Below are 122,173 nucleotides of genomic sequence, written 5' to 3'. Positions count from 1 at the left end.
AGGCAGAAGGAAGGGAAGGAGTGCAATATTCTTCACTAGGGCTTTCATTTTCTGGGCAGTGCCTGGAGCAACTGGAATGCAAAATGCCTGATCTGCAGCTGGGTAGCATCTGGACCCACTGAAAGACCTGTTCCACAGCTGGGTCTGAAGATGGCCAGTGCAGCAATGTGATTTGCAATTCACTCCTCTACAAAGGAGGTGTAGGGTCAATTTTTTTTTTTTTTTTTTTTTTTTTGGGGGGGGGGAAATATTATACCAAAGGGGTATTTCATACCATTGGACATCATGCTAAACAATATATAGGGGTGGCTAGCCAGGGTGGGAGGGGCAGACTGCTCAGGGTTAGGCTAGGCATCTGTCAGCGAGTGGTGAGCAATTGCATTGTGCATCACTTGTTTCGTAGACATTATTATTAGTAGTACTATTATCATCACTATTGTTATTATTATTATTATTATTATTGTTATTATTATTTTTCTGTCTTAATAAACTGTCTTTATCTCAACTCACAGGCTTCACTTTCCCATTTCTCTCCCCCATCCCAAAGCGGGAGGGGGGAGGGTGAGCGAACAGCTGTGTGGTGTTTAGCTGCCAGCCAGGTTAAACCACAGCAACCATATGCTTAGTGGAAATCCAAACACAGATGGGACAAGTACCTACCCCCACTGTCTTGGGGGCAAGGGAAGGAAGAGCTGTCAGTGCTAATGAGGTACAGAGCAGGTGATGCAATTATCATCTGAGAGCATGAGTAGGATGAGACAGATGTTGCTTTCAGGGTTCATTGCTTTATTAGAGTTACCTACTAGCCAGTTTGCATGATACCCCCCAGCCACACCAGACACAGCCTGATATAAAACGAGCTGGTATTAGTTAAACCAAAACCCTCTAGGCAATATCAAACCCATTTTCAAGGCTGCCCTTAAACAGAGGATGTCCCAGCAGGAATTGAAAATGAGGCCATAAATCACTCTTAAATAAGGTAAATACTCTTGCATCCTGAGACTCTGTCTCCATGCTTGAACATCACCACAAGTCCTCCTTCCCAGCCCTGTGCCCCTGTCTTTGCAGCAATCCTAGTATCTATGCAGCCCATGCCTGGCTCAGCCCCTCTGGATGTGATGCTGGATTTCACACTTTCTGCATGGCCAGGGTTGGATGCAAGCAGTGCCCAGCAACACACATGGGGATGAGGACAGCAGTCACTGGTCGGGACACAGGGACAACCTCTGTCAGTGCTGATGAATATTTAAGGCAGGGACTCAGCTTTGCATGGAGCTGCAGAGGAATGGTGACTCCATGCTGAGCCTCAGGCTGAGTGATATGCTAGTTAACCATGGACTTCAGGATGCTGTAAGAAGGGTTGATGCTTGGGTTGATGCTCAGCTGATGCTTGCCTGCTCAGATCCAAGTAGTGCTGGTGAACTGCAGTGGAAACAGTATAGGGAGACCTGGGTATGTAAAAAAACACAGTTGTGTGTCACAGTCAGGTACCAGTTGTAAAGCCTTACAAGACAGATCATCATTCAAGTAGGCAAGACAAGTTTGGGAACCCAATTTTGGCTTAAGGAGGATGAATAGAATCAGGAAAACCTTGTAGGGCCCAAGCACAGGAACAACTCAACATCATTTGATGCCTGGATTAATTTGTGCTACTGGGGGCTGAGAACAAATGGGCAGGAGTGATAAAAATTCATTAGAGAGAATTAGAGCTGCAAAGCACATCAAGAATCTTGTACCCAAGCTAGTGCTGGAGTCCAAAGCATTATCCCAACACAAACATCTGGCAGTAGCAATTGGTGCTCAGCAAATCACTGTAGACTGAATTAGTTTAGCTCCAAGGCCATACACAGGCAGGTCTGAAATCACACGATGAAATGCATCACTCCTGCTCTTAGGCTTGGCTGGGTAGTAGGGGGCAATGTAGGACCTTCCTCAAAGGGAGAGAATGTTAACAGTGTCAGCACACATGAAGGAAATCTCTTTTTTTTTGCCACCAGTTCAACTTGGCAAGAGAAAAGTACTTTTCTTTTTCAGTTCTGTCCATTAATTTAAATATTTTTCAGGTAATTAACACTGGGCACCATAGTGTTGCTTGAAGAAGAGTGAAACATTTATTACCCTTCTGGCCTTCCTTCCTGAAATGACTGAGGTGAAAGGAAGGTTAGAAAAAGAGTCTTTTCTAGTTGTCTTATTTCTCTACTGTCTTTCACATTGGTTCCCAGAATGGAAAGCCATTAGTCACCTATCAAGATGGCAGATAAGAGTTGCCTTGGGGTTAGCACAGATTGGAAAAGATCATTTAAGCATGGCAATTGAAATGAGTAAGATGGGGACAAGCTATTTGTTTAAAACTAAGTAGCAGGTGATAGTTAACACATTTGGATTGTTATTGAGAAAAATTGAGTGAGGAATCTTTGCTGACAAGAAGAAAAGAAAAAAATGAGTTACAAGGTAAAAGGAAAAAAAAAAAAAAACAATAAAGGAATCAAGAAAGATGTTTATGGCAATGAGTATATTTATAGATTTAAATTATTCATCAGGCAACCTTTGACTCTGCCTTTCCTCCTAATTATGTTAGCCATGTTGGCACTACACAGACAAAGCAGTTGGAGCTGAAAGTCAGCCACCTGTGAGGCTCCAGAAGAAGGATGCTTCAGACAGTGATTGCATTATGCATCTCTGTGACGAAGTTTTCTCTCCCAGCTAGGCTCTGGAGTCACCACAGATATATGCCCTAGACTGCTGCAGCTGCAGGGTTGGATGAGCTCTCATTATATATATATTTACTGGTTTTGTGCATCCTGTCTCCCTATCACACCCCAAAATAATGCCTGCGTGTGTATTCCCTTTCTGCTTATCCCGCTTGATGTGAAAATCCACTATCCAAATGAATAAACTTCTTGCCACCCATTTTTTGATATCGCGGGGATACCACCCTTTTCATGAAGCATGTTTGCATTGAGGGCATACTGTGTATGATGGAGAGTAACAGAGACTCCACTGCCTTATTGCTAAGCATTTTCTTTTTCTAGCAAAATGCTGCTCACATGCAATTCACCCTGTCCTTTTGGCACAGTCACCATACATGCCACCATCCTCCTCCTCCTCACATGAGCCTGTGTGTGAAGGAAACCCAAGGAAGCTCCAGCTTCTGCATTCCTCTCACATTCAATGCAGACTGCCAGCAGTGATTTACCGAGGCAGATGATGTCATCAAAACACCTTCTGGTTTTGACTCATTTCTAAAGGAGACTAAGGAGCTGGGGAAATGGCCTGTTTTGAAGAGTCAACACAACATAACAAAATAATCAATACAACTGGGAATGTAGCACTGGTGTTTTACGGTGCAAAGCCCATAGTCATAGGAGTCTCTGGGAGATATGATGTGTCCAACACATGACCTTTTAACCACAATCAATTTTCATATGGCTTACTTCTCCGTTAAGCTTGATATATCCTCTGCTAAAGAAATTTGATATCACATACCCATGCAAACAATTTCCCTGTGGCATATTCAGAGCTGGAATTTCATCAACGTGAACAAAATCTCAAATCAAATGCTTCGGTATCTATAAATTGCAATTTCTATAAAAGAAATTTCATTAGAAAAATGTTACCCTATTCAACAGAGATGGCAATGAGCACTGCCTCTCATACTCAGACCTTGTAAAGCTGCAGTAGGGCTGCAGGATGTCGTGGTGCCTATCAGCAGGGTCTGCCATGCTTCACAGTTGAGCCTGTTTGGATTTTCAGCCAAGGTGTAAGTGCACATGTTGAAATAATTCCAGAGAGCAGGCAGGATCCCAGTTTGCCACATGAGCAGCTGTCAAAACAAGCTTTCATCTCAGAGGAAACCTGAAGGGAAAGGTTTCCAGAAGGAAAAATTAATTAAATTTACTGATAATATCAGGTTGCTACAAATTTTTACTCATTGGGAGATGTGAGGAAACGGGTGAAATTACATTTCAAAGACAACCACATGTTCAGAAGTCAAAATTTCTTTTCTGTCTGTTACTGAAAGATTCATAGTATTTACACTAGGGCATTGGCACTCAGGACTAAATTTTCGGCTTCTCTATGACCTAAATGTTCATTTCCTAGTGAATTCTCACATCAAACCACAGAAGGCCAGGGCCTTTTGGAAATTACACCTTGGAACACGCTGCTGTCCTAACGTGAGGGTTTTCAGATAAATTAGCAGCCTCTCATCATCACTCTGCCTTTCACTTTAATCCAAAACAAACTGCTTTGAAAGGATACCCTTTGCTTTGCAATGGCTGGCAAAATAAAAAAGCATTACCTCCTGGAGTTGACAACTGATCCCCATGCCACATGTGTGAAGCATCCAGTCATGACTTTTTCATTCTTGCTGAATAAAAGGCCAATTCTAATAAATCCTTGATGCCTTCTAATCAAAGTTCAATATTTGGTGCAATTTTATTTTATTTTTTTTTTTTTTTTGCATGAATATCCTGTTAGCTGGAGCTCAGAGAGACAGGTTGATCTAAAGCATCAATCTTGTGGAAATTGGAGAAATTCATAATAAGCTCTCAATCATATTTACAGTGCAAGATTAACACCATTTCTGCATGGCTTGGCTCAGTCAAAGTCCTAAAAGACCAATAACACCCAGAGCAGTTGTGATTAAAGTTCACACACTGGGCTGTCATTTAGTGGACATTAAACTAATTACAGTCCTGCTGGCTTCACAGAAGAATGTCATAAAAGATACCAAAGCTGTTGTAATGGCATGTATTCAAAATAAATCTCAAAGAAAATAAATGTTAGGTAGCAACTTTGTTCAGATTGGAAACTTGAAACTAGCTCTGCTGCAGCAGGGCAGATTCAGCTTTCACAAAAACGATACTTTTTTCAGATATGCTGGCTCTAACGATTTTCTTTGCATGCGCTATTATTGCACAGTATATGGGGCATGACTCATGATACATCACAACACAACGTGATAGCTAGGGAAAATTGAACCTCTGAAAACTGAGATTAAAGTGGGAAAGCCAGAGGAATAAATAATACAATAGACAGATAGGGCTGGAGCATACAAATTAGATGTCTCAGAGCAAGATTGGGCCTGTCATGTAGTCTTTGGTAATGGGCAGTGGACACACTTTATCTTCCTAGCATCCTAAGGGAACAGTGAGATAATTAAAAAAGTGAAGTGCAAGGCTGTCTGCTACCAAATCAAGGTGTGCTGGTACCTGAGGGTCAGAGACTTAGGTGTTTCTCAGCATTGCCTTGTTTTCAGTCCCCTGATAACTCAGGGTAATAATAATGGCAGGCAACAGCACCTCAATAATATAACTTGATCATGGAGTACACTTTCCTTTGGCAATTGCCAAAGGAAAAGTCTGGGGTGAAATGCTGTAGATGTGCCATGCAGCCCCAGAGCATTTAATACATCAGCTGAACCAGGAGTTACAACTGAATCCAGGGCAGACCAAAGCAATGCTGTAAGAGAGTGAGAAACTTATGGAGAACTTTGCACTAGTTGTACCCACAAATAGATGAGCTGAGTGTAATACATACATCTACCAGGACTTGCTCATGCAGGAGGGAACAACCTGGGGCCATTAGCCAGCCCAGTCCTGCCCACCTGCAAGGACACCTGCAGCACCTCCCCTTTCATCCAGGTCTAAGAAAAGCACATGTACTCCTCATCTTCAGTTGCATCCACATACCTTCTTCCACCTGCTGGAATGAGCTGATGGGCCATGGCAGGAATTACAGCAGTGTTTTCAGGAGATGCCAGCTAGGTTTTTATGGTCCTGTCTGTGTTTTCTCAGCATCATCAGGGCAAAAAACAGCACCCACTGATTCAAACCATCTTTCCTGCAGGAGCACCACTCCAACAGCAAGGTCCACTTGGGCTAAAACAAACAGATGCAGCACAATTACACACAAATGCACACAATTAGAGATTCAATAGAGCAGCACTTCCCACTTTTCCTACATTTACAAATGCCACAAAATTCATGCAAACCAAACCATGTTCAGGTAGGTCCTGACTCCATGTAGCTTATCATATGTTTGAATCCTGTTACTAGGAGGAGCTTCTCCCACATGGCCTCTGTCATTCCCTAAACTCCCCATCACAGCTTCCCCACAGCCTTTGCCCCACGGATACCCTCAACATCTCACCCAAAATTGTAACATATCTCTGCAAACTTCAGTTTGGTTTAAGGAAAAGTCTGATCCTCCCAGTGTTCCCTATGCCTCCATGTGTACAAATGCATGGGCACAGCATAGTGCTTGAGCAGAGCAGAACACACCACTACCTCTGCTGCTTCCTTTTGAGTACACGAGATGGTAAGTCTGGCAACTGGAAGGAAAACAAAGAGGGGACGGAGGAGATATCAGTGAGCAAAGAGAAAGAATAGTCCTCTAAAATCTCTTGCTGCTGCTCTTGGTCTGCAGATAAACACACATATATAAGTTAATTACTGTTTGTTTCTTTGTTGTTGTTTTTTTCCCCAAATTGACTGTCTCTCAGTAGTAAGATGCAGCAGCTGACATAATAAAAGGCTGGATGGTTTCGAATTAAATTAAAAGAAGATAATAACTTCATAATGGTTTTTCCAGAGCATAGGTGTCCTTCCAGCAAAAGATAATCTGACATTATTATAAGTGCTGTTCAGTATTCACACCCAAATTACCACACCATTTCAAGCAAAAAGCCATGCAACTCATGTATTTTTTGTCATTCATAGACATATAGCCTTGCACAGGGCATGCCAGCTGCCCTTTTGTTTTGTCTTGCTTTCAATAGTCAGAGGGAAGTTACCAAAACACTTGTCAGAAATGTTGAGGTGTATGTGCACAGGGAAGTTATTTTGTATTGGCCCACCCACCCACCCTCCCACCTGACAGATGTCTTTTGTTGAATAAATGCCACCAAAAAGATTGTGTCCTTCTTTGCATGAGTACATACAGCACTTCAGCACTGATCACCAGCAGCACCCATGAAACAACTGGGTAAAAAGTAACACCAGCAGCAGTCACTATTTTTCTGATGTTGGAAATCACAAAAGAATCCCAGAGGAGTAAGTTAAATGTCTAGACACCATCCTTATTTTTAAATGATGGCCTTCATCCCTGCTGAACTGATACCCAGTGGTGTTGGAGGGTTTTATGGGGGTATGAAGTTCTATCTTCCAGGAGCACATGGCAGGATGGAGGTCAGAGTAATCCAACTGTCTGCATTCTGGAGTTGGAAAGAATTAAGGAAGAGGTTAAACAAAATGGATTAAGAATAATTTTTTAAAATGTGATAGAGGAGGGAGAGAAGGAAGTGACAGGAGGTGATGCACTTGGTAGAAGACCTAACGCTTCAAGACAATGAGAGACACATGAATGAAACATGATCAGTAATAACCAGAAGAAAATTTTAAATTGAATAACTGAATGCCTACATATGCATTCATTAAAAAAAAAAAAAAAAAAAAAAAAAGACACTGGATCCCATGAAGTGCATATATACCCCTCTCAGGAGATCCTACAGCCAGGGCAAGTATGTTGCTGTATCAAGTTTCCAAGTCATTTCTGTGTAAGGTGGTATCTTCTGGGCAAAAGAATACTAGCCCAAAAGTATGCTGGCACCATTGTATCCTGACCACCATCTACAGAGGGAGTCTACTGCAATGACGCAAAACCTGTCCTTTGGCTAAATGCACTCCCTGGTTTTGTGATAAAGTCAGTAATTGCTGATATTAAAAACCAGAAAGAGAAACTGAAACCATTAGAAATTGATATGGAGTAAATCATAATGCGTAAAGAGTTGATTCTAGATATTTCCTTAATGTGTTTAGTTTTCCCTTTCCCTTTTTTTTTTTTTTTTTTTTCTTTTCCTCTACACATGAAAAAATTGAGCTTATGCTGAAGATACCAGGGAAAGATCTAGGACTGTCAGTGCCAGGAGAAAGGAGTTTTCAGGGTACGTACAGAACAGCAGAAATTGCATTAACAACAGCTAATGTTGATGCTGAGGTTTCAGTTCAGTACTAGACAAACACACTTTCACCTGTTTGGAAAGACATGGAAAAAGGTACTTCTCACATAAGAGTGATGAAATCCTTATCAACCACCACAAAGAAAAAAGAAAAAAAGAAAAAAAAAAAAAAGAAAAAAAAAAGATGTCAGCAGATCTGATTTCACTCCTGGAAAAGAATATGAGTTGGGTTCAAAAGTTTTGTTGCACAGTAGTTACAGAAAGCCTTCACAAAGTATTCGGCACAGTGCTATCAAGTGCACCAAGAAACAGCACTGTCTGTTCCTAATAAAACCTACAGTAAACTGGTAGTTTGGAAAAATCAACAGCCAGGGGAGAGTCCTTCCTTTGAGAAATGTTCCTGGTGAGTTCTGCTGCATAGCCCTGTTCTAATCTGAATGCTCTCTGCACCAGAACCCGCAGAAGCAAGCTCTTTCCCAGACAGATAAACAGAAACATTTTCCTCTGAGACAGGGAAGCCACAGACCGTCAGGTCAGGATAGTTGCATCCTGAGAAGTACTAAAATGGAGTTAAGCTACACAGGTTTTCTACACAGCACAAAAGAAGCTTCAGTGGGATGCTGTAGGGATTTACCAACAAAAAAGGTCACATGCAGGCAACAAAGATAAGAAGAACATGAGCTACAGAAGTTGTCGCAATTTAGGCACTGGGAAAAAAAGATAACAGAGGTGTTAAAAATGACTACCAGACATTCAGCAGCTTGTCAAAAGGAGAATAGTTTCTGAGTAATCTGGTCATTTACTGTTATTACTTTCAGAGAGCAAGGCCAAGGCCAGTGAGATGTTCTTTAGTCCATACTGACATAAAAAAGCACCAAGGACTCAAAGATGAATGAGACAAATTCAAACCAAAAATAAAGCTTACGTTTTGAGGAGCAAGGGTATCAGAACAGATAGCCAATATACTAGAACAATGGCAGAATTTCCACCTGACAAATAAATGACTATGAAAATTACTTTCATCTAACACTGAAGTTACTAGCCCCAAGATAAAAGTAACCTTGCAAAACCATGAGAATAAAAAAAAAAAAAAAAAAAAAATGGGGGTGGAGAGGGGGTGGAAGGAGAGGTGAAATGTGGGAGGTGATGTAAGGGTCGCTTCTGAAACTGAACTCAAACTCCCTCAGCTGCTGTTGAAAAACCATCATTATTAACCTGAAATATAAAGTGGGAATGAATCACTGAAAGTATTTGAGAGACCTTTAATTATAAGTATCCTTGCACTAAGTTATTGAATGCACTTCAGAGAAACAAAATGGAGCAATTGTGCTATCCAGGAACAAGAAGCATAAATGCTTTTAAGCCTTAAAAACAACGCTTACTTTTTCAAAAAGTGTTGCCCAAGTGTTTGCAGTGTTACTCGGAGTTTTCAGTTGTCTAATCACCATTAATTTCAAGCTCGAAACCTGTTACTAGTCAGCCAGCCACTAGGAAGGGCGAGGGGAGGAGGGGAAGATTTTGATGTCACAGCAACCCTAACGAAGCCAGAGGAGTCACAATAATGCAAAACACATGGGAAGGCATGTTCTGCCTCAGGGGGTTGTACCCATGCCAACGTGACTTACACAAAAGCAAAGAGGTGTGAGGACCAGCCCTCTGTGCAGAGAGACACCTGTTCAGCCAGCTCTGCGGTTAGCAAAGGGCTTCCCCAAAACTAGCTCTCACAGATGACAAGCAGCAACAGGCCCTTGCAAAAGTGGCATATAAGTAAAGTCCCAGGAACTGATCCAATAGCCATTTGTACCCTCAGGAGCTGGTTTTACAGAGGAAAAGACCATTTTCCTCCATTGCCCTTTTCCTCCACAGGCAGGTTCCCTTTATGGCCAGCCCTGTGACTACCCCTGGAGACGTAGCCACAGAGACTCTGCTGCTGATATGGGCAGATGTGGGCCTGCAGCAGCAGCAGGGGACAAGGGGAAAATGGTCACCATTGGTCAGGTGTGTTCACGTGTTTCTGTCACTGCTGTTACGTGTGCCCTGAGTAACCCATGCATGAGTGAGACTAAAATTGGGATTGTACCAGTATATTAATTTTGCTGTTACATTTTGCAATCCCAAATATAAATGGCCACACAGAAAAGCTGATCTGTGCTAAAGGAGCTACCACAGACTTAACCTTTTAGCTTAGGGAGACAGGTGTGAAGAAGTATGGCCCTAATTTTTACAGAGATACACTGGGGGGAGGGGATACGACTGAAAAAGAATATTAAAGAATTACACCATGAAGTCCTATCTGTTTCTTAAAGTTGGACAAGCTTGTTATGTACTCATTAGCCACATATATTTTTATGTCCCTTTTGTGAGCCAAAGACATGCTGGTGTGTATCTGCTGAAAATGACAGAGAACATTCCTGATGAGTACTTTGAAAACAGGTTTCCCCTTTGCTACAGAACTATGTAATCTTTAAACATGATCCTGGGAATTATCCTTTTTCCAGCACCCCATTTGACTTTGTTGTTGATGTCATGGAAAAAAAGCAGCAAGTTGTTTACCAGAGCATTCTATTTCTTATCAGCAGATCTGGCTATGAATAATTATACCACATATTAATACCATAGTAAGTCAGCTAATGGGCTACAGATGCCTAACAAATAACAGGATGGGAGAATAAAGGGCAGATTGGCAGGAGGCTGTTTGCCTTTGCGAGGGTTGAATTATAGAACTGGCCAGGCTTCAAAACTATGAATCATTAAGAACATGCACACAGCAGTTTTACATCAGTGAGCTCTATTGACTGTAGAGGAGCTAATATTGATCTACGAAACATATGGGAGTGGGGAAGCAGGTCCCACATGGTTAAAAATGTTGTATTTTAATGCCTGTCCTTTGGATTGTGTTGGTTCCTTGAAACGCCCACACATTTCTGACATCATGACCAGACCTTTATCCAAAGCCTTTAAAATGATAGCTGTTTCCTTTCAGGTTCACAGTGGCAGAAATCTTTGAAATATGACTAAAAAAATATGAATGCAAGTTGCCATGCTAATAATTTCTTCTATCTACCTTGCCACATTAGCTGTTTGTAGTACCTATACTGATATTCATATATATAGAGAGATTTCTAATTATAAAAAAAGGATAAAAAAGGATGGAATTAACTTGCCTTTCAGTATTAGCTAGAATTTATCTTCATTTGTGCAAATGGGGTGAAAATATTGCCTCACTGTTCTGCAGACATAACTGTAGTAAACTACAACATTAGCAGCAAGAAGGCAGCAGATTTAGCATCAAAGACCATCAAGTTGTGCTGATACCAGGGAAAGAAAATCTGACTATGACTGCTTTTCTACCCATAAATTCACTTCATGGCACTTAGAGATGCTAGACTACCATCAATCAAACTGCGACCACATGTGTTTTCATAGGTGTATGCTATTGTATATTTGCATAGAAATGACACAATTTGCATGCTAGCAAACAGTAGGTAAATACCTACTGGGATATTAACATGATTTTTCTTCAGATCCACAATTAATGCTGCTCTATGTACACGGAGCATTATAAAATATTTGCATCTGTGACTGAATCTTAACACTTTCTTGACTTTGTCATAGGAACACTCAGCAGCATGGTTTCCCATGCCCAGTGACCTGTGTCTGACACCCTTCCACTTTGCTTTTCCAGGTATCACAGACATACACCTGTCACAGTGAGAATGGGGCTGGAAATATTGGAAGCTGAGCACAGCCCTCTTCTTTCAATCCAACAAGCGGGCACACATTCACTTAATAGTCCTGGCAGCCCCCATTAGTAATAATCAGACCTGCAGCCTGTCAACATGTAGAAAAGTGTCTCTCTGTGGGATAGGGTTACATGAAATGCAAGACATTCTTCAATGCAGGCACTGATTTTCCATCTCTCCACTGTAAAGAGGCAGTGAGTGTGTGATGCACATCCCTTTCAAGGCAAAGTCTGTTTGCAATGTGACCTCCATGCCTTGTGGCTTGTGCACTGGTAAACAAGCCAAGCATGATGGAAATCTACCATTTCAGGTTTGGCTATTGAAAAACAAGAATATGTGTGACTTAGTTTTCAGCTGTTTATGAAGCAGATGAACAAGGCAAGAGATCTTACATTTTTCCTGTTACTCCAATCCTCCTCATGGAAAACCTGAGCTGTGGCCCATTGTGACACTTTTCCTTCACTTTTATGTAAGAGAAAGAACGGGAGATCAAAGGAAATTAAATGGAGATAAAATGATGTCCCAAATGATCAAGACACTGAAAAAAATCAAACCCAGCAACTCACCTTGAATTCCCCAAGTATCTGATTCCCTGGACTCTTGTAGGGAGCCAAACTCCATTCCTTACCATGGGGTAAAACATTATTGGCTTCTTCTCCTTTAAAGAAAGTATACTGTGTACTCAGTGGTTCAAAACGATGAAGAACACACAGATATTTGCTCTATGATTAATCTTTACATACAAGATCTCAGGGAACAAACAGCTTAGAGTGGACGGGCTGCATGCTTTTTGCACTAAGCTTTTTAAAAATGTGGTCACACCCAAACTGTAGGTCAAATTGTATCTTTTTTCCCTTAAAGTGTTCTTTGAAACAGATGAGATCACTGACAATATAAACTAGTGCAGAATATATTAGATATTTACAATATATCTATGTGCTGTCAAGAAATTATTTCACCATAGAGAGGAGAGTATGAGCTAATGCAAAAAGACTGGCATGGCAAAAGATTTCATTTAATATCGTGTATTTAAAATGACTATTTTATTACACTCTTCTAAATGAAAAACAGTCTCTGTGACTGCAGTTGACCTCCACCTGCATAAATGAGAAGAAAATCTGGCTTACAGAGCAAGGGATTAAGAAAATAAGAGAGGAGAGGAGAGGAGAGGAGAGGAGAGGAGAGGAGAGGAGAGGAGAGGAGAGGAGAGGAGAGGAGAGGAGAGGAGAGGAGAGGAGAGGAGAGGAGAGGAGAGGAGAGGAGAGGAGAGGAGAGGAGAGGAGAGGAGAGGAGAGGAGAGGAGAGGAGAGGAGAGGAGAGGAGAGGAGAGGAGAGGAGAGGAGAGGAGAGGAGAGGAGAGGAGAGGAGAGGAGAGGAGAGGAGAGGAGAGGAGAGAAATTATTTCCTTCCCATAAGCTGTAAATACTTGACTCTTAAGGACACTTGGCAGCTTTCAATAACTGAAAGTTATTTGTGGTACTTATACAACAATTATATTCACACTTTTTGGTTTATGATAGATATTTGACCTATTATTCAAAAAGTTTGTTTAAAAAGCAGTCTTTGATCTAGTGGGAATTAAATTCTTTTGCATGGGGTTTCTAATGATTCTAATTATTATTGTACCTAACTCTATTATATTTTTGTATCTATTCTAGTATCTATTAACTGTTCTCCCTTTTGATTCCATATTCTCTAGCTCAGATGAAATTCAGGTAAAGCTTCCCGACTGGCTCTTCCCAGGCACTGTGGTTACTGGATTTAAACCACTGCCCTGTGTTGTACTTCCTCAGTTTAATGGGTCTTGCACCTGCTGAAACTGAAGCAATCACTGGAGGAAGCCAAGCAAGGCTGATAGGAGAAGGAAACTTGCTTTGCCTGGGACTGAGTTATACTCTGCCACAGTCCCTTGGCTTGCCAGAAGGGAAGAGCTGACCTGCAGGAATGGTGAGCAGAAACCAGAAGAGAAGAGACCTCCTCTGTTTTGCAGTGCAAGACAATGCAGTGCTTTGATAACCACAGGGATGGACAAGACTCACTTTAAAAGGAGTACTCTCCCATCAGTCAGTTTATTCAATACTGTTTGAAGTAATACTGTCAAGTGAAATAATATATCCCCACCTCCCCTTTTCACACTGATCCTGTGCTCTACTTAGAGCTTGGGTTTCAAAGTTCCTCATTCGTTCCCTGAACATAGAGCTAATTCCATTGGACAGATGACAGACCACATTACTCAGAGTAACACTAGCAAACCCAGCAAATTAACTGAGGCTGACATAACTTCACAGTCCCCATTTCGATGAGACATTGAAGTTAAAACCCTCTTCAGTTGTTGTTCTCTAGTCCATCCCCACCTTCCAAAACTATTTGGACCAAGAAAGGGGCTACAGATGGAGATCACTATCAATAAAATTGAATTTTCAGGAGCAAGAACTATTCTGCTAACATCTTAATGGGGGACTTTAGTTGCCTGTACTATTTTTCTTTAATAGAAAAAAATACTTGGAATTGGAATAGAGATCTGATCACAGCAACTGAACTGAAAGTAGGAACCTATACAGTAAGTATTCATGTGGCATTATCCATAGTAGAAGCAAATATATTGCTGCTATTTGAATTAATGACAAGAAAAACAACAACAACAACAACAACAAAACTTAAAGGTGATCCCCCCAAGGCAAAGGATGTACAGTGTTTTTTAAAACTACCAGAAAATGCTCTCTCTCCCCAGCCTCATTTTAAGACTAGTTCAAACTGTTAATAAGATAAATACTCATCTTTTTTTTTTTTTCTTTTTCCTTCCTCTACCACCTACTTCTCCTATTTTTACCTTGCTAGGTAGAATTATTGTAATATAGGCTCATTATATTGTACATTGGGCTCAATTTTGAATGCCTAATAAGAAATCCTCACTTACTCATGTACCCCTATTAACTCAATGGAACTATTTGTGTGTGAATTATTTACATAATTAAGGTTGTGCTACAAGATGTGGAGCTGACTTAGCAGCATGTTCTGTGTATTCAATAATTTATATTAACATTTTTATTAACCAAGTCAGTATGTCTAGATGTATAATAATTGCTGTTAGTCCATTGCCTTCCAATAAACAAGGGAGGCAGGTCTACCATTACAATAACAATAAAGCAAGTCTCAGAAAAAAAAAAAAAAAAAAAGAAAAAAAAAAAAAAAGTATGGAAAGGAAGGATGACACCATGCAAAAGACATACTAAGAAGAGTAGATGGAAGGGAATACCAAGAAAAATGTATGGACAATGGCAAGAGACTGTTGTGGTTTGACCCAGTAGGCAGCTAAGCATGACACAGCCATTCACTCACTTCTCTCCCTCCCCCTCAGTGGGATGGGGAGAGAATCAGGAGGAAAAAAAACTAAAAGCTCATGGCTTGAGCAAAAGACAGTTCAATTGCACAGAAATGGAAGGGAAAATAATAAAATAATATACAAAGCAAGTGATGCACAATGCAATTGCTCACTATCCACTGACTGATGTTCATTGCATCTCCAAGCAGCACCACCACCCTACCCATCTTATTCTTCAGCATGACCCCATAAGGTGTGGAACATCCCTGTGGGCAGTTTGGGCCAGCTGGCCTGGCTGCGTCCCCTCCCAGCTCCTGGTGCACCCCCAGCCTCCTCACTGGCAGGGCAGCACCAGAAGCTGAAACCGTCGTCTCTGTGCAAACACTTGCTCTCTGTGCAAGCACTTCCCTTTTACAGCTCTTGTGGCTTCTCATCACACTGAGAAAAATCACTTAGACAAAGAGAACAATGATTCCCAATTTACAGTGATGTAACACAGTTGGGGAAAACCCATGGTGACTCCAAAAGCAAGAGATGGTAAGGCAGATCTGGAGAGAAAGCAGTGTCAGGCTCTTCTGCCAGTGCTCAGAAAATCCTGTGTACACTGGATGGAAAAAATCCATTTCTGTGCTCTCGTGCCTTGTAAGTCAGCAGAGTTTTGGCTGTAGCTGATCGATGAATAACACCACAAGAAATACTCCTCACTGTCTCCTTCCAAACCACCCCACCAGAGGAGCAAGGAAAAGAGACAGCAAGAAAGCAGGAATTAATTCCAGCTTGATTTCAGTGCACTTGTTAAGAGTGCTCTGTGCCTGCCAAATAAAAGCACCATGGTAACAGCTACAAGCAAATTAATGAATTAGAAAACAGTGTCCTTTGCAAACTGTAGCTGTAGCCACAAAGCTCCATACAAGGCACAACCATACAAATTCAGAGTCAGGCAACACGGATCTAATACAACCACACAGCTCCCTTGCCTGGCCAGAGGAAAATACCAAACCACAGCCATGTTTGGGGGTCTGAAGTATGAATTTTGGATGAAAGACTGCTATTTTTTCCACTCAACATTTTAATTTTGTTGCTATTAGACTCTTGCCATGGGAGTCCTTTAGTGGAAGAAGTCAATCTATTGTTATTCCAAAGGTAGGTAGATTTATAGTAAAATCTGTTCTCCTTTCCAAATCACACTGCTTTTACAAGTGCCAGTATCTTGCTCAAATAGCAATACCAGTACATTTCAGGAAAAAAAAAAAAAAAAAAAAAATCTGAATACTCTAAGCCTCTGCTTAAGAAAGTAAACATAAGTAAAATTATTGATATTTTAGGTATTCATGAAATGCTTGCTGGTTTTTGGGGGAGGGGATTTTCTTTCAGCCTCACATCAAATGAGGATGTTATTGAGGAATTCAACAAAAGATTAGAGATTAGTGGGTTTTTTTGTTGTTGTTGTTTAAGGAGTATCTCCTAAATGTGAAGACATAAGCAAAGGACAAGCAGAATCCCCTAAGTGTTCAAAAAATATGAGAAACAGGCAACATACCAAACAGCAGAGCTGCCCCAAAAGAGAGATTGTTGATTAACAGCTAAGAGTTGTGATGAAGGTTGACCAGCTGAGTTTTAGCTTTCTTAAACTGGAGCTGAGGATGACACATCAAGAGGAAATGCCAGACAGGCAGGCTGAGATTTCATTTGGACACAAGCAGATGGGTCTGGAACATTGATTGAATTGAGGCTTGTCCATATAAAGACGGTAGTTACCTTTGTACTTATAGATGAGTCAGGTACACAAGAAGGAAACCACAGGCAGATTGCTCTACAAGACACAAAATATGAGCTAATATTTTCCTTCCCTGTTTTCATACCCATGCAATAATCTATGCTTTTTTCACACCAATTGCTTCAGTGATTTCTTATTTTAACACGGAAATCAGATTTTCCACAGCTCTAAGCCTTCAGAGGAGCCTTGCAAAACAAATATATGGTACTGACAGTAGCACAGATTTTTCAGGAAAAAAATAAAGAAAGATATATTTCAGTTTTGGGAGTCTAAAGGGCTACTGACATGTTCAAACAACATGAAGTTATGTATTAAATACTGCATTTGAGTGAGAAAAAAATCATGACACTTGGAAAAGAGAAAAATGAAGTTTCAGCACTATGCATTACTGACAGACCCAGAGACTGAAGCTTGCAATCTTCCTTTTTACTGACCAGATACACCAATATGACTCGAAACTGGTCTGTAGCACCTGCCAATATTGCCAAGAGGCTGATCGTGATGACAGAGGATAATTTCTTTCAACACAGAACTTGTGCATAGGGCATAGAGATTCCTGCAGATGCTCAGGAAATGCTGCATCTATCACAGGATGAAGTCCAGAGCACTCTGTGGTCATCTCATCTTCACAAAAACAGGGCTGCTTTGACTTAGCTCCCACAAGGACATGAAAGATGTGGGGATGACCCTTCATATTAGCTGTAAGACACCTTGACTGCTACTCAAGCCAAGACCAACAATCTATTCAATGATGCTTCAGCACCCCACACTTGCCTCACTCCATGGTAAAAATCGGTGCTGCAGAAACCCTACTTGAACCATGCCGTGACAAATACTCTCCTTCGATCACATGTACCATCAGAAATGCAGTCCAGTTGCCACTAAAAATCTGCCTTCTCTCAGAAAGAGGCACATCCATGCCAACTGTCACCATTTCATTGCAAGCTTCTGGTTGCTTTGTGTTTTTGCCAAAGCCCTAACACCAACTCACATGGGACTGATTTCAGCATCTGCAATTCTCAGTAGCCACCATCAAGTCAACACCAACAAATATTCTCATTGCTGTTACCCTTATGCTCACCCCTGTTGGTTTCTCTTCCACCTGATACACCTTTGGGCAAAGATAAGGTTGCTGCATGGTTTTGTTACTCAAAGCCCTGTGCAAACATGCACAGCACCCACGCACTGTTATCCAGGCTTTGTCTTGACAGCTTAATGTCTAAGGGGACAGTAAGGGATATTAAGGTTGCACTGTAGATATAGTTATTGCAGTATGGGTGCACGTATACAGACTGCTTGGAAGAGGTATGTTGTTGCAAGTGAATTTTTCAATGCAGGGTTTTATTTTCTGAATAAATGTCAGTTTTACCAGATCCAAATTAAGCATGCACAGTTAATTTAATTTGCCATTAAGCACAATCTGCAGTAATCTTTATTGGGACATGAAGCATTATTAGAGCTCTGTTGGCTAATAAAGCAAGTTTCACTCCAGTATCAGAATTTTCTTCAGTTTCTCTGTCTCTTTTCTTCTTTCCAGATCATTTGATGATTGACAGTTCAATGCTCTGAACTCTGTCATCGAGAACATTGGAGGGTTAGAAATTACTACATGCAGAAGTCAGAAGGTCCATGCTGCATAAAAACATATTCTCTTCATTATTACCTATTTGACAAAGATTTAAGTGTGTTTTGCAGCTGAGGCCATGCATAAAAAGACTACAGATCATTTCCAAAAGACAAATTGCAAAAATCCTGGGTAATTTGCAGTGAGATGTACTCACCTACATTAAGGAGCTGATGAAAGCACACCTTTAGGATACACTACTGGTGCTCAACACATCATGGGAAGGAAATTGGAAATAGCAGCCAGTGGTAAAGTTGGATGAAAACTTTAGGAATTAAATATTCTTCCATTGGAAAATGGAATTTTGTTGAAGTGGGAAACAGGGAGATATCCAATGTTGGTTTGTTTCTCTGTTTGTTTTGCTATTAGCAAGGGAAAAAAAAAAAAAAAAAAAAAAAAAAAAAAAAAAAAAAGCATATATTGTGCCTGCAGCTGTGTGAAAAGGAAAATTCGCTGCTACAGAGCATCACTGGAGTCATAGCTCATTTTCCCATTGCTCTTACTTTCCTATGGGTGCTGGACCCCAGCTGTGTCTTTTCCATAGACCCAGACAACGTGGCACCCACTGCATCGCTTCCCCCCAGCAAGGCAGGGCAGCAGCTCAGCCCTGGGATGAAATCAAGGCAACAGAGGCACCATGAGGCTGCTGCTGGTACCAAGAGCGACACAGAACCTCCCACCTTGCTCTTATCCTGTTTCCCCACCTTCATGCCCTGGTGCTGTACTCAGATATTTGCAATTGATGGTGTTCATGGTTCCTGCATGGCACAGCATGAGAAAGTGCTTTTGGCCAGGAGAGTGCAGGAAGGAGGGACAGGGAGCTGCAGATCCCATGAGGGCACTTCAGGCAAATGGAGAAACTAATGACAGTTCATAATGTGCAAAGCATTCAGAGAGACAGCTTTACATTCTTATGTGTTGAACCAGATTATGAGAACCAACATTAATCTCATATTTAATACATGACTGCTCTGCAGTGCCAGCCATCAGGAGCCTCATACTCTCCCTGGTTTGTCTACACAATCCAAAGATGCTTCTGGTGATCTTTAATGACCTGAATGGGTTAAGAGATGTCAATCTGCAAAGTTGTATATCAACTCATATTTTACAGAAAAAGTAAAATTATCCGGGAGCTCCCATTGAAACATGGAATTAGAAATTAGAGAGTGATTGATTAAGAACGAGTATGTGCTACATTTGCGATGTACTGTGCCTGTGCTGCGCTTAGACCTCCAGATAACAGGAGCCCCTCGGACCCCAGGAATCAGATCAAACCAACCTTATGGCCCAGATTGTGACCAAGGCCTCAGAGAACATGCGCAAAGAGATGAGGTGAAAAGTTCAACCCTGATGAAGACATCTTACTTCATCCCCACGACCCTCAGAGCCCACCACCAGAAGGCACCGCGCAAGCGCAAACAAGAGGAATTTATGGAAATGACTTCTTGTAGCTAATTTTAATATTAAGCGGGGACAGGTTATGCATATGTATAGGTATATTGGTAAACTTCATGCATATGTATATATGCATGAAGCATATATAACTCTTTACTGCATATAACCAAAGCAAGTTGCCACGGTAGGTGCGTATGACTTTGGTGGGATTACCCCCTGTGACACTCTGCTCGGCTACGAGATTGACTGCAGAGTGGACACCCCTACGTGCATCCTGAGTATTTTGCTCGGAGGGGACTCCACTCTCAGCCACTCACTGTGGGAGCAGACAAAGACCTCCTGAAGCTGCGGACAAACAGTATGTTTTACAGTAAAGGAAGGGCCTGTAAGTTGTACATGTGGCCAGGGCCACTGGTAAATCGCGCAGAGATGTCTGGCGTGCAGCATAGTCCCCGTAAGGGAAGAGGGTAGCCTACGAGCTGACCGATAGAGCAGTCAATGGGGATTTGCTGTCCCATAGAGTGGCCGCTAGTGATCTTGGGAGTAGATCGAGCTAATCTGAGGTTATCGCTGCATCCCAGTTTTGGGAGTCAGGACGGACCTGCTAATGACTATATAAGAAGCAGAAGGGTAAGCGGGCCTCTCACAATTGTGAGCGGGCCTCTCACAATTGTGACAAGGTTACCTGGGTAATATTTTCAGCTGCTGGAGGGATACTAACTGGAGTGTTAATAACTGTATGTGTTATTCTTAAATGTCCAGGTATTTTGTGTTGAAAGTGTTTGTGTAAGTGTATTTGAAACAAAGTGGAATGCATCACTCCACGAAGAACACAGTCAGAAACAATACTTGTTTGGTTGGTTATCATTCTAAATTATATATTCTTGTGGTATGAATGAGATGTGCTGGAGGTTTCTCTGTGTGATTGCATGATTGTGCTGTGTGAGTGAGACGCAGCATCGCTGCGAAGCGAGTGCGGTGTTCTGATCCATGGTTCCATATTCTCTGTGAGGGGAGTGGCTGGAGACAAAAGAAATGTGTGACAGACTGAAAAGAAGTGCTGTTTTATCCAAGTTTTGATTGGTGGTGACCAATATACGGGCCTGGCATTGTATCTTGTGATCCTATTTTTGCTCTTAAATGTTTTGAGTGTGACAAGAAGAAAGGCAGTGTAATAAATGACTGAGTCCCAAATAGGATTGCAATTAAAGTTTACAATTTATTAAATGAATAGAGGCAAGCAAACAGCGCTGGGTGCACCGGGAGTCTCGCCTCCACCAAGACGCACACCTATTACATCAGGTGGCTGTTTTTTATGCTCCTAGGCTAATACATATTCAACACCACTTTTAGAAAAGACAAGGTTATTACAGAGATGATTCCCCTCTAAAAATAATTCCATGAACAAAGTTTCCAGGGTCTCTTCCCTTAGGGATTCTCTGATGCCTGCATGGCACAAGCTTACTGACTGCTGTGAATGCACCGCTCTCCTCCATCCAAACATTTATTTTCATAATCCTTGTAGGAACTTACAGTCTTTGAGACATATATTTCTCTCTCAGATATGACTGATGTTGACAATGAGTTCAGAAGTTTGTAGGAAGGGAGACACACACACTTTGAGAGTGTGACCACACAGCATCATTTCCACAGGGAGTCAAAATGAAGAGGGCAAACCCTTAGGATGGGAGGCATTTACAACCAGACTGAGATGCCACTCCATCAGGCTATGTACCTAAAGAAGGTGCAGATGCACCACCTGGAGAACCTACAATATAAATCATAAAGGGACAGAAAAAATGCTGAGAAGGCAAAATGAGCAATGATATGCTTTGGCAAGTGCAAGGAAATCAACAAACCCTCCTTGCTCACAACACTTGCAGTGCCTGAAGCAATACCAGCTTTGTCTCAAAGTTGACCTCAACTAACCACCACTCATCTCCTGGCATTAAAAAAAAAAAAAAAAAAAAAAAGTAGATTCACTGCCTGGTCCCATACACACAATTTTCCCCATTGTCCTGGGTGGCCAGACCCCATAGAGAGGAGGGGTGGTGGACATTTGTCAGAGGTCACCACTTCCCTCCCTCCCTGAAGCACCAGTGGCCTTTCCCAACCCCATCTGATAAACTGGAATAGGAACATCTGCTGGAAGACCAATGGCAAGAGCATGACTGGTGCAGCACAACTGCATGGCCACAGAGCAGCAGGGAGGACTGGTGTGAAGAGCTGTCAGAGGGCAGCTGAGCAGCTGGCACTGCCACCTTCTCTGGGGGAGGGACAGGAGGCTCACACACAGCTACCATCTTGCATTTCTCCTTTGCAAGGGACCTCTTGCCTCGGATCTCATGCTCAATAATGTGTAAGAAGTCAGTGCTGTTCATGTCTGGCTTCAGGAAGAAAAGCACACAAAGAAAGAAAGAGATACATTAGCGGGGAAAGAAGAACATCTCTAGTGCAAAGCAGTCATCGAGTGACTTAGTACTGGGTGTCCTCATCCTAAGAGAGAGGACCCAATTCAACTCCAAGGAAAGGATTTCATGCTCTGATCACCTTCTTCCAACACAGCAAGCTACAGGTCTACATCCTGGTGTAGTGGGTTTATGTGGCAAGGTTTTGGTAGCAGGGAGCCATAGGGGTGGTTTCTGTGAGAAAGATCTAGAAGCTGCCCCATGTTTGGGAAGGGCCCCATTGTTTTCCAGAGCTGAGCCAATAAGCCATGTTGTTTTGCGCCTCTGTGAGAGCATATTTAAGACAGGGAAAAAACGCTGCGCCACACAGCAGCCAGGAGTGAGAGAAGAGCCTTGCACGTGCCAAGGTCAGTGTAGAGGGAGGGGGAGAGGTGCTCCAGGCGCCGGAGCAGAAGTCCCCTGCGGCCTGTGGTGAGGACCATGGTGAAGCAGGATGTCCCCCTGCAGCCTATGGAGTACCACGGTGGAGCAGGGTTCCACGCTGCAGCCCGTGGAGGATACCACGGTGGAGCAGGTGGCCCTGCACCGACGGAGGCTGCCGCCTGTGGAAGACCCCTGCCGGAGCAGATTCTGGGCCGGACCTGTAGCCCATGGAGAGGAGACCACACAGGAGCAGGTGACCTGGCAGGAGCTGCTGCCCGTAGGAGAGCCAGGTTGGAGCAGTTTTCTCCTGAGGGATGGACCCCGTGGTACGGACCCATATCTGGAGCAGTTCTGGATGAGCTGCTGCCTGTGGGAAGCCCACGCTGGATCAGTTCATCAAGGACTGCATCCCGTGGATGGGACCCCACAGCACAGGGGACGAGAGTGACCGAGAAGGAGAGGCAGAGAAGAAGTGCTGTAGACTGACCATAACCCCCATTCCCCCGTTCCCCTGCGCCGCTCGGGGGGAGGAGGTGGAAGAGGGTGGATGGGGGGGAAGGTGCTTTTGTTTTTATTTTCCTTTTTTTCCTCACTTCTCTCACTTGTTAGTAATAGGCAATAAATCTTACTATCTCCTTATGCCGAGTCTGTTTTGCCCGTTACAATAATTATTGTGTGATTTTCTCGTCCTTATCTCAACCCTTGAGCCCTTTTCACATATTTTCTCCCCATTCCTCTTTGAGGAGGGGGAGTGAGAGAGCGGCTGTGGTGGAGCTCGGCTGACCACTCGAGCGGAACCATGACACCTGGTACCAAGAATTTACATCTTGCAGTTTTCAAAAACATATCTATCTTGAAATCAAGTCAGCAAGAGCCAGATGCATGCAGACCTTCTAAAAGTGGTATCCCACAACTCTATGACATTAAGACCACCAAGCACCTACAGGATCCACAAAGCAGGTTTGTCATGTTGACTGTGTAATTCTGCCTAAAAATGTAACCCTGCCCTGTTTTTTCCCCCTCCCCAAGATATGCAAATAAACAAAAAAGGAATGGATGTTTTCCTGGCAGGAAGGAAAACATGTTGACTGCGAGCAAAACAAATGAAGGTGTCTAAAACAAATCCGCACAACTCTAAATTTAGCAAGTGTCAGAGCATTGCTTATTGCAGTGTTCAGTGGATGGATGGGATGACTGAGGGGATGACTGAGTACCATCTACTGAATAAACTATGAATGTCATTGGCATCAATAGGCAGCTGCATTAATGACAGAGCCATGCCTTGCATAAAGCAAGGTGAAGCTTTAGCCAAGCAAGGACAGGAGGAAAGATTACAGCCTGAAGGTGCTCTGGCTTGAAGCTGGAGCCCAAAACAATTGTCTTAAAGTGCAAGTGTGGGGGGAACCTCCTGACTTCCTCCCAAGTTTGGTAAGTCTATGCTCTTAATTAAAATGATATAACCCCGAGCTAATCTTGACAGGACTATTTCACACAGGCACAGGACCACAGTAATGCAGCTATATTTTCTCCGGTATCAGAGCAAATAATAAGAGTTATGTAGAAATAACCTTATCTTAAACAGTCTCAAGTACTCAACTGCTGTAACAGAATGAGATAGGAGTTTCCTCTGCATCCACATTGATGTTTCTTTTGTCTTAACCCAGCATTTGAAATATCCTTCATAGAACAGTATTAATTTAATGCTTCTCCAGATTAACTTCTTCTTTATGTCCTGGTTTCAGTTAGAACAGAATTAATTTTCTTCCTAGTAGCTGGTGGAATGCTGTGTTTTGGCTTAGGATGAGAAGGGTGCTGATAACACCCCAATGTTTTAATTGTTGCAGAGCAGTGCTTATACCAAGCCAAGGACATCTCAGCCTTTTGCTCTGTCCTGCCAACAGGCAGGCTGGGGGTGCAGTAAGAGCTGGGAGGGGACAGACCCAGGACAGGTGACCCAAACTAGCCAAAGGGGTATTCCATACCATCTGACATCATGCTAAACTATAGATAGGGGTGGCTAGCTGGGGGGAGGGGGCCAGACTGCTCGGTTAGGCTGGGCATCAGTCAGCGGGTGGTGAGCAATTGCATTGTGCATCACTTGTTTGTACATATTATTATTACTTTCCTATTATCACCATTGTATTATTATTATTGTTGTTGCTATTATTACTTTTGTTATTATTATTTTCCTGTCTTATTAAACTGTCTTTATCTCAACTCACAGGCTTCACTTTCCATTTCTCTCCCCCGTCCCAGAGAGGGAGGGGGGAGGGTGAGTGAACGGCTGCGTGGTGTTTAGCTGCTGGCCGGGTTAAACCACGACACTTTATTATCCTTTGGGTGTTTTTCAGTAAAATGCAGCACAAAGACTACCACACAGACAACTTCAGACATTAGAGGCTGTAAAGTCAGATCCTGTTGTCATTCATTTTATCTTTTCTGTTCAAAGGGAAAAATGTGAGCAAAAGCATGTTATGGTTAAAGATAGAAAGGACTATTGTTCCTTGAAAAGAGCCCTTTTTACACTGTGCTCAGACCTTTGTCTGGTGCAATTTCATAAAGATTAACAAATACCTATGTTTTTCAAAGGAGATTCATCTCTTCAACTATCAAGTATGCAGCAGCTACATGACAACTATTTAGACCAAGACATGAAGAGGAAATTAGAAACAGATAAGGCTACAGAGGACCTTAAGTGTGGATTTCCAAATTGCCCCATGTGCACACACTACACCAAAGGTATATTTCGAATCAGTCCAAACTGTGAGAGACACTCCATAGCCAACAACAATAACTAATAAGGTGAGGATCTCAGTGAAGTAGTAATTTATTCGCAATTGCAATGGCGGGCATCCCACAAGCAGGAGTGCACTACTAGTCACAATATGGTTTATATACTTTATTTCTCGATGACCGGGCCCCTCCCCTGTTTTCCCATTGACTGGGTAATCACAGTTCTTTTCAAAACAATTTTTCATTGGTCAAACAACTTTGAATGTAACAGCAACAGCAAACACCCAGAAACTTCCATGCCTTAATGGCTGGAGAACAAGAGAGCAGCTGGAGAACAAGAAACTGCAGACTGCATGGAGTCTCCTGAATCACCCTTCTTTGTTCCCTCTAAACTCCTTTATATTCCTGATGGCCTCATTCATTGTTAAGACTCTAATGTTCTCATCAACCATGGGGCTTTCTGACCCCCATGGCCGTATTCCCACGTCTCCCCCTTCTTTATTAATATCAACCATTTTCTCCACACAAATTACCACTCTATATATAACAACATGAACTGCTAGACCATTCTTTTGCAAGATACAAGAACTATCTATATACATTAACCACTCTGTTTCTCTTAGACTTATGGTTATACAAGGGTATGTAATACAGAAGGTCACATTTCATCATTGTACTGGGTCTGGCTGGAATGTTTTTCCTGCCAGAAAAACATTTTCCTTTCCCTGCAGCAGCCCATACAGTGCTGTGCTCTGCACTTGTAGCTGGAACAGCAGTGGTATCACACCAGTGTTGTGTCTACTGCTGAGCAGTGCTGGCACAGCATCAGGATTCTCTCTAACCCTCCTAGGGGGTGGGCAAAAAAGTGAGAAAGGAACATCACCAGGGCAGCTGACCTAAAACTAAAGGGATATTCCATACCATATGATGTCACACTCAGCAATAAAAGGTGGAAACAGGAAGAAGAGGGGAGGGGTGGGCTCTCATTGCGAAAATGTCAGTCCCTCCTCCTGAACACCGGTCCCTCCTCCCGAAGACCAGCTATGTGCATTGGGGCCCTGCTTCAAGGACGTGGTCAAGCATCGCTCATTAGTGGGAAGTAGAGAGCAATTTATTTCCTCTGCACTTCCACATAGCCTTTATTTGTTTTGTTTGTTTGTTTTCCTCCCTTTTTTCCTTTCCCCCTCCCTTTTCCCCTTTCCTTTTTTTTCCCTTTAGTTACATTGTTTAGTTCATAATAATCTTTCTTTAGTTATTATTATTATTTCCCTTTAATTAAATTATCCTTATCTCAACCCATGAGTTGTTCTTTGCTTTACTTCTTCCCTTCCTCATCTAAGGAGGGGGGGTGAGAGAGCAGTTGTGGTGTTTAGCTGCCTAGCACAGTAAAACCACCACAGTCATGTGGCCCTAGCATTGTTCCATATTGACACAAATCGGATGAACACCGTCTTTTCCCAGTCTTCTTCCCAAACGTCCCAATTCTCTGCGATTAAACTTTTAATTTCCATATACAAACTTTACTATTTCTGATTCTTGATGGGCCCTTTCCCAATCATAAATCCACGGGACTTTTGGGAAAACATTTGGGACACACAGTCTTTCGTCTTCTAGACGGACAATACCCCCTTTTTCACAAGATTTACATTTCAACAAGACTCAAGCCAAGTGCCAATTTTTCTCATGTCCTTTGTTAGTAAGCCCACACACAAAACAAGGAATCACTCCTACGTATCTGTCAATATGGGGGCTTAAAAGAGTATTGGGGATAGGCTGTTCCCAATCTAAGGCCACTTTCTGTCCGTCAGGTGTTAAATCTCCCTCCTAAATAAATTCATTCTCCTCCCTTTCTTACCAAGTTTCCCCCGCTTGTTCAAATATTCCCAGGGCTTGAGCCCAAACTATCAAAGAAGTGATTCCCTCTGTCTGCCACTTTGATTATCACTCAGCCTCATCCTCCTCCCTCCCCCCCAACACCCCACCCCCAATATTTGGGAAACTGACCAAACACCACAGCAAATATACGAAAACTTCTAGAATGTTACTTAGATAATGCATGGCCTTCCTCCCTGTCACACTCAAAACATTTAAGAACAAAAACAGGATTACAAGATACACCACCGGGCCTATATATTGGGCACCACCAGCCTACACTTGGATAAAACAGCACTTCCTTTCGATCTGTTACATGCTTTGTTCGTCTCCTGCCATTCCCTTCACAGAGAATACAGAACCGTGGATTGGAACTTCACACTCACTTCACAGCAGTGCTGCGTCTCACTCACACAGCACAATCATGCAATCACACAAAGAGGCCCCTTGTACTTCTCGTTCATACCACAAGAATATATCACTTAAAAAAAATAACCAGACTTGTTTGTATTGTCTCTGGCCATGTTCCTCGTGGAGTAACTCACTTCACGACAATACTTTGTCTCAAATACATACACTTATACAAATGCTTTTAACATGAGATACCTGGACATTTACAAATAAGACATACAATTATTACCACTCCAGTTAATATGCCTCCAGCAACTGCAAATGTTACCCAGGTAACCTTGTCATTGTTGTGAGGGGCCTGCTTACCCATCTCCTGCCTGGCTCACCAAATTGACTTGCGAAAAACAGACTCTATAACCTCGGAATAGTTATAAAGTGGGTATGTTTATTCGGTGCTGCGCACACACGTTGGACACAAGGGGAATAGCTCCACCTAACTTGTGCACCAACAGTTACTGGCAGTGTGCTTATATTAGTGGGACAAATACATATTAATTCCATTTCTCTTACATCTCTTGTATGTTCATCAGGTCTCCGAAGAATCATTAACGTAAATTCCATCTCAATTTGTATGCATACTGGAGTCCTTGTGTGGTTGGTCGTCTGGCATGCTCTGGTGGTTTTTTGTTGAGGGCCAGAAGTCTTCCTCCCTGCTTATCTTCTGGCCTTTCCTGTCTTTGACAGACTTCAGCAGTCAAGCCAGTTCTTGCTGGTTCCATTATTTATGCATAGAGTCTTTTATTGCCTTATCTTTGAGTCGTTAACATACAGTTGTGCTAGCTAAGACCTAGGAATCACCATCCTTTATCTTGTTCCCTGTCTCAGAGTGAAACCAAAAATGGAGAGAAAAAAAAAAAAAAAGAAAAAAAAAAAAAAAAAAAGAACACTGGAGAGCTTTTTTTAGTGCTTGCTATTTGAGAATAATGACAGCTAATTATAGCAAGAATTCTTGTTAGGAGTGACCTCTGCTCACAATGAGTAGTACCTTGTTACTAGAGCAATCCAATGAAATAATGATTTAAATCACTCTGTGCAGTTCCTGCCTCTTCAACGCACAGCAGAATCTGGCCCTTAGTTGGCTATGCAGCCATCCTGCCCTCCAAAATTTCCACTACAGAGCATTTATTTACACCTGTAATGGAAGACACTGCAGCACTGGATCTCCGCATGGGCTATATTTGACCTTTTTGAGCCTAGAAAGCTACAAAAACAACAACAACAACAAATAACAAATGAGATAATTAACAGACGTCTGGTCTTACTTCATGTTACTGTCAGGGATACATTCATGGTTGGGTTTCTGCTAATGCACTAGTGCTTAAAGAAACATCTTTATTCATGACCTGTTTCCATCCCTATGAATAAATTCATGCCACAGACAGCTTGATTAGCTGGCTACTCACAGTCATCAAAGGAGAAATGAAACTTTGAAGGGGGGCATAGCAAGACATCATTACAAAATGTGGGCAAGAGATATTTCTCTTGCATCTTTGCTTAATAGTCACAGAAATAAATTAAAGCATGTCATCTCTTTTCCCGACGGAGGAGGAAATTGGTTTGTACCTTTCAGTGAGCTAACAAATCAGATCCCTTCTAGAACAATAATGTTTAGGCATTCAAACAATTCATAGAAGAAACTACCTTCAGATCTGAATATATCATTTTGCTTAGGAATAAACTTTAAAGGATATATGGATAATCTGATATTTTTTCTTGATTGTTGACCTCTGCTTTTTTTTTTTTTCCCTCTAAGAAAGCTTCATTGAGCTTCAGGCTGTTATAAATGAGGTCTCAACTCAATCTGAATTTTGTAATATTTATAAAACAAATATTTATAAAAGGTATAAAAGGCAAGTAAACAGCGCTGGGTGTGCGGGGAGTCTACATTCTACCAACATGAACACACAAACATCAATCATTCTAAATATACAGAACATTGCTTTTACATACTAAACCCGAGTATGCCTATACATACATAAAATAAGGAAAGGTAACAAACAATCCTTTAAGTTCCATGATTTAACAGTCTCCGTTTTCCATTCCTTTTCTTGATTACATACAAGTCTCCATTTTCCATTCCTTTTGAACATTATGTCTCGCTTTAAGTTGTCAAGCAACTCGGTCTTCAGGCCTTATGTATCCCGTTCTTCCCAGATCAAAGAAAATCATATCCATCTCCTTTTCAAAGCCAATAGGCCTGGGTCAAAAGGCACGTTCAGGTCAACAGGGGGCATAACAGCAAAAGCCTTCGATGGCTGTAGCAGCAGAGGGGCCCATGGCGTAGCAGTCGGATCGGTAAAGGAGCCCACAGCTCCCTCACTGTCTGGCAAACCACACGTTTCTGACTGTGGTCCCACAGGGCTCTTTAAGGCCTCAGAGATTGTTCACCAGGTGCCGAGCAATCCCACTGCAACCTTGTCGTTTTTAGTTGCAGAGTCCCATACCTTGACCTCAGTTTGGTCCCATGTTTCAGCATCATAAACTGTCCGATTGTTAATAAGGAGAATAAGCTGTAAGGTTACCAGGACAGTCTTTGTTTCCAAGGATGTATGATTCCCCATAATGCGCAACTGCTTAGCAGGGGGAGGCGGTTGTGTGCACGGGTCCGCTTCTCTCAGCTTGAGCTTCTTTTCAGCTCCGGTGCGCCCGTTTCCAGTGACTTTCTGTATGAGCTTCTCTGAGCAGTTTGCTGAGTTTGGCCAAACCTATCTTCATGAGGCAATCAATGTGCCTGTTCCCGTCCTGGTCTCCATTCTGCCAGCCTGTTTCTCTTCACTCCTTTTTCCTGCTTCTTTATTGATGACGTAACTTCGTCCTGTGGCCTTTTTCTTTTTTTATCTTGAGGGCAGGCTCCCCTCTTATACCCTTTTCCCCCCAGCAGTTATTTTCAAAACAACTTTTCATTGGTCAAACAACTTTGAATATAATAACAACAGTAAACACCCAGAATCATCCATGCCTTAATGGCTGGAGAACAAGAGAGCAGCTGGAGAACAAGAAACTGCAGACTGCATGGAGTCTCCTGAATCACCCTTCTTTGTTCCCTCTAAACTCCTTTATATTCCTGATGGCCTCATTCATTGTTAAGACTCTAATGTTATCATCAACCACGGGGCTTTCAAACCCCTATGGCCACACTCCCAAATCTCCCCCTTCTTTATTAATATCAACCATTTTCTCCACACGAATTACCACTCTATATATAACAAGGCTTTGCTTTCATATTCTAAGCCAAAATAATTGAATCTCATTGCAGATCTGTAGTTCTTCTTGAATATGGCAAAAGAATTATGATAAAGTTAAAGCAATTTGAATCCTATGCACAAATTCGAATCCCATAGACACAAAATTAGTTTGCTAGCACTGTGAGAAACAAGCCATAACCAATAACTTAGCCTGAGGTGAGGATCTCAGTGAAGTAGTAATTTATTCGCAATTGCAGTGGCGGGCATCCCACAAGCAGGAATGTGCCTACTAGTCACACAGTACGGTTTATATACTTTATTTCTCTATGACCGGGCCCCTTCTCTGTTTTCCCATTGACTGGGTAATCCAGGTTCACAACATACCCAATGCTTCACAGACAATGCATGGCCTTCAGTTGCTGGCTTGTTAAATTTCAAATTTCTTTTGACTTTTACTGTTTGAAGTGGTAATGTTTCCTTACTTATCTGACTTGACATCATGATTTCCACCTAATTGTTCTAAGGAGTCGGGTTGTCTACATTTTACAAGGTTGCCTGCTAAGTTTTCTTATCACTGCAAGCATATCTCAATACCACATTCTTTGCCTTTAAACAATGTAACTCTGCAAAAACAACATTTTTTTTCCCAGAGCAGAGAAAGGAATTCAAAGACTTTACAAATACAAGCTTTTTTTTTTTTTTTTTTTTCAATTTGTGAAATTGCTAAGAAGTTTTGTGCACATTCATTAACTGTATTCAGTGATTACATGAAAAAATGATGATTCATGCATATGAACAAAAATAGTTTCGAGGCTTTGATGGAGCACTTCTCAGTTAAAAGACTTTGTGTGCAGGTGATGTTAAGGGTTAAAAACTCTACCAATTTGACCAAAAAGGGGAACAAGGATGTTTTTGTTTTCATTGTGCTGCACAAAAGAGCAACACATCTTCTCTTTTAAAAAGTCCAGGACTAATATGTTCAGAAAATATTAGCAATACTATCACCCCAAAACGTTAAGAGAAAGATTTACTTATCTGTTAAAATGTATGGAACTGACAAGACAGTTTACAAATGTGGCTAGGAAATGCACAGACAGAAAGGCTTAGAGGCAAATCATTGTGTCAGGGCACCAAGCAGATACTTTCTGTAATGAAAGAAGTGTTCTAATTCATAAATCAAGTTTGTCAGGAATAAATAAAAAGAGAATCGAAATTGGTACCTTCTGTCTTTACCTCACACTGAGCAAAAAGTTTATTTCCTTGGAGCATAACACAAGGAAGCATTATTTGTTGATCTACTCCAACAAGGTACGTCTGAGCAATGTTTTCCACCCTTCATGTGGCATTTGTGCTGTATATTATCAATATTGGCTGTTGAAGCCAAGGTCTCAGTTGTCAGCTAAGTGCTCTGCTGTGACTTGGGTTTTAAGCAGCAAATTGTCAATGTCCCTCTGAGAGATGGACAGAGCAGTAAAACCTGTCATTTGCTTTAATGGCCCAGACATCAGAAAGAAGTTTTGTCATGGCAGATGAAGCTGTCTGTTAATTCTCCCTCTGCTGCACCGAGAGCAGTGGGATTGCCATGCTTACCCATCTAGCAGGGTTCCTCACATAAATTAAACCAAGCAATTTTCCAGAGTGCAATAAATAAACACTGACCCCTCACTGACATTCAGGGGAGGGCATTGCAGATGAGATGTATCCAGGGACACACTAGCTTGGTTTAGCAAATTTCAGTCCTGGGTCAGGAGCAATACTTGACATGATGCAAGAACTGACCAGAATACCCAGATCCAGGATAACCATGGTTTGAGTGGTGTACGCTATGATTCTTGCAAACTATGGCACTGATACAGCTTAGGTCTTGGACAAATTCAAATTCTTCCGCTACCATTAAAAAAGATCAGCTGGTAAATGACACAGGAAAAAGGTTTAATGTCTCCTAACTTTTATGACCTAAAATTCAGGCACTTATTTTAAGGTAGTGGTTTGGACCCCCTCCATAGCTGACAGTCACCTCCTTATAGCAGTTCATCTAACCTGTTTTGGACATTTATCACAGAGTGCTCTTCAAATGTATTTTCCCTTCATCTTAAACGAGGAAAAAAACAAATTCACCTCCAGTGTTTGAGGTGATTTAGCATAAAAATGCAACTGCGAGCTTGAGCAACAGACACATTTTGTTTGCCTGAGACTGCTCACTCTAGAAGCTTTCTTCAAACAAGAAGTGCAAACAATTATGCTGAAGCTATTCAATGCATAAGAACAGAGATACTAGGTCAGAACATAAGCCTAGCTAACACAGCACCCTGAATCTAACAGTGTCCCAAGGAGATGGACAGGGAGAGTTATCAAAAACAAGACAGAGTTTGATATTTCTCTAACTCATTTGCCAGCATCTAGCATCAACTTTATCCTCAGTACAATCTTACTTCTCCAGAAATCCTTTCTGTCACCAGAGCCGAATCAGTGAAGTTTTAATTAAAACATCTAATTCATTAACAATCTAATTTATTGTCTGTACGAGCAGCCTATACCTGACCCTCAGAGTGGCTGAATGTTCAGGTAGGGTTAAATATGACATAAGTGTTTCTAAAGGTCTTTGCTTATGGAATAGGATTTTATACATCTCTATTTCCTATTACAAAGCAGAAGTTAAACTGATTCAAAGATCGAAGCCAAAATTTCTAAGTGACAAAGTATCCTTTATTGTCAGCACTGGATGCATGGGGGACCCTTCCACCTCACGTACATGTTCGAAGTAACAAACTATCTCATATTTATACAGCAAAACAATGAATATTCTATTAATGCCTATACATATTCATTACCTAAACCCTCCTACTCTCGCTTCATATGTTAATTAGCTTATCAGTCCTTGCGCTTGCACAAAGCCTCCCAAGAATTGTGGGCCAGGGTCTTCGGGATGTGACCAGTGGTCTCTGGGAGAAAGACTGTAGGTCTTCCTCATGATGCACTTTTCACCTTTTGCTTAAAGAAAGCCAAGTTGGCTGAATCACTTGGTAATTACCTTTGAAGCTGCAGGAATGCCGAGCTGGCTCAAGTTATCTCAAGTTTCAGCCAAACTGAGGGTCGACAGATAACAAGATGTCATCTATTTTGTTCTCATTAATTTTTAACCACAAGATTTATTCTATCCTAAAGTGAGTTTATATAATATCAAAACACACTACCCATACAACAAACTATATGGTGGTATCACAATCTTCATATGTTCAGCATAACCAGCAGTGTGAAAATGGGAAATCAGTCCTGATAGAAAACTTTCAAAAATACAATTACCCTGCAGTAGGCCTTGGGTTGGGGCAAACAAATGTGAAAACATTCTTTGTGTAACAGCATCTCAGATGGGCCAACCTATTAGAGGGAATAAAAAAATGAGTTATTCAAAGTGAATCTCAGCTTCCTATTGTTATAAATGAAGTCTCAACTCAATCTAAATTTAGTAATATTTATAAAAGGAATATTTATAAAAGGCAAGTAAACAGCACTGGGTGTGCAGGGAGTCTACACTCCACCAACACACACATCTATTACATCAGGCGGCTGGTTTTTATGCTCCTAGGCTACTACATATTCAACACCACTTTTCGAAAAACAGAGTTATTATAATTAGTTTCCCGGGATCTGAACCATCCCACGGATGCATGCGTATTGGTGGTCCCTCTGGGCGGTCGCTCATACAGAAGGCTCATAGTCTTCCTCTCAGGCTCTGTCCTTTGGTTGTTCTTCAGCTTCCCCCCCCCCCCCCTCCTTCTTTGGTAATCTCTTAGCCAGATATCAGAGACTTGTCCCATGCAAAAATAAGCAGTTTTTGGAAACTCCTTTGTTCTCTTATCCCCTTGACTGAGTCTCAAGGTTTACCCTTCAAACCCTCCATTGACATTGTTATAAATGAAGTCTCAACTCAATCTGAATTTTGTAATATTTACAAAAGGTATATAAGGTATTTAAGGCAAGTAAACAGCGCTGGGTGTGCGGGGAGTCTACATTCTACCAACATGAACACACAAACATCAAACATTCTAAATATACAGAACATTGCTTTTACATACTAAACCCGAGTATACCTATACATACGTAAAATAAGGAAAGGTAACAAACAATCCTTTAAGTTCCAAAACTTACTAAAATCAAGTACGCCTATACATATTCACAATCAGAAAAGGTAACAAACAATCCTTTAAGTTCCATGATTTAACAGTCTCCATTTTCCATTCCTTTTCTTGATTACATACAAGTCTCCATTTTCCATTCCTTTTGAACAATATGTCTCGCTTTAAGTTGTCAAGCAACTCGGTCTTCAGGCCTTATGTATCCCGTTCTTCCCAGATCAAAGAAAAGCATATCCATCTCCTTTTCAAAGCCAATAGGCCTGGGTCAAAAGGCACGTTCAGGTCAACAGGGGGCGTAACAGCAAAAGCCTTCGATGGCTGTAGCAGCAGAGGGGCCCATGGCGTAGCAGTCGGATTGGTAAAGGAGCCCACAGCTCCCTCACTGTCTGGCAAACCACACGTTTCTGACTGTGGTCCCACAGGGCTCTTTAAGGCCTCAGAGATTGTTCACCAGGTGCCGAGCAATCCCACTGCAACCTTGTCGTTTTTAGTTGCAGAGTCCCATACCTTGACCTCAGTTTGGTCCCATGTTTCAGCATCATAAACTGTCCGATTGTTAATAAGGAGAATAAGCTGTAAGGTTACCAGGACAGTCTTTGTTTCCAAGGATGTATGATTCCCCATAATGCGCAACTGCTTAGCAGGGGGAGGCGGTTGTGTGCACGGGTCCGCTTCTCTCAGCTTGAGCTTCTTTTCAGCTCCGGTGCGCCCGTTTCCAGTGACTTTCTGTATGAGCTTCTCTGAGCAGTTTGCTGAGTTTGGCCAAACCTATCTTCATGAGGCAATCAATGTGCCTGTTCCCGTCCTGGTCTCCATTCTGCCAGCCTGTTTCTCTTCACTCCTTTTTCCTGCTTCTTTATTGATGACGTGACTTCATCATGTTGCCTTTTTTTTTTATCTTGAGGGCAGGCTCCCCTCTTATACCCTTTTCCCCCCAGCAGTCCTTTTCAAAAACAACTTTTCATTGGTCAAAAAACTTTGCACATAACAGCAACAGCAAACACCCAGAAACTTCCATGCCTTAACTGCTGGAGAACAAGAAACTGCAGACTGCATGGAGTCTCCTGAATCACCCTTCTTTGTTCCCTTTATATTCCTGATGGCCTCATTCATCGTTAAGACTCTAATGTTCTCATCAACCATGGGGCTTTCTGACCCCCATGGCCGTATTCCCACGTCTCCCCCTTCTTTATTAATATCAACAATTTTCTGGACACAAATTACCACTCCATATATGACATGGTGATGTGGCTTGCAACTAGTGATAGGTTAAATCCCAAATTTACCTATGCCAGTGTAGTGGGTTTACGTGGCAAGGTTTTGGTAGCAGGGGGCTATAGGGGTGGTTTCTGTGACAAAGATCTAGAAGCTGCCCCATGTTTGGGAAGGGCCCCATTGTTTTCCAGAGCTGAGCCAATAAGCCATGTTGTTTTGCGCCTCTGTGAGAGCATATTTAAGACAGGGAAAAAACGCTGCGCCACACAGCAGCCGGGAGAGTAAAGGGAGTGAGAAACAGCCTTGCAGGTGCCAAGGTCAGTGTAGAAGGAGGGGGAGAGGTGCTCCAGGCGCCGGAGCAGAAGTCCCCTGCGGCCTGTGGTGAGGACCATGGTGAAGCAGGATGTCCCCCTGCAGCCTATGGAGTACCACGGTGGAGCAGGGTTCCACGCTGCAGCCCGTGGAGGAGACCACGGTGGAGCAGGTGGCCCTGCACCGACAGAGGCTTCCGCCTGTGGAAGACCCCTGCCGGAGCAGATTCCGGGCCGGACCTGTAGCCCGTGGAGAGGAGACCACGCAGGAGCAGGTGATCTGTGTGATAAATTAGTAGGGGTTTGTTCATTGTCCTTGAGAATTTAAAGAATCTACTGAGGAGATAAGGTTTCACAACTCATGGCATTATAACATGGGGACAAAGCAAGACATCCTGTTTTGCCCCCACCTGAACACAAGCACAACGCATGATCACCGGAGGAAGAATAACGACCCCCAACAACACACTGCGCAATCTCAGGACAGGTCTCGACAAGTCGACAAGTCGACAGGTCTCGACAGGTCTCGACAAGTCTCGACAAGCCGGAACTTCAATGCTATAAAACAGCGACACTGGAAAGGGGAAGTTGCGTGCCGTGGTGGAGTGGAGACTCCCCAGCCACCCAGCGCTGTTTTGCTTGTGTCTGCTTACTTGATTAATAAAATAATTTCAATAGACCAGTAAATCGTGTGGTCTAACTTATAACAATCTGGCAGGAGCTGCTGCCTGTGGGGGAGCCAGGTTGGAGCAGTTTTCTCCTGAGGGATGGACCCTGTGGTACGGACCCATATCTGGAGCAGTTCTGGATGAGCTGCTGCCTGTGGGAAGCCCACGCTGGATTAGTTCATCAAGGACTGCATCCCGTGGATGGGACCCCACAGCACAGGGGACGAGAGTGACCGAGAAGGAGCGGCAGAGGTGCTGTAGACTGACCATAACCCCCATTCTCTCGTTCCCCTGCGCCGCTTGGGGGTAGGAGATGGAAGAGGGTGGATGGGGGGGTGAAGGTGCTTTTGGTTTCTTTCCTTTGTTTCTCACTTCTCTAGCTTGTTAGTAATGAGCAATAAATCTTACTATCTTCTTATGCCGAGTCTGTTTTGCCCGTTACAATAATTATTGCGTGATTTTCTCGTCCTTATCTCAACCCTTGAGCCCTTTTCACATATTTTCTCCCCATTCCTCTTTGAGGAGGGGGAGTGAGAGAGCGGCTGTGGTGGAGCTCGGCTGCCCACTCGAGCGGAACCACGACAGCCAGTCACCTGCATGAAGTGAAAACCAAGTGCTCTCACTACAGTGGTGAGGAGTGTTGCGGAGGTGCTGCAGTGGTTTGTCACCTGGTTTGTCACCATTGGTGTTTCACCCAGAATTGGCATAAGGGTTAGCACATGAATGGATTGAATACACACCCTGCTTGCAGTCAAGCCTCCTTGGGACCATGAGGCTCTGAGAGGTAGATGTACATTGGGCTTTTTATTTCCTAGGGGCAGATGTTTCCTGGGTGGCTGTCACAGACATCTGCTGCTCTGCACTCCCCATATTTGCAGCTCTTGCTGAGATTATTTGTTTTATGACTGAGGTTCAGCCATATTTTTATCAACACGTGCTTCAAAAACATTTGAATGGTTTTGAAGGTTTTGTTTAGCTACTTTCTTTCTTTCTTTCTTTCTTTCTTTCTTTCTTTCTTTCTTTCTTTCTTTCTCTCTCTCTCTCTCTCTCTCTCTCTCTCTCTCTCTCCTTCCTTCCTTCCTTCCTTCCTTCCTTCCTTCCTTTTTTTTCCTGTTGGTTTGTCTGCAGAGAATGCCAAAGGGAGATAAGTCCTGAGATAAGGTGGGAGTGAAGTGTATTTGATTATATGACCACTTAAAAGATTTATCTTTAAAGAAAATTCATCCTTAATTTATCTATAAAAAACAACTCTCCAGGTTGTGCAAGATTTTTGAGGGATTCCTTTGAGTATTTGTCCTATTTAGATAGGCAAAATCATACTGTTCACTACTAAGTGCAACAATAGACTGAGACAATTAGTGACAGGTTCCAGCATGGTGGGAAGTGGAATCACATGTGAAAGCAAAAATACATCTTTGTTCATAAGTGGTGTGCCTGAATCTCTGATAGAAATTGTTATAAATGAAGTCTCAACTCTGAATTTAGTAACATAAAAGAATATTTATAAAAGGCAATGTCGTGGTTTAACCCGGCTGGCAGCTAAACACCACGCAGCCATTCGCTCACCCTCCCCCCTCCCTCTCTGGGACGGGGGAGAGAAATGGAAAGTGAAGCCCGTGAGTTGAGATAAAGACAGTTTAATAAGACAGGAAAATAATAATAATAATAATACAATGATGACAATAGTACTACTAATAATAATATGTACAAACAAGTGATGCACAATGCAATTGCTCACCACCCGCTGACCGATGCCCAGCTTAACCCCGAGCAGTCCGGCCCCCTCCCCCCGGCTAGCCACCCCTATATATTGTTTAGCATGACGTCAGATGGTATGGAATACCCCTTTGGCTAGTTCGGGTCACCTGTCCTGGGTCTGTCCCCTCCCAGCTCTTACTGCACCCCCAGCCTGCCTGTTGGCAGGACAGAGCAAAAGTCTGAGGTGTCCTTGGCTTGGTATAAGCACTGCTCTGCAACAATTAAAACATCGGGGTGTTATCAGCACTCTTCTCATCCTAAGCCAAAACACAGCATTCCACCAGCTACTAGGAAGAAAATTAACTCTGTTCTAACTGAAACCAGGACATTTATCCACCCCTTATTCCATACCATTTATGTCATGCTCAGGTTACACTCTTTTCCATACATTCTAATTAGTCACCTATAGTAGTCATGGTAGTGGTAACATACAGTATTATATAGCAATTAACATGGTACAATTCAGTTCATGGGCTATTCTCACCCAGTATTAAATCTCCTTGAGGTACACACCGGACCTCTCCGTTCTTTTGCATCACCCACCAAGTGTATCCAGGTCCCTGAGCGAAAACAATTCCACGAATGGGTTTGCCTTTTCCTGAGGCAGGAGTAGCCCAGACTGTTTTACCCAGCATATTTTTTACATGCACTACAGGAACTTTATCCCCATCTACAGTACGTAACAGGTTTGATTGGGCAGGTCCAGCTCGGTTGGCAGATCCCCTAGTATTGACTAGCCAGGTGGCCTTTGCCAAATGCGTATCCCAGTTTTTGAATGTCCCAGCGCCCATTGCTTTCAATGTAGTCTTTAACAGTCCATTGTATCGTTCAACTTTCCCGGAGGCTGGTGCATGATAGGGGATGTGATACACCCACTCAATACCATGTTCTTTGGCCCAAGTGTCTATAAGGTTGTTTCGGAAATGAGTTCCATTGTCTGACTCTATTCTTTCTGGGGTACCATGTCGCCATAGGACTTGCTTTTCAAGGCCCAGGATAGTGTTCCGGGCGGTGGCATGAGGCACAGGGTATGTTTCCAGCTATCCGGTGGTTGCTTCCACCATTGTAAGTATGTGGCGCTTGCCATTGCGAGTTTGAGGGAGTGTGATGTAATCAATCTGCCAGGCCTCTCCATATTTCTATTTCAGCCATCGTCCTCCATACCAAAGAGGCTTTGACCGTTTGGCTTGCTTGATTGCAGCACATGTTTCACAGTCATGAATAACCTGTGCTATAGCGTCCATGGTCAGGTCCACCCCTCGATCACGAGCCCATCTGTATGTTGCATCTCTACCTTGATGGCCTGAGGTGTCATGGGCCCATCGGGCTATAAATAATTCACCTTTATGCTGCCAATCCAGATCCACCTGAGCTACTTCAATCTTAGCAGCCTGATCCACCTGCTGGTTGTTCTGATGTTCTTCAGTAGCCCTATTCTTGGGCACATGAGCATCTACGTGACGTACTTTCACAACCAGGTTCTCTACCCGAGCAGCAATATCTTGCCACAATGCAGCAGCCCAGATGGGTTTGCCCCTACGCTGCCAGTTGTTTTGCTTCCATTGCTGTAACCATCCCCACAGGGCATTTGCTACCATCCATGAATCGGTGTAGAGATAGAGAACTGGCCATTTTTCTCGTTCAGCAATGTCTAAAGCCAGCTGAATGGCCTTCACTTCTGCAAACTGACTCGATTCACCTTCTCCCTCAGCAGCTTCTGCAACTCGTCGTGTAGGACTCCATACAGCAGCCTTCCATCTTCGATGCTTCCCCACAATACGACAGGACCCATCAGTGAACAGGGCATATTTCTTTTCATTTTCTGGTAACTGGTTGTACAGTGGGGCTTCTTCAGCACGACCCACCTCCTCCTCTGATGATATCCCAAAGTATTTGCCTTCTGGCCAGTCCATAATCACTTCCAATATTCCTGGGCGACTGGGGTTTCCTATTCGAGCCCGCTGAGTAATTAGTGCAATCCACTTGCTCCATGTAGCATCAGTTGCATGATGCGTAGAAGAGACCCTTCCCTTGAACATCCAGCCTAGTACCGGCAATCGGGGTGCTAGGAGGAGCTGCGCTTCAGTACTGACCACCTCTGAAGCAGATCGAACTCCTTCATATGCTGCCAGTATCTCCTTTTCAGTTGGAGTATAGCGGGCCTCAGACCCTCTGTATCCCCGGCTCCAAAACCCCAGGGGCCGACCTCGAGTTTCCCCAGGTTCTTTCTGCCAGAGGCTCCAGGTGGGGCCGTTCTCCCCGGCTGCAGTGTAGAGCACATTCTTTACATCTGGTCCTGTTCGAACTGGCCCAAGGGCTACTGCATGGACTATTTCCAAAACACTGGGGGTGCCAACTGGTCTAGATGCCTGCCCATATCCTCCCATACTCCCTGCCACCCACAACTATACTGCCTCCGGGCAGATCTCCGGATGAGCTTCCTAAGTAGTTGTTTAACTTTAAGCAGAACCTGAAGTGCATTCAGGAGGCAGAACAACAGGACTATGCTGGTCTGAGTATCCCAAGGATATTCAATATCTTGGAGAGCTCACCACCCGCTGACCGATGCCCAGCTTAACCCCGAGCAGTCCGGCCCCCTCCCCCCGGCTAGCCACCCCTATATATTGTTTAGCATGACGTCAGATGGTATGGAATACCCCTTTGGCTAGTTCGGGTCACCTGTCCTGGGTCTGTCCCCTCCCAGCTCTTACTGCACCCCCAGCCTGCCTGTTGGCAGGACAGAGCAAAAGTCTGAGGTGTCCTTGGCTTGGTATAAGCACTGCTCTGCAACAATTAAAACATCGGGGTGTTATCAGCACTCTTCTCATCCTAAGCCAAAACACAGCATTCCACCAGCTACTAGGAAGAAAATTAATTCTGTTCTAACTGAAACCAGGACAGGCAAGTAAACAGCGCTGGGTGCACAGGGAGTCTATGCTCTACCAACATGTACACGCAACCGTTGAACTTTCCAAATATATATATAGGACATTGCTGTTACATATTTACAAGAAACCCCAGTACACCTATACATATGGATATTCTATCCCCGCTTCATATTATAATTCTCTTTGTGGTGGTCGTTGTGGGTGAAGGGCTCACAGTTTCCCCATCACCATTAGCAACCTTTTGTTCCAGACTGCAGGAGCGGCTTCGACTGTCTCCCTCTTCTTCTACACATGCTCTGCCCACCACAAGGTTCCCAAAAGCAACAAAACGTGATTGCTTTTCCCGCATTTCGTTAACACTTGAAACCACACTAAACAATAAATGTTAACAGTTCTAACCAGCAACCCCCACACACAACTTGTGTGCCTTAACAGAGGGGAAAACAAGCAATCCCAGATGGCAGGGCGTCACCTCAATCACCCTTCTTTATTTCCTCTAAACTCTTTACATTCCTGATGACCTCATCGTTAAAGAGTTTGATGTTATCACCAACCACCAGGCTTTCCGACCCCCATTGCCACATTCCCAAATCTCCCCCTTCTTTATTAATATCAACCATTTTTCTGACATGAATTACCACTCCATATACAACAGAAATGATAGTTTCCTTAGTATTTTGCAACAATACCAGAGTTGTGAGAGTTTTGAGATGGATGAAGTATCATTTCTTAGAGCTGTCTGCAAAGAGATTTGTATAATACAATGTATTTGCTGTTAACATTTTGTTGTTATTATTTAGTGGGTTTGTTATCCTATCCCAGCACTGAGTAGGGGTTTATATGAAGTTTCTAGTGGAGAACAACTACTGTCTAAACTTTCTGAGAAACCTTTTCAATAGGCTTGATTGGCACATAAAATACACTTCCAGAAATTTGTGTGCACCAAAGGATGAAAAGAATATCAGGGAAAACAGTGTTATGAATATCTTCAGGGCTGATTCAGTATCATTTTTCGCTGGTGAAGACTCCAGGAAGCTCTACAAAAGGAAGAGTGTCCTTATTCACTTGCCAAAATGGGAGATTTGGTGGCATCTTAACACTTTTGCAGTCTGCACTTCATTGTATCTGACAGAACTGGATTTCTAATTGGGAAACTGATTGCTCAATCAGTTTGGGAGCACGTAAAAAAGAAAGATTTTTTTTTATAAAAATATAAGATGTAAACTGACAGCTGTTATTTTGATTCCTGCCTGGTAGATATCTAGTGAGGTCTGCCACCTCTTATCCACAATACAGGATTAGAAATATGTGAACCATCTTGCCTATACTGAGAAACAATTCAAGGTGAGAATTTTGAACTTGAGTTCTAAAGCTTTAAATTATTTGCGTTAGAGTTTCTTCCATTTTTAACAGTCATGTCCCCCATCCCATCCCATCCCTCCCCTCCCCCCCCCCCCCGTATATGTAACACATACATGGATAGCATCAAAATTATGGAAGTATAACAAATATCATAGACCTAAAGAGTTTCTTGTCTCTACTGCTGTCAGATCATGGTTGAGCCAGAGGAAGTAGAGCTACTTTCCTGACATTAAACCAATGCAGGTTCTGTCCATTCTTGGTCTTTTTGTGTTAGATAGGAAGGAGAAAAAGAATATTTCATCCTAGTCCATATATACAGTGAAACATTTGTTTTAATATGATGTGAATGGTTAATCCAATGTTGTACTCTGGTTCTGAAATATTTGCATATGCCACAAGGATGGGATTGAGAATTGGAACAGCCCAAGTTTGTTCTTCACTCTTTCAGAAATGGAAATCAGGCAATCTCATTTGACATTTTCAAGCATCTGCAAGATGGGGAAAGATATATTTAGGATCAACAAAGTCAATTTATTAACATCTGAAAAGCAGTTTGAAGTCTCTAAGCACAAAGTATTGTAGGAAATGTAGAAAAGAGACACTATTAGAATTCAGACAAATCTTTTTTTTTTCTTTTTTTTTTTTTTTCTTTTCAGCCACCTTGGTTTGCTCTGAAATGCCAATGACATGTATGGTATTTTTAATAACAGTTTAAGCCTGTATTGAATTTTCATCTTGGCTAAATTGCTCTTGCAACCAGCCCATGCCTTTTGGAGTAAAGAGTGGTCAGTGAGGGACAGTGATGTGTGGTGTGGATTAATGTGTGTTTGGTGGGCCTGAGAAAAGGTGAAGAAAGTTTGCTAGAAGAGTTGAAAAGTTTTCTGGCTCATTATTCAATTAGCTGGAAAAAATGGAAGTGACACACTAATGACAGGACTAATACAGAGCATCTCAGCACACTGTCAGCCACAAGCACACCTGCTTCCTAACATTAGCACTTGTCAGTTTTCATAGACTCTGCTAAATAGAATGTTCCTGAGGAACAAGAGGAAAATGAATAAAAGCCCTACTTCTTTATCTTGCTCACAGCAAACACTGAAAGCAGCTCTGTGCCTCACAAAAGGATGACAGTCACAGTTTCTCATAATGACTCTGTTGGTCCTGCTCTGACAAGTGTACGGTACACACGTTGATACTCCCTGCAAGCAGCTCACTAAATCGTCAGTGGAAGCATCATCGAGGGTCTGTGAACTGGGTCATTGCTACTGGAGGAAGCAAGCTAAATCAGCATGCAGACAGTGCCCTGATTTGCAGAGGTTTCTTCTGCCTAGGCCAAGGACACCTCTGCCTCTGGGGGGTGGGCTGGTCTCTCTATCAACTGTTGCCTGTCTGTAAAACTGCAAGTGCTGGGTAGCTTTTGTTCAGCTGTTGGCATTGTTCCTGGCCTGAGGACCCAGCAAATCATGTGTCCTTTTTTTCATATTCATGTCTTGAGCAAAGACAGGATGAGCTGTCACCTCCTCAAGCTAGGTCTCCATTTGTACATGTCCATTTCTGATTGTCTGACTTCTCAGGACCAGAAGTCAATGTGTAGTTTTCCTTCAGTCAAAGAAAACATTGCCTCAGATTTCTTGGTCTTTTCTTACATTGGAAGTTCATGAACAAGAGGCCTGAATCTGCACAGTTATGGTTTGAAAGGCAGGTGAAATGGCAGGTCCACTCAAGGCACAGGTTTTACAAGAAAGGGCCATTCTTGATGGCACAAACCTGCTTCTACCCTGTTGGTTACATAAAAGCAATTATTTTTCCAATAGTGTTATATATGGAGTGGTAATTTGTGTCAAGAAGATGGTTGATATTAATAAAGAAGGGGAGATTTGGGAGTGTGGCCATGCCCCCATGGTTGATGAGAACATCAGACTCTTAACGATGAGGCCATCAGGAATGTAAAAGAGCTTAGAAGGAACAAAGAAGGGTGATTCAGGAGACTCCATGCAGTCTCCGGTTTCTTGTTCTCCAGCATTTAAGGCATGGAAGTTTCTGGGTGTTTGCTGTTGCTGTTATATGCAAAGTTGTTTGACCAATGAAAAGTTGTTTTTGAAAAGGACTGCTGTGGGGAGAAGGGTATAAAAGGGAAGACTGTCCTCAACACAATATAATGACGTTATGTCATCAATAAAGAAGTAGAAAGAAGGAATGAAAAGGAACAGGCTAGCAGAACGGAGACCAGGACAGGAACAGGCACATTGAATGAATATGGGTTCAGCCTCCTCCCCACCGCATCCCTTTGCATCAGGAAACTGCAACTCCACTACTGTTGGACATAAATATCATGCTTAAGAAGGCAAGAGAGGAAGATATTTGCTGTGCCTGGACCCTTCAGCATTACCCAGTCCAGCAGAAAAGAAGAAAGGTAGGTTTAAGTGAAATCAAGCTCCTGGAAGTATTTTTCTCCTCAGTCCACCCAGCATACAATGCATGGTGATAGCCACGAGGTGTGCACAGTGCTCCTCTATGAGCCATACCCTGACTCTTAACCTCTTTCAGTCTCCTTTCATTTCCACATGATGAAGCTCAGAGTCTCCCTCCACAGAAATCATTTTTATCCCACAGCTCTGTGATCCCACTGATGCTCCTGGTGCTCCCACAGCTGATCCCCAGGTACACCAATCCCTCCCAGAAGGTTTTACCCAGGAAGTTTGCTGGTTGGTGCCAGAGCCCTCTCACTGTGGCTGTATCAGCAAGGCTGCCATGCTCTGCCCTCCACAGAGCCCATTTCCTCAATGTACATGTGGTTTTTTTTCAGCAGTACCACTCATGCAATTTAAGGAAGAGCTGCATGCTGTGAACCTTAATCATCACTGACATATGAACGCAATCACTGTTCAGTGTTTACATGACAGATCAGTGGTAAACCTGGCATTAAACTCTCCCCAGAGTCCTCACACCCCACTCGCAGTCACCTGTGGCAGTGCTGCTCAATCCTGGAGCAGAAAGTATCCATTAAAATGAGGCAATATTGTTCTCTATAGCTTGCGTGACACTGAATGTAGTAAGATTACATTTAACATTAAATTTACATTTTTGAATTGTTAAAACCACTAGCAGATCTTCTAAAAAGATGTTATGTCAGTAACATATCTATCTGTTATACTACAGTTATAAAGCAAGTTTACAAACAACCTATCAAAACTGACAAACTCTTATTAAGTTATCACTTACCAACAATCTATATCTAGGCTCTCTACAAAGTGATGACAGCAACCCATTGGACACTTGCTTTAGCTAGAAAAAATCTGGAAAGTTCAGTTGTGCAAAATCAGCAATAAAAGTTTAGAAGCGTTGATAAAGGTTTTCTGTTTTCAGGAAAATGATGTTGCCATCTGAGGCGTCAGTACTCAAAAAGAATACTTTCAAGGAATATTTCACTGTAATTGTGTTTTTATCCTCTGGCCTTCTAGTCAGTGACTCAGAACTGATATTAAATAAGAAACTCATTGGAGGAAAAATTTCAGGTGAAAGAAATTGTGCAGCAGATTAGAAAACACTATTCTCAGTTAAGATTTTGAACAGTGATGCCATCGTCTCACATTTTTCCAACTGGCTAGGACATTAATGTTTCAAAACATTTCTAACTGTTCATACACACAGTTAAATTAAACCTGAACTGTCAAGAAATATCCAGGACACTAGAAGGGACATTGTGCTTGAAGCATATGTCTGTGCTCCCCCTGTGATTCCTATGGAAGCACAGAAGCCATCAGACAAAACAAAGACTGACAAAGAGTCCCAGCTCAGGTTTAACAGAGCAGAGCAGAGATGATTTTCTTGCTGTGCTCAGATATTCCAAGCAGAGCAAGCTATCCTCCTCTGGATGGCCATGGGTAGCATTGCTGGACCAGCCTGGCACCTCAAGATGTTTGGAAGCACTATGTTGCCCATCACGGTAACAGCTGGCACAGAGGGCAGTGAAAGAGGATATGCAGTTCCAAGCATGGAAAAGAAAAATAAGGGTAAACCACAGCTCCTGTGGAGAGAATCATTCTTATGGGGTGGCCTATTCGTATTAATCTCATAAGAGGAATAAGGACCCAATCAACACCATGAAGAAAAATTCCTGTTTCAGGTGTTCCTGTGATGACGTCTCCGGTGACATCAACATACTCAACACCGCCACTTTCCTCTTCTTGCTCAACTCATTTTTCCCCCCTTCTCTCTTCCTCTGTGCTTGGTCATTCCCTTTTCACTCTCCCACACAGACCACAGGGCTGTCAGCCCTTTCATGCTCACAGTTCTTGGGGTAAAACAGACACCATCACTGCCTTCCAAAGGGCAAACTTTTGCTCCCGGGACTGGAAAGCAAGTTAGGGAGAAAGTATAGGAATAGGTTCTGATGGTCACATATTAGAATCACCTAGGTTGGAAGAGACCTCCAAGATCACCTAGTCCAACCTCTGACCTAACACTAACAAGTCCTCCACTAAACCATATCACTAAGCTCTACATCTAAACATCTTTTAAAGACCTCCAGGGATGGTGACTCAACCACTTCCCTGGGCAGCCTATTCCAATGCCTAACAACCAAAACCCTTTCAGTAAAGTTCTTCCTAATATCCAACCTAACCTCCTATGGTGCAATTTTAGCCCATTCCCCTTCATCCTGTCACCAGGCATGTGGGAGAATAGACCAACCCCCACCTTGCTACAGCCTCCTTTAAGGTATCCGTAGAGTCTAATAAGGTCACCCCAAGCTTCCTCTTCTCCAGGCTGAACAATCCCAGCTCCCTCAGCCGCTCCTTGTAAGGCTTGTTCTCCAGACCCCTCACCAGCTTTGTCGCCCTTCTCTGGACTCACTCGAGCACCTTGATGTCCTTCTTGTAGCGAGGGGCCCAAAACTGAACACAGTACTTGAGGTGCAGCCTCACCAGAGCCAAATACAGGGGGACAATCACTTCCCTAGACCTGCTGGCTACACTGGTTCTTATGCAAGCCAAGATGTTGTTGGCCTTCTTAGCCACCTGAGCACACCGCTGCCTCATATTTAGCTGACTATCAACCAATACTCCCAGGTCCTTCTCTGCCTGGCAGCTTTCTAACAACTCATCTCCCAGCCTGTAGCTCTGCTTGGGGTTGTTGTGCCCCTGGTGCAGGACCTAGCACTTGGCCTTGTTGAACTTCATTCAGTTGACCTCAGCCCATCGGTGCAGCCTATCCAGATCCTCCTGCAGAGCCTTCCTACCCTTGAGCAGATCGACACACACCTAACTTGGTGTCATCTGCAAACTTACTGAGGGTGCACTCGATCCCCTCATCCAGATCATCGATAAAGATATTAAAGAGAAATGGGCCTAGTACTGAGCCCTGGGGGACTCCACTAGTGACCGGCCTCCAACTGGATTTAACTCTATTCACCACAACTCTTTGGGCCCGGCTACCCAGACAGTTTCTAACCCAATGAAGCATACGATGCCAGCCCAACCCACGAGCAGTCAGTTTCTCGAGGAGAATGCTGTGGGAAATGGTGTCAAAAGCCTTACTGAAGTCAAGGTAGACCACATCCACAGCCTTTCCCTCATCCACTAAGCACATCACCTTATCATGGAAGGAGATCAGGTTCATCAAGCAGGACCTGCCTTTCATAAACCCATGCTGACATGGCCTGATCACCTGGTTGCTCTGCAAGTTACGCTCTTGATAGTGACACTCAAGATAATCTGCTCCATGAACTTCCTTAACACTGAGGTCAAACTAACAGGCCATTAGATTAGCATCTGTGCTTTTACTGTGCAGGTCAGTTCAGACTTAAGCCTAGCAGGGGCAGGAGCAGCCAACAAAAATCCAGACAAGCACTAACAAGGAAGCAGTGACTGGAAACCTTTTCTAAACAACAACAAAAACGCATCAGCTTCTACAATCTACCTCTATGAAGACTATGTTGCTCTACAGCTCAGGAGGCAAATATGTTTTTTGCTGTTTAGTGCATGAGAACGTCACCTCTTTTTTGCTGGGCAGGAATTAGGTCCTTCTAGAATACTCTGTAATGCTTTGTGTTCATTCAAATAATGAAAAAGGTTAGAGACCTTGCAATGATTGTCTCAAACAGAGACATTAATGAATCATTCATCAAATGAAAGGGAACAAGTATTACATAACACGCTTTAGAAAACTTTCCTTTGTTCCAGTAATTTAGCAGCTGGCAGCTGCCTCATCTTCACACACACACACAGGGATTAAAACAATTAGAGAAAAATTGGGCTCAAAGCTACCATGGCCAAAGGCTAGATGGTGAAATTTTCAAAAGAGCCTGTGTGGCTTATACACTCACATCCTACCCAAGAGCTGAAGTTTTAACTTCCCACAACACTTCTCCTGCAAACCATTGTGCAGAAATCCAGTTCCCCTGCTGGCACCACAGCCCCATTCATAAAAGCAAATGGCCATCCCCACCCACAACTGCACTGCTTCTCCAGGTGGAGCATGGGAGTTCTCTTTTGCGTGTTCACATTGACTGCTGCAGCTGAAGTGCTCCTCCTGTCAAAGGGTCAAACCTGTATACTTGGATAGTCATATCTGCTTGCTTACTACATGTGCTTTGTTAACCTTTGTTAACCTTAGCTGCTTAAACAGAAGACAGATAACAGCCATTGAGCAGGTTTAGAGATTTTTTCCATTTCTCTCAGTGTGATGGGTAGTGTGTTATTGAATAAACAGACAAACCAGACCCTGGGAAAACTCAGGATTCATTATGAGTAAGAGGAAACAACTTCTCCCCCAGATGCGTATAATTGGGCCTGACTTCCATTAATACAAGGCTAACAGGCAGCTTCCAAGTGGGTACCTCAAGGGAGTATTCTAAAAATAGCTGCAGGTTCAATTCAGTCTAGCCAAACAGAAGAAAAGATCAGCACAATAGCTAGATAATCAGGAGCCACAAAGGAGATTAGAAGGAGGTGTAAAGGAGACTGCAGGTGACTGCTTACCCCCAGACAGGTGTTTTGCTCTATGCATCATGAAGTCCCCCAGGTTAGTCTGGAAGGGACGAAGCAGGAAATTTTTCCAAGTACCTTCAAGCGCATCTTTGGGAAGGTCAGATACTAAAGCAATGCTGTTTCTTCTAGCCAACACTCATGTGTCTTTGACTTTATTCTCTCCTGGCTGTTAGTTTTCAGCCAGAGAGAGCTTGAGTAGCCATTATCTCAGGAAGATTGTCTGGTGGCATAGCTGTTAACTTTAGGAAGACAGCAGTGTCAGCAAAGTTGATGCTACACCTAACTCTCCACTCCAGTCAGATGGAGGTAATTATAACCAGTGTTTCCAAAAAGTTTACCGGGGTCTTGTGACAACCCTGGAGAAGATAGGCGAGAGCATTATTTCAACAGCATGCTTCTGCTTTGTACCAACATATCAGGATTCTCTGTGTTCTACCAGAGAAGGTGGAAGGGAACTGTGAATGTCCAACAGACACAGAGAAATTCATTTAAGCATCTGTCCCCTCTCCACTCTTAATGAACTTGTTATCTTCACATTAAAATGTCCTGAGATGTAGCAGTCTCCAGCTTGTACCACAACATGTTTAAAGAGTATATCATACATCTCAGTGGAAGTCTGCCCCAGGGTTTACTCACATGTTTCATAGTTCATCTCCAGTAAAGGTAAAAGCTGTACCATGGAAGCTAGAGACAGACTTCTTAGGAAAAAAATAAAAAAAAAATAAAAAAATAAATAAAAATGGGTGGGAATGACCAACAACACACTAAGATGTATTAAGTTTCACAAAATTCAGTTTAAGAAAAAAAAAAAAAAAAAAAAAAAAAAAAAAAACAGATTAAATGGTTAATGAAAAAACCTCTAAACTCATTGCAGATGAGATGAATAAATAGAAATAAGTACTGAACACAAAATAACAATGTCTTCATAGAAGTGAAAGTTCAGCCCACACTTGAACTTTTCCCACATTGCACAGTGCACAGAGGTTGCATTCCCTACCCAAACCTTACAAGATACAGGACTCTCCTGCCCCGTCCTGCACAGTTAATGGCATGATCTTCAGTGATACTATCTTTACTATGAAAGTCAGTGAATGAAAACACTGACTTTTTGCAATATAGATACATAGCAATGCACAATAGTTCTCAGCCTAGTTTATCCCCAGCTTGAAGTGAGTCAACTAGAGTTTAACCCAGTAGCCCAGTAGACTCACCGACTCATTTTTTTCTCACTTACTGAGTGAGAAAAACTCACTGCTTCCTCTCCCCCATGCCCACCCTCCCAGGAGACCTTAACTTTTTAGAACTCAATCTGATCAGTATCAAAAGAACTGTCCCAAGTTTCAGCAATCTACATCTAATTGAAAGAATAGCAATGCAAAACAATATAATTGCTATAAGCTACCTGTGCCGGACAATCACGAATCTGTCCAAATAAATTTTAAAATGCACTAGTTACTCCTTTTGATGAGAGTAAGGATTTTTCAGGTGAAAAATGCTTCCTTTTTGCTATGCCATACCCCTGAAATTATCATAGTCTATTAATATAAGATAGCAGAAAATGGTACTGTTCAGGAATGTGTGCTTATTAAATAAAGTGTCATAAATAAGCAATTAGAGTTAGAACATGCTTAAGTGTCACTGATTTCAGAATAGATGTTGATGCTCTTCAGACTAGGTGCCCAAAGACATTACAAGCTTTGCAGAACATCTCTGCCTTTTGAGGACATCAGAGCTGGCTGGAAAGGCACAAAAATGTAACAAGAAGTGTTGGCTTAATTTGGGTAAGGCTGGCTCTGACTTGGTAGTGGTCAGAGTGACCATAGCCACCACAGCGTGCTGTGGGAACTGCAGGTACACAGAACTCGCCAGCTTCCCTGGGCATAGATGTGGCACTAATTAATTGGCAAGACTGGTTTGATGAAATGACCAACAAAATGATGGGACTAAAGACCATCACTAACACTTGCAACTGAAGTGAGCAAGGCCCTCCCAGAGGACAATGAGTGTTGGACTGGTTTGGACAGTGAGGAAGCATCATTTCCTCCTACTGATTTAGCAAAGAAAGGGATAAAAAGGCTTTTTATATATTTTCTGTATTTCCTGAACAATGTTGCTAATGCTTTCAAGTGAACAGGAACATCCTTGAAATGCAATAAAAGCCCTGAGTGCTGGTCTGGCTACTACTGAGAAAAGTCTCAGCACTGGGAAACCCATCTAAGCTGCCCACAGGCCTCTCACTAACCGCAGAAGTGGTAGGAAAAAAATGTGTGTGCACAATGCAAGTCTATCATAAGAAACGCAACATGGTATTTTGCCAATGACAATTGATTAGCAACATTGCTCTGTCCTCCAAAACACTTCGGCATTCTTCCCCAAAATATATGTGATTTTTTTTTCTTTTTAACTTTAATGACTCTCAAGTCACACAACAGGCAGTTCATGTAGTTCACCCAGCTACATCACTGTGTTTCTTGCCAGCAGCAAGCAGAAAAAAGCGGGTTTGCCCTTGCACATTTCTGTGCCTATTGATTATATCATTAGGTAAACAAATTGGTTACCTCACTTCAGAGCCAGTGCTAAATTACAGTCAATAAGGTTTGTCATCACCTTAATAGGGTATTGACTACAATGAAAAGTATATGTTGAAAATCCTTATGTCCAAGAAGAAGAGATTGTGAAGAAACACTCCCAGCTGACTGTGGGTAGCTCAGATATATTCCATAGCACACCTCACCATGTAATAAATTGTAATTCATAGCAAGGTCAAAATTCAAGACATTGTACGTGCTGCAAGTACTCATTTCAACAGATCAAATAGACTTCCAGTCAAACACAGATTTTCCTAATGGTTAAATTGCTCTGTCGATGAACAGCACACTGGCCTCCATGCAGACAAGTGCTCACAATCTGTTAATGATGGATGGACTTCCTAGGGGCAGAGATGGGACAGATTCAAGATAGTGCGGATATAATGAGGGTGTTTCCTTCCTATGCAGGTTGGCATTAAACCATCTGTCATAAGAGCCTCAGAAGGATATAAACTGATCCAGTGTCTACAGCACATCCTGACCTCAGCTGCAAAGAAAACATGTTATCACCACTCATCAAAATACACGGGTATGCATTAAAGGGGCAGAGTCTCAAGGCAATTTTGTCTAGGTCCTGGAAAGTGAAAGGGCTCCCTTTTCTCCTGGTGAATACCTGAACTACTCAGTCACTCTTTCAAGCATTGTATTCAGGCTTAGTTCAGGTCTGAGGTAGACATGCAGGTTCTCACCTACTCAATCAAGAGAAAACAAGTAAATAAGAAGGCAAACAATCTGTTTTCTCTATCTCAAACAAGCCAGTACTCCTTCACCACATCCAATAAATACACAAAAAGCTTATTTACACTTTTTATGGGATTTTGGCAGAAAAGAGAATCAGCAAGTTGCTTATGTTTTCCAAAAAGCATAATTCCCAAAAAGCATAGCACCCCTGCCTGCAGCAGTTAAAATGCATCCCAGAAGGCTGTACAACATGAACACCAACATGGGAGGAGAGAAAGACATAGGAGTAAAAGGAGGAGATGGAGGACAACTGGGAGTAATGTTCTGCACAGCTGCAGTGCTGTTGCTATTCACAAGTATCTCAGCTGTCATTTTGCCTAAGAACTGGAGCTGCACTTTTCCCTTTGCAATGGAAAAGACTGGTGAAGGATGAAGAAACAGGAGCTCCCAACATGGGAGAGGTCCAAGGCAGGACAATGAGATAATGAAACAGTGGATGTTTCTCATTCCCTGCAGCTTCCCTCTGAGTGACAAATAGACATTATGAGAAACCATCATTAGCAAGTGCCTTATTGCACCCACATCACCCCTGAGTACTGCCAGAGCCATTCACTGCAGGATAAATACATCTTTGGAGTAAAGCTCTCTAGACCACAGTGGACAGACTATTGCAGTTAGGTTTCTTTGCAAAGATATTAATGAAGCTTATCATCATCTCCAGCACTGAATTCAATGCAAGATTCACTTGAGTACACACAAAATTCTAAGCAGCTGCATGGAAAATAGATAACTTTGAAGGACTGATCTGCACCACAGGAATTAAAGTTTGATGCATATTTATTCAAGGAATATATGCTACCCTAAGAACAGCCGGATGTTTATTAAACTGATGTCTTAAGAACTTTATTAATGCTGACTATTTACTGGCTCATAAAATATGAGCTCTCTAGACCAGGAATACCAGATTTCCATGCAAGGACCCACAGGTAAACTCAGAAAACAATTATGTAGCAAGTTGACAAAGATCACACATTCCCTGCCATTGGAATTGAAAAGGAAATTGGTTTTTCATGCTCCTCCTTTTGTTTGCCTCCATACTCCCATGAAGTTGAAAAGCTCACTGCATTTTCTGGCAGGACTTCACCCTGTTAGTTCCATGGGGTCTGTTAACACCCGTGTGCCTGAGCATACAGCTCTAAGGAAGCTATAGAACCAGAGCAGCCTCACCTGCACCAGAATCAATGCAAGGACTGCTGAGCCTCTACTATTAACCCAGGAACTGACACTGTTGGGTGAAGGGCCAAGACTTCCAACTCTAGGGAGAAACAGAAATTACCCTAATATGGAGGTACCTGAGTGGCCCCCCTTGGAAAGGGTTCCTGGGTAAGAAGGGATGATGTGAGAGGGATGCAAGTGTCAATAGCACTTGGGAATACAGACCCGAAACACCTGGGCTGAGAGGGTGCCTGTCCCAAAATTCATCTTTCCCCAAGGAAATGAATGATAGCAAAATTTGCTTAAGACAGTGATCAGCTGGATCTAACAGAAGCTGGGGGGGGGGTTGGAAATCCCTAAGAGGCTTGAGGAAAGGAGTGAGCATTAGGAGGGCTTAGATATAAGAGTAGTTTAGACATTTATAGACATTAATTAACATCTTGTAAGTATTTAGTATCATGGTTTATCTGTTGTATTGTTAATACTGACAGTGAACATATAGTTCACAGATAGACAGTTTATGAAATACCCATACAGAAACAAAGAAATGCTTTGATTCCAATTTGATTTAAACCATTTAGTTGAGCAGATTTTCCCTGTAACACTCCAGAAATATTCCTGACTGCAGGGGAGAACATAAGAGGCTTATGAATCCAAATCCCAAGTCCTTCACTCATCTCTGAAATCATGACTCACCCAGCAGTAACAGTAACCATCATCTGGAAGTTCAGAGTGCCACTTCAGTGCTTTGCAGAACACAGTGAGATAAAAGATGCCGTATAAAAATATTTTATGTTTAACACTTTGGCAGGTGTGACATTCCATCTAGTAAGGGATAATCAGAGATATATACAGGATAACACATTACAATTTTATCTTTTGAATCAACCCAGCAGAGCTTAAGTGCTTATCATGCAAGTCAGACAGAAAAAACAAAAACCATCCAGAGGATTTTTTAAAATGTTATATTTGAAGATCTTTCAAATCCCTTTCATTTTATTATTTTTTTCTAAGAGCTGAAAGAAGTCGGATTAGATATTTAAACTCAGGTGCTTTTTCAAATGGGAACAGATAAACTCAGAGCTCAACATTTAAAGCCTACATAAATCTTAGGGGTTTCTGTGGCTTCAAGCAGAACCATATTTCCATTTATGCTCCATTCAAGGCAAGACAAATGCAGTACCAAACCCAAATATGCTTAGCTAATAAAGTCTGCTGTAAGCCAGGCATTTTCTGAGCTTGTACAATCAGCTGATTTTCTAATAGAGACTACTTGGCAGCTTTCTTTTCCCACTATTCAGATTGAAGGACCCAGTACTGAAGTTTTTATTCTTGTGAAGTTGTATGAGTATGGCTGATCTCAACCCCCCATAATTATGCATTGAGTGTTGTTGTTTTTTTCAGTAAGTGTCTTATAGCCACTGTTTTATTTTGTTTTCCAGGGGATTATAAAGCTAATATTAAAAAAAAAAAAAAAAAAAAACCACCAGGGATAAATTTTTAGACATAGGGCAGTGTTTCAACTGAACGTCAATCCAGATTTGAGATGGTAGGAGTCAGTAAGGCATTGGTGGTAAATGAACTGCAGGAAAAAAAAAAAACAGCTCAAAGCCAGTGCCTATAACACAGGGACAGAGAGAGATATTAAGGAAGGAGAGGAGACTTTGTTTTCTCTTCTGAAGCTCCTCTGCGTTTTCCGATGATGTAAAGGACTGCAGCAAAATGTGTTTATTCTCAGGATTCTTGGTTTCACCTGGTTATAAAGTCTTGGTTTCACCTGGTTAAAAAAAGGTCTCTCCAAAATGCTTCATTCCCAGAAAATTCCCTGAAAGGGGATTCACTTACACCAGGTAGGAAATGCCTATAGCACAAACACTGATACTTTCTCTGTAGTTTCATAATATTCAGGTCACTTTTGCCTCTAGGCTTGCAAAGCAAATTACATTTTGTGTGTGGCTTTTTTTTTTTTCCTAAGCTGTGCACGTGAAGAGCCCCTGAACCTCTTTTGAAAGCATCAGCAGTAACAACATTTCTCATTGAAAGTATACTCTAGACAGGAAATTCCTTTTAAAGCAGCAACTCGGGTCAGCACTTTAATTTCCAGGCCACCAAATCAGTGCAATTATGAGTCTTTTCAATACCCAAATAAATGTCTTTTCACTTATCCCAGTACCACACTGATGTATTCCCACCTATGCACATGGAGTCCTGCCTTCAGAGGCAGATTTTAATGCCCACCACAGGATTTCTCAGCCAATTCACCCACGTAGAAACCCCAAAGCCTAAAACTTGTGCCTTTTGCCAAGAACCAACAAACAGTGCCAAGAAGCCAGATGAGATACTGCAGGGCTCAGCAGGGAAGAGAAAGGGGTTCAAGCGCCTACCAGCTCGGTGCCCATCTCCAGCACAGAGAGCAGGCTGCCCAAAGGTCTCAGACAGGAGTCCTCCCTCATGTCCTGTCTGCAGGACTCGGCCCTTGGCCCTTCAGACATCCAGGCACTTCCACACAAGAAGGGCTCCAACTTCCACCTGCAACTGAAAAAAGAAATCTTTAAAGAAAACAAAACCAAACAAAACAACAACAACAACAACAACTCATCACTTTCACAGAACACTGTCTCCCCTTTTGTACATCTTAATTCCAAACAAGCATTTTCACAGCAGGAGCTAGTTGTGGAGAGTTCATCAAGCTCATGGCCAGCTTCAGATCCCAAGTCTGCCCCTGCTTCCATCCCTTCAGCAGCAGCCCTGCACAGTGCCTCTCTCCATGAGAAACATAGCAGACCAGAGGTCCTGGGTCCTGCTTTCGGGCACACACCACCCCTTCAGCAGAGCACAAAACAGATACACATAGAAAAAGCAAAGCTGTTTACAGCCTGAGCTAGTTTCAACTGCTGAGGAGCCCACAGAACTCATTTTGGTAGTTTGAGTTGCCAGGAAGAAGACAAAGAGACAAATTTAAGTTTTTCAGTTGCAAGTGAGCAGTAGATTCAGTCTCAAGAACTGGAAAGTCTTGATCTACTAGAAGATAGAGAGGATCTACTAGATTATATAACCTGTTTGCTGCCTATGCTGGATCACTTTAATTCCATTTGAGTTTAAAGTCTAAAAATTCTAAAGATGTATGTTGCTACAAGGTGATTCTCCATGAAGAAAGATCAGAGGGATGTATAAAATATATATCCTGTCATACTCTGGCACCATTTTAATTATCCACATGATTAAAAGAAGAAAAACAAACAAACAAACAAAACAAACAAACAAACAAACAATAAACGTAGAGGGGTTTCCTCATAGCTTTTATTACCAAAAGCAGATTACCAGAGCTTTGGAAGAAGACAGAGAGACCTCTTGTGAAAGAGGGATGCACGGCAAGTATATATACAACAACAGCTTCTACTGTAAGTTGATTTTGTGCTCAAATAAGGATACATCCTCAGAGGACCTGTTTGTCCCTGTCTTGCCCTGCCTGGTCAGAAGGACAGCCCGATAGGAGGGTCACTGTAACATAGGAAGGAGAATAAATATTCACCCATCATAAAAATTTCTATTTATTTCAAAAGACTTGAAATCAGATTCGTATATATTTTCAAAATGCTTTACAACCAGCTAATTTTTATTTATTTATTTTGACTCTAAAAGAAAGAAGAACATAAAAATATCAGCATGTCAGAAGACAAGGGAAAACAAAATATTGGGACAAACAATAGACACTGAAAAAGCTAAAATAAAAATAAATAAATAAATAAATAAAAACATGTGAAATTAATTTCTCTAAAATGAAAAAACATTATGGAGCTTTGGCTTCAGTTGGCTGCTTGTGGAACTGGCTGTGTTACACAGTGACAGAAAAAGTGGTTGGCACAGTGAGCAGGTGTCTCTGTAAATCTAGCTCCCATGAGGGAAGTATAGACATATGCCTCTGCTAAATAGGATGTTACAACAGCATCAGGTGAGTTGTCTGCATATCAATGCTCCAATAGCTTGTATATCCTAACCCAAGTCTAAGAACAGCTTCATTGTCATGTCAGAAAGCTTTTTATATATACAGTGCAAGGTTAAGTTGCTGAGCCTTGCAAAGCAAATGCACTCCACTGAGCTCACTGGTGGTCCTTTCTTCTGTAGGTTCAAATGCCAGCTTCTGCCCATGTAGGGCAGCAACATGCAGCAGGCACCTTGGCACTGCCTCACTGCAGCCTGGATGGCTTTAAGTCTGTGACTTGAGACATCCAGTCTCAGAACTTGGGTTAAAAATCACCCAGCAGAATACGCCGCATGTCCCAAAGAGTTGCTGTTTCCAGAATGCAGGTGTCTGCAGTCATTTTACTAGACATTACAATGTGAAATATAAAGAGCTAAGGCTCCCAAGTACAGCCTGAAAACAGAGGAAGAACTAAATTCACTGTCAGACACTGGCTGTTCACTGGTTAAGCGCAGTGGTGAGCCATTACAGGATGACTGCACACAGACACTCCAGTGTTTCCTTCTGATCTCTGTTCATTTTTAATGCGATATACTATGGAAGCGGCACTGGTGGTCAATGCTTTCTATATCGGGACATATATAGGCAGTAATTTGTACTGTGCCTGAAATAAAAGCTAGTAGCCACATCATGGGCTGCCATCTCCTGCCGTGAGCAGAGGAGTGTTCACCAGCATCTCAAAGGCCTTTTCTCCCTTAGGTAACTCATCTTCTCATGCTGATTCTGGGGGCTTCTCGGGGAAACATGAACTTGAAGAGTCAAAGTACAATAAAATCAAGTGTTTTCTCCTAGCAGAAGGGGAGATTGGAAAGAAAAGTGATCTGGGGACAGAGGGACAGAAACCCTGTCTAGCTGGGGTTGCTGAGACCCTGTCTGGAGATAACCCCCTCTTTCAGCTGTGCCCCAGCTCAGAAAAAACAGAACCACAGTATCCAAGCTCCAACAGCACAGGGTCAGGCTTAGCATGGCACAGAAATGATTCTCCTCAGCTCTGACTCAGAGGAAAGAAAACAGCCCACAGAGCTTAGTAAGATGCAGAACAAAATAACGCATTTAATCTCCACCATCTCCATCCACCCTCGATCTATTTATCACTCCAAGGCATGACTGATAAGACCATCCCCTTGCTCATCTCTGTCTGGACTCTCCCTGGTATCTGATGGTGCCCAATGGCATCTCACTGACAACTCTTCTGCTCGTCTTGGCAAGGAAAACAGGTCCTGGTGCTCATCTCCCAAGCAGACAAGCTGAATAGGAGGTAAGGGCAAAACTGGTCAAACCTGGGAATTGAAAAGAACAACAAAACAGCAATCAAACAAAAATCAACCAAGTTTTTTGCTGTGAGAAGGGGCATTGCTACAAGAACAGTTTATTCCAGTAAGACCATGTTGGGAAAAACTGGGGAGCAGGTCTGGTTCCCCCAACAATAACACCCTAAGGGACATCACTGGGAGGAAGAGAGGAGGGGCTGCCTTTGAGACCACATTTTGTGGTGTTGGCCCTGCTTCCACAGAGGTGACAAACTGATTTGGCTCAGGGCTGGCATATGATACTCAGAGGGCTGGGACACCCTGACAGGACTGGGGAACTTGTCCCAAAAGTGGTGTCAACGCACACAGCAGCCCAGCCCTCTGTCACACAGAAGACATCATCAGAGGACATCATCAGGGCCATCCTCTGGACTCCTGGTGCTCTGGTGCTCCCTGATAAAGGGGTGTCAAGAAAACTCCCATTTTTAAACTGGTCATTTTTCTCTCTCTGGGGACTTTGGAATATGTCTATTTTTAAACCGCTTTTTCTGGACTCATTTTAAAGTCAGGGGACTTCTGCACATCCTGTAAAAATAAAAAATAAAATAAAATAAAAATAATATAAACAAACAAACAAAACCCAGCTGCTAATGTAGAAGTTCATTTGTAAATTAATGCTGCAGCCAAAGCAAACCCTTCCTATAAAGCCAGTTCCCGGGCAGGAGCAACACTCAAGTAGCTCTCAAGCTCTCGTATTCTTGTGCTAAGAGCACCACCCGGTGGCCTGTCCCGGCCACGGCTGTTTTCCCGCAAGACCATAACAAAATACCTGAAGGGGAAGGAAAATCAATTTAGAGTTGTGCAGAGAGCTGGGTAAAAGCCCTGTGTTGTATGAAACCCGGCCAGTCAAAGATCAATGAATAAAATCCCAAAGTACAGCACAGTGAGCTCACTTCTACACAGGGTGTGCTGTGGGTTTTCGGCAAGTTTCTCTGAACTTTTGGAGACCTTGAGGCTTAATATTGAGTTTAGCACATATCCATAAGTAGTTATTTGTGTACAGCTCCCATGCTTTGGCTAGGGCTTTTGCACTCAAGGGCCTCCTACACAAAGAATACAGTCCTGAGTGTGGAGGGGTTTCTGTGTGTATTCTCAAGCTGCCTCATCGGGAACACGTTAAATAACTCAGCTGTGGCCTGGAGGGAAATAATTCATGCAAGTGTTACTGACTGCTAATGGAAATGTTTGGGAAGGAGAAAAAAAAAATATATCTCTATCAAGACGAAAAAGGAGCACGCCCATCTAAGAAGTAACTCCCAGTAGCTGTGTTAGGAGCCCTACCTGTAAAGCTCCAGTGTTTCTAGCATGCTGTGCTGGGGATTTTGTAAGAGCTGAACAGCACCAGATGATGTGCAAGCTTGGGTTTCCCCTTTGCCTTTAGCCTATAGGTCACAGGAAAAACATCAAAAGTGTTGCTTATGCAATACTTTGCCTTTTTTTCACCTGTTTTGTTTCTCTTTCCTGTACTTTCCACTTTTTGGTGAGTGTGAGATTAGAAGCAGAGGGCTATACCGTCTGTGAGCCAACCAGCTGGCTGTTTGCATGGTCCTTCCTGGGATAGCTATGACAGATGTGCAATAAATACATCCAGCTTCTGCCTGCCCTGTTTGTCTCGTGGATGTCACTTCACCTAAATGCAGCCACATCATAAGAGGTGGTTTCTGCTAACGTATCCAAAGTGATGTAGGAAAGCTAGAATTACCTAGAAGGCTCTTAACTTCAAGAGACACTTCAAGAGACTGCAGCATTGTGAGCTTGTATCATTTTAGTTAATGGAAAAATCTTCTGGAGTGTTTTATATGGTGAGCAGCATAGTTTCTGGAATAAGTCAGCATCCCTGGGGGAAGGAGGGAAGAAAACAAAACAACAAAAAACAAACAAACAAACAAACAAAACATACAAATACATACAAGCATTAAAGTCAACATGGACATGTATGCATGTGCTAAGTGACAAAATGTATTGTCAAGTTTTAATTTCCTAAAATTGCAAGGTCTCAATTTTATAGAGTGAAACATGGGATTAGAAATTAGAGAGTAATTGATTAAGAATGAATATGTAGGCAACACTCAATGCTTAATATGTGCTGCATTTGCGATGTGCCTGTGCTGCGCTTAGGCCTCCAGATAACAGGAGCCCCTGGGACCATGAGAACCAGATCGAACCAACCTTATGGTTTGGACTGTGATCAAGGGCTCAGAGATAAGGAGGACTGTTCACAAAAGGACAAGATAAAAAATGTCAAACATGCAAGGCCTCGAGATAACAGGAGCCCCTCAGACCCAGAGAACCGGACCAAACCAATCTTATGGCCCAGGTTGTGACCAAGGCCTCAGAGAGCATGTGCAAGGAGGCAAGGTGAAAAGTTCGACCCTGATGAAGACATCTTACTTCATCCTCACGACCCTCAGCGCCCACCACCAGAAGGCACCGTGCAAGCACAGACAGGAGGATTTTATGGAAATGACTTATTTGAGCTAATTTTAATACCAACCAGGACAGGTTATAAATATGTATAGGCATACTGGGAAACCTCATGCATATGTAAATCTTTACTGCATATAACCAAAGCAAGTTGCCGTGTTAGGGGTGCACGACTTTGGTGGGACTACCCCCCATGCCTCCCAGTGCTGAATAAACATACCTGCTTTACAATCTTACTGATTGTAGAGTCAGCTTTCCATGAGTCAAGAGAGCTACTGAAAAGATGAGCACACGCTAACGGAAAACTCAGTCTATTTCCCAGGTGGTAGCAGATGTTTGATGAACCTCATGTCAGAAAGGTCATCAAAGTATATCAAAAAAGGAGGGAAGAAGGAACACCAAATTATCTGTCTCCTGCTTTGAGCTCTGGGAATTTATTTAGATATTTTTGTTCCAGAACACCATTCAAGTGTAGGAAATGAGTGATCACTAAAGCAACATTTGCTTCTAAAACACAGTAACATTGTATTTTATTTTGACATAAATGTTCTTGATTTCACAGTATGTAAAGAAACATTTTCAACAGGTTAATATAGTATTTTAAGCTACTGTTTCTTAAACATACTTTTTCATATTGTCACTTTTTCCCCTCTGAAATGCATTATGTCAGCCAGAATCTATAGCCACATCTGCAGATTTTAGCAAAGGATGCAGACCAAAAAAAAAAAAAAAAAAAAAAAAAACTGCAAAAATATGACTTCCTGCTCACTGTTACTGTGAATTTCCACAAAGATTGCTTTCAGCAGTTAAATTTTTAGGACTTTCAGCAGTTAAATTTTGAGTAAATGCGCCCTGGATTTTTGTTGGTTTGTAAGCTGCAGTTTACACCTTGTTTGTACATTTCCTAGCACAAGAGTTCACCATAGAGGGTCTCTGGATGTTGCCCCACAGAAGGTGTTTTAAATGTTAATGATAGTGAGGTCTCTGTAGACCTCCTTTTCTGAAAGCTCATAGTACTTATCTAAGTGAAGTACTTAAAAGCTTCATATTAAGTGCCACTAAATCCTCTCCAAAGTATTTCACCTGCCATGATGATCCAAGCTATAAAAGTTTCTACGTGTCCACAGTGCTGCAGCCACACATAAAGGAATGAAGCTGGGGCAAAATTGGGAGCAAGACTGAACATGGAGATTTCTTGCAGCTTACAGACAGTAGTCAAATGAGGTATAGGCACCAAAAGAAGAGTAAACATACTCTTGAGCATAGATACCAATGCTACTGGAGTTTTGATCATCTCTGGCCATTGTTAATACCTAAGAAAATGACAGTAAACTTACAAGAGAACAGGACTTGAAGGTGTCAAATCTTTTACCCATCTCCCAAGTATGTTCTGGCTAAAGGCATGAGGCAGCCATGTCATATATCGCAGGAGATGAATGTGGAGGGAACAACTGTCAGGCACAGAAAGTTAGAAAATTAGAAAAGTTTTTCAAAGAGTAAGAGCAGCAAAGTTTATTGTTGATTGCCTGAAAAGCACATGGGGTCTTTTTCTCCAAGCTTTTTAAGAACAGGCTAGCCTCTGTCTGTCAGGGGAGCCACAGGCATCTTACCTTGGAACAGGATGGAGCAGTTTCCTCCTGAAGTACCTTCAAGTCCCCTGGAGAGTCACAGAAAAGGTCTAGGGAAGGTTGTGGAAGACAAACTAGTTCTTAGGTACCTCTTCAAGTCCTGGGTTTTCTCTTGGCAACCCTTGCCAGCTCAGGTGACATATTTTTCCCTTCTCCACATCCCAGTGGTAGATCACCTGGACCTGCGGCACCCAAGCTCACATACCTGAGCATGTGGGGGGTGTCCCAGACAGTGGGAAGTGCAAAGAGGGAGCCAAGCATGAGTCCTACACAAACTGCACAAAATCTGGTGAATCTGTTCAGTAATTTTCTGACCAGAACTCAGAACAATACCTTTGGTTGGTTAGAAAGAATGACTAATAATTGTATTTGTTCAATGTATCCATCTTATACACAATACTTATAATGCCCATTGATATATTTATGTGGTTATAACTCAAAATTGCTGCTGCCAGTCAGTTGCCAACTGCCCTTAAACTCACGCATCCCAGACAGATGTTTCATCTTTTGAGTACCAACTACTGACACTTCACATATTAACTGCCATTCAACACTACAGGAAGAAATGTTTGTGTTGGCGCTTGTCAGCCTCAAGCAGCTTACATGATGGCTTCCTGAAAGACATAGAGGGAAACTGTCATTCTCTAACGGAACAAGAGTCCAGATGAGGAAGTCTGTACCTTTGCTTGTGCACATAGCAGCCTCCCTCCACCCTTTGCTGCTCTCCCTCCCTGCTCCCAAGCGAAATGAAGGAAACTCCACAAAGCAGTACAATCTCAGTGAGGACTACATAACTGATACACAGAGTCTTCAGGCAGTAACTGCTTTGTGAAGGCATACAAGTTTCCACAAATTTGCCTACATAGAGCCTCAGACACCTCTTCTTTAAAGCTGCTAAAGCCTCAGCTCCGTAAACTTATTGTGCTGAGCCCCACTTGAAGACTTGCCTTAAGAAATTGAACTTGCTTGGGGGAATGTACCAATTAGATATTTAGGTCAATTATGCTGATTGACAGCAGGATTATGTCTAGCATATTTTAATTATGAATGCACTCAGCTGGAATAAATGCCTACCTCATAAGGACTTGGTGAGACTTAGTTTGTGAAGATATTCAAATGTACGCTGTCCTGTACAAGCACTAAGTGTTATTCTTACTTTTTCTAGTAGCAGAGGCTTCAAAGTTGGACATGGCAACCACAAGGTGGGGGGATTTCAAGGACTGAAGGTGACCCTGTCCCAGGGCTGCTGTGGACTGCAGCTGCAGAAGTGAGAGAACAGATTGGTGTCAGACTTTTCTCTAACTAAAAGTCTCTGTCCTTTCTCTGCAGGATGAAAGCAGCCTCTGACCTTCAGACCTCTACCCCAGCCCTTTTCTCTGCCCCGAGTCAGCATGGTGCCAGCTTGGCTGACAGAGCAGGAATCTGTCCCACCTGGAGACCACCAGGCCTCCTTGCAGGGCTCCATGCAAGAGCCCCCAGCTGCAGCCTCCCCCAGGTTTTATAGCTGGCAATGCCAAGCACCTTGATGTCAGCTCACAGAGAGATGTCGTGGTTTAACCCAGTCGGCAGCTAAACCCCATGCAGCCGTTCGCTCACCCTCCCCCCTCCCTCTCTGGGACAGGGGAGAGAAATGGAAAGTGAAGCCTGGGAGTTGAGATAAAGACAGTTTAATAAGACAGGAAAATAAATAATAATAATAATAATAATAATAATAATAATAATAATAATAATAATATGTACAAACAAGTGATGCACAATGCAATTGCTCACCACCCGCTGACTGATGCCCAGCCTAACCATGAGCAGTCCGGCCCCCTCCCCCCGGCTAGCCACCCCTATATATTGTTTAGCATGATGTCAGATGGTATGGAATACCCCTTTGGCTAGTTTGGGTCACCTGTCCTGGGTCTGTCCCCTCCCAGCTCCTGCTGCACCCCCAGCCTGCCTGTTGGCAGGACAGAGCAAGAAGCTGAGATGTCCTTGGCTTGGTATAAGCACTGCTCTGCAACAATTAAAACATCGGGGTGTTATCAGCACTCTTCTCATCCTAAGCCAAAACATAGCATTCTACCAGCTACTAGGAAGAAAATTAACTCTGTTCTAACTGAAACCAGGACAAGAGACTACCCAGTCCTTGGAGCTACTAAGCCGGATCAGAAGGCACAAAGCTGTACGTGCTGCAAACACATGAGGTGCCATCAATGAATGAGAGAGAAACCAGAGGTTTGAATCTTGAATCCCAGCTGTCCTGCACCCCTTGCTCCAGAGAAAGCAAGAGATTCACCTCAAGCAAATCACACTCCCACCTGCCTCATAGGTATTTTCCTTCTAATTTCTGACTACTGAGGAGCCAGGAGGTTCATGGTTTTGTGCTTTGTTACCACTACCCTTGCTGACAGCACTGCTCCTGACAGACAAGACTGTCCTCCTGCCAAGGCTGGCACTGCTCCAGGAAAGAATTAAGGTTGCTCTGCTTTAACAGCCAGCCCATTGCAAAGCCATTTATTGAGGCATCAAGACACTAATACCTAATTAATAAACAGGAGCTAAAGTTCATTAAGGCTTCCTAGGATCCCCAGAAGTATTACCATTACTGTTACTAGCTAGAACAGAGGTAGGAAAGCTTCGTGTTAACAAAATGCATCCACACACCTCAGCAATACAAAGGATCTTTCCACACAAAGCAGCAGATATGATTCACCTTGGGGTTAAATATAAATCCAGTTTTGCATGTTGTGTTCCTCACTAAAAAAGAACATACCCGAAAACTAGTAATGTTACTAAGCAAAACAAATAAAACAATGAAAGTAAAGAGTGTTTTTTTCAGCCCATACATACCTGTCCTATGCATATCCATTTGCATATTTGAATATGTGAACTGAAAAGCTTTTAGTATTGGACTCACTAGGTCTAGTTTGGACTCGCATTAAATAAATTCCCTTGAATCAAAACTACTCTGGCCTGCCAATAAGAAGCCTTCCACTAGCAAACAGTTCTCATCCTTGCACATCCTCTACCAGCTCATTTGACATTGAAAACAAACTGAAAGGCAGCAAACCCAGGCCCCTGATGATTTACCTTGAAAGAATGAAGTGCCTGAATTCTTTGTCTGTTATCTTCCCAGAATCTTTCACACAGGATCTGTACAGGATCCGTCCAAGAGTTCATCCGAAGTATCCTCCTGATATAGGCTGATTAGTTGTAAGTACAAATTATATTAGTCCCATCGCAAATTCATTAAAACAATGACCTAATGACACTTTTTATTAGCTCATTTTGAATAGTGTTTGGGGTGTTCTGTTGTTGTGTTTTGTTGTTGTTGTTGGTTGTTGGTTTTGTTCTGTTTTCCTCTGTATGGAAAGGTAGTAGTAACACTGGCAAATAACATGACTCCAGCAGCAGTACGAACACCACAAAAAGGGGCAATCACAGAATACTACATCTATATAATTACCACAAACACGCACTCGCCACAGAAGCTGCTGACCCAAGATGCCTCATAGGAATATGTATCACCCTACAAAGAATAGTTACACACAACCAAGGGGCAAAAGTCTCCCTTGGTGTACACCAACTCCAACCCATTGAAACTCCCAGAACTGTCCTCAGAAACACTAAAATATCTTAAAATTTCAAAGTATATATTTGTAAGATGCTTGTGATGGTATCTGGTGATGGGAAGTACAAAGGAACAAAGTTTAATGACATAGAAATCTGTCTCTGTTTTCCTGAAAAACTCCATTATCAAGCAGCAGGAGATACTTTAAATGAAGGGTGGGAATATCAAAACTAATTACTGCAAAAGCAGAAACCTTATCATTTGCCGACAGCTTAACATTAATATCACAGAAAGTGATCATCAGAACCTCTTGCTAGTAAGTTTTAAGATCCCACCCTCAGAGCTCAAAATGAGTATTTCAATACAAAAGAAATGCAGGATCACTTGCAGTGACTGCCACATTCAGCAGTCCATTCAGCAATCAGAAAAATGCTTCATTTTCCTGGCCATTAAGAGCTTTACCTGAGTATTTTTGTTCGTTTTCCTCGTATTTCCTGCATCCCTTCTCCATGTGAACTGAAAAACAAGGTTTTGAAATATTTTTGTTCTACAACCTTCCCAGACATTTGACAAATTTATGTGAGGATTCATCTGTCATAAGTTTATTAGTATTACATTCTAGCACCAAGCTCTGACTATTTGTCCCTTGCACACTAACTGTGCGAGTTATGAGAACATTTAAGTGTAAACTTCCATAAAACTATTGCGTGGTTGAATAATTTATCACATATTTACATGGTGGAGCAGTTTGTTTTTCTTTCTTTTAAGGGACTCTTCCTGTTCCATTGTTATGGAATTATGTTCCAGGTGGGAGAACATTAGCAGTTGCTATAGCATGTTATCCCCAGGCACACCAAAATGACTGGGGAACTTTTATAGGAACATTACACACCAGTGGGGAACTTTTATAGGAACATTACACACCAGCAAGGGTAAAGATTTTTTTTTTATTATTATTTCACTGATAAAAGCTTGTTTACAACTTCTCTACAGCATTTATTTACTTCAAGAAAACAGAGGACTGGAAAAAGTTAAGAGGAAAAGCTAAAACAAAATAAACTTTTTTTTTTTTTTTTTTTTTTAAGTACCTAGAAATAATAATCCAGTGGGACATATGCTGGCCTTTTTCCAAACAGCCTGACTTTCTTGTATTTGTAAGGGTGCAACATTGTACTTCCATTTGAGAGACAGGTCCATAATATATATTTCAGTCACCCCTCAGTCACCACACAAACATTACATTTGCCAGTATGCTTCCGACAAGCTGAAATGTGTAAAAATGTAACTGAGACATCTAAATCCGTCCTTACACTATGCACAGAGGTTTCTTCTGAGCCTGTTAAATAATAAACCTACATGTTGAAGCATTACAATGTCAGGATGACAGAATTGCATTTTTTGAAGAGGCAGCAATACGGTTTGCTTAACAACTTACTATATCAGTTAACCATCATACACTTCTGTTTTTTCCAGAAAAAACATCACCTCTGAAATCCTTGTCATTAAACACTTTAGATAATGTTGTACGCTTTTTTTTCCATTAGAAATGCCATCTTACAATATAATGTCAGTCACTGAAATCTAGAAACCATTACCAACTAACACAGCAATAACAACACAGAAGGAAACTTTTGCTTACAGTGTACACCATTTTTTCCACTGATTAGAAGAACTTATTCAGTCCTACACCCCTCATTCAATACAGCATTCTTAAAGCATTTCTGGAAGTTGACTGTTGTTGCACCTAAATACTTATCCTTATTAAGGTACTGCATGGCTCAGTGTTTCCACCAGGCAAAGTATTCACATTGCTCGGATTGCAGAAACACTTACTACAAGAACACTTTTTAAATTTATTCACATTTTTAGGTAGTTTCAGCTCTTCATTTCAGTTTTCGCATTCAAAAAACAAAAATATTTCCAGTGACGATTTAGGATTGTTAGCTTCACTTTTTTCCTGTTTTTCTAATTTCTACGTTATCAAAAACAGCTGTAATTTCAAAAGATAAAATTCTGCAGGAATACAACAGCTGTTTATACTGCTAAAGAACAGAGTGAATCACCAGACTGGATGATACAAGGGGTCATCTTTTCTGAACAAATTGCATGTAGCAGTGACAACATTAATGGCCTATTCAAAAAAATAATTTAAAAAAAAAACAAATAAACATTGGTGGACTTCAACTACGAGTAGCATGGGAAACACACTCCTAACAAGGAAGAATTAAATAACTTTCAATCAGACCCCTATGTACACCCCTTAAATTGCAGTGTATTTTAAATTCTCAGAGTAGAGAGGTGGCTGTGGTCTCTAAGTACCAATACACAATAAATGAGAGTGTGTACTGATTCTCACAGTAGCAGCCACTTCATCTCACATGCTCACATTCAGAGAGAAGGTAGTTTGTTCTAAAACACCATCAATATATTGGATGCATTTTTATTTCTACTGTTTCCACCAAGACTGCAGGCCTGCAGAAAAACATTTTTTAGCAACAGAAATGAGTTATACACAAGCTACTAAAACTCTTTGAAAAAGCCACTTCTGCAATCAACTCAATTTCAACTACAATGCCCATTTCTACAAACAAAACATGTTTTTAAATAATTTTGTATTTTACAGAATGAGGATTTATTACAAAATTTAGTACTGTGTGCATTATGCTTCAATGAAACTAGCTATGCTTATCACAATTGCTCTAATATCCTACTGGAAACCATTCGTGACATACAGGGACAAAAATAGTGTTGGAACCTCTCTCAGCTCCAGTATTGCAAAGACTTGTGTTGATTTTAATGGGATTGTTTGTTTACATTTGTAACTGCTCAGAAGACTGCATTATAAGGGGTTCTTCTATGTGTAAATGAAAGCACACACAATACTTACTGAACATGCCAACTTTTACAAGAAACATTACCCAAATAAATAAATTATAAATTAAGGGGGCATAGGGTGGGGGCGTAATAAAAATAAAAAAAGGTTCAAAATACTTGCCCAGGCAATTGTTTCCTAATTTATTGGAAATATTGAAACATAACATCCACTGTATAGCTTGTTTTTCTCAGGGGAAAAAATATCTTACAGACTTCAATGGAAAAGTTATATTTTAATTTAGAAAAACAACATTTTTGGCATAGTTGCATACAAGATATACTGTAATACCAGTAAGTATTAACATATCCTGCCGGTCCAGCTAAAGTGCCCGTGTTACTTTCAGGAGCAAGAACATCAATGGTAATTCATTGTACTGGTAGACTTGCACAGAATAGAGGAATGCACAGCCAGAAAATGAAAAACATTGTCCATACATTTCTGAAATTAAGATAAATCTAGGAGACAGGAGGAAAAAAAAAAAAAAAAAAAAAAGAGAGAGAGAGACTTATACTCTTCTTTGGGAAGATCAGTTTATAAGCGCAGCAAATTTACTACATTCTCAAGCAGATTGACTAATACCCCAAATCTGGGCACTGAAAGCCTGGACTTAATGTTCAGAAACTCCTAATAGAGTCATGAAAAGATTATGACACAATTGTATTTACACTGGCTTTCAAGAATGTTCAAAATGTTTCAATCCTTTTGATAATCTCTGGTAGCAAATACACCCTCACATAGAGCCCAGCTATTCTGCACTGTGACTATTATAGTTGAAAGCTTTGACTGATTTTAAGTGTTGGCTCAGTAAAAAGAAAACTCACAGATGTGTGTCACCAGGAAATGAAATATGGGTGATCTGCTTCTTTAAATGTATGTTTGGATCTTGACACCTTAGAAGTCTGTAAAGTCTTGCAGTTTGACCTGTTCCTGCTATCTTACAGCTCTTACCTCATTTTCTGTGGAAAGGAAAAACTGCAAATAAAAACTCACCTCTGTAACATGAATTAGGTTCATGCAGAAGAAAGTGTGTCTTACAGACAGTAAAGATGAGGTCTATATTGGAATGTCATGCTGTAGGAAGAGAAGAGACAACAGGAGATATGGGGGACACTAGAGATTTTTGAGACCAAGTTTTTTTTTCATTTGTCTGAGTCCTCTCTAATCTTACCAACTGTCAACATCAGCAAGCAATGCTTGAGGCTGAGCTCATCAAAATCACACACATTCCCAAGACTTCAGGTAATGTAATCTGGAATGACTAGGAAACTAGTTTACAGCAGCACAGAGGCAGAGCAAGAACATTGAAAGCAACGGAAGAAAGGAAGGATTATCTAAATACGATAGATACAGGAGGTGGCAAAAGCCCTGAGAAGCACCTGGCAGCTTTTTGAGACTCCAACCTGAAGGAGGGCCTAATGCCACTGGTCTGTTAGCATCACCAATCCAGTCCTACAGTGCTGCCACATGAGCATTGGCGCTTACAGACACTATGTGATAGCAGCATGCAGCACAGTCTGTGTTCAAGAAGTCTAAAACCTAGAGAACTTGAGAGAAAAATAAGATCTTTGATAAAATAATTACTTTTATATTTATTGCAAATAAATTCTTTATCTTCTGTACCAGGGTTAAGGCTGTAGACGTGTTCTTAAAGGCAACAAGGCAACCCATAGTAAACTCCATACCATCGGATTCATTGCTGATACTTTTTTGTCATTTCAAACTTTATTCCTGAACTACTATATTAAAAAATAATTACAAAATATAATATTGCAAGTCAGAAGCTATTTTTCCACATCCAAGACAGACTTAAATTAGCAGAGAAGTTATTATTAGTATTCAAAGACCACGTAACAGATTTAGAATATGAGGATACACATAGGAAAGCACTTAAATCCATTCTTCAACAGGAAAAGTCTTCCTAACTCAGAGTCTCTAAAGCAGAGGTATGACATATCATAAATACCACTTGGGCATACAGTAAAGGTTTGACTCATTTGTTTTACAAATTGTTGGATTCCACAGCAAGTCTTAATTCAATACGTATTAAAACAAGCCAACTAACTGAAAACACAATTCTCTTGTAAGATCCAAGTTGTTTCTACTTTCATACATCATTTTTGAGGAAAAAATTGTCACAGCTTGAAACAGAAACATGATGACAGTACCACACACTTTTTGGTAATTCAGAAAATTCACACACAATTTTAGCACTCAGCAAAAATAATATCCTGTTTCTTATAGTTATGAACATGTTCTACTGGTTCTGAAATGCTTCTGATATCTCATTACAAGACACCTTCATTCAATTCTACAAGCTATGAACTTTATGTTAATACTACTGATAATTTTATTGTGAATATTATTTGCTAGCACATGTAATTCATGGACAAAGCATTATAAAACAGACAACTAGAGTGCTTTTTGGATTTGATTAGTTAAAGAAAATTTTTGAGATTCAAAAGCTCTTTAAGGTCATGGCCCTTCTCAGGGCTGCATTTTCCCCCCTAAGGATTTCTTTAAAATTCCATCCAAACCAATTAAAAATAACATAAGCAACGAAGCATATGACATGTCCCCTGGGAGACCTTCCCACAGACTAACAAGAAGTTGCTCTTCCTGAGTTGAACTTTAATGTAATTTCATTACATTGCCTATTCTTACAGAATTGAGGAAAAAGAGACCCAAGGGAAGGCAACATAAAAAACAAACAAACAAAAAAAAAAAACCTACACTGACAAGTGTACAAAAGCAATTCAGCTCTGAAGGATGTTGATGAGAGGGGAACGACAAGAGTAAGGGCTAACTTAAGTCACAGAAGGAGCTTTCCAGCTCTCTCTTCTCCATCAGCATGAGGGAGTCACAGATGGATGTGGATGGTTCTTAATAAAAAATTCAGTATGAAAAAAAAGCTTGGTTTATCATTCTGTAAGTATACCTTTGGGAATAGTTTCCTTAAAACTGCTAACTTCCTACTTCCCAGAGTAGGAACAAAAATGTTTTAAAAGTTATTATTCTAGCCTTGAAACCGTATCAGTCATGGTATCTTCCCACCTCTTCTTATAAAGAAATGAAACTACCATACTATACAGAACCATGATAGTTTAACAGAAACATTGTACATTCTACTGCCCCGTCCCTGAGAACATCCAAAGAAAATATATTGCCAAGGGAGATATAATATCTCCCATAAAATATCTCATTTCACCTACAACGATTTTTCTTTACTTACAACTTAATAAACAGTATCTTACATTTTATTTAACATATACTACAGCTAAATGATATATATATTTTATGTGTGTGTATATATATACACACACATACACACAAAAATAATTCCCTCACCTTCTCCACTGCTTGCAGGAACTTGTGAAAAGCTGGTTTAAGAATTAGTGCAGGATGTGTATGCAGACAGCCATTTTGACAATGTTATAAACACAAAACATTATAAAATAAAAAACAAAATACAAAACTCCTGAAGGTATCATACAAAACAAGACAAGAAAACACATTTCAGTCACCACTAATGTTGGCCGCAGAAGCAAACATTTGCCATCTAAAAAGATATACATTATATAATGTAAAAGTTCTAATCAGCATTTAAAGAAAAATAATGTATACCCTCCAGGAAATATCTAGTACCCACTGCTGTCAGAGACGCTCCCAAGTGACATCACATGGGTGGGGATGCAAATTAGATCTCTATCCTTATTCAGAATCTCAGAATCAAGGAGAGTTATAATGATGGCCAGCAAAATCTATACACTAAGGGCTCAATTCATTTACAAAAGAAAACAAATAATATGTTAATCTATAAAAAGGGACAAATAGATGAGCTTGAAGAGACTTCATGTGTCCTCATCTACAACTTCCTTTCGGCGCTGGGTCCGGAAATGACGCTCAATATTTATTGTTACTTCCCTCTGCAAGTTTCTGCCATTAGTTTTTCCAGCTGTTCTGATCCAAGGGTGCTGAAGTACTTGCCGTGCTGTGTAGCGCTTTTGGGGATCCACTATCAACAGCCTGGCTATGAGGTCTTTTGCTGCTATTATGAAAGAAAGAAAAGAAGAGAAAATAAAATTGGTGGTTATTCCTACACAAAGCATCTTTCTAATCTTTCTTACTAGTTTTACAGTAACATTTTTTTTGTGGCTATCCCCAGGAAATATTTTAGCAACTAGATTTAGAACTAGTGACAGATGTTAAATCTCCACACCATTTTCCCCCAAAGAAAGAGAAAAGGGAAGAGAATTCAATCTTGAAGGAATGCTGAAGGCATGCAGCTAGGTGTTCTGATTCACAGGAACTAGCAATGGGAATCTTATACCTCAGAGCACAACAGTCATAGAACTCTGTTGAGTATGCTCTTTAAAAGATCTTATAAGGAGACAAGGGTTTTACTGTCTGATTTTGAAGACTGCAGAAAAGATACTACTAGCCTACAAGAGGGAAGAAATGACCCCACTGATCTCAATAGAAAATTCACACTGCATTCTGCAGAGAAAAGAATTAATTTTCATCTCTTGAGATTTTTTTAAACACATCTTTACAGAAAGGTAACATAACACTGGAGGTAATTTTGGTGCCTTTTTTCCTACAGAGATAATTCTTACAAGTCAGCTGAGCAAAATTTTTTTCTTGCCTTAGAAAAGGAACAGTTACATCAATCAGTCCTGATATTCAGATTCACCATGACTGATACCACCAGAGGACTAAATTGAGATCTAAAGCAAATACGAAATCATCATATAAAACAGACCTGTAAGACATCCCAAAGTTAACGGACATCTCTGTCATGAACAAAAGGCAGCTTCTCTGTGTCCAAGCCACTCCAGGGAAGAGCTTCTCAGAGCTGGTATACATGTTGAATCTTACTGTGTTGGGTCTGTCTGGGATGGAGTCACCTTTCCCTGCAGCAGCCCACACAGTGCTGTGCTCTGCACTCATAGCAGGAACAGCACTGATATCACTCCAGTGTTGTGTCTATTGCTGCATAGTGCTGGCACAGCATCAGGACTCCCTCCAAGTCCCCAAGAGCCAGCAGGCTGGCGGTGGGCAAGTGATGGGGAGGGGACATTGCCAGGGCAGCTGACCTAAACCAACCAAAGGGATATTCTATAACACCTGATGTAACACTCAAGAATAAAAAGGGGGGCTTTCGTGGGGGAGGGGGTTGTCCTCCTGAACAACCGCTACGTGTTTTGAGGTCCTGATTCCCAGAACAAGGCCAAACATCACTTGTTGATGGGAAGTAGAGAATAACTTTTTCTTTCTCTCTGTGCTTCCATGCGGCCTTATAGTTTCTTTTGTTTCTTTTTCTCCCCATTCCCTTTCCCTTTAATTAAATCATTCTCATCTCAAACTTCGAGCTCTTTGTGTTGTATTTTCTCCCCCTTCCTCTTTGAGGAGGGGAGGGAATGACAGAGCGGTTGTGGTGGAGCTCGGCTGCCCACCCGAGTAAAACCACCACACTTACCTGCAGAAATATTGTCCCAGTATGGGGAAAGGAACTCATAGTGACCCAGCTGTATGATTTGAAACAGCTCTTCTTGATCACGTTCCTGACTGCGAAATGGGGGAAAACCGCAGAGCAAAATGTAAAGGATCACACCAGCTGCCCACATATCTACTTCGAGCCCATAGCCTAAGGAAGAAAATACAAACCATGGCTAAACATCTTTTACTAAGTCTTGTTTTAGAAAATAAACAAAAACAAACAGCAGCATCAACAACAAAAAACACAACTCATGACTGGTAGGAGCTGTTTCTTTTTTCATTTTATTCTCTACGAAACAGAGAAGCTTTGTTTAGCTTCTTAGAAAGACAAGGTCAGCAGAAGAGTAAGTGGCTGGTACACCACTTCTGCAAGTGGATCTGCTCTGTTAATACTCACAGCTCTCACACAGTGCCTCTCTTCTTCAACACGTTTCACGATCACTGTCTGTCTTACAAGGCCAATGTCAACAGGAGACTAATTGAGAAAACATGGGGCATAGTTCTAAAAGTTTCTCTTTTTTTAAAAAAAAAAAAGCACTAAGAGTGCCAAGTTTCCATTGAAGTTGACTATAACTGGAGATGTTCAACCCAGCTCTACAGAACAAGACACAGAAATAGCTTTTCTTGAGTCATCAAAATCTTACTCCTTTCCAGGTCTGAGTCTTTTTGGATACGAAATCAACAAAATTCTCTCTGATGTGAATGATGCTTTGGCTTGTTACATGTATTTAGCATACACGTTCACCATCCTCTTGCATCAGAGGGCCTTGGAAAGTTGTTTGGTTTACAGTCACAAAATGGGAGTGACTATCCTGAGGTTGCAAGACAAACTTTTGCTTATTTTACCACTTCAGCAATTATTTTCTATGGTAATTTAGTAAGTTGCTTGCTTGGAAATCACAATTATATCACATAGACAATAATGTAAATATGACTGATATCATGCTTGTGTTTGTCAAAAGCTAAAAGGTTTTCTTTCCTTTCACTGATTTTGCTGCTAGCCAACCTGCTACCCTGTAAAGACATATCAGTAGGATGAAACATTATGGAATATGTCCATGATTAGAAAATTAAGAGCAATTGGATGATTTACTAGAAATTATAGATGTATACACTCACCCTTCTCAGCAAGTATCTCAGGGGCAACATACGTTGGTGTTCCACAAACGGTAAATATAGGTTTTGTAACCAGCTTTGCAAGGCCAAAATCTGCTAGTTTCAGTGTAGTAGATTTATCTGCATTATGCTGAACCTACATTCGATGAAATATATATTTAGTCCACATGCATTTTTAGATTGCAAAAGATAAATGAAATAGTTAGTAATACAGAGGAAGAGGTTCTAATAATGGTACCATCAACCAAAACAAAATGAAATGGAAAACATATTTTGATAAACAGTATTCAGAAAGTTTACTCTTCTCCATGTACCAAGACAGCACATGTATATAAGAGAGAAAAGTAATAATGAAAAAAGAAAATTTTGCTCTTCAAACTCTGGCACACTAATTTCAAAGAAACAAAAAGGAGGAAGACCAAAAATAAGGGAGAGTGAATTAAACATTTATTTTTCACCTTAGGAAAGCAAAGGAGAATGTTACGGGCCTCAACTTGTGCATAGGGAGGTTTAGACTGGACATCAGGAAGAAATTCTTTGTGGGGAGGGTGGTCAGACATTGGAAGGGACTGCCCAGGGGAGTGGTAGAGTACTACCCCTAAATACCCCTGGAAGTATGTGTGGACACAGCACTAAGGGACATGGTTTAATGATAGGAATTGTTAGGTCAAGTTCATGTCTGGACTTCGTTGTCTTGAAAGTCTTTTCCAACCTAGATGATCATATGATTTTATGGTAATTGATATTGCCACGTATGCCACTGACTTTACAGTGTCACTTGAAGAGTGTAACTGTTGAGGGATTTTTTGAAACAGCAAAAATCCCATGGCTTGCTGTAGCTGAGCAAACCAAGCTACCAGGGCAACTATGAGAAGTTCCCATGACAGTGTTCCCACATCGCCCAATTGAGGAATTCAGGAAAATATTGTTACCAGTAGCTGGCCTCAAGGACAAGGTCTATGTGACTGCTAATCACAAGGGGGTTGTTTTCTTGCAGGTAGGTTTGTTTTCTTCTAGTTGTTTGTCTGAGTGCTTTTGACCAATAATCTTGTGTGAAAGTTAGGCTATTCGGGCAATAAAATGAAGCTTGCTGATCACTCATATTGAGTGTCCCTGTCTTCCTTCCATCGACAACATGTAACTCCATCACAAAGGTCAAAAAAAAAAAAAAAAAAAGGAAAGAAAAAAGAAAAGGGCTTTATTTTCTTTGCAGAAATGAATCCAACGAATCATCCTTGTAAGTGTGCCTTTCCATCAGTTTCTATCTCCTGCATTTGTGTGTAAGGTAATCAAAACACTTGTTCCCATTCTAATGTTGTATACACGTGTCTTTAGCATTAATTTGTAATGCAGCTAATGAAACATTATTTTAAGAAAAAATATTGAAAGGTCAAATCATTAATAAGATAACAGGGTAGTTAAACACATCACTATTCTTAAAACTGGTGACTGATACTCAAATATTCTTTAAGTAAAAAATGTCATAAACTTGCTTCTAATGAGAAATTATCTGTCTCTAACTAAGGGGAACAGACCAGCATCTAACATGAATATAGGGAAACCAAGAAAATCTGCACTTGGTTTTTGAGCAGACAAGCCAGAATACGAGGCGACAGGCATACTTCACTCTTTAACACATCATTCTTTGCCATCAGGCAGTGCTTGAGACAGCCAAAAATTCAAGATGGTCTCTATTACAAGACAACTAAGAACACGGATGGGACAAGATTTGCTCACCTACATTACAGCCAACTACTTCCCGTTTATCTTCTTTATGGAAACTACAAGCACTCATCCAGATTTGATTAAGCGAGAGTTTTGTGATTTTTTTTCCCCTGTTTTGAGAAAAATGTGTTTGCCACCATGAAATTGAAAATAAAAGTTTCCTATGACCACACGGACAAAAATTCTGTAGGACAAAACTAAAATGCAATAGCTATCTTCTCTTCTATTGCATTAGTCAACTTCATGAGGATTTGTTGTCATCATTCACTATGTACTCAACAGCTGACAAAATGAAAAATGACAAAAGTAACAGTTATTTTCTAGAACTGCATCTATCCACAAGATTTCTATTCTAACTATATGGTTAACAGTGGTAGAATGCTACAAAACCTCATAATTGAAACATGCTTTTTTAAAAAAATAATTTATTTACGTTAAAGAAACTAGTGAAGGGAGAAATCCTGGTCTTAATCCCAACCCACGAAAGCCATTAGGAAATGTCTGGTCATTTTGCTTGATGAAACACACTGGTGTACTTTTCACATAGAAGCCAAAGTCCTAACCTCTCATCAGAGCACAAGGTAGCAATACTGCACCACGTGTTCTTGAGGATAAAACCACTTAGCTTTCAGTTTACTTGACATTTTAACAGGTAGGAACAGTATGCAACATGGGTGTATTTTTACAGCTCTGTGACAACCGTTTCAAAGCCAGTGTGTAACCTGTCGGCATGCCTGAAAACCTCAGCCCAGATCTCCTCAGCCTCTTCACTAACAACTCAAAGTCAGCTCAGATCAAACAAGCATTCCATTCCCTTCATCCCAAACTTTGCAATTTCCAGTCCATCTTTCCATCACCTGGCAGCAAAAACAGCAGGCAAATATGCATTACAGAAAGAAAAGCCGCTCAGGTTGCTTGTATTCCCTCTTGAGGCCAGAGCTTTTACTCACAGCAGTATCACAGAAATCTACAATCTTCCCAAGAGAAATCTAGCCTTTGACATATCCCACATACTTTGAAATGGGACAAACAAAGCAAAAAATAGTAACGCTAGAGGATCATCCCAGCTTTATCATGACACCTGTTATAGCATCTGCATTTAAGACTACAAAGATTGGTTCTAAAAGTGCATTCCAAAAGAGCTCCCCTTACCTGCCTACAGAGCTAACTACCACGAAGAAGAGCAGCATCCATCCAGCATATTTTGTCTGTAGACACCCAGTTTAAGCCATACAGCTAATTGCATGCATCATCTGTAAGGGAAGCCAGCATCTGGTAGTCCTGAACCAGGACAGTCAGAATTGTTTGCAGGATAGTCAGAATTGATAGCAGGATACCCAAATACTGTTTATGGATTTCTAGCTATAGCAGCCATACACCTGAAAGATTATAATATACTAATACAAAGACAAGTTCATCTTCAAAAAGGGATAAACTGGTCTTTTTTTTTCTGTCTGTTGATGACTCCCAGGTGCTTGTTTTCATATCTACATTGTGAAATCCAATGTGTTTAAGATGTTTTATAGCATTAATATTCCTCTTTATGCATGTATGTATGGAAGTACAGATTCTACATACAGACATAATGATATCAAGCTAGCCCATGCAACTTTTTGCATATTAAAAGGAGAGATAGAAAGAAAGCACTGCTTCTACATTTGAGTTTCAGACATCCCTTGATGGATAGTAGCTAGAATAATCTCTCTATAAAAGAAATCTTATAGAAAATAACCTGCATAGGTTTAACATACTGAGAGCTCCTGATAGGTAACTGGTTAAATAGAATTTTAACTCAAATGCACTTGGAGACCTTCAACAGCACTTTATCTATTTGTAAATAGGGTCACAAAACCAAAGTTTATTGATAAAAGAGCTACACTTGAAGTTCTCATACACATTTGAAAACTTGAAAGAAACAAGAAAGGAAAAAGGTAAGGAAAAAACTCAAATGCATAAAAAGCTGCAACACTTATAAAGCCCAGTTACCATATTAGCATTTTGGGGAAGAGTACAAGAAAATGAGTTCACAATCACAAATACAAAAATCTACACCATGAAAAAAAAGGGGAGAAGGATGTGACTCTGCATCTTTTACTGCTATAACCCAGAAGAACAGCCTCTACAGTTTGAAATTAATTTCTGACTCACAGAAATGCCACCACCTGTGGAATTAAACAGTCCCTTAACTAAAAACCTTGGTGGCAAATTCTACTCCTCCTATGCTCTTCCAGCTAGCATTAAAGTAGTGACCAGCTTCTTCTGTGAGGCAAATATACCACATCACTCAGTCTTGGTAGCAAAGACACCTCGCTAAACACCTCATCCTATGCCAGTTGATTCCATTAGTGGAAAGGGAGGACTTCAGAGCAGCTGTCTTCACGCCACCTGTCAAACGGATTTTGTTTTGGTAGTGCAAGTCTTCTGCTTCATAGCTACACTGCAAGGAGTCTGAAAGTTGTGGCCAGGCACAGTAATGAAATTGGGAGAGGCAGATGAAAGGCAAAAAGGATTTAACGGTAGGCTGCTACACAAGTCTGTAACTAGAGGACAGCAAACTAACAAAAACAGATTTTCAGCTCTGCGTGAATAACCTTATAACTCACTAGACATCAAAGTATCTTTCCACCTTATCCTCTGTAGAGACAGAAACATGGTTTCCCTTCTTTCCCCAGCTGCTTATTTTCCAGTAAGTTCAAGTCATTAGGAGCAAGCCTAGATTCCCATAGAAAATAGGAAAGTCTTTGTCTAGACTTACAGTAGACAAAACATATTCCCTTAGGAAAACAGGCTAAGGATCCTTTCTCTGCCGGTCTCCATTTGCTGGGAAGGTTTAAGAAATATGGAAAAAAATGGTTGATAAGAAAGAGAAAGGACAGGATTCACCGGACCAAAAGACCCCAAAGTAGTCCAAATGAGTCAACAGCCAAAAACCGATTAGATTGGATATTACGAAGAGTTTCTTCCCAGATCAGGTGGGTAGGCATTGGAACAGGCTGACCTGGGAAACTGTGGAGTCACCATCCCTGTAAGTATTTAAGAAATATGTGGATGTGGCACTTTGGGACATGGTTTAGTGGTGGACTTGGTTAGGATGATCTGGAAGGTTTTTTCCAACCTAAATAGATCTATGGTTCTATGAAAAAGTATGAGCCTGTTTCTGTTCTCTGATCAAAGACAGCCTAGGGAGACTAATTCAGACAAACATCTGTGGTGTAGGAATGTGAAGTGAAGCAGGAGGTAGCTATCCCACAACAAAGGACAAAGTGGAGACACCACAGGATGCAAACACTTCCAGAAGGCTGCTCCAAGCCCCCGGCCCACCAACAGTGGATGAGCCCATAAACTTGCTTCAGTAACATTTTGTACTGTGTAGATCTGGCCAACACTAAATTAGTGGCAGCTGTCCACGTTGTTCTGCTATTACTGCTCCAGTCACTCTCAGGAGTCAGAGAAAGCATATTAAAATTTCAGAAAGCCATAAACTTGCTCACCTGTATTTTTAGGGATGATTATTAGATAGCAGATGAGCTATTCAATAGTATCAACAACTTACAAGCTCACATAGCTTGTTGAACACAGTAACTTTTCAAAAAGAAGCATCACATAAACAGTGCGTAAACATGGAATTCAGTCATTTAACAAGCAAGGTGAAACCAGAAGAGGTATCTTTTTCTTGTTAGTTCTGGTAATGCTGTTCTATGTTTCTGTAATTCAGCCAGAGCAGGCAACACAATTTCTTCAGTGTTACAAAACTTTGCTCACCAGTATGTTCTGCAGTGCTGCGAACTACATGTGAAAACCATCAGGTGAGACCTGGATCATATGTCTCTTTTCACTTAACTGCAGCACTGAAAAGATTACATATTATGCAGAGAAACAAAGCATCTGTCTCAGGTGTTTCATATACAGCAATTTATTTTCTGTCAAGAGGAAGGAGCAAAGCCTGGCTTACAGTGAAAAATTAGCTTCTGGTAGAAATCCCTTCAGTTCTGAGTGAAGTTTTGCTCAAACAGCAAAACAAGGCATGGCAGGACCCAGAACCACTTGCATTCCCCATCTTTTATTTATACAAACACACCACATACCAAGGATTTTCATCAGACTAGGCAGAATGCATAGCAGGACCTAGTATAGATGCCATTGGTTAGTCAAAAGGTTTGGATGCAAATTCTTCAGACCCAGCTGTGCTCAACCTCTGTATGTCCTTTCTCCAGAAATACAGATTTATTTTTTTTTCCCCAAAGTTAATTGCCTTAAAGAACTGAATGACACATAGGTCTAATAATCTGTTAACAATTTTTTGGTTATGATCTTCCACCAACAGAAGAAATTAGGTCTGTTAGAGTCAGGCAGATATTTGGTAACTCTGCTCAGAAATTTGGAGCACTAGGAGAAGAGCATAACAAATGATTGGCAAGGGACAATTGCTTACTTTCACCCTGTTATAATCGGTGTGTTAACCAAGAGTCAATATTGGAAACACTTCTACCCTATCTTACACGTGAGTAACTTCACTGACTTCAGTGCTGGATGCAAGGAATGTAGCCTCAGAAATGTGTTGGAAAAGAGAACTCCTTAGCACAATGTGAATATGAGTTAACTTTAGTGTTTGGTGTTATATTTCACCAAAACGTCTGTATATCGCCATCAGCTTATTTCAGATAAATGCATTGTACTTCTGCTCCTAAGAAAGTAAAATTGTCACAGAATTGTAATCACTATAGTAGAGGATTGCCACAGTGGTCGGCAGTGGACACGAAGTCCATCAAATAAGCGGAATTAGCAATTTTAATAAATTTTGGTCTGCAAGGAAAACACCTGATGATTCTGTGCAAAACATTCAAACCTGTGTACCAAGAAGTCAGATGATAAATAGTATGCCTGATTCCCAGAATACAAATGCTCACTGCCCCTGAAAGCCAGGTCATTTTCATTTGAATTTCTGTTTGCAAGCACTGTGATCTACAGCCTAGAGCAGATCTACACAGAGTAGACTGTCATGCTAATTTCAAGATCATATTCATTTTTCCAAACAGTACTGCCACAGTACATTCTCTTCACATATTATTTGCTTAAAACTATTCAAAGAACCATAACAAAAATGAAAATAAATCCCACTCCTGCAAATATACAGTGTGTTTGCCCATACTTACCAAAAGGTTCTCTGGTTTGAGGTCTCTGTGGACGATGTTCTTGCTGTGAATATACACCAGGGCTTCAAACAGGTCAGTGATCATGACAGCAGCATCATGCTCTGTGAACTTCACACTTTCTATGATTGCATCAAATAAGTCCCCCCCTGGGACATACTCCAGGATTAGGTAGATCTCAGCCTCCGTCTCATATACTTCAATTAAGCTTACTATATTAGGATGAGAAAGACTCCTAATGATCAGAATTTCGCTTTCCATCATGTCCTCTTTCCCCTTCAGCTTGGATTTATCCACAATCTTCATGGCATAGATCTGATTAGAGTTGCAGTGGCGACATTCCTTCACCACTGCAAAATTCCCATCCCCAATAGTCCTGCCAATCTCATAGTGGTTTTCCACATCAGTTCTGTTTTTAATGGCATGCCTCCGGCTTGTGTTTTCCAGTCCCAGAGCCTTGTTTTCTTCTTTATTCATTCTGCGCTCTCCTGTTTTCTCTCGTCGAGTCATGTCATTCTCTCTGTGTATATTTCTCTCTCTCCTGGCACCCTCCTCTTTAGCCCTTTGACCCTCTCTGCTGTCCCTATGTACTTTAGATGGTTTCTCAGCATCTCTTGGAGTGTCTTTCGTTAGCCAACCATTTTGATTAGTTACACAGCTACTTCCATTTTCTTCCTTCACTTCATGAGTTATTTGCAGCCCTTCCACAGCATTCTTGATTTTCACCACTTCTTTCTCGTGGTTTTCATGTTTGTCTCGATTTCTTTCTATCTCAATGCTCTTTTTTTGCTTTTCCAGCCCTTCATTAACTTTCCTTTGTAGAGGTTTCCAGGTCTTTCTGCAGCCATTCTCTTTCCAGCCAACTTCTTCACCTTCTAGAGGAATTTCAGAAGATTTTCGGCTATTCCTGATTTTTGCATTTCTTTCTACCTGATACTTCTGACATGCACCTGCGTCCAGGTCTGTGTTCTCAAATGAAGTCTCAGCATGCCTTTCCCTTTGTAATTTTTGCCTCGCCTGCCTTTCCTGTTCACACTTCTCACACCTCACTACTTCCACTGTAATCTCTTCTAATCCCTTCTCAGGGCTCCTCTCTTGCTTAAGGTACCTCTCACTTTCTCGGGTTTTTCTAGGAGGCCTCACTCCTTGCTCACCATCCCAACTCTCTCTAGTCCACTTTTTTTTTGTTCTCATTTTCTCTTCTTGCTTTGTCTTGGCTTGACTTTTTCTAGCTACCAGTCTGGGAGACATAACATCACTGCAATTCTTGGCAATCTCTACCTCATCAAATCCACTGTCCACTTTTGATGCTTCATCATACAGCCTGCTCTTCAGTTTTTGGGACTGCTCCTCATCTTGCTGAATTGCACTGACAGCATAAGGATTTTCAGGACAAAGTTCTTGTATTGCCACTTCCAAGTTCTTCAACGTAAGGGGCTCCCTCCCCATAGCTATGAATGCATTGCCTTCCCTGAAGAAATCAGAAACACTTCGGATTTCTCTGCCCCTCAGACTGTAAAGCTTTCTCACATGGTCATTCTTCCAGCGTGGAAATCCCAGAGCTTCTGAAATGTCAGCCATCAGCTGCTCAAGAGTCTGGACAGATCTCCTGTTCAGGAGCAAGGTTATCTTTTTGAGTGTATGCCTGCTGGGTTTCACCACTGTAATAATCGTTGGCTTCAGAGAACTGTGCTCTGAATGTATTGTATGAAAACCATTCCAGGGATTAAAAAATGAAGACCTATAGCTGCTTGCATTCACACATTGTTTTCCACAGTTTCCACGACCAACCGGAGGACAAGTCCCATGTAGTTTCCTCTCTGTTACTTTTGAGCTTGCACTGTGAGATGAGTGGTCAAACATGCTTCGGTGTCCTAAAGCAAAGAAAGATCAGGCACATTATTCGTTGTCCATCATCAGATCTTTCGGAGTAATAGTTTTCTGTGTATCAGTACATGAACACAGGGAGTAAGGGTACTTTCAAAGAACTTTAACTGTCCTTAAAGAGTATCTCCATATTCATGCAACTACAAACATGGTGAGAAAATACATACTTAGGTTTGAAAGAAAATAAGTAAGTAGTTAGTGAAAAAGAGATGTTATTCAAAAAAATACACTGGAAACAGATTTTTCTCCTAACTGCCTTCATCTGTTAGTCATCTCAGAAAAAATGGGGTTACTTGGACTAGGACTGCATCCAGATTGTTTGACATCCTGGCACAAACCTACCTTCCATGAACTCACTTGATACCTTTCTGATCCCAATTATAATTTTGGCGTCACTAAACTCTGCAGCATCAAGTTCCACAATTATATTGCATGAATCAAGATAAATTAATTAATCCTGGTTTTGAATTGCTACCAGATGGGTGTGTGCAACCTTATATTCTTATAAATAATTACCTCCCCTTCGTGTTCCCTAGGCCATTCATTAAGTTTCTAGGTTTCTATAACAACTTAAGTAAATAAGATGTTTTTGTTTTTTTTTTTTTTAACGTAATACATGGTTACGGCCAAGCTATCACGAAATTCAGTCTGTAAAGACAAGAATAAGCTAAGAATAATGTCACCTTAAAGTACACAGATCTCTTGTACTTATTAAAACTTGGTTACCACACAATTCTTTTCAGCCTCAACAAGTAACCTTTCATAATGACATCACAGAGTACTTCCAACTCCTGTTAGTAGTTTTACAGTTCAAGAAAGAACAGACATCCAATACATTTGAACTAAAAAACATTTGATCCCAGATCAACCTAAGAGTAGCCACAATGATTACTGAACCATTACAAGGTAATTCCCATATAAAAATGGCTTATCTCCCAGAGAATCCCACTCTTTTTTATGCATTATTATGACTACATAGCCATAGCCAAGTAGCAATGTGAAAATCTGCAAAGGAAAATCTATGTATATGAGCACTCCTCTTGGGGCTAGGGCTGAGATGCACGTTCAAGAGCTCTGGCAAGCTGAAGTCTACCACATGTTGGCTTTCAACTGTTGAAATGCCATTTTCAGTATTTCAGCTATATATTTTAATTTGTCCCATCAAGGCAAAAAAACTAAGTGCAGAGGAAATACATCTCCTTACCTAGGATGAGGAAAACTATGCCAAGCACTGCCACCTTCAGTGGGGAGCACATGGGGAGAAGCTGCTACAGACCTCCATTCTGCTACTGCCTTGTCCAGTGCTGCGATGGAGGATGCTCCTTTGTTGCAATACTCTCAAAACTAAGTGCTGCATGTACCTCAGCATGCTCCTTAGCACTTGGATCCATTTCCTTTCTCTTCCAAATGAGACAGATACTGGAGAACCAGATAAATATTACAAAGAAGCCCAGCTGTCAGCATGCTGAGTGAAGACGTAAGCATTATATAAGAGCTATGTGACTAATGCTTGGTGGTTGCACAGGTTATTTCTGTCTTCATTCTACTTTTTAAGGATGATCTCTTGTTACCAAAAGATGACAACATATGTGCTAGCAGGTTTCCAGCAATCAGATATTTACATTCTACCCAGAATAAAGCCGACTGTGAATTGGGGGTGTTTCAGCTCTAATTACACTAGCACATATTGGTTACCAGGAACTGCCGAAGCTCTGAATTTAATCAACATTTCCAGATTCCTGTGTACCCATTCTCAAAGTGCTACTTTGCTTATAGGAACAGTGTGTGACATTTTTATGGCTTATAATCGCTGTACAACATAAAAACAATGCTGCACTAATAATGACTTTTGCCACAGATATATGTTTCTCCCAGCCATGCTGCTATTATCACACCTTTCTGCAAACCATTTATTTTAAGTGCCTGGCTGCATTGTTTCAATTACCCAAATATCGATAACATTCCCTTTCTTCACTAAGTCAGCTACACTTTAAAGGGAAATCCGATTTACTTTTTATTCTATAACTAATGAATTAAAAGTTTCACTCAATTAAAAAAAAAAAAAAACAACACACAATCCAGGAATGTGTTTTTGTGCTTTCTGAAGTGCCTTAGTTCCTAACCAAAACATCTTGACACAAGTCACAAGTTATAAAAACAACCATTTTAGGATTAAGAATAATATCACATCTTTTTCTAACAGGAAAAAAGAAGTTACTTGAGCATCTAAATGAACACAAAGGTACCTCCTACTGTTTTCTGAGAAAAGGGGGAAGTGCCAAATTTTGTCAAAGTGGTTGCAATGACTAATCTATGTATTACAAAATCTAAAATTAATTTCAACTGCCTGTTACAGCTACGCATTTTACTTATTTTCCAGTTATGCTAAATTTACTTTAATTGATAGATATGAAGCAAGCTCCAATCTTTCAGGAAAATGCACACACAAGGCAGTAACGAACTTTTCTAGAAAGCCTTCAAAGGTCACGCATGACTCCTATAACTACAATTCATACTGCTTAAAAATCTTGTTTCCATATTTATACAGAAGTGGGAGAGGAAGGAAGAGGGATCAAAAACACTTCAATTGGAGTCTGAGTGCTGGCAACTGATGCATCTGAGAATAAAACGTGGTTTTCCTTTTAGTGTCATAGTAAGAGCTAATGGTTATAAAATACGTATATTTCTTGCAAATTTTAATATGTATGAATTCATGCAAACAAGTCTTTTTTTCCCCTCAATATACACTTGTGTATCACCAAATATCAGCACAAATGGGAGCTCAAGTTGGTTGCAGGCATAAGAAGTTTAGCCATCTGCTGACCACAGCACAGGTCAGCTTGAAAAAGAGGTTGCTGCATGGAGCACAGCTTCTGAGCTTCATTTTTAAAAGCCAGTTCACAAAGCATTTGTGAAAGCTACAGTCAATCCTCCAGGTGTAGAGTACAGGATGAGAAAAGCACAAAGCTTCTACCAGACATTTCCCGGCAGACGCTTGGTTCATACTCTGGAAGTGGTGTAAAATAAAATTCAGACCACCTAAGCTCTGCATAACATGCATATACAGAGTTTCAACCACAATATCTTAATGAATTGCCTGGCTACGCCTCCTCTCCCCCAACAGCAGCGTAATGGGGTTTGCCAGAGGTCATCAACCATCACAATTAAAAATTTATTGCTGCTATTTGTCCTTCAAAAGTTATCCCTTCCCTTGACCAGTCTAAGTTTTTGTTCATTAATTAAAACATTTCCACTCATCTTACTTTCCTTTTAAGCTCTCCAGTTGGAGATCACAGTTTCAGTAATTAACTGAATGCTTTTACCCAGCAGCTAATTCTGCTATCAAGTCACAGGTTGCAATGCAATTAAATTTTTACAAGGACCATTACGACACAATTAAAAACAGAAGGAAACACTGAAGTAGGATCTAGTTATGGGCATCACTAAGATGTTGCCGCTTAAGCCCTGCAATTTATATTAGAGCCTTGGATCAATACAAGAGCCTTTGGTCACAAAAGTAATTGTGAAAGCTCCTGAAAACATTAGTAGGATTACTCACACAAGTGAAGTTGCACATAACAGAAATTGTGTATCGGGAGTGATTTTGATGTATTAGTCCAAAAACAGCATAAACAAGATGTTCTTTCATATGGGAAGAGAAAGAACAGCACTAAAAATGATTCTCCTTAAACTCCAGCAATTCCTATTGAGGATATGCAGAACAAAGATCAGAAGAAAAAAAAAAAACATAATCTTAATCAGAACCCAACTTTTCATTTATGTCAAAGTATCAAGAAGCATCTCAAAGTAATTGGCAATAAAGAATCTCTCTGGCCTTTAACTCAGAGCAGCCAAGTACATAGGTCACATACCAGCGAGCATTAGCAGCCACCTGCAGGATGCAATGCAAGTCTCTGGAAGCCTGCTATCTTAAGCTCCGTTTCTTGCTGTAAATTATTAAATGTCGCAACTTTCAGAGCTAGTGCATGCTGTTAGTGTCTGAGGCTGAAGAATTAGTACAACCAGTCTTAAGGTACTAAATTAGTTACATGGAAACAAAATATGATCACAGGCATCTTTTTACCTCAAGTAAATTTTACATAGGCATTATTTACAGCCCTGCTACTGGAAACATTATTGGTGATTTTTCCTCTACATAGCCATAGCTGTAGTATACTGACTTTTCTTCCCTCCTGCTCATCCTTGTCTCTCTGCTTGCTTGACAGCATTTTAAAGCAGAGATTTTGAGTCAGGACTGGCATTTATTTCAGCAATGACAAAAGGCAGTCACCCTGTGTCAGTTTTGCCCAAACAACATCTTACATAGGAAGGGAAGTCAAATTTAACAAGGTCTGGATAAAGACAGCGTCATACAGCAAGACGATCCCAGCTAGTTCCTGTATGAGCAAGCTCAAAACGCTCACACAGCTGAGAGCTACAGTGGGCCTTTAGGACTCAAGCGTTCCTCAGCCTGAGTTTCAAAAGTGTCTTTTTCCCCTGTAACAGCTACTTCAGTAACTACTAGAGGACGGTGGTCAGATAGTAGAACTGAGGTAAATTACTTTGTCTTTCCAATGTTCTGACAAGCCCATCTTGTTCCTTAGCATTGAGACGCATTCTGCTGTGGAGCAGGGAATTGAGGCTGGCAGAGCTTTTTTGCAGCATCGAAGCCACTCAAAGCAGCCGCAGGAACCACCAAACCTGGCAGCCCTCTCGTGGGAGGCTGACGAGTAGGCGGAGCCAGCAGCGCCCCCTCCCAGGCCGTTCAAAAGCTGCCCCTGGGGAGCGCGGTGACCAGGATGGGCAAACAGGGCGAGGCATGGCGGTTTGTGCAGACAGGGTGCCCGTAGGCAGGGCAGAGTGTTCCGCCCTACTCACAAGAACAACCAGCCGCCTACCTATAGGTAAACCACCATGGTCATCACTAAGCAGACAGCTCTTTTTAGAAAGTCTGTGGCCACCCAGACTGAGTGCCAGCTCAAAAATGCGGCACTTCAGGTCTCTGGATGCACAGAGTGCCTGAACTTGTTGCTCCCCTCTGAGGGCAGCAGAGACACTGTGTGTGAGAGTTGTGAGCAGGTGGATGACCTGGTCAGCCTGGTGGCAGAGCTCAAGGTGGAGGTGGAGAGGTTGAGGGCTATCAGGGAGTGTGAACAAGAGATAGACCTGTGGAGCAACTCCCTGCAAGGCCTGAAGGAAAGGCACCAGGGTGAGACACCCCACACAGTGGCGGAGCCCCTGTCCCTGTCAAGCAGAGGGAAGGGACCTAGGAAATGAGGAGGAATGGAAGCAGGTCCCTACTCAACATAACAGGCAATGCCCCTTCCTACCGGTCCTGCCTCCCCAGATGCCCTTACACAACAGGTTGGAGGTCCTGGAGCTTGAGAGACCAGTAGCTGAGGAGGAGGTAGAAAGTCTACCCAGGAGGATGCCTAGGGCAAGGAAGTCGACTCCACGCCTCAGGACTGCCTCCACGAAGACAGAAGGAAGGGTGATTGTTGTAGGCGACTCCCTTCTCAGGGGAACAGAGGGCCCTATTTGTTGACCTGACCCTACCCATAGGGCAGTCTGCTGCCTCCCTTGGGCCAGGAACAGGGACATTGCCAGAAAACTTCCTAACCTGGTTCACCCCTCTGACTACTATCCTATTTTTAACAGTCCAGGCTGGCAGAGATGATAGTGAAGACAGAAGCCTGAAGACCATCAAACGGGACTTTAGGGGACTGGGATTATTAGTAGATGGAGCAGGAGTACAGGTCATGTTTTCCTCCATCCCTACAGTGGCAGGGAGGGGTGCACAGAGGATCTGGAAAGGCCACCTAATAAACAGGTGGCTCAGAGGCTGGTGCCAACACAGGAATTATTTTATTTTTTTTTTTGACCACAGGATGCTTTACTCAGTACCCAGCCTGCTAACTGCAGATGGGTCCCACCTGTCTCAAAGGGGAAAACAGACACCAGCCCAGGAGCTGGCAGGGCTCTCATTGACAGGGCTCTCATTGACAGGGCTTTAAACTAGGTAGGAAGGGGGGTGGGGAGGGAATAAGGCTTGTTAGAGGTGTGCCAGGGAGACCAATGTCAGGGCCGGGGGAGAAAGCAATTGCCCAGCTGAAGTGCATCTACACCAATGCATGCAGCATGGGCAACAAACAGGAGGAGCTGAAAGCCATTGTGCAGCAGGCTAGCTATGACCGGGTTGCCATCACTGAAATGTGATAAATGTGATGGGACTGCTCCCATGACTGGAGTGCTGCAATGGCTGGCTATAGGCTCTTCAGAAGGGACAGGCAGCACAGAAGGGGTGGTGTGTGGCTCTCTATACTACAGAGTGTTTTGATGTTGTGGAACTTGAGGCTGAGACTGGGGATGATAAGGCTGATTCCCTATGGGTTAGGATCAGCGGGAAGGCCAACAAGGCAAGCGTCCTGGTGGGGGGCTGTTACAGACTACCAAACCAGGATGAGGAATTCTACAGGCAGCCGGCAAAAGTTGCAAAATCGTCGGTTCTTGTCCGTGTGGGGGACTTCAACTTCCCGGACATATCCTGGACATGCAATACAGCTCAGAGGAAGCAGTCTAGGAGGTTTCTGGAGAGCGTGGAAGATAGTTTCCTGATGCAGCTGGTTAGTGAGCCTCCCAGGGGAGGTGCCCTGCTGGACCTTCTGTTCACAAACAGAGAAGGACTGGTGGGAGATGTGGTGGTTGGGAGCTGTCTTGGGCAGAGTGACTACAAAATGGTAGAGTTCTCTATTTTTGGCAAAGTCAGTGGGGGGATCAGTAAAACCGCTGTCTTAGACTTCCGGAGGGCAGACATTGAGCTGTTCAGGACACTGGTTGGCAGAGTCCCTTGGGAGGCACTTCTGAAGGGCAAAGGAGTCTGGGAAGGCTGGGCCCTCCTCAAGAAGGAAATGTTAATGGCTCAGGAGCGGTCTGTCCCCACGTGCCCAAAGACAAGCTGGCGTGGAAGAAGACTGGCCTGGCTGAATGGAGAGCTGTGGCTAGAGCTTAGGGAAAAAAAGAAAAAAGAGGGTTTATGATCTTTGGAAAAGAGGGTGGGCCACTCAGAAAGATTATAAGGATGTTGTAGGGACGTGTAGGGACAAAATTAGAAAGGCCAAAGCTCATCTGGAGCTCAATCTGACTACTGCTGTTAAAGACAACAGAAAATGGTTTTATAAATACATTAAGACAAAAAGGACGAGAAAGGAGAATCTCCATCCTTTACTGGATGCGGGACGGAACTTAGTGACGAGAGATGAGGTAAAGGCTGAGGTGCTTAATGCCTTCTTTGCCTCAGTCGTTAGCAGCAAGACCAGTTGTTCTCTAGATACCCAGTACCCTGAGCTGGTGGAAGGGTATGGGGAGCAGGATGTGGCCCTCCCAATCAATGAGGAAATGTTTGGTGACCTGTTGCAGTACTTGGATGTACGCAAGTCAATGGAGCCGGATCGGATCTACCCAAGGGTGCTGAGAGAACTGGCAGAAGAACTGGCCAAGCCACTTCCCATCATTTATCGACAGTCCTGGCTATCAGGGAAGGTCCCAGTCGACTGGCGACTAGCAAACGTGACACCCATCTACAAGAAGGGCCGGAGGGTAGACCCGGGAAACTATAGGCCTGTTAAGTTTGACCTCAGTGCCAGGGAAGCTCATGGAACAGATTATCTTGAGTGCTATCACGCGGCACTTGCAGAGCAACCAGGTGATCAGGCCATGTCAGCATGGGTTTATGAAAGGCAGGTCCTGCTTGACGAACCTGATCTCCTTCCATGACAAGGTGGCGCCTGCACCTGGGGTACAACAACCCCAAGTAGCACTACAGGCTGGGAGATGAGTGGTTAGAAAGCTGTCTGGCAGAGAAGGACTTGGGAATATTGGTTGATAGTCAGCTGAATATTGTGGGAATAAAAATGTTGTTTTTGCAGTTACACTGTTTAAAGGTAAAGAATGTGGTATTTAGATATGCTTGTAAGAAATCTTAGCAGGCGACCTTGTAAAATGAAGACAAACAGACTCCTTAGGACAATTAGGTGAAGATCATACTGTCAGGTCAAGTCAGATAAGAAGAAACATTATCACTTCAAACAGTGAAAACGTCAAAAGAAATTTGAAATTTAACAGGCTAGCAACTGAAGGCATTGTATGTGAAACATCAGATACATTGTGAACCTGGATTACCCACTCAGTGGAGAAACAGGGGAGGGTCCTGTCATCAAAAGGTATGTAAACTGTGTTTTGGAACTAGTAGGCGTGCTCCTGTTTGTGGGGCGCCCGCCATTGCAGTGTGCTCAGGTGGCTATGAAGGCCAACAGCATCCTGGCTTGCATAAGAAACAGTGTGGCCAGCAGGGCTAGGGAAGTGATTGTCCCTCTGTACTCGGCTCTGGTGAGGCTGCACCTCAAGTACTGTGTTCAGTTTTGGGCCCCTCGCTACAAGAAGGACACTGAGGTCCTCAAGCGAGTCCAGAGAAGAGCAATAAAGCTGGTGAGGGATCTGGAGAACAAGCCTTATGAGGTGTGGCTGAGGGAGCTGGGATTGTTCAGCCTGGAGGAGAGGAGTCTCAGGGGTGACCTTATTGCACTCTGTGGATACCTTAAAGGAGGCTGTAGCGAGGTGGGGGTTGGTCTATTCTCCACATGCAGGGTGACAGGACAAGGGGGAATGGGCTAAAGTTGCGCCAGGGGTGTTTTAGGTTGGATATTAGGAAGAACTTCTTTACTGAAAGAGTTGTTAGGCATTGGAATAGGCTGCCCAGGGAAGTGGTTGAGTCACCGTCCCTGGAGGTCTTTAAAAGATGTTTAGATGTAGAGCTTAGTGATATGGTTTAGTGGAGGACTTGTTAGTGTTAGGTCAGAGGTTGGACTAGGTGATCTTGAGGTCTCTTCCAACCTAGATGATTCTGTGATTCTGTAACTCAAACAACAGTGGACAGCAGCAGAGGAAGGAGGAAAGAAATACCTCCAAACACCACGTTTTCAGATACTCTGCAAGCCAGTTCAGTGGAAGTTCAGTGTCTTGCTGCTTTCAAATATCCCACCAGCTATCAGGCTGAGACTGTTTTGTTAATAAGAAAAAAGTGGGAGATGAACAGTTGGTCAAAAGCCTGGGACTGAGTAAATGTGGCTGAAACATCTCAAACGGAGACAGTCAGTAAGGGAAGCAGAGAAGACTGGAAATGGCTTGTAATGTAGGAGCCTGGAAGAAGGCACGGAGTACAGGGATTTAGCTACCAAAGGAGACTAGGTCTACAGACAGACATGTACAGAGACAGATACACAGGACTAAAGGAGAAGGGGAGTCACACAGGCCTCCCACGTGCTGTGGAAGATGAGTTACTCCCAGCAAAGAGACGAGATTAGGAATTATAAAACATGGGATGAGGAGCCCTGACAAAGGGATTAAAAGTGGTATCTGATTGAGGAAATGCAGACAAAAGACAAAATGCAGTAAGAGCTGAAGCTTGCAGGAAGAGAACAAGAAAGCTGGGAACAGGAGAGGGAACTGGAGGGGACACTGCTCCTCTGGTATCACCATCCAGAAGCCAGCCTGGGTGTAGTAGGGCCAGAGTCTGAAGCTAGAAAAGGAAACCTGGTGTAGATCTGGACTGGGAAGATAAAAGAGGACCAAGTCACAAGCAGGGATGGGGAAAGGCTGCAGGGAACATGGCAAATAGGGCCACAGTTACATACCCACTGACTGCAATTTCTATAAACTTTGATGACCCAGAGGAAGCAGATGGAGAATGTAATTGGGAAGCAGTAAAACCTGAGGGTGAGAATCTGAGCAGGCTGGGAAGTCAGGTTGGATACTGAACTTTGGCAAAGGGACAAGACTGGGAGCTGTAGGAGAACTGTCCTCACATCCCTCCTCTGTGATTTTTCATAAAGGATATCTACCTCCTTCTGTTGTCACTTTATGCTTTACTCTTTTACAGATGAACCAGAATCAGGACTGTATGGTCATAAAGTGTTGTCTACAGAAACTTTACATCTGTAAAGAGAGTATAGTGAAAGAATACAGGAAGAATAGTTTCTTTGCCTACAGAAATACAGCTCTGGAGAACTGGATTGTATCTCAAGCGGTTCCATAAAATAAAAGTTTCAGAGCAATCAAATTAATCTGAATTTTTCAGAGAGGATTACATTCTGGTGCCCAAAACAATACACTGAGACCCAGTCTGCAAAAGTCCTCAGTGCTCTCACTTGCACGAAAGTTTGCTGGAAGCTGTACTTCAAAAACAAAGCAATACATAACACAACACATGCATAACACTAAGCCATCTAAACGTCTTGGTCCTGCACACCTCAAACAGCATTCTTGCCCACATTAAAGAATTGAGTATTTTGTGTCTTGACTCCAGCTGAACAAAACACAGTTAATGCCCTCTGTTTAGAGGTTTCACAAAAACACTAGTCCATGTTTGCTACTGCAATAATCATCATGACAGAAGAGCTCACAAGTACTAACAAGCAGGGTCCAAAAAGCACACAGTGAAAGGCAGGAACAGCCAGGATAGACAGCATGTAGATGCTCATTAGGCAAGCTTTGTCCGTCCCATGCACTGATGGAGCCAGAGACCCTGGAGGAAAAAAGGAGCATCTGATAATTTTATTATTGTTTATATCATGATGCACAGGAACGGGGGGTGGAGGGTGGGTAACACTGCTCATCAACAGTCATAAAAGATTGACTTTGTAACCAGAATAATGTTGGATTGTAAGTATCAGCCTGGTAAAAGTGCATTGGGCAATGATATATGTTCAAAATATATTTGATGGTAAAACTGTTGTAAAACACGCTGTGCAATGAAGTATTACTGTAAATCATACTGTATCATAAACATGGTTTACAAAACTAAATAAAGTAAGCATAATCTAAGTGCATTCAGATAACTAACGTGTCTGTTGTTTTTTTTTTAAATCAGATGACATCAGAAATCAACAAATCATGGTATTTCCATGAACTTCTGTCTGTATTAGTACAGAAGTTAAACAAAAATACATTCAATCTTACAAACACCACTTATCAGCTGGACTCTTTCAAGAACAGTTTTAATACTGTCTCAATCAAAAAAAAAAAAGGAATTAGTTTAATTTCTGTAACATTACTTCTGCTGCCCTAATGGTCATCTCCAGTCATACTCATTCACGTTCAGTTTGCACTAATGTAACAGATCAATTGCTGACCCAGTCTAACCTAATTTGCAGAAAACTAAAGTCCCTGGCAGCTCAGGCAGTATTCTAATTTCACTGAAGTAAAACTAATTTGGGCTTTTCTACAAAAAGGACAAAGCACAATAATATCTGTTTCAAATATACATATTTAGCCCTAAAAGGTCCTACAAAATTAATATGATGGGACTTCAAGTTCATCGTATTTCATAATTTCACATCAAGCTTACTTAAGTTCACATGCAGTATTATTTTTCCTGTAACTGTCTGCCCTGCAAACTCAGCTGCATGTCAAACTGGACTCCTTTCCCACACATCACCAACAGAACTAAAGCTTCTCCTGGGCAAATTATGTCTGGTCCCATTAAGTGACAGCTGAAGTGTCAGCCGTGAGGAAAGAAAACATCCTCAGTACTAATCCTGGAGTACAAAAGTTTGAGACACACACACCTAAGCCCCAAGCAGGCAATAAAACATTTGCACCTCACATACAGCCAATCTTCTACATATACACAGACAGCACATAAGAAAAATAAGCTTTTGATTTTAAGAATAAAATACTCTGTCATACAAACCAGAATCTAGAGACCTCCAAACCTTTCAGTCCCATAAGTGCCCATTCCCATTCTTTCACGCATTTACTCTAGTCCCTTCTCCCTGCCCAGTTCTCTCATTGTGTCCCAAAACTGGCAGTGAAGTGACAGACTTTATGGTAGATCACAGAGGGCAAAGAGTACCAGAGAAGCTAAAAAGCAGGCAGACATAGTAAGAGAGCTCCTCAGATGGGAAGGTCTGTCTGGAGGGAGTGCCTGGATGAAAAACCCTGCAGCTGGCTGGGCTCTAGCCAAGGGAGGAAGCCTGTGGGATGCTCACACTGGATCCCTCACTATCATCTCTGGATTTTTCCACTCTGAGGAAAGATGCTGCCTCTGTGTCACCAACAGCCCAGTGTGGGTGCCAACCTGCAGTGAAACACATGTAGGAGGCTCAGCATGCAGGAACATGTGACCATATTTACTGTATTTGAGAATCGTGAGGGATAAATGACATTTAACAGCCAGCCTTCCTTCTTACACCTCAAAGAAGATGAACTCAGTTTTGCTTTCCTCTTTCTCTCATCTTCCCTGCTCTTTCCCTAAATGCTCTGAGCCTCTTTGCAGTCTACCCTGGTCCCCTCCCATCCTGCTCCTCCCAACCCAGAGACCGAGACTCCTGCAGGGCAGCCTGGTTTGCTCCGATGGTTTTACATTCCCTTTCCTCATCGGTCACGGTGGATGGGCAAAAAGTACCTTCCTAGACACTCACCTGCTCCCCCTGCAGGCCCACACCAACTCCAACATACAGTTTAAGATCTAAATCAAGCCATTTGTTAACTAAAAAAATAAAATATTTACAGCAAACACAGATGGCTATTGCCATGTGTTAGTGTTAAACTGAGCTGAGTCACCCCCAGAGCAACAGATGAAGGTAAAGATTGCATGTAGCCTGGTAATGAATCACAAGTGCCATCATTTTTATGTGTTTTTTTTTTTTTTTTTTTTTTTTAAGAGCAAAACCCCCACTTTCATTACTTTTTCTTTCTGACATTTTAAGGGTAGCAAATTAAGAAGTGATCATAAAGAAAGCCCTTTAAAGAAGAATACAGATGCATAATCTGTAAAGACTTAGCTCACTACATGTGAAATAAATCAGTGCATTTAGAGGTTGAGGCTCAGTTTAACTTAAAACCCTGCACAAAACCAAAAAAATAACTTTATGAAACTGCTCATTTCTTTCAAAGACGACAGGCTGTGTATTTTATTAGGAACAGCCATGCCTGCTTTCTTAAGTTTGACAAGTCCCAGTAACCAGGGACGTGAGCTCTGCAGTCCAGGGCCTTCCATTAGGAATATTCCAGGGGAGGACAGAACTGACAGAGAGAAACAAAAACACCTTACACAACTGCAAGATTTGCCAGGATCCATCTGGCAAAGCCCTCTGTGTGTTTCTCAAAGTACAGGCAGTTTTGCTTTCATGTTGATGCTCTTGACCCCCTAAACTGCCATGTATTTTAAATTAATTATTCATGTTTCATCAAAAGCAAGCTTTCATTTCTTCTTAATCCTGTTAGCCAGCATTGTCTCAGCCAAAGGAACAGCAATCTGTTTCTTAGGTGTGGGATTTTACTTCCATTGCTTCCTAAATCTCAACTTGATGACTACTCAGTTGCAACTAAGCAAATCCAGTGAAAATAAGAGAGCTTGCAGAGGTGTCACTGAGGGTTTAATTAGGCTTCCAGATTCTGTATTACCAATAATCTCATTGCATAACTAAAGGAAAGACCCAGCCAGAGCCTGATTCTCTATCTGGTTTGCAAAAGGGACCATTACCACAAAATTTTGCTTTGAAATCTAGCACATTTAAGAGAGGTTAATTCCCATATAAATGTCGAATTCCTACCCCATTACTACAGAAACACATTTTCAGAAGAGAGCCATACACTGAAGTTAACGCTGCAAAACAAATTGTTTCACAACGCTTCTAAAAGAAAATGGGTTTCTCAGACAAAACTCTAAGCCAGTGTTAATTATACTTAAAAGTATGATGACAAGCACAAAAATGAGGATTTTCACACCACCAGACAATATCCAATATTTCTATTAAGTACCTTATTTGAGGCGACAAGAAAACTGAAAAAAAAAGTATACATACAGGCTGGCAATACTGATTGAGCAGAAGGTAGTGTTTTCAGAACGATGACTAGGAGCTTCCTCTAAGAATGCATGACATAGGCAATTGTTTTGCATTCTTACAACAACTAGACTGAGTAAACTACACTAGTAACACAAGAAAGTTGGTGAATTAGTCTGACTTTCACTTGCAGTGAATGCAAATTACTGTGATGCAAGATGAACAAATTGCAAACATTACTAAAACCTCAAATCTACTCGAGAATCAATCAAGACAGTAGCTCTACTGCCCATTTTTCAGTATTTCCAGTTATTGAATGGATACTTTCCAAAAGGACAGACCACATACCCTAAAAACAAGAAAAACCTGGAAAACAGTATACCTTTAAGAAGCAAAGTTAACAGAAACATCATATTCACCTCTTTCAACTACTACATTTTCAGCTCTAATCCAAGTTACACTGAAGCTAATTAAAAGATTCACATTACCTTCAGTGAGAGCGGTATCAGAGCTAAGAGAGACTGCTGGAGTCACCGTAATGTTCTGACGCTAATTGCACGTACAAGAAAATCTATACAACACTGACTTCAAAAGCTGTTAAGCATTTAGGAATCAAGTCAAAGCAAAAGGGCAAAATCAGCAACATACACCGACTCAATCAGCCCTAGAACTGTTGGAAAAGAAGGAAGGACAATCAGCCTCTCTGATTTCTACAGAACTATACATGTTTCTGTAGAGACAGAAACTAAGCTAAGTGATCTTAGAAATGGGAAATAAATCCCACACAACTTCCCATAGACACCACAAGCTGAGAGCCCCACAGATGCCAAAAACGTGAGGCTCTGCAGAATACTACTAGAAAAAGCAGTAGTGCAGACATATACAAAGTATATAGTGATGCTACTAAATACATTTAAAACACAGCTTAACATGCCCAAGGTAATTAACTTGAGTTTACAGAAAAAAAAACAATACAACAGAGAAGAGATAACTTCTGCACAGCTCAAATTCAGTCTTGAACAGCTGCCAATAACTTGAATTAAAACTAAGTTATCTTTGCTGACAGTTTAAGATCAAGTAACCAATTCAGGTTAATGGAGATTGGAGATGGAGATTTACCAGAAGCTAACTCTCAGATGAGACGTCCTAGCATCCTACAACAAGCTTTCATAGAGTCATACCATTTCAGGAGATTCACATCTGTTACACCTCAAGAAAGAAACTCTGCAGAATCAGTTCTATCCAAAGAGCCACAGGACAGCTTCCTTAGCTAGAAAACACAGCCACCTCTTGAGAAGACCATGACAGAGTTGTCATAATAACACAATTCTACGTAGAAACAAAATTCTACAGCATAGCTGTAATATGTTTTATAAGCACTGTTAGGTTTGCTGACTGTCTTGTGACTCTTTGCTGGTTCTCAACATTTAAAAGTCAAAACCACACCTAGACTGGATAAAAAACATGCCAAGAGAAGAAAGGGGAGGCTAAAGAAAAAGTCGAGGAGGAGGTGGGAAGAAAAACTCACATGCAGACATGTGCATATTTTTGATGTCTGTATAAAGCTCATAGCAAAAGCATGCAAGATGAACTATCAGATTTGGTAATAAACTCCGATTATCCTCTCACACAAAAACGTTGCAGTAAAAATGCTCAGAGGAAGGAGACAGAGTTTTGTTACACTGGTGTGAGGTCTTATTTTTTCCTTCTAACTAAACTTTTCAGTACACAGTGCAGCAAAAGTTTTAGTTTATGGGGTTGTTTCCCAGCTCGGTGTCTTGCAACCTGTAAATTGTTCCTTTAGCTCCAATCAACAGTCCACCCAGCTTTACTGCCATCACCTACTGAATGTCCCCGAAGGAAGGAAGGAAATAATACTGCAGAGCACAAAGTTACGAAGCACTTTTCCTATAAATACCTGTTCCGCTGTTAAACCTACTTGACCAAGTGCCGTAGCCAGGGACACAGCCGGCGTTGTACCCCGACGTGGCTTGGCTGCCGCCTGTAACAACGCCCACCCGAGCACCTCAGCCTTCCTTCAGCCTCCCCCTTCACCTGCACCCCCCGGACGACCACCAGGACCCCCAAGACACTCCCGTCCTAACACACCACCGTCCGGGGGCGACGGAGAGCCCACTCACCCGCGCAGCGGCCGTAGGGGCAGCACGAGCCCGCCGCGGGGTGCAGCGGGGACGGCGCGGCGGCTGGCATGGCGCCGGGTCCGGGCTCAGCTCCCTCGGGGCCGGGGTCCCTCTCCCGGCTGCCAGGATCAGTGGAAGGGCCAGGATGACGGCAGAGGGGAGGTGGTGCCGCGTTACGGGCACGCCCAGCGGTCACACCTCTCCGGCAGCGGCCCGCCCTCCACAGGCAGCCCCCCGAGGAAGCGCCTCACCGCCGCCATCTTCTCACGGCGCCCACGTGCTGCTGTCCCTCTGTTTCCGTTCCCTCCGTCGTAGGTACCTGCAGCCCCCGGAGCCGCCCTCCTCACGCCTCTCCTCGTCCTCCCGGAGCTTCCAGCCTGTCCCCCCGTTGCCCTCCTGTCAGCTGCAGACGGTGCAGTCGTACCACGATGTCATCTCGTGTGGCCTCCTTTCCCCGTTTTGAAACACCTGCCTGCCATAGGAGATAAGACCGTTGGGGATGCCAGCGTGTGCTGCCTGGCTTCACGGGTGTTAGTGTAAGGGTGCTGGGTTCTGTGTGCTTTTGTTATAGCCTGTAATAAATGGCTAAGTCCCAAATAGGGTTACAATCAATGTTTACAATTTATTAAATGAATAGAGGTAAGCAAACAGCACCGGGTGCACCGGGAGTCTCTGCTCCACCAAGACACACACCAGTTACATCAAGCAGCTGATTTTTATGCTCCTAGGCTAATACATATTCATTACTACTTCGAAAAAAAACAGGGTTATTATAATTAGTTTCCGGAATCCAAACCCTCCTACTGGATCATGCCTGTCAGTCTTCGGTGGTCCCTCTGGGGGTCCCGTGCTGAAGGCTCATAGTCTTCCTCCCTCTTGTCCTTCTCCTTTGTCCTACTTGGCTATATGTCAGAGACTTGTGCAGCATCCCCTGCAAGCTTTGTCTTTTAGTTGTCCCTCAGCTTTCCCCTTCTTAATCTGGCCAGATATCGGAGACTTGCTTAGTGTCCCATGCAATAGTCGTAATAGCAGTTATTCTGACCCTCCCCCCCCCCCCAGATATCAGAGACTTCAAGGAAAAATCTACAAATACATTTCCCTTCAAGCTCTCTATTGACACGAATTGCTAAAACATTCCTTTGCAAGATACAAGAACTATATACATTAACCACTCTGTTTTTCTTAGACTTGTGCTTATACAAGGGTATGTAAGACAGAAGGTCACATTCATCATACCATGCAGCCCTAGCATTGTTCCATACTGACACGAATCACATGAACATATTTCACAATCACCCATCTCCTTTTTCATGCTGTTGATTCGTGTTTTCCTTTCTAATCAAGTCAATACTTGCCGAATTGATACCAATTGATACCAATTTTGGATCTTTGTTTTTATTATCATCAGGGAATGGGTTTTCACTTTCCCTGGTTCTGGGTCAACAGGTACCGCAGATATTTGCATTCCTTGTATAACTGAGTGTATTAGTCTGGTAATACAAGGTATTAAATATGGAATTATTAACAATCCTTTACATATCCCCAGTACAACCACCATTATTTTAGCAAACCAATCACCACCCATAAAGCCCCTTCCCATAATCCTCTTAGATCGATTCCATTCCAAATTTGAACTGGGACATGTGCAATTTTCTTCATTTCTTTTTACAAGTTCATTTACAGCTTTTCTTTCTGTTGTCGTTTAACCCAGCTGGCAGCTAAACATCACACAGCTGCTCGCCCCCCTCCCTCCCTCCCCCTCTGGGATGGGAGACAGAAACAGGAAAGTGAAGCCTGTGAGTAGAGATAAAGACAATAAAATAATAATACCAATAATAATAATGACAGTAATGATGATAATAGTACTACTAATAATAATGTGCACAATGCAATTGCTCACCACCCGCTGACCAATGCCCAGCCTAACCCTGAGCAGTCCGGCCCTCCTCCCAGCTCTTGCACCCCCCAGCCTGCCCGCTGGCAGGACAGAGTGAGAAGCTGAAATGTCCATGGTTTGGTGTTGGCACTGCTCTGCAACTATTAAAACATCAGCATGTTATCAGCACTCTTTTTATCCTAAGCCAAAACATAGCATTCTACCAGCTACTAGGAAGAAAAACCCTCATTATCAATCTCTAAACAGCAATTACTAAAGTTAAAATTTCCACAGACTTCTTCTTGTGCTAGTAAATAATCCAAAGCTAAGCAATTTTGATACAAAGCAGTCCTCATCTTGGTATTTTGCTTTGCAATTAATCCAAGTGCATCTCCGGTTTTATTTACAACTATTTCTATTACAGCTTGTAACCTAATTATTCTATTAAGCATATATATCTCAGGGTCCTATAGCCCCAGGATCTGTCTTCTGCCCACATAGCTGGATCATAATAGGCAAACGCCTTCAATCAAGGGGTTGGGCCCGCTTTCAGGGTCGATTCGGGCTTGTGTTACTGTTCAGCCTGTCAGGGTGATCCAGCTCCTGGAAAACAAATCATAATTTTATATAGGTTTAAAAAAAAAAAAAAAAAAAAAAAAAAGGGTTCTTATGTTATTTTCTCAGGACAACCTGACCTTAATGTGGGAGAAATCCGGTCGAGGCCCTCTCACTCGGCAGTCAATACCCATAGGGGTTGCCTCCCTCGGTAGACCATACAAACCGCAGTGGAGGGTCCTGCACCGGTCTTGCCTTCTCCCTTTCCTCCCTTCAGGCTTGTCCCCTTTATTTGGCATCCTTAATTCATACAGAACCTCGTTGCCAGAATATTAGTTCTTCTTTAGCTTTAGTTTCAGTTCCCCAGGAGTGGACTCAACCCTCCAAGTTTCGGTAGTTACTGGTCCTTTTATTCTGGATGCATGGGTTCAACCCCTTTCTGCTGTTCTCACAGCTGTTTCAGTAGTAAGTAAAACAATGTACGGTCCCTCCCATCGGGGGTTCAATGATTCTTTCCTCCAGGTTTTTATTAAGACCTTGTCTCCTGGTTGTATGTTATGAATAGCAAATCCTAAAGGTGGTGTTTGAGCCATCATTCCAATTTCTCTTAGCTCTTGTAATCTCCTTCCAATAGTAATTATATATTCCTGGATGCTACAATCCTCAACTACATTGTTCCCTAGAGTCATCCCTTGAGAATAAGGCATACCATATAACATTTCATATGGCAATAATCCAGTCTCACTGTGTGGTTTAGTTTTTATGTTTAAAAGTGCCAAGTAAAAAGTGCCAGTAAGCATTTCGTCCAGGACGTTTGTGTCTCGATCAGTAATTTAGCCAATTGTTGTTTTATTGTTTGATTCAGTCTTTCTACTTTCCCTGAGCTTTGTGGGTGCTACGGAGTATGGTATTCCCACTGAATACCTAATGATTGACATAATAATTTTATTATTTTAGAAGTAAAGTGTGTGCCCTGATCAGAATCAATGTACTGGATTATCCCATATCTAGGTTATCAGCTGTTCTAATAGAATTTTTACCACCATTTGTGCCGTAGCTCGTGCTACGGGATAAGCTTCTACCCATTGTGTTAAATGATCTACTATTACCAATAGATATTTTATCCTCCCTACTATGGGCAATTCAGTGAAATCAACTTGTACTTTCTCAAAAGGCCTATAAGCTGTTTTTTCTCCCTCCCATGGCTGCTTGTTGAAACACTTTCTTATTTATCTTCTCATAAGTTAAGCAACATTGTCTAATTTGCTTTGCTATTTCAAAAAACCCAATGCAACCAAATTGTTTTAGAAAAATGATCACTTAACGCCTTTGTACCCCAATGTGTTTGTGCATGCTGTTATAAATGAAGTCTCAACTCAATCTGAATTTAGTAATATTTATACTTATAAAAGGTATAAAAGGCAAGTAAACAGCGCTGGGTGTGCGGGGAGTCTACGCTCCACCAACACACAAACACGAACATCAAACATTCTAAATATATAGAACTTTGCTTTACATACTAAACCTGAGTATGCCTATACATACGTACAATCAGGAAAGGTAATAAACAATCCTTTAAGTTATACAATCAGGAAAGGTAATAAACAATCCTTTAAGTTATACAATCAGAAAAGGTAACAAACAATCCTCTAAGTTCCATGACTTAACAGTCTCCATTTTCCTGATTATAAACAACGGTCTCCATTTTCCATTCCTTTTGAACAATATCTCTCCCTTTAAGTTCTCGAGCAACTCAGTTTTCGGGCCTTATGTGTCCCGTTCTTCCCAGATCAAAGAAAAGCATATCCATCTCCTTTTCAAGGCCAATAGGGCCTGGGTCAAAAGGCACATTCAGGTCACCAGGGGGTGTAACAGCAAAAGCCTTCGATGGCAGTAGGGGTAGGGGGTCCGATGGCATAGCAGTCGGATCAGTAAAGGAGCCCGCAGCTCCCTCACTGTCTGGCAAACCACATGTTTCTGACTATGGTCCCACATGGCTCTTTAAGGCCTCAGAGATTGCTCGCCAGGTGCCGAGGTTAGTCCCACCAAAGCCGTGCACGCCTAACGTGGCAACTTGCTTTGGTTATATCCAGTAAAAATTTACATATGCATGAAGTTTCCCAATACATCTATACATATGCATAACCTGTCCCTTTGTGAACAGTCCTCCTTATCTCTGAGCCCTTGGTTAAAGTCCAAACCATGAGGTTATTTTGATCTGGTTCTTGGGGTCCGAGGGGCTCCTGTTATCTGGAGGTCTAAGCGCAGGACAGGCACAGTACATCGCAAATGTAGCACATATACATTCTTAATCAATCGCTCTCTAATTTCTAATTCCATGTTTCAGCTGCAGCATACTTGCTCTCTTCCGGATCCACGGGTATTCTACTGTTAAAGTTAATGTTCAAAGCCTGACAGACCCAGTCCTCCGTGGACCCAAATATCGGCCAAAATACATGGGGTCTTAAGGGTTCTTTTGGCCATTCTATCCATATTTGGACATTTTTACTTTACTCTTTCATTTTTTGGGCCCCCTATTGTTCCAGTTTCTAATCATTATTCCTAATGGACTTTCTGGTAATTTGCTCCCTTTCTTCTGGTCCTTGGTCTTCAATTCTGTCTGATCCATCTATGAATTTTACTATGGCAATTCCCACAGCCCTTGGTTACCTTAGTAAGAGTGTCTTGCAGGGGGTTTAGGACCTATCACCCACCCACGAATCCTATAGGAATCACTTTGGTCCTTCACCAGCCAAGTCCCTCGCAGGAGATTGGAATCGTGGTTAGAAGACCTCCACACTCGCTTCGGAACTAAGTTCTGTCTCAGTCACACTCTTACACATACAGGCAACCGAATCCCACCCAACCGAATGGTATACGCCTTAAATATTTTTGACTCCGTCGTCTTCGTTTGGATCTTCGTGTGCAGAATTACGGGCAAAATACAGTGCTGCAGCCAGCAAGGGAGCTAATAAAAAAAATCAAAATCTTTGCTTACCTTTATTCAGGTTCAAGATGGCATTAGTCCCGACCCAACTCGAACAGGAGCCACCAAATGGTCGGGCACCTCTCCTAGATCAAATCAGAATTCAGGAACCAAAGACATCCCGGATGAGCCCTCAATTGTTATACATGGCTCAGTCTTCAAAATAGGACTATAATCAAAGTTTACAATTTATTAAATGAATAGAGGTAAGCAAACAGCACTGGGTGTGCCAGGAGGGTCCTGAGGGTCACTTAGCAAGTCACAGGCAGACATGGAAACAGAACTCAAACTGCCTGACTTTCTGTGCCTCAATATCTACCATTATTGTTACAGATATTTGATGCTGGGTGCATTTCTTGAAATTACCCTAGATTTTCAAAGGTACTTAGACACCTATGTGCACACATATCTCCTTGCAAATTCTTAAGAAGCCAAATTCCCTTGTTGACAACATATCTTTAAAAATATGCTCCCTTCCTTCCTCAGAAGTTGTGAACACTCTCCCCGTTAGGAATACCTCTACTTGCTACGTATCTGTTTATCTCATGGCCTCATTTAAATTGAATAGGGACCTTAGCTTATGAGAGACATTGATTTTCATTGCCACTAATGGCTCAGGCAAGAGGATTTAGCTGCAAATAGCAGAAGACACTGTACTGATACATTTCTAAATTACACAATTTATAGCGTTTGGAAGCATCTAGTTTGTAGTTAGTAATCATCTTTATATTCTTACTGTGGAAATGGAAATAGGAAAATGGACCGGGAAAATAGGAGGTGGATGGGGGAAACCGATCAGTAAACTAGAAGTTACAGTGCCAGCATGACACAGTCTTTCACCTCAAGGTTATTTAATCTAACGCAAATCAGTGCTGATGAAGATGCCAAACTTCTGAGCACTGCCAGAGCAAAGCAGCTGCTACTTGGAAGGCAAGAGAGGCATCACTGATTTTCTGGGCACCTCTTTAGGCACCTTGATAGCAGAATGTTACTCTCCCTACATTCAGCAGCTGGGCATGATGAGAAATTCAACTCCTCACTTCCTTTTTGGATGAAAAGGCTGAAACATGAAAAGTATTTCTGTTTACTGGACTAGGTGGACTGGACTCAGATTGGCCAGCATCTGGTGTATCTTTGGGAAACGTGGCCACCTGACATCTTCATAGATGCAAAAGGAAAAGATCCACCAAGATACTGTCTTGTGTAACATAGCTGTAGGTCTTCACTAAGATAATTCTTGCTCAAATTAAAGCTTATCTTTTTAAAAAAGGACTTGTCACATCACAGTGCCCTTGCTCACAGTTGGTGTGAAAAGGAAGAATTTGAAAGCTGCAAATTTGATCTGATGGTGATTCATGGAAAGCTGACTCCACAATCAGTAAGATTGTAAAGCAGGTATGTTTATTCAGCACTGGGAGGCATGGGGGGTAGTCCCACCAAAGTCGTGCACCCCTAACACGGCAACTTGCTTTGGTTATATGCAGTAAAGATTTACATATGCATGAGGTTTCCCAGTATGCCTATACATATTCATAACCTGTCCTGGTTGGTATTAAAATTAGCTCAAATAAGTCATTTCCATAAAATCCTCCTGTCTGTGCTTGCACGGTGCCTTCTGGTGGTGGGCGCTGAGGGTCGTGAGGATGAAGTAAGATGTCTTCATCAGGGTCGAACTTTTCACCTTGCCTTCTTGCACATGCTCTCTGAGGCCTTGGTCACAACCTGGGCCATAAGATTGGTTTGGTCCGGTTCTCTGGGTCTGAGGGGCTCCTGTTATCTCGAGGCCTTGCATGTTTGACATTTTTTATCTTGTCCTTTTGTGAACAGTCCTCCTTATCTCTGAGCCCTTGATCACAGTCCAAACCATAAGGTTGGTTCGATCTGGTTCTCATGGTCCCAGGGGCTCCTGTTATCTGGAGGCTTAAGCGCAGCACAGGCACATTGCAAATGCAGCACATATTAAGCATTGAGTGTTGCCTACATATTCATTCTTAATCAATTACTCTCTAATTTCTGATCCCATGTTTCAATGGGACCTCCCAAAAATATTAAATTGGGGATTAAATATGGTCTTTTGCATAAGTAACATCTAATTTTCTGTGCTTTCATGAAGAACGCTTGAAAATGGTCTTTTGGGAAAGATCCAGGCTAATTAATAATGCTTATGATTCTTAGGAAAGATGGATAAGCAATCTGTATTTTCCTCCTCATTCTTGAATACAGTCACTGCACTTAAGATTCAGACAGCAAACAAGGCACCATCACCATTACTTTCTGCTTGTTTGCAACATGCCTTTTCTCTCTCTTCCCCAGGACAGGATTTGTCACTTACCCATGTTTTTGCAGTGCTGACCATTGGGGAGTTCTTGCCAGCCTTCTCAGCCTTTCCATAAGAAGCACAGGCAGCACAGAGGGAGCTCAGGCACACAGAGATTCATTACTTTGCCACCGCTTGCCAAGGAGAATTCATGGGATAAGTCTGCACAGCTGATGGTCTCATGGACACGTGAGACTGGGCAACCCATCTGGGATGATAGTTTATGGGACCAGCCTGCTCTTTTCTCATGAGAGCTATAAATGTATAGAAAATGTGTAGAGCAGAACTCCATACAGAACTACAAAACTCCTGCAGCAACCTGTGGTATTGTACTCAGCAAAAGAGAGTTCAGAGCATGTCACTTTATTTTACTTGTACTACCCTAACCCCCAAAAGACTCCCTTGCAATCCTAATTATTCAATTCTTTATCATCATAATGCAGTAACAAAGAAAGGAAAGTCCTACAAGAGAGGAGAGGAAAGCATATTAAGAAAATAATGAGTTGGGAAAATAATTGTATCCACAAGGCAAGGCTGTGTGTGGTAAATGCGCAGTGTTCATACATTTATGCTAAAGGTAGTGTAAACACAAATATACTTAACAGGAATATTATTCTCATGAGAGGTCGCAACAGCATGACATATCTGGCAACGATGTGATGGAGCTGAACCCTTGAAATCAAGTTACATTCTTTTTCAAAAATTTTAACAATATTGCAAAAAAGTGAATGAATGCTGCTCAGCCACCTCCAATACACAGTGTATTTCAAGTGTTTCATGCAGTCTGCTAAGTTTATTGAGTATTTATAATGTTTCCTTAAACTTTTGAGTTTTATAAAACCATATTAAAAATGCAACATTTTCCAAGGACCTTACAGAGTAGCAGGTGAGTCCAGGAAAGAGATCATGGAGAGGCAGGAGACTGAGTTCTATTCTTAGCTCAGACACTGATCTGCTCTGGAGCCAAATGCAAGCTGTCCCAATTTGTGGCACCTGCCTTTCTTCTTCCACTCTGCCTGATTAGCAATTAGGATATTTTTTGGGAAAGGGGAACTGGGGACAGGGTTATCTGCCACTGCGCATAGATACTAGAAATATTACCTTCAGGCTCCACTTTCAGCTAGAACCTTTTGGAACTACTGAAGGATAAATCATAATATTACATTACAAAATATCCTTGAATATTTAGGGGAAGATGTCTAAAACTGGTCACCAGCTGTTGCTTTTCTACATACACAGGATGACTGGTACCACTCCATATCTTCTCGAAGCTCTGGTTAGAATTTGCTGTTCATACTGGATTCTGATGGACAAGACAACAAGCAAGAGTTTTCCAGAATAGGAGAACCTGTTCTGGCAGCACTTTTTTTTTTTTTTTTAAATGAATCTCACAATATAACAATAACTTTTTGAAGCCTCAGATACAGTTATATGACAATTCGTATTACCATCAAGAAAATGTTAAGCCTTCTTGAGTGAGAAAGAGTACCTTAAAAATACCAGCCTTAGAGATTTAAGAATGAGCAGACAAATACATGGTTACCAACATTAACTGTGCCAAGCCTGACTTCCCAAGGAGGAAAGACTTCTGCGAATATGAGTTTCTCTACCCATCTTATTTTGCATTTTCCCTCTCCTAATCCAATAATTTTGAAGCCACTGGCTAATTTCTATTAAAAATGATGAGAGAGTAGATATTTGAAATATAACTGAAATATATATTTTGTGAAAACTTAAATCTGGATAGTACACCACATGCCAAATTATTTTCGCTTATGAGGGAAAAACAGCTAGGATGTAGCTGCTCTTCACTTAATGCAACTGCTGACAACCAATAGCTGGTTGAACATGGGTAGTCACCCTTGGGTAGCTTCACATTACCTCTGTTCCTGTTTTTCAGGGCTAGCACCAACAGCACACAGTGGAGCCCAGTGTTAGTTGAATTGGAGGAAAGCTTAAGTGGGGAGACGAAAGACTGGAGGCAAAAGACAATTCCTAGGGAAACTATGCTGCTTAGTCTTACTGCTCACAGAACAACTTGCTTAAATTTCACTGGTTTTAAGATAGGGGCCACCCCACAACACAGACCCTCTGCCAGTTTTAGAACAACCAGTAAAATGCTTTGCTTCCTGTGCCAATATGCAGTAGTACATTATTTACAAGCTTTTGAGCTCTTTCTGCATTAATTTCATTGCTTTCCTGACTTAGCCTTTCAAAACAAGATTGCAAGAAATGTACACAAGATAAGGTGAAAAGTCATGAGGAAGTATGTGGTTTTCCACTGGCTTTACTGAACTTTGCTCAATCCCAGAGGACAGAGCTGAAGTACTGCAAGTACTTCTATACAGTTACCAAGTCACCCATATCCATGTGAAGGAGAAAGATCTGAAAGGCCAGAGCAGCCTGATAAGTGCTTTATCAGAATTTTGATGGAGGCTGTGTTTTAGCACACAGCCACATGGCAGCATTACTTTTTTTTTTTTTTTTTCTCTCTGTTTTGTTGTCCTTCTCCTTGTAGTGCAGTAAAAGAAAGTGGAGAAAAAAAAGTTGAGGGGTCTCCTAAACAATGGCTATTCAGCCAAGAGGACCGCACATTGTACAGCCTTTCCTGTGCTTTGTGTCCTTCAGACACAGTAATAAGCTCTATGAATGGGAAAGGGAAACAATCTCCTTTCCCTGTTCCTACCCACGTATGCTAGACATCCAATGGTACTGGCAGAGTTGCATGTCCCCTTTCCCAGCTCAGTCAGACCTGAGCTGCCGCTATCTCAGAGATGTCTTGTTGAAATCTGGCCTAAGATATTCTGAGAAAGGGATTTAAGAGAATCTTAGTGGACAGGATGCTGACTAATGAATACCTAGATTATTGTATTCAAAATAGACGTTGCCTAATTTGCTTACTACTGTGCAAATTAACTGAAACAAGAAGTCTTGGGGCCCATCATAAAGGATGGTACCTGATAAAAACAGGGAACCTGTCTCAAGAACCGGCTGAGACTGACCCTGTGGTTTGTACAAGAGCCAAGGAGCAGCTGAGTCTGCACTAAGACAGGAGGTCAATTAGTTGTGATGAAGAAGAGTTATCAGCCTTCATCCCCACGACCCCTGGCAACCACCTCCAGGAGACACTGTGCAAGCGCAGACAGGAGGAGTTTATGGAAGTGACTTCTTGGAACTACATTTTTGAAGTGAATTTAAATTTTGGGGAGTGGCCTGGAAAACATGCTAAGCCACTCCCCAAAATTTAAATTCACTTCAAAAATTTCCCCTGCAATAAATGATACTTTTAATTAGCCTAAATGATCCACAAATCTCACTCACATTAGGAAGCAGAAGACAAACAGTTCAAAGTAAGCAACTTGTTTCTAATCCCTCTACACTTGTTAGGAATGGGCTCATGGTGGAGCATTTGCCTGCAGCTTGGGAGCCTGGGGACTGCATTTTCCTACCCAGGCAATTTATTCACATCACCAGTAAAGCCCTATTCATGGTATCTGTGAACTAATCTGAATGAAAAGTCCCCCATCTCACCAACTATCCGTTTTTAATTTACTTAACATACAAATATGTCATCTGTTGGATGGTTTTTGTCCAGAAAGGAGTGAAGTTTAGAATGAAAACAGGAGCAGAGTTCTTAGCTGGTGCTTTATCCTCCTGTACCTGCACTAAAGCTAACCATAAGTCTATCAAAGAATGCATTTCCCTTATGTGAAGCTGGTACTGAAGCATGGTGTACCTTAGACCTTTGTGTGAAACTAAAGATTTGATTCAAAACACCATCTTTGTATCAGGATGTAATTATAATTGTCTGTTTGTTGAGTTTCACCATCAAAGAGGAACAAAGGAGTGAGTCAGCCCTTAATTAAAGATGTAAAAACTCCTTGGTTTCTTGAAACCAGATGAGATGCCTTTACGGATAACTTTGCTCATATTAGGGATAAATCTAGAGATAATGCTCTCTAAAGAGAAAACATGTTCCCTGTATAAATTCTACCCACTTAAAGTAATTGATGGAGGCTGTCTGGAGTTTCATATATTTTTAAATACTGACAGTATAAAATGCATAGGTCATACATGTGAGAACACATGCCGTGGCCATATGCCAATAGCATACAGTGTGTGACAAATTCCCAAGAAACAGAGCTGAGGAAATTAATCCAGTCTGTACAGAACTGACTTTAACATTATGTTCCAAAAAGAGTTCAGGCTAGCTCTTCCTCTGCCCTTTCCCTGGGAAAATTTATGGAGGCTACAACCATTATTGCACTCTACTCAGTGCTTCAAGTCCCGTAGTGAGGGCAAATTGCACTTGAAAATCAAGACGCTAACAAAAAACTGCCTCTCCAGCACACTGATAAGGCAAAGAACATCACCATGTGAACAAATTCTTGCTTTATGTTTTAAGCAGTGTTTTAAAGGCAGGAATGAGAACTCATTTATTTTAGACATTTAAAAAGTTTTAATAAAATTTCAGTGTTGCAGTAATAAATGCACATGCATTGCAAGGGCATAGAAAATATCTGCAGACGGCATTACCACCTGAGCAGTTTTGAGTATTCAGTGAGTGCTCCACTGAAGAACAATTTAGAATCACACCAGGGTAAATGCTGATGGTTTTCCATAAGAAATCTTTCAAAATAAAATCTGTTGGAGCGTAGGTTTCCCTGTGGCCACTTTCTGAGATGAGAATTTAAAGAAAAGCTGAAGCTGTTATAAAATCAATGAGTAGGTGCTGTTAAAAACTCCAGTAGGCTAGGGATGATTGCACATGACTTAACGTTGTGTTTATTCACTACAAATATATATATATATATTTAATTAACAAGGCATAAGTCCAAAGGGAAACAATTAGTATTCATCTACTGAGAAAAAAAGCTGTGCTTGTTCGTTTGCTCCCAGTCTCTCAGAGGAGCAACCAAGAGCTAGGTATCAGCAAGAAATGAAAGGCAGAGAAATGAGGCTTAAGTTCACTGAACCAAAATCATGTTCTTGAGCATATCCCCCTCTCCTTAGCCCCCTTTAAATGCTCTCAGCACCTGCTTATTTTCTGATGGCTGCTAAGTGCAGAATCATCAAGAGAAATGTGCGGGCTTCATCACAAAGTGACCCCAGTGCTAGGCTGCAAGGTCCTGTTTCCTGTATCCCCTCCCTTTCTCACCCAGTAAATCTCTTGAAGACTCTGCATTGAAGAGCCAGGTTCAGGAGGGAAACTTGTCTCTAGCTCAGCTTTCTGTCATGGTGTCAAGGTGGGAGATGTGTGAATATTTGGGGTGAGGAAGAGGCTGACTGCTCACCCTTTTGTGTCCAGATGCTCCCACCATTTTGGTGTTGTCCTCAGGACAAAGCTTTAGAGAGATGGATCTACCACGTAGACTAGGCAACACTGCCAGGTGCTCATCCTTCTCTCCAGTATTTCCATGTACCTTGCTTGAGGCAGCTGTATGTGTTTTAGCTAGTCTCATAAGTCAGTGTAGTGGCTGCACTGGATCACATCCTTAAGTGTCTTACTCTCTATTTGAATTGCATTACTTCTGAACAGAGGATTTTGTATTTCACTGTGGAACCATGCACTTACTATTTCATATTCACCGGACACATTAGCTTTAGTGTGCTTTCATTAAATAGAAAAGAGAGAAAGAAGCATGTTTGAGGTCACCACAACATTTGAGGTCACCTATTAATCCTACATTAGTCAATTGATATCAGAGAGAAAACAAAAATAAATTCAACAACGTAGTTATCATCAAATGCACACAAAGCATACAGGAGCTCAGATAGAAAGGTAACATATGGGTAAGATTGCAAATGCTATTTTTAACATTTTTCAGCAAAGAACAGATCCTGATTCAAAATGTGGCTTTATTCTTATCTCATATTTGTTACACTTAGTTATTTTTCTGAAGATTGATTCTCACTTTTAGTAATCAAGACATGCTATTTTGAAAGTAAATGAGGCATTTTTACTAAACCTGGTACTTTTTCGTTGGTAACTACAAGAATGTATAATTACGTATCTTAATTTTTAGACTGTTCTGTTAGAAAAAGGCAGATAATGCTTTTAATTTCTAAGGGGATACTTTCTTATTCATTATTTGAGTTAAGCTAATTTGAATGGAGATTTCAATTATGTAAAAGACGATTATGTAAAAGACAAAAACTTGATATGCTTTAATCAAATATAATTACATGCAATACTATGAATACCAAACATCAAATTCTATTTTGAAGTTAAAACTATTTGAATAAGGAATTGTTTCTGGCCATGTGCTCTTCAATATATCTAGAAGCAGAAGAGGTTAACTCATCATTTTCTAGGTTTTGTTATTAGATTTTTAATTTTCTTCATCCAGGTTTCAACTTCCAATCGATTTGTCAAGTTCTAGTGGTCACTGTACTGTTTAGTTTAGATGCAGCAAAAAGTAAGAGTGCTGATATATCATAGAATCATAGAATGGCTTGGGTTGGAAGGGACCTTAAAGATTACCCAGTTCCAACCCCCTGCCATGGGAAGGGGCACCCCCCACCAGACCAGGTTGGTCAAAGCCCTATCCAGCCTGGCCTTGAACACTTCCTTGAACATTTGACGGGGCATCCAGCTTCTCTGGGCAGCCTGTTCTAGTGCAATTATAATCTATTACTGAAGCCAATTCTATGCAGAAAATTACTAAAGGCAATTTCACCTATTTCATCAACTGGGCTTTTATGACTGACAACAAATGCAGACCTTTTTTTAGGTGTAATTTACAAGAATTTTGTAAATAAATCTAATCTGCAATATACATTTTCATGTCAATATTCAGGTCATAAGTTGCAAATGCATTCTAGTAGAAAATATTCATGGCAAGGGGGCGAGTTGTATGTCTTTCTGAAGCCACAATTTTTTCAGTCTGCCTTCTCTCACTGGAGTAGAAAACTAAACCATCAAACTTGCATTTTAGTTCATTTGTTAATCTATTCCTGGAGTCAGTCTGGAAATGGTTCAGTTAATGTTTTTTCATTCTGCTAAAGATTTTTTTTTCTTATAAACTGAGGGGAAAAAAAAGTTTTCTATCTTTGTTAATAAAAGTGTTTTTGCTCAAGGCTCTTTATCTCTTCATATCAGTCAGCTAAGACAAATATGCATGATAGAAAGTAGGACGGAGATCCCCAAAGAGGGACAAAATGACAAATAAGTTGGAAAAGATGCAGGGTCATTTCCCTTTCATCTTCAATGAAATACCTTGCTTTACGAATCAGCATTTAAGACGCAAATAGTTTGCCATTATAAAAATAGTAAGATGATGAACGCCAGACATTTGCAGGATGTATTTTGGTACCCCAGTTTAGCAAGGCAGGAACAAACAGGACTGATTTGCCTGAGATCACACAGAAAGCACAAACCCTGGAGCCTGTTTGGATACTTAATCAAGCAACCAGAACATTGAGCCCTTGTGAGACAGAAGTAATTACCTCACAAGCAGCCACAAAAATCTCATATTTCAGGAGCTCAGCTTAAGAAACCCTCGTGTGCAGGGACCCACCTTCCTAGCCGCAGTAACATAACCCTTCTAGAAGCTCAGAAAGAAAGCGAAGGTACCTTGCCCCATGGTCTTCACCAGCAGTTCAACACTATCAACATTCAGACAAAATGTCAAGATTTTTTTTTTTAATTTCTGACAGAACAAGTGGATCAGAGTAGTTCAGAAAGCCCGCCTCAGTTTGTATGCTGGGGCCTGACTGCTCTGCATTAACACATGGAGAATCTGACTCTGGTTTTGCTTGTTTTCTATTTATACTGGTGAAATTCATCTGAATTTTGCCAGCCATATTGCACTTTTCCACAAGTATAAATAAGATTAAAGTATAAATAAGATTAAAGTATCTGGAAGAGTTCATCCTAGGTACAAGTATACACACATGGTTACTTCCAGTGCATGGACAGCAGAACTTGCAGAACTTTCCAAGATCATGTTTAAACATTTCACCCAAATACTTCATATAACCATGATTTTGACCTTACATCTTTGAAACAGCAGCCCTTTTTTAGAGGAGATAATAGAATCATAGCCCATCCTGAGTTGGAAGGGACCCACAAGGATCACTGAATCCAGCTCCTGGCTCTACATAGGACCACCCCAAAATCAAATCCTATGTCTGAAAGCATTGTCCAAACACTTACTGATCTCAGATAGGCTCAGTGCATGACTACTTTCCTGGGGAGCCTGTTCCACTGACCAACTACCTTCTCAGTGCCCAACCTTTTGGAAAGCTAAATTAGTTTATATTGCAACAAATTACCTGAGATGTTCCCCCCCAAACTCCCAAATTTCAAGAGTGAAAAATTAAGATTTTGCAAGTGGTAATGGCACAGATGCTCTCACTTAGCAATTCTTTCCCTGCCATTCTCAGAGAAGATAATTCATTTTTTTAAGAACACTTTAAAGTCATCAGTTCTAATGAAAGTGACAGGTAAATTAAGCCTCACAAGGAAAGTGAGTGACAGCGTATTCCAGGCGAAGGCTGGGTCAGGCACATATAGAATCGCCCATGTTAATGCCAGGCAGCTTGTCTGACTCTGAACAACACGTACAGGGAGTGAGTACTGGTAGCAGAAGTACAGCTGTACTGGTAGCAGAAGGATCTGGTGACATGAGGTCCACCCCTACAAATCAATATTCTTGTGCACCTAAAGCTCATCACATACTCACTATTCCCGGATCTCTCCATTTCTAAATAATAATGATAAACACATGCCCAGTGGGATATCATAAAGCTCCGCTGCCTAATGTTCACAAAACATTTTGACAATCCCAAGTGAAAGCGGCTCCATAATTAGAGAGAGTTGCATCTACCTCCTTGATGCTGCTGCACTTTTAAATCCATCCTTTTATTGACCGGTATTTCCTGCATCCTCCCTTGCAGCCAAAGCAGCAAGCAAACTGAAATCACACAGTGCACTTCCAAACTTCCCTCCCACTCACCTCTCCTCCATCTGTTGGAGAGAGAGATTTTATTTGCTGCAGAAGTGCTGTCTGGCTAAAAATATGAGTGCTTCTTGCAGCATGATCCTACTCTCTCCTCCACGCACACCCACTGCCCAGGTGCTTCGTTTTGGAGTATGACATCACTTCTTAGTGAACACCCTGTGTAAGAAGAGACTTCTAAAGACATTCAATTAGGTGCTGACTTAAAAGCTGCTTTAACATCCCACATGGCATTCACTGCCAATCATCTCCACCTTACCTCTCGGGAATGGAAAGGAACAGAGCCTATCTGACAATAAAGACTATTTTGCTTTTTCTTTTCCCTGTCACAAACAGTCCAATTCAGTCATATGCCTCACTACTTCCAAATAGTGAGGTTTAATCCTCCATCTCATGACAAAACGGTATTTTTCTTTAATATTTGGCTCCTGGAGGGAAGTGCTTGAGATTTCCTGCTTCTTTGAAAGAAAGTAGACCTCAGATACAATTTGGGACTTTTCTGAGTTTGATTGTCCACAGGAATCATCCTTCCCATACATGTATAGTGGTCTGTCTATTGATCTAAATAAATTTTATTCCATACTTATTGCTTACTCTTTAGCAATTTTAGCAGAACGACTATAAAATGGATACTGCTGGAAGATAAGTGTCAGACAAGAAGTGGCATTTTTTATCTCGGCCCAGTTTTGGTTAGCAGAAATATGGAGATAGAAGCCTATAGCTTTGGCCTAGGAAAGATTCTGTCCTTTCTTTCCCAAGGATACAATTTCTTCAGATTGTGCTTTAGCAATTCCTATAAAAAGGCTTCAACCAGAAAAGCAGATGTACCACCAATGCCAATAAAAGACAGAGACACTATTACCAGGTGATTACAGTTCATATTTAAGTCTCCTTTCACCCAGAAGGAAATACTTGCCAGTTGGGGAATTGTGGCCAGCCAACTGGCGGCCCCAGCCTTGGACAAACTTAAGTCAATCCTGACAGCTGCTCAAGAGTTATAGCTCCTGGCTGTAGGGGCTTGGCCAATCCAGGTCCCCCAAAACACTACTTACTAAAGATTCATCATCAGTATCTTGATTATTCACAAACCACAGGGTTTTCAAGAAGATATCTAGCAAAAATGGATAAAGATAATTTCGGAACCGGAAATACAGATGGGCAAGATGAGGTGAAGAGCAAAGACATATGGCCTTAGAGCAGGGGGGGGGAAAGAAGCAAGCTTCTCGCTCTTCACCCAGATTCACAGCACAGTAAGAAAGAAGTGAGCTAGTTTGAATCCCCCATACAAAAATACTTCACAAAACAATGTCTTTTCTTCCCCACTGTAATGAGACTGCTGCAGAGCTATGAATGCCCCGCCTCACAGGTACAGTTCATTGTACTAAAAGTTTATTCCTTTTTTTAAAACATGAGTGACTCACTCCTCCAGCCAAAATAAAGACTGGTGAGAAACTGTGACATATTGGGGAATTCCTTCCTATTAGCTGGTGTTTAATCTTGTCTGAACAGCATCAAATTGAACAAACACATTCACAGTGACGGGTCAAGAAACAGTGAGAGTTGTCCAGGCATATTATTTACAGAGACAAGCAGAGCAGCGGGAAGCTTACAGGTGTTTTTTGTTGGTGGCGTTTTTTTCTGTTTGTTTGTTTGTTCTTTCTCATTACTTATTCACTTCAGTTTGATTGATTCTTCTGCTCTTTATGCAGGTATCCAGCCAAGAGCTACTTGTTAACTGCTCAAAGTGAATTTTTAAGGAACCTTGAACATGATTTTATATATAAACCATGGAAAACAGTTCCACGATTCATTAAAACAAAGACTTAAATGTTTTATACCTGCCTGATAAACATGGTTCTAATAAACATAACAGCACAGCTAACTTACAGCATTACTTAAAAAAAAAAAAAAAAAATTGCATAGCACCAGTTACCCTAAAACCTCACTGTTCTAAAAACTGATGGAGTTGCATACACAATATTAATATCCATACATACTGAACCCTGGAATGGGAGTCACCATGGCTATGACCTGTGAAACAGCACTCCTTGCCTTGAAGGTAATGTCACTTCAGGCTCAATCCTGTGAAGGAGCAGATTGACTGGGGGAAGGGACAGGACTTTAGAAGAAAATGGGTGAGACTAGCAATTGGCCAATATTCTTTTAGGCAACTCCACATTCAAGGGCTCCTTTCTTTTTGGGAATCCTGCCCAAGACTACTGGAAATGTAAAATTCCTGAGAAAAAGGCTGTGTAGTGCATGTAAAGTGCTCCAAACTATGCAGATACTCACTGAGTGGAACATCACTAATAATATTGGAATATTTCAAAGCTCAGCATTATTTAAGCTGACAAGGCAAGTCAGTAGCAGGTCTCCTTAAAATGTTATGCTCTAACCTGTCTATTTCTAGGGAAGCAGCCAATTTTTATTAAACTTTTTTTTAAAAGCAAACAAACAAACAAAAACCTTCATCATGTGATTTCATAAAGCATTTCTAGCACAGGACAAGCAAATTCTACAATGACTAATTCACAACGAGGAACACAGTACTGAACTAGAATGACATAGCTTCACAGAGAAGCTGAATTCACCCCTTCACAAAAGGGAATTACAAGGATTTACTTCTACAAGATCTAATGAGAAGTGTCTGAAATATTTACATTATTTAAATCACTAACAATTGTACCTTTATTTAAACCACGAAGCTCTGTGCAGACTAATACTAAGATGGTCCATAGGTCATTTAGACTTGGTCTTCTACCAACCTCATTCCAAGATAGTTTCCACAGATTCAGAAGCACAGAACAATCCTAACAGACTTCAAAGATACTACCAATGATCCTCTTGCAACAAGACAGGATCAATATAGCAAAGATGACATGTATGGACACCCCCTATGCACATACACATAGCACACTCAGAGGACAGGCTAAAACCAGTATCAGAAGTTCGCAGGCCAGAAACTGAAATAAATGGTCTAATTTTCACAGAGTACTTGTTTGTGATGCCTATTAATCTGAAAATTCAACTCTTTGACTGGTGTTTAACTTAAAGCATCTGTCTTGAAGTGTTTCACGTGGAGTTTGAATATTCGTAAGCTCGCAAATCTCAGTCTAAAAATGTAGTTACAAAAACCACAAAATGAAACATGCAAACTCTCCCACTACCTGGGCAAGCGAGGAGGAATTTCCACTCCATGCTAACCTCCTTTTTATAAAAGATACACTTTTTTTTCTCCTCCTTTTTTACATGCAGACCACCAGTACTCAGTGATACCTGCTGAATTAGTAAATTTCCAACTATCTGTATTTTTTCTTCATTGGCGTTAGGGAAGACTGATGACATCAGCTACACCAAGATAAACAAGTGAAGGGCATGGGTGTTGCCTTGTGCTTTGCCAATATTATTTCTTCTTTACATGTTAAATGAAAGCCTGAATGACAGAGTTGCCATAATGTAATACACAGCGAGACCTGGATACAATTCAGTGTGGGTGTGAAGGTTTCCCATGAAAACTGAATGCTCCAAGAACCAAGGCAGAAGCTCAGCAGCAATGGCTGTGGTCCCCTTCTCTGTAAGGAGGAGGGCATTCATAATCAGTTTTAAGCAAATAACTTCACACGGACTGCTAGCAGGAAAACCTTTAATTTTATTTACGCTGTGATAAGACAATATTCT

The 122,173-nt window shown here is 41.7% G+C and overlaps 2 protein-coding genes and 1 long non-coding RNA gene across 5 annotated transcripts; 1 reads left to right on the top strand and 2 right to left on the bottom strand.

The window, feature by feature from the left end:
- Positions 1-765: 765 nt before the first annotated feature.
- LOC311432985 (uncharacterized protein) lies at positions 766-65,799 on the bottom strand. The gene is made up of 5 exons (XM_084511665.1): positions 65,790-65,799; positions 57,049-57,193; positions 55,361-55,489; positions 5,694-5,882; positions 766-1,448 (listed from the first exon to the last, which is right to left on the bottom strand). Exons 2-4 carry the CDS (start codon positions 57,154-57,156, stop codon positions 5,751-5,753), a joined length of 369 nt encoding a protein of 122 aa, XP_084367791.1. The 5' UTR covers positions 57,157-57,193; positions 65,790-65,799; the 3' UTR covers positions 766-1,448; positions 5,694-5,750.
- A 4,759-nt stretch (positions 65,800-70,558) lies between these two features.
- Positions 70,559-101,915, bottom strand: DCLK3 (doublecortin like kinase 3). Of its 3 annotated transcripts, none has more exons than XM_084508862.1 (5): positions 101,799-101,915; positions 83,933-85,803; positions 77,058-77,190; positions 75,919-76,086; positions 70,559-74,487 (listed from the first exon to the last, which is right to left on the bottom strand). In XM_084508862.1, the coding sequence occupies exons 1-5, from the start codon at positions 101,866-101,868 to the stop codon at positions 74,291-74,293; spliced, it is 2,439 nt and encodes an 812-aa protein (XP_084364988.1). In that variant the 5' UTR covers positions 101,869-101,915; the 3' UTR covers positions 70,559-74,290. The 3 variants fall into 3 exon arrangements, with proteins under 3 accessions (XP_084364988.1, XP_084364989.1, XP_084364990.1); XM_084508863.1 differs by having other exon boundaries at positions 70,559-74,484; XM_084508864.1 differs by lacking the exon at positions 101,799-101,915 and adding an exon at positions 87,021-87,206.
- Positions 101,916-105,705: 3,790 nt separating this feature from the next.
- LOC311432173 lies at positions 105,706-120,728 on the top strand. The gene is made up of 2 exons (XR_014689867.1): positions 105,706-105,789; positions 105,827-120,728. It is a non-coding gene; the product is annotated as an uncharacterized lncRNA (long non-coding RNA).
- Positions 120,729-122,173: the final 1,445 nt, after the last annotated feature.

This window comes from Aythya ferina (assembly GCF_964211825.1).
Source record: "Aythya ferina genome assembly, chromosome: 2".
NCBI lineage: Eukaryota > Metazoa > Chordata > Aves > Anseriformes > Anatidae > Aythya > Aythya ferina.
The sequence above is the reverse complement of the archived record's forward strand: the minus strand, read 5'-3'. Positions and strand labels throughout refer to the sequence as shown.

What these genes read in the sequence shown, in the direction of transcription:
- LOC311432985 (XM_084511665.1), bottom strand. Translation starts at nt 57,156, where the DNA reads ATGTCTGAAGGGCCAAGGGCCGAGTCCTGCAGACAGGACATGAGGGAG. An exon ending in TGGAGATGGGCACCGAGCTG is followed by an intron (nt 55,490 to 57,048) that starts GTAGGCGCTTGA and finishes ATCCCTTACTAG; the next exon opens with ATGGAATGTCACACCTGCCA. An exon ending in ATGGTTACTGTTACTGCTGG is followed by an intron (nt 5,883 to 55,360) that starts GTGAGTCATGAT and finishes TGTTTGTTTTAG; the next exon opens with CCCAAGTGGACCTTGCTGTT.
- DCLK3 (XM_084508862.1), bottom strand. Translation starts at nt 101,868, where the DNA reads ATGCCAGCCGCCGCGCCGTCCCCGCTGCACCCCGCGGCGGGCTCGTGC. An exon ending in CCCCTACGGCCGCTGCGCGG is followed by an intron (nt 85,804 to 101,798) that starts GTGAGTGGGCTC and finishes TCTTTGCTTTAG; the next exon opens with GACACCGAAGCATGTTTGAC. An exon ending in TGAGATACTTGCTGAGAAGG is followed by an intron (nt 76,087 to 77,057) that starts GTGAGTGTATAC and finishes TTTCTTCCTTAG; the next exon opens with GCTATGGGCTCGAAGTAGAT.